The sequence below is a fragment of the Anoplopoma fimbria genome, chromosome 9 (genome assembly GCF_027596085.1).
Source record: "Anoplopoma fimbria isolate UVic2021 breed Golden Eagle Sablefish chromosome 9, Afim_UVic_2022, whole genome shotgun sequence".
Lineage (NCBI taxonomy): Eukaryota > Metazoa > Chordata > Actinopteri > Perciformes > Anoplopomatidae > Anoplopoma > Anoplopoma fimbria.
The window spans coordinates 1522542-1659470 of NC_072457.1; the positions used below are offsets into that span (position 1 = coordinate 1522542).

Genomic DNA, 136929 nt, shown 5'->3' on the forward strand with positions numbered 1-136929 from the left:
GTTTTGTGTAACTACACCCTCACTTGCTCAACCTATTGCATTATGTTACGTCCTTCTACTCCGAGCCACCAAGGGGGCGTAACAGATAGATAGATAGATAGATAGATAGATAGATAGATAGATAGGACTATGTAGAGCACGTTTGGGTGTGCGTCCAGGAAGACTGGTGGAATTCAAACCTAATTTCTTTATGGACAACAAGGGCAGGAGACATGACATCATGCTGCTGGAGCTAACTAAACCTAACACTGATCATAAAAAGTATGAAGTCGTCTCAAAGTGTGAGTATTTGTCTTTCCCCTTTGAGAAGTCTGAAAGCTTAACACATGAGGAACTCTGAGGAAAACTGTTTCCTTTTGTTCTTTTTCTTGTATTTCAGAGGTGATGAAGTTCAGATTGCAGGTCATGCATCCACAACTAAAGGCCCTAATAATATAAGAGGTGAAATTGATCTTGTTTATTTTATAATACCAATTGTCTATGTTTATGACAGTTAGTGTTATTTATTTTGCTTGTATGTTTGGTTACATTGCTGAAACATATTTACATAAACCCTCTGAGACAAACTGTAGTGGGCTCAGTGTTAAAGCTAGAATATCTGCATTAAAATGAATCTTCAGGTTCCCAGCTTTCAGATCACATAAACCACTTCTATGTGGATTATACTGCTGTCCTGCTATCAGCCACTAAAGATCCCTTGTCTGCTCTAAGAAAGAGAAAAACTGGGTCCATGTGGGCTTCCATTTAATTTTGCTCTTAAAAGTGCATTGCGTATTATATTATATATTTCTGAAAAAACATAGCAAAACATAAATCTACTTGAAGACATTCTTTTCAAGCTCAACTCGTCACATTTCAAGATGTTTTGAAAACTATTTTGGTCCCTTTTTTTTATAAAACAGATAAATAATCAAAATAAAGATGCTGTTTGATGATCAAAAAATATTTTGATGCATTTTGGTGGAAGGATTCTCTGTGTACAAGTTAGGTAGAAAATGATAACAGTTATTGTTTATGTGGTTTAGAAACACTTTTTTCAATTCTCATCTAGTACCTGGTGAAACAGTGAAGCTCCAATGTGCAAACACCGAGGTCGTCAACTGTCAGAAGCTCAGAAACTGTCAGTCAGTGTACTGGCAGTCTGTGGAACATGAACACTGGTTGTGTTACCAAAGAGCTGGAGTGGATACCTCTCCAGTGAGTTGCCATGGTTTCCACCTTTACCTTTATTACAATTTTTACGAATTCATTATAAATTAGTTTTTCAATAAAAGATACAAAAGTCTGTCGAACTAAAGATATACATCTTTCTCACAGGGTGACTCTGGTGGAGGAGTGGTGTTCAATGGCATGCTTTATGGTGTCCACGTGTTCACTAGTAATCCTACCCATGCCTGTGTTGAGGCAGCTGGATTCATGGACGTCTGTAAAGAAGAGTACATGGATTGGATCGTAAAAACTACCGGTATTCCTAGACCCAAAACTTTTTGGGGCAAAGTAAAGGGATGTGTAAGTTGTGGTTAACTGTGAAGTCTCCTGCCATTTAACAGGCAATTCAAATTGATTGGTTTACGTTTATGTTTAATCTTAGGAAACAATAATTATGTTTCTATAATATGACGGTAATCCCATAAGGAAGTATAAGGAAGTATCTGAGTCACAAAGGCTCGCTGTCAAACTTTTCCAAACTGTAAATTCCACAGATGTTGCAGTCAATGTATGGGGAAACTACAAAGGGATACAAAATAACTGTTTTTCTTTTAGCAACACTGATATAATAATCAATATGACTTTTCCAATTTTGTGAGATAAAATAAAATAAAGATGACCCACAATCATATTGAATGCATAGTTGTTTTTTTTTTTAATCATTTCAGAACAATCCAAAGCATTGCATGAACATATTTCAAGCAACAATTTTAAAGCGCCACTTATCAATATTTTAAAACCTGCAATATATTTTTTCCCCTTATTGCAAACTGTGAGCAAATACACACATTCAGCGGTTACAGAGCAACATCAGCATCAGGTGAGGATGTGAGAGAAAAAAGTACCTGTCAAACACCAGTTAGTTTGAAAATCACTAGCTAATAATCTTGTTTTACTTAATATGGTCTGCAATTAGTTCATTTAAAATTCAGTAATGATCACCTGACAAGACTCAACGACAATTTCTGTCCAGATTTTCAAACAATCCCACATTTACACCCACTTCATGCAGTAACTTGCCAGGTGTGTGAGTTGCAAAAGGAGCCAGGGTTTGAACTTCTTTCTCAAGCGCTCTTCTTTAATTCAACACTCTTTCTGTCACTTTTAATGAGCAACACAATGTCTTTCAGGAGAGACCTCAAGGTTGGAACCCACCATATTGGGCGATTGAGGGTACTGTTGCAAATAAATGAGCAGGAGATATTTAAGGCAAAGTTACATTTTATATGATTTATTTTGTCTCTGGATTTCATGGTTGTGGCATATGCATGGTTTATGTTTGTTTAAAGCTTGTTTGTTGGAGAGAAATCGTGGTTACAGTTAAATTAAAAGCTCATTTCATCACATAGTATATCTCTTAATAAAAGTCACAACCCACCTGAGTGGCATTCAGTAGAAAGCAGAGATCAAATAAATGTAATGTCATGTTAATGTGTTAATATTCATATTTCACACCAACTTTCACAAATTGAAAAAGAAACATTGAGCAGTTCTGTTTCCGTTAAATGATCTCCTTTCTATAGTCAGTCTGTTAAAAAGACTGAAGCAAAACTTGGTTTGTTCTGCACTCCGACTACACAAAGTGGTTTAAAATTTCAACGTGACGACTTAATAAAAAAATACAGTGTCTTTAAATCAAGCATTGTCTAAAAGAATAGTTCACAAAGTAGCAGAGCTGGAGTCAGGATGGGTTAGCTTCATCATCATCATCATCATCATCGCCTTTTACCCCTACTGGGGCTTAGGCCGTCAACAAGGGTTCTCCAAGCATCCCGGTCCTGCGATAACTTCTCCAGCTGTCCCCACGTGTAGCCCATCCGCTTGGTGTCTGCCTCCACCTCTCTGCGCCAGGAACTTCTTGGTCGTCCTCTCTTCCTTTTTCCTTGGGGGTTCCACTTCAAAGATTGCCTTGTTACATTTGAGGCGGGTTTGCGGAGAGTATGTCCTATCCATCTCCAACGTCTTTTGATGATCTCTTCCTCAGCAGGTCGCTGGTTGGTTCTTTGCCACAGATCTTTGTTACTGATGGTGTCGGGCCAGTGGATACGGAGTATTTGTCTAAGGCAGTTATTGATGAAGGTTTGGATTTTGTTTATGGTGCGCACAGTGGTTCTCCATGTTTCGACTCCGTACAGCAGAACTGACTTTACATTGGTGTTGAAGATGTTGAAGATCCGGATCTTTGTTGTGATGGCCAGGTCCCTTGAACTCCAGATGTTCTTAAGTTGGATGAATGCTCCTCTGGCCTTGCCAGTCCTAACGCGTACATCGGCATCAGTTCCGCCCTGTTTGTCAACATGGGTTAGCTTAGCTTAGCATAAAAACTGGAAGCAGAGGGAAACAGCTAGCCTCTAAAGCGCTCTGATTAACAAGTTGTATAATTTTCGTTAATCAATAAAAAAGATATCACAACAACTTGTGGTTCAGGGAGGAGTTGTGTTTATCCATGGACCAACGTGATCAGAAGCCTCCTGACCTGACTCTTGCATACTATCTCTACCAAAAACCCACATAGTGGACAAAGTCTCAACATCAATGTTCATTCAAAATGTCAATAGCTAAGGTAATATTCAGTATTTATAGAGAGTCCTGGCACTGACTACAACACCCAGCTATAATCACATCACACATGCCCAAATAATCACAGAAGCTGCTCTTTAAAACTACGAGTTTATTTATAGTTAACAAAACTGCTAAAAAATCAATATTATAAATCAACAAAACATCAATTATTACTAGGGACGCGAGTTACAGTGGAACGTTGTGAAGGTGTGGGCCAATATAACCTTGGTGACGTCATGGCCGTGTCACAGGGACTCCCTGGGGTTCCCATGGGGTGGTGGTTTAAACCAAATCTCACACTCAGGTGAGATTTTAATGCCTAATGGGGTTTGGTGATTCATATTTTTACATGTAGGCTCCTCTCTTTGTTTCCCCCACATGGTGAAGACCCAACAGCAAAACTTAAGCTATGGATGTAGAATTAAAATGAATAAACTTTTGGTTTCACACAGGACATGAATGCCGGTGCCCTGAGTAAAAGTCCTGTTTGTTTCACCCATCCACCACCTCTCCCTCCCGTCCTAAGCGGACTTCTCACTCTTAAATACTACATATTTTTCTCTGAGCGTCCAACAATGATACTGATGGGTTTATATTTGAGTTAGTTGAAAGCCTGGTGCATCTCATACCAACACTCAAGTGAGCCTTGTGCATCGGTATCAGACGCCGAGGGGCGCTGGCCAAGCCAAGGTGTTTGACGCCCTGTAAGTGAGACATAGACTGTGTTTAAGAAGTGGACAAAGTCACTGTGACTTCACCCTTTGGTTTGTTGGGTATGGTTTAAAGCCTTGATTTTTGGCATTTTGGTCGTTGCAATTCTGTTATTTTTGTAGCCAGAAGTGACACCAGAGGGTGGAGCTTAGTACAACCGAATGCGGAACCAGACAATTTTAGATCAATTTTAGATCAACAAAATGATCTTCTAGCAGCTCCTGAATTCAGTGTAAAAAAAATAAAACGTATTCGGTGTCTTTTTTCCAAGATTTCATGGTTTTAAAGACGTTCATCACGATGGACATAAGAGTGATAATAATTATATCCCTGGAAAGTGCAAGTCATAAAGAATCTAAAAATAATCATATCATTGCCTGTGTTTTAAAATGACTGAGTTATAACTGTGATAAGATTTTTGACCCAAATTGCAAGAAAGAGTTACATTATCTTAATCTCCTCCATGACCTGTTCACCTCCTGAGAAACTACAATAACTGACTTCCTGTTGTTTTTACAACAGCTGCATGCACCTGTACCTTTCACCTCATGAAGTATATGTGGCTGTAATGACCACTGCAGCCTGTAGAGGGCGCTTGCATGCTTTTGAACTGAGCCTACCAGACTTAGGGTTGTTTTTACAGGGATTCACATTCGTTTCCAACCAAGACAACACACGGTACAGTGTGTGTGAATGTGTGTGTGTGTACATTTACCTACCTGTCCAACAGTGGACTTACACGTTGTTACACATTGACCAACAGGGGACTCCGTAGCCAACAGGGACATTTTGGAAGTCCCCTGTTTGTCAGGCTTTAGATCATGCTAAATTCATGTCTCTAACCCTCTGGTGAATTTATTTTATTATTTTAGCCCAGTGGGGACTTGAAGGTATATTTAAGTGTTCAAGCATGCTCAGCACTGCTCCTACAGGCTGGAGCAGGTATTTCAACAGCTCACTCACACATCTCGCTTATAACACTCCACCATTGTGTGAACGGCTTGCAGCCCCAGGCCTGTGTTTCAGACTGTAGAGGGGATATTAAACAGATTACACAGTGAAGAGACCAGTCTTTTGAAACATGATTTTGTTTATTATATTTTTGTGACAAAATATGAATGCTCAACTTTACTGTATATCTTAAGATACCATTTCAGCACTATTAAAATAAAGGGCTACCCAGAAGCCAGGAGAGTAATACGTATTCAATAATCTAAACAAAAGGAAGAAAATAGAAAATCAACCAGGATAAAATGAGAATTTTAATAATCAGCAGTAAGATCCTTTTCCGTTATAATCATAAAACACATCTCTCACCTCCCCTTCCCATTTCTTTAAAAAATATACTTTAAAAAGCACATTTGCAATAATATTCTGGGAAAAGAACTAAAAATATTTATTTCTATTCCATCTTTGTTTTTCGAAGTGACTAGTAATTTAATTACTAGTAATTTAATTACTAGTAATTAAAGCAGCAGTGAATGTGCAAAGAATGAATACAAATAAAGAAGTAATAATAGCAGACTTAGTAATATAAATATTACTTATAATAGCAGTGTGAGTCAAGCAGGGTCATGGCGGCAGGCCGACATCCGTCCAGGTGTAACCACTATCCATGAAAACCTGCAGCCGCCCCAAAGGTGTAACCACTATCCATGAAAACCTGCAAGTGTGTGTGTGTGTGTGTGTGTGTGTGTGTGTGTGTGTGTGTGTGTGTGTGTGTGTGTGTGTGTGTGTGTGTGTGTGTGTGTGTGTGTGTGTGTGTGTGTGTACTCGTAAATATTACTTTGTTGGGCCCACGTATAGGGAGCCCACCAACGGTATGGGGCCCGACGGCCTTGTGGGGCCCCACACCGATTTTCATGTAATATAGCTCAGGAGCCTCCACTGATGCTTCTGTTGGTTTTTTAGCAAAATCCCACAACGTGACAAAATATGGAAAAGTGTGTGTAATGTGTGTGGAATTCTGACTCACTACCGCCTCTAGTGCATGACCCATGCTGGTGCAGCAGACACACACACTTCCGGTAGTGTGTGTGTGTGTCTGATGAGAGGCCCCCATTAAATCTCGCGAGATTTAAGATAAAGTCTCATTCAATGGATCTCGCGAGATCTCGATCTGATGCTTCAGTATACCTAACGGGAGCCATGCGGTGAAGGATACTAATGGAGGAGCTTCTCTCTTTGTGTAATGAGGTAAGTTTATTTAATTTGAGTATGACTTTGTTAATTTGAATTGTTTCTGACTCTGTACCCAGTTTATTGTAACTGTAGCACAACAATTCTGCTTCTGGATTAATAAAGTGCCACTTTAAAGAGAGGCTAGCTGCTAATGCTAGCTACAGATCACTAGCCGCTAACCATTAGTTTAGCGTTAGATTGTTAGCTGCTAATGTTAGCTGCTAATGTTAGCTACAGATCAGTAGTGTTGAACTCAGGCTATAGATCAGGTGAAATGTGTTTTTTTCTGTTTAAAAATAATAATGTTTACATTTATTATTGATTTCAATGCTTCCCCCTGGACCAGATGTTTGAAGGCTATGCACTGTCAGCTGAATGCTCAACTTTACTGTATATCTTAAGATACCATTTCAGCACTATTAAAATAAAGGGCTACCCAGAAGCCAGGAAAGTAATACGTATTCAATAATCTAAACAAAAGGAAGAAAATAGAAAATCAACCAGGATAAAAAGAGAATTTTAATAATCAGCAGTAAGATCCTTTTCCGTTATAATCATAAAACACATCTCTCACCTCCCCTTCCCATTTCTTTAAAAAATATACTTTAAAAAGCACATTTGCAATAATATTCTGGAAAAAGAACTAAAAATATTTATTTCTATTCCATCTTTGTTTTTCGAAGTGACTAGTAATTTAATTACTAGTAATTTAATTACTAGTAATTAAAGCAGCAGTGAATGTGCAAAGAATGAATACAAATAAAGAAGTAATAATAGCAGACTTAGTAATATAAATATTACTTATAATAGCAGTGTGAGTCAAGCAGGGTCATGGCGGCAGGCCGACATCCGTCCAGGTGTAACCACTATCCATGAAAACCTGCAAAACAGAGTGTGTGTGTGTGTGTGTGTGTGTGTGTGTGTGTGTGTGTGTGTGTGTGTGTGTGTGTGTGTGTGTGTGTGTGTGTGTGTGTGTGTGTGTGTGTGTGTGTGTGTGTGTGTGTGTGTGTGGAGGATTTGGGCGGTGGAGGCTGTTTTCACAGTTCTCTATGTTCACAGATGGAGCTCTGACTGTTCACATGTCAAATTTAGGCTCATTAAGCTTTAATTGAACTCTAATGATGCTGCTGTAATTTTAAAAAAAATCACTAAAGTCAACATGTTTATGTTTTTTAGAAAAAAAAATGTACACTAAACTAATAATGTGTGTGTGTGTGTGTGTACAGCCTTTACAGCCTTTACCCACACAAACACACACACACACACACACACACACACACACACACACACACACACACACAGAGCTCTGACAGCTCACAAGTCAAATTTAGGCTCATTTAGCTTTAATTGAACTAAATAAATTAATTGAAAGTCTACATGTTTATGTTCTTTTAGATTTCTTTGTTATAATATAATTGCTGGCTCTGCTGTGTTTTCTGTCTTCTGCGCTCAGAGTATTTTCATATGTAACTATGTCCACTGAAGACTAAACACCAGGTTTTATGTTAGTTACTTAGTCAAATATTTCCTCGTGCCGTTGGCTTATTGAACCAGAAGAGCTCAGGTGAGGCAATCGTCTGTCAATTCAGTTTTTATGGTGTGATAGTCGTATTTGAATAAACGACACTTTAGCACACGACTCTTGTCTCTGTCTCATTGTTATTTTACACAAGGGTTTGTGTTCTTTGTTTTCACTGACATTTTAGAATCAGTTGTCATCTAACAGAAACATTAAGAATATTTTATATTTTGCCTTTATTTCCAGGTAATATGTGAGGTATCGATCTGTATTGATATGTTCGATCACGCCAACAGTACATTCGCCAAAAGTAAGATAACTCACGCACACACAATTGTGCACATTCAGGCACACATTGAAGTATCAAAGCAAAAACAGAGCACCAGTTCAGTAATCAGGACTAGTAGTAATAGTAGTTTATATTAAAAACATTGCTTTATATTCTGTTGCTTGACCTAGTGCTTTTTTTCCTTGTGAATTACTGGATGCTTTAACGTCGGCATGAAACATGCAGGTAGGTTGATTCAAACGCTGGACACTGTTAAGAGGTTAAGTGAAGGTAAGAAGGTGTTATTTAAGTTCCTGAGGCACAGGGGACAAGAACGCTTAATGTCAAAAACAAAAAAACAAATGAAAGGAATTGTTCTACAGAGGCCTGAAGCGAGTAACTACCACGGTGGCTGAGACTAAGATCTGGTCCTAGATGTGTGAATTACTGCAGGGCTGATGAGATGATGTATTGCAGGTGTGTGACTCAGAGCAGGTGAAACAGCTTCACAGCCATCAGGGAGCCAGGAGAGTGAATGGAGAAGCCACGCCCACACCCACACCACCACACACCACACACACACCACACCACACCACCACACACCAACACACACCAACACACACCACACACACACCACCACACACACCAACACACCACCACCACACACACCAACACACACAACACACACACCACACACAACACACACCACACCACACACCAACACACACCACACACACCACCACACACCAACACACACACACACACACCACAACACACACCACCACACACCACACACACACCACCACACACCACACACCACACACCACACACACCACCACACACCACACACACACCAACACACCACACCACACACACCAACACCACCACCACACACCAACACACACCACACACACCACACACACCACACACACCACACACACCACACACACACACACACACACACACCACACACACACACCACACACACAACACACACCACCACCACACACACAACACACACCAACACACACCAACACACACCAACACAGACAGAGAGAGAGACAGTAGAGGGAGACAGGAGAGTCTAAATGAATAGAATAAATGAAGTAATAACATTTAATGCCAATAACTACAAAATGAACCAGTGACCCCCGTTGACCCTGCTGACCCGTTGTGGAGATCCCTGATGGTGGACGGGGCTCCACTCCCCTGACCTGATTGTTATTACTATTATTAATATTATGAATATAGCTTATTAGGAACATTGTCTTTTTTTATTATGTTCTTAATAGTATGCAATAAAAAGCATACAAGATTATTCTTATTATTGTGCAATTTATGCAATTTGTTAGGAAGTCATCATCACTCAGTTCTCTCATCTGCTGACTAACTGGCCTGTATTCACTGTTCTTGTCATCCTCTTGTTCTGTAACTGTCTTTTGTCTTGAAATAAAAAAAAAGTTTCCAGGAAATATAATGAACCTTTATTAAATAATAGTTTAACTAACCCAAGCATGGGAGGAGAAAGGCTTCAAAGTGGTACAGCTCGGTTCATGGGGGGTATTAACCAACATTATTACTGTTGGTTTGATCAGATGTATCAATACTAAACAATACCTGACTTATTACCTGGAAAGTAAGGTAAGGACAATATCCCACCAGGCCTCAGATCAGATATAAGAAACATATACAGTATTCTTAATGTTTCTGTTAGATGAGCACCGATTTTAAAATGACAGTGAAAACAGAGATCCTTGTTAAAATAACAATGAGACAGAGACAAGAGTCGTGTGCTAAAGTGTCGTTTATTCAAATACGACTATCACACCATAAAAACTGTGTGAATTGACAGACGATTATTGCCTCACCTGAGCTCTTCTGGTTCAATAAGCCAACGGCACGAGGAAATATTTGACTAAGTAACTAACATAAAACCTGGTGTTTAGTCTTCAGTGGACATAGTTACATATGAAAATACTCTGAGCGCAGAAGACAGAAAACACAGTAGAGCCAGCAATTATATTATAACAAAGAAATCTAAAAAACACATAAACATGTAGACATGTTCAATTAAAGCTAAATGAGCCTAAATTTGACTTGTGAGCTGTCAGAGCTCTCTCTCTCTGTGTGTGTGTGTGTGTGTGTGTGTGTGTGTGTGTGTGTGTGTAGAGGGTTTGAGGGTAAAGGCTGTACACACACACACACACACACACACACACACACACATACATTGTTAGTTTAGTGTTATTTTCCAAAATGTAATTTAAATTTGTTTAAAAAAAGGAAATTAACAGAAATAAATCAGTATCAGTACACATACTTCCCTCCTACTACTACTGGTACTAGTACTACTAATATTATTGCTACTACTGGTACTAGTTCTACTGATATTACTAGTACTACTACTACTACTACTACTACTACTACTACTACTACTACTACCCAAACACACACACCAAATGTTAGGTTGACAGGTTTTTAGTAAAATTTTAATTTTTAGTATGAAACAAATGGAAATTAACAGAAATAATTCAGTTTTACACAAACTACTGGCACTCACACACACACACACACACACACACACACACACACACACACACACACACACACACACACACACACACACACACACACACACACACACACACACACACACACACACACACATTGAGCATTTGCATAGACCTGTATTATAGGTAAACAGTAACCTTTTAACATTATTTCAAACAACATGTCGTCTTAAAGCCAACTTTAACCAATTTCTTTAATATAGACTCTGTTAAACTACGTGAAAACACAATGAAGTCAGTTTCATGTTGGTCTAATCTGTCTGCTCAATAGAATGCAGCTTTTTTTCTTCTCTTTCTATATCAGAGACTTTTCCCTTGTTCCTCGATAAGTGATCCAACATTTGCATAAGTGCAGACCTGTGTAGCCAATGGATTTGTGTTGATAAACCTTCATGAGGTGATTGGTGGCTGGAAGGCCAACAGGACAGTGAGAACAGATTTAAAAAGGCACCAGTGTTTCACCAGGAGGACAGTCATTGAAAGAGATGGGTGGCATGACGCGTCTTCTCCTTCTGCTGTGGGCCGGTGAGTGGTCAACTACTGCTGCTTACTTTAACCATTCTCTATGCTTTCAGTCTTCATGTAAATAGTGTATTTTAAACTGAGTTAATGCATCAAACATGCTGTTATTATACCTCTCGTAAGGTGTTAAGAGATCTATTATGTATTCTAGGGCCAGTCTTGCATTTAAAAGTTAGCAGATACATTTTTAAATCTGTTTAAAAATGTATAGAAAGCCAGTGTTTCTTCTTCTGTGGCCCATTAATATGCTGTCAGCTGTGTTCAAGTGTCTTCTGACTGAAGCAGAAGCAATTCTGACAATCGCAGAAAGTTCTTGTGTTAAATAATGGAAATATTACAAACAGAAATCCAATTTTTGCTATGTAATTTGATTTATAATTTTTATTCATTTAATTATTTCAAAGTTTTGGGCAAGTTACTCTTCAAGAGTTATAACTTACTTTAAACGTATTATTCCTTTCAAAAGTAAATATATTACTTAACTTACTAACTGGTATCATAAAAAAAAGTTGTTAATCATTAGACATGGATCATAATTTGGTTTGGATATGAGATTTAGTGAACTTCATGTCTGTAAAGAGAAGAACTAACTGAACAGTTTTGTAAAAGTGAACTATGTGTACATAGATGTGTGTTACCAAAGTAAAAGCGCAATACTTGGCTTCCATTGGACTTTTGGCACAGTTCACCATGTATGTTCACAACTTTCTAAAGAGTGAGTGAGTTGTTCTCTGAAACAACTGCTGTTCCACAGACAGTCACCTCGTGGAGGACTTTGTGTTTCAGGTGTCACAGTGGGCACAGTGGTGGATCTGCAGAAGAGAATCATCGGAGGACACGATTGTGTGAAAACTGAGCGTGTGTACCATGTTCAAGTGGGAGAACTTCTTCCTCCTGGAAAATTCGATTTTCAATGTGGTGGCTCTCTGATCGGTGCCCAGTGGATTCTGACCGCAGCACACTGCTGGGACGAAACAGCGTAAGAAAACCAGATTCATACTTAAAGGCCCACTCCACTCAAAAATGTATTTTTCTTATTGTTACTTCAACTTCATTGTGTAGAATGATGTTTGTGCAGAGTTTGTGGCTTCAAATTAGTCTTGGAATAAACTGTAAAGTTCATCTTTTATATATTTTTTATTTTACCTTTTATACAACCAGATAAGTAAATTGAGAGCCACTTGAACAAATTAAACAAAGAAACATCTCAAACAATCTCATACTAACATTACAGTAACATCATTTGTACAACATATAAAATACAAACAGTATTATCAGTATTATTCCTGACACTCTTAATGATGATGGGATTAACATCCAGGTCCAGTGGAGGACTTGGACTGTCTGAGGGGCAGGGCAAAAGAAAAATACAAAGAATGTCACCAGCTGCATGCAGTGGGGCAACAGTGGGCAAAACGTTTTCTAGCATGTAGGTCAGCCTATATGACACTGCATGGTACATTATTACTCTAGAAGGGCACTGTCACAAGTCCTGAAGCAGCTATCAGTAATGGTTTGATATAAAACTATAGCATTCCCCAAATAAACACAGCATTGTTCAGTGATAACTGACCTATAATATTAACATATTGTGTGTTTAAATCATTCAGTGATGTTCCTCTTTAATCTTTACTCATTTGTAGGACTATGAGAGCACGTTTGGGTGTGCATCCAGGTCAAGATACAATGGTGAAAGTCACACCTCATTTCTTTATGGACAACCAGAACAGGAGACATGACATCATGCTGCTGGAGATAACTAAACCTAACATTCATCATAAAACCTTCATACCACTTCCTAAATGTTCAAGACGTCTCAAAGTGTGAGTATTTGTCTTTCCCCTTTAATAAGTCTGAAAGTTCAAATCATGAGGAACTCTGAGGAAAAGTTTATTCTTATTTTTTCTTGTATTTCAGAGGTGATGAAGTTCAGATTGCAGGTCATGCATCCACAACTATGGGCCCTAATAATGAAAGAGGTGAGATTAATGTAGTTAATTGTATAATAATTGTTTATGTTTATGACAGTTAGTGTTATTTATTTTGCTTGTATGTTTGTTAAAACTGATGACACATGGGTTCAAATAATTTTATATCTATATAAATACTGTTGGCGTTACAAACGACTTCCTCGTCGTGGCTTTAGATAAACCCCTGAAGCAGCACGTCGTTGTTTCATTGGCTCTACGAGACGTCAATCATCAGAGCAATCGGTTGCCATTGGCTCGCTCATTAGACGCGAGAAGAGGGGCGGGCCCTTTCCTTCAACGCGCACTCTCATTGGCTGTTGTCGGCTATAGACTGGACATGGAAGCTCCTATTGGTTCAGATGAGGTGTCAATCAAAAGTCAGAGTGCAGCGGCCATCTTGATTGAGAGATTTCTGCAATGTTTACATTCTAACTAGTGTTACTATGGAAACTATAAACAATCAGACATATCTGTGGATCACTAGTGAATGTTATTGATCACTAGTGAATGTTATTGATCTGTGGATCACTAGTGAATGTTATTGATCTTGATCACTGTGTTATTGATCACTAGTGAATGTTATTGATCTGTAGATCACTAGTGAATGTTATTGATCTGTGGATCACTAGTGAATGTTATTGATCTAGTGAATGTTATAGATCACTGATCTGTAGATCACTAGTGAATGTTATTGATCTGTGGATCTAGTGAATGTTATTGTGATCTGTGGTTATTGATCTGTGATCACTAGTGAATGTTATTGATCTGTATTGATCACTAGTGAATGTTATTGATCTGTATTGATCACTAGTGAATGTTATTGATCTGTGGATCACTAGTGAATGTTATTGATCTAGTGAATGTTATTGATCACTAGTGAATGTTATTGATCTGTAGTGAATGTTATTGATCACTAGTGAATGTTATTGATCTGTAGATCACTAGTGAATGTTATTGATCTGTAGATCACTAGTGAATGTTATTGATCTGTAGATCACTAGTGAATGTTATTGATCTGTAGATCACTAGTGAATGTTATTGATCTGTGGATCACTAGTGAATGTTATTGATCTGTAGATCACTAGTGAATGTTATTGATCACTAGTGAATGTTATTGATCTGTGGATCACTAGTGAATGTTATTGATCTGTGGATCACTAGAATGTTGATCTGTGAATGTTATTGATCTGTAGATCACTAGTGAATGTTATTGATCTGTGGATAGATGAGCTGACACACGTTTGTAGCTGTTTGTTTGTCACAAGAATCACAAGAATCTCATCTTTCCATAAATAACACATGTTTACAGTAAACAGGACGGGAGCGGTACGAGGTTAAAAATTCTTTGGATGCATTTTATAAAAGATTATATTGGTATAAATAATCCTGTATATTTGTTGGTGGAGGGATTCTGTGTACAAGTTAACTAGATCATGATACAAGTTGTTTTTGTAGTGTATATAAACACTTTCTTTCTATTCTCATCTAGTGCCTGGTGAATCAGTGAAGCTCCAATGTGCAGACACCAAGGTTGTCGACTGTACGCAGTTCAAAACCTGTCTGGAGAACAACCACAAACTATTCTGGGCGTCTTGGGGTTATCAACACTGGTTGTGTATCAAAAAAGATAAAGTGGATGTCTCTCCAGTGAGTTTGCATGGCTTCTAACTTCATATCTTTTCTTTAAGTCATTACAAGCTTTACCAGTTTATTAAATAAATAATATTTCAGTAGAGGATTTAAAAGTCTGTTACAAACAGTATATACATCTTTCTCACAGGGTGACTCTGGTGGAGGAGTGGTGTACGATAACAGGATTTATGGTGTCAATTCATTCACTGGTAATAGTATCAATGCCTGTGTTGCACCAGCTGGATTCATGGACGTCTGTCAAAAAGAGTACATGGATTGGATCGTAAAAACTACCGGTATTAAACCCTGAATGGGATGTGTAGGGTGTGCTATACTGTAAAATGTTCTGTCATTTAACAGGCATTTTTAAATGCATTAAGAAAAATTGTTGAGTTCCTCTAAATTTGCAATTGATACATTTACTATTGATTTCAAGCCCTTTCAGAAAAAACACTTAACTGTTATTCAATGACTTTATTCATTCAATAGGTAGTGTCTGAGTTATAACTGCTAGTTTACACATTCCTGGTGTCAAACGGTTATGGTAAAATATAATAATTAAAATATATAAAAACACATCGGTATATTTCCCATTTGTAAATTCAACAGATTTTGCATATTATTTTACATCATTGTCATTGTATTGAAAAACAACAAAGCGCCAAATATTATAATCAGCTATCGTATTAACAATACTGAGAACAATTATAATCAATAAGAATCTTCTTGTACAATGTTGTCAGTTTAAATAAAATGAAGATGACTCACAATCGTTGTTTCAAGGTTTGTTGTTTTTGTTTTCAGTGTCACAGAAAAAATACATGGACATATGTCTGCACAATTTAAAGCTCCACTAATAAATATCTCTGAAACTACAATTATTTATTTTGGCCATGTGGGGGCAGATTGTTCTTATAATAACATTGATATTAGCTGCTCTACTTAGTATTTGTGGAGAAAGAACAGGAAAAGGGGGTTGTGTTTTTTTTTTTCTTTCAAGTCTGCTTTTTTTTTTTATTAGATTCATTTTCTTTTTTTACATTTTCAGAGTTAGTATAGAGTTTCTAAGTGAAAACTAAAGACATCTTCAAGGACCCCTCTCTACATTTTTTAAGACATAAAATTATCATTTAAATAATCGTCTGATGTGTTTTTTCCACAAAAACATTTCCTGGTTAAAATTCTTGCATTCAAATCAACTCCCTCTCCCTCATTGAGAATATCAGAATCTATGAATACGCTAATATTTTTTCTATTTCCCATTTTCATTGTGCACAGTGAAGGTGAAGTAACAATAAGAAATTATCATTTTAGTGGACTGGGAGTTTAATCAAAGTGTGCTGCAGAATCCAGTGGAAAAAGAAAAAGGGCTTACTAAATATGATCGAGTGGCATTTCTGTAGTCTAAATTACGAAATTACAAAATGCAGAATAAAGATTGTAATACAGAACTGTAAACTACATTGTCCAAATCTGTTATGATCATTAAATATGTGTTCAAATCTGCAATGTCCTGTAGGACAGCTGTGACAGATCCGATTAAACTGTCAGCTCACTTGTGTTAGCTTTACATTTCTAAGGCAGCCGGAGAGCTTGGTCTGTGTCAGTGTGAGATTTTGACTCTTCATCATGACTGGCAGATTGGAGTTTTTGGGTTAAAAAACACAGCAAAGATAGCAGGAAAACTAGAAGTCACCCTCACAGCAGAAGTGTAGAAGGTAGAGAAGTGTTTAGGAAGAAGGGGACAAGTTAAGGTCATACACATGTTTTGTAATTGCAATTTAAAAACAACTTACAATACAAAAAGTTTAATTAATTATTAATTAATTAATAATGATTAATATTAATTTAAAGGGAAAACTTGTACTCTCTCTCTATCTATCTATCTATCTATCTATCTATCTATCTATCTATCTAGATATCTATCTATAGATATCTATCTAGATAGATAGATAGATAGATAGATAGATAGATAGATTGATAGATAGATTGTTACGTACAGTGTCTTGTATGTATACATGTTGTAGGCCTACATGTGTTGTGTTCTGTTTTGTGTTGTTGGTTTGTGTTGTTGTTCTGTCTCCTCCCACTGTTTTCAGTCTCCTCCTTCTCAGATGTGCGCACCTGGTTCCAGTCATTGATCATCACCACACCTGTTCCAGATCTCCTATCAGCCATTCCCCTTTAAATAGCCCCCATTTGTGTTAGAGAAGGTTGTTGCTTTTTGGGTTGAGCTGTGGCAGAGCTCTGGTTGAGCTCTGGTTGGTTTTGCTGGTTGATTGATGGATCTTTAGTTAAAACACCTTTGTTAAAACCATTTACTTTAGCAGCCTACTTTAGTTTTGTCTTGTGTTAATTATTTGTTGTGCGCACCGGGACAAACGAGGATAGGTAAGATACCCTGGGTATACATATTACATGCACGTAGGTTTACCTTTTGTTCAAACCCCAGATTAGAGTGAGCACCACCCGCTGCACTTTTGGGTGCTTAGCACCTGTCAATGGGGGTGGGTTTATTTCATGTTCTTTTCTTTAGTGCCACTGACAGTCCTCTTTGATCCCTGTGTTGCTTTTCTGTAGATAAATACTTTCTTTAATTCATATTGGGTCCTGGTTTTGTGTGACTACACCCTCACTTGCTCAACCTATTGCATTATGTTACGTCCTTCTACTCCGAGCCACCAAGGGGGCGTAACATAGATGGATAGATAGATAGATAGATAGATAGATAGATAGATAGATAGGACTATGTAGAGCATGTTTGGGTGTGCGTCCAGGAAGACTGGTGGAATTCAAACCTCATTTCTTTATGGACAACAAGGGCAGGAGACATGACATCATGCTGCTGGAGCTAACTAAACCTAACACTGATCATAAAAACATCATACCACTTCCTGACTGTGGAAGTCGTCTCAAAGTGTGAGTATTTGTCTTTCCCCTTTGAGAAGTCTGAAAGCTTAACACATGAGGAACTCTGAGGAAAACTGTTTCCTTTTGTTCTTTTTCTTGTATTTCAGAGGTGATGAAGTTCAGATTGCAGGTCATGCATCCACAACTAAAGGCCCTAATAATATAAGAGGTGAAATTGATCTTGTTTATTTTATAATACCAATTGTCTATGTTTATGACAGTGTTATTTATTTTGCTTGTATGTTTGGTTACATTGCTGAAACATATTTACATAAACCCTCTGAGACAAACTGTAGTGGGCTCAGTGTTAAAGCTGGAATACCTGCATTAAAATGAATCTTCAGGTTCCCAGCTTTAAGATCACATAAACCACTTCTTTGTGGATTATACTGTTGTCCTGCTATCAGCCACTAAAGATCCCTTGTCTGCTCTAAGAAAGACAAAAACTGGGTCCATGTGGGCTTCCATTTAATTTTGCTCTTAAAAGTGCATTGCGTATTATATTATATATTTCTGAAAAAACATAGCAAAACATAAATCTACTTGTAGACATTCTTTTCAAGCTCAACTCGTCACATTTCAAGATGTTTTGAAAACTATTTTGGTCCCTTTTTTTTATAAAACAGATAAATAATCAAAATAAAGATGCTGTTTGATGATCAAAAAATATTTTGATGCATTTTTTATGAAATAATATTTTGGTGGAAGGATTCTCTGTGTACAAGCTAGGTAGAAAATGATAACAGTTATTGTTTATGTGGTTTAGAAACACTTTTTTCAATTCTCATCTAGTACCTGGTGAAACAGTGAAGCTCCAATGTGCAAACACCGAGGTCGTCAACTGTCAGAAGCTCAGAAACTGTCAGTCAGTGTACTGGCAGTCTGTGGAACATGAACACTGGTTGTGTTACCAAAGAGCTGGAGTGGATACCTCTCCAGTGAGTTGCCATGGCTTCCAACTTTAACTTTATTACCATTTTTACCAATTCATTATGAATTAGTTTTTCAATAAAAGATACAAAAGTCTGTCACACTAAAGATATACATCTTTCTCACAGGGTGACTCTGGTGGAGGAGTGGTGTTCAATGGCATGCTTTATGGTGTCCACGTGTTCACTGGTAATCCTACCCATGCCTGTGACCAGCTGCATTCATGGACGTCTGTAAAGAAGAGTACATGGATTGGATCTTAGACACTACCGGTATTCCTAGACCCAAAACTTTTTGGGGCAAAGTAAAGGGATGTGTAGGGTGTGGTTAACTGTGAAGTCTCCTGCCATTTAACAGGCAATTCAAATTGATTGGTTTACGTTTATGTTTAATCTTAGGAAACAATAATTATGTTTCTATAATATGACGGTAATTCCATAAGGAAGTATAAAGAAGTATCTGAGTCACAAAGGCTCGCTGTCGAACTTTTCCAAAATGTAAATTCCACAGATGTTGCAGTCAATGTATGGGGAAACTACAAAGGGATACAAAATAACTGTTTTTCTTTTAGCAACACTGATATTATAATCAATATGACTTTCCCAATTTTGTGAGATAAAATAAAATAAAGATGACCCACAATCATATTGAACACATAGTTGTTGTTTTTTTTAATAATTTCAGAACAATCCAAAGCATTGCATGAACATATTTCAAGCAACAATTTTAAAGCTCCACTTAAATCAATATTTTGAAACCTGCAATATATGTTTTCCCCTTATTGCAAACTGTGAGCAAATACACACATTCAGCGGTTACAGAGCAACATCAGCATCAGGTGAGGATGTGAGAGAAAAAAGTACCTGTCAAACACCAGTTAGTTTGAAAATCACTAGCTGACAATCTTGTTTTACTTAATATGGTCTGCAATTAGTTCATTTAAAATTCAGTATTGATCACCTGACAAGACTCAACGACAATTTCTGTCCAGATTTTCAAACAATCCCACATTTACACCCACTTCATGCAGTAACTTGCCAGGTGTGTGAGTTGCAAAAGGAGCCAGGGTTTGAACTTCTCTCTCAAGCGCTCTTCTTTAATTCAACACTCTTTCTATCACTTTTAATGAGCAACACAATGTCTTTCAGCAGAGACCTCAAGGTTAGAACCCACCATATTGGGCGATTGAGGGTACTGTTGCAAATAAATGAGCAGGAGATATTTATGGCAAAGTTACATTTTATATGATTTATTTTGTCTTTGGATTTCATGGTTATGGCATATGCATGGTTTATGTTTGTTTAAAGCTTGTTTGTTGGAGAGAAATCGTGGTTACAGTTAAATTAAAAGCTCATTTCATCACATAGTATATCTCTTAATAAAAGTCACAACCCACCTGAGTGGCATTCAGTAGAAAGCAGAGATCAAAGAAATGTAATGTCATGTTAATGTGTTAATATTCATATTTCACACCAACTTTCACAAATTGAAAAAGAAACATTGAGCAGTTCTGTTTCCGTTAAATGATCTCCTTTCTATAGTCAGTCTGTTAAAAAGACTGAAGCAAAACTTGGTTTGTTCTGCACTCCGACTACACAAAGTGGTTTAAAATTTCAACGTGACGACTTAATAAAAAAATACAGTGTCTTTAAATCAAGCATTGTCTAAAAGAATAGTTCACGAAGTAGCAGAGCTGGAGTCAGGATGGGTTAGCTTAGCTTAGCATAAAGACTGGAAGCAGAGGGAAACAGCTAGCCTCTAAAGCGCTCTGATTAACAAGTTGTATAATTTTCGTTAATCAATAAAAAAGATATCACAACAACTTGTGGTTCAGGGAGGAGTTGTGTTTATCCATGGACCAACGTGATCAGAAGCCTCCTGACCTGACTCTTGCATACTATCTCTACCAAAAACCCACATAGTGGACAAAGTCTCAACATCAATGTTCATTCAAAATGTCAATAGCTAAGGTAATATTCAGTATTTATAGAGTGAGTCCTGGCACTGACTACAACACCCAGCTATAATCACATCACACATGCCCAAATAATCACAGAAGCTGCTCTTTAAAACTACGAGTTTATTTATAGTTAACAAAACTGCTAAAAAATCAATATTATAAATCAACAAAACATCAATTATTACTAGGGACGCGAGTTACAGTGGAACGTTGTGAAGTGTGAAGGTGTGGGCCAATATAACCTTGGTGACGTCATGGCCGTGTCACAGGGACTCCCTGGGGTTCCCATGGGGTGGTGGTTTAAACCAAATCTCACACTCAGGTGAGATTTTAATGCCTAATGGGGTTTGGTGATTCATATTTTTACATGTAGGCTCCTCTCTTTGTTTCCCCCACATGGTGAAGACCCAACAGCAAAACTTAAGCTATGGATGTAGAATTAAAATGAATAAACTTTTGGTTTCACACAGGACATGAATGCCGGTGCCCTGAGTAAAAGTCCTGTTTGTTTCACCCATCCACCACCTCTCCCTCCCGTCCTAAGCGGACTTCTCACTCTTAAATACTACATATTTTTCTCTGAGCGTCCAACAATGATACTGATGGGTTTATATTTGAGTTAGTTGAAAGCCTGGTGCATCTCATACCAACACTCAAGTGAGCCTTGTGCATCGGTATCAGACGCCGAGGGGCGCTGGCCAAGCCAAGGTGTTTGACGCCCTGTAAGTGAGACATAGACTGTGTTTAAGAAGTGGACAAAGTCACTGTGACTTCACCCTTTGGTTTGTTGGGTATGGTTTAAAGCCTTGATTTTTGGCATTTTGGTCGTTGCAATTCTGTTATTTTTGTAGCCAGAAGTGACACCAGAGGGTGGAGCTTAGTACAACCGAATGCGGAACCAGACAATTTTAGATCAATTTTAGATCAACAAAATGATCTTCTAGCAGCTCCTGAATTCAGTGTAAAACTACAATAACTGACTTCCTGTTGTTTTTACAACAGCTGCATGCACCTGTACCTTTCACCTCATGAAGTATATGTGGCTGTAATGACCACTGCAGCCTGTAGAGGGCGCTTGCATGCTTTTGAACTGAGCCTACCAGACTTAGGGTTGTTTTTACAGGGATTCACATTCGTTTCCAACCAAGACAACACACGGTACAGTGTGTGTGAATGTGTGTGTGTGTACATTTACCTACCTGTCCAACAGTGGACTTACACGTTGTTACACATTGACCAACAGGGGACTCCGTAGCCAACAGGGACATTTTGGAAGTCCCCTGTTTGTCAGGCTTTAGATCATGCTAAATTCATGTCTCTAACCCTCTGGTGAATTTATTTTATTATTTTAGCCCAGTGGGGACTTGAAGGTATATTTAAGTGTTCAAGCATGCTCAGCACTGCTCCTACAGGCTGGAGCAGGTATTTCAACAGCTCACTCACACATCTCGCTTATAACACTCCACCATTGTGTGAACGGCTTGCAGCCCCAGGCCTGTGTTTCAGACTGTAGAGGGGATATTAAACAGATTACACAGTGAAGAGACCAGTCTTTTGAAACATGATTTTGTTTATTATATTTTTGTGACAAAATATGAATGCTCAACTTTACTGTATATCTTAAGATACCATTTCAGCACTATTAAAATAAAGGGCTACCCAGAAGCCAGGAGAGTAATACGTATTCAATAATCTAAAGAAATGGAAGGAAATAGAAAATCAACCAGGATAAAATGAGAATTTTAATAATCAGCAGTAAGATCCTTTTCCGTTATAATCATAAAACACATCTCTCACCTCCCCTTCCCATTTCTTTAAAAAATATACTTTAAAAAGCACATTTGCAATAATATTCTGGAAAAAGAACTAAAAATATTTCTATTCCATCTTTGTTTTTCGAAGTGACTAGTAATTTAATTACTAGTAATTTAATTACTAGTAATTAAAGCAGCAGTGAATGTGCAAAGAATGAATACAAATAAAGAAGTAATAATAGCAGACTTAGTAATATAAATATTACTTATAATAGCAGTGTGAGTCAAGCAGGGTCATGGCGGCAGGCCGACATCCGTCCAGGTGTAACCACTATCCATGAAAACCTGGAAAACATTGTGAAGGGGCATGTTTCTGTTTAATCTATCACTCTTTATGCAAAATAAATCCTTGTTCATATCTCTCGCTGTCTGCCTTCATTAGTCTCCAGCTATTGCTCCACGTAATCGTCTAGTCTTAAATTTTGAAACACTGAGAAGTGTGTGTGTGTGTGTGTGTGTGTGTGTGTGTGTGTGTGTGTGTGTGTGTGTGTGTGTGTGTGTGTGTGTGTGTGTGTGTGTGTGTAGGATTTGGGCGGTGGAGGCTGTTTTCACAGTTCTCTATGTTCACAGATGGAGCTCTGAATGTCAAATTTAGGCTCATTAAGCTTTAATTGAACTCTAATGATGCTGCTGTAATTTTAAAAAAATCACTAAAGTCTACATGTTTATGTTTTTTAGAAAAAAAAATGTACACTAAACTAATAATGTGTGTGTGTGTGTGTGTGTGTGTGTATACAGCCTTTACACACACACACACACACACACACACACACACACACACACACACACACACACACACACACACACACACACACACACACACACACACACAGAGAGAGAGAGAGCTCTGACAGCTCACAAGTCAAATTTAGGCTCATTTAGCTTTAATTGAACTAAATAAATTAATTGAAAGTCTACATGTTTAAGATTTCTTTGTTATAATATAATTGCTGCCTCTACTGTGTTTTCTGTCTTCTGCGCTCAGAGTATTTTCATATGTAACTATGTCCACTGAAGACTAAACACCAGGTTTTATGTTAGTTACTTAGTAAAATATTTCCTCGTGCCGTTGGCTTATTGAACCAGAAGAGCTCAGGTGAGGCAATAATCGTCTGTCAATTCACACAGTTTTTATGGTGTGATAGTCGTATTTGAATAAACGACACTTTAGCACACGACTCTTGTCTCTGTCTCATTGTTATTTTAACAAGGATCTCTGTTTTCACTGTCATTTTAAAATTGGTGCTCATCTAACAGAAACATTAAGAATACTGTATATGTTTCTTATATCTGATCTGAGGCCTGGTGGGATATTGTCCTTACCTTACTTTCCAGGTAATAAGTCAGGTATTGTTTAGTATTGATACATCTGATCACACCAACAGTAATAATGTTGGTTAATACCCCCCATGAACCGAGCTGTACCACTTTGAAGCCTTTCTTCTCCCATGCTTGGGTTAGTTAAACTATTATTTAATAAAGGTTCATTATATTTCCTGGAAACTTTTTTTTAATTTCAAGACAAAAGACAGTTACAGAACAAGAGGATGACAAGAACAGTGAATACAGGCCAGTTAGTCAGCAGATGAGAGAACTGAGTGATGATGACTTCCTAACAAATTGCATAAATTGCACAATAATAAGAATACTCTTGTATGCTTTTTATTGCATACTATTAAGAACATAATGAAAAAAGACAATGTTCCTAATAAGCTATATTCATAATATTAATAATAGTAATAACAATCAGGTCAGGGGGAGTGGAGCCCCGTCCACCATCAGGGATCTCCACAACGGGTCAGCAGGGTCAACGGGGGTCACTGTTTCATTTTGTAGTTATTGGCATTAAATGTTATTACTTCATTTATTCTATTCATTTAGACTCTCCTGTCTCCCTCTACTGTCTCTCTCTCTGTCTGTGTTGGTGTGTGTTGGTGTGTGTTGGTGTGTGGTGGTGTGTGTTGGTGTGTGGTGGTGTGTGTTGGTGTGTGTTGGTGTGTGGTGGTGTGTGTTGGTGTGTGTTGGTGTTGTTGGTGTGTGTGTGTGGTGTGGTGGTGTGTGTTGGTGTGTGTGTGGTGTGTGGTGTGTGTGGTGTGTGGTGTGTGTGGTGTGTGTTGGTGTGTGTGGTTGTGTGTGGTGGTGTGTGTGTGTGTGTTGTGTGTGGTGTGGTGTGTGTTGGTGTGTGTGGTGTGTGTGGTGTGTGTGTGTGTGTGGTGGTGTGTGTGGTGTGGTGTGTGTGTGGTGGTGTGTGGTGTGTGTGTGTGTGGTGTGTGTGGTGGTGTGTGTGGTGTGTGTGTGGTGTGTGTGTGTGGTGTGGTGTGTGTTGGTGTGTGTGGTGGTGGTGTGTGGTGGTGTGTGTTGGTGTGTGGTTGGTGTGTGTTGGTGTGTGGTGTGTGTGTGGTGGTGTGTGTTGGTGTGTGGTGGTGTGTGTTGGTGTGTGTTGGTGTGTGTGGTGTGTGTTGGTGTGTGTGGTGTGTGGTGGTGTGTGTTGGTGTGGGCGTGGCTTCTCCATTCACTCTCCTGGCTCCCTGATGGCTGTGAAGCTGTTTCACCTGCTCTGAGTCACACACCTGCAATACATCATCTCATCAGCCCTGCAGTAATTCACACATCTAGGACCAGATCTTAGTCTCAGCCACCGTGGTAGTTACTCGCTTCAGGCCTCTGTAGTGTTTTTGTTTTCTGAGAACAACTCCTTTTATATATTCTTAGAGTTTCTGTTGGATGCCAACTGATTCTAAAATGTCAGTGAAAACAAAGAACACAAACCCTTGTGTAAAATAACAATGAGACAGAGACAAGAGTCGTGTGCTAAAGTGTCGTTTATTCAAATACGACTATCACACCATAAAAACTGTGTGAATTGACAGACGATTATTGCCTCACCTGAGCTCTTCTGGTTCAATAAGCCAACGGCACGAGGAAATATTTTACTAAGTAACTAACATAAAACCTGGTGTTTAGTCTTCAGTGGACATAGTTACATATGAAAATACTCTGAGTGCAGAAGACAGAAAACACAGCAGAGCCAGCGAACAAAGAAACAAAGAAATCTAAAAAAGATGAAACTTTAGTTGACTTTAGTGATTTTTTTAAATTACAGCAGCATCATTAGAGCTCAATTAAAGCTTAATGAGCCTAAATTTGACATGTGAACAATCAGAGCTCCATCTGTGAACATAGAGAACTGTGAAAACAGCCTCCACCGCCCAAATCCTACACACACACACACACACACACACACACACACACACACTCACAGAGCTCTGACAGCTCACAAGTCAAATTTAGGCTCATTTAGCTTTAATTGAACTAAATAAATTAATTGAAAGTCTACATGTTTAAGATTTCTTTGTTATAATATAATTGCTGGCTCTACTGTGTTTTCTGTCTTCTGCGCTCAGAGTATTTTCATATGTAACTATGTCCACTGAAGACTAAACACCAGGTTTTATGTTAGTTACTTAGTAAAATATTTCCTCGTGCCGTTGGCTTATTGAACCAGAAGAGCTCAGGTGAGGCAATAATCGTCTGTCAATTCACACAGTTTTTATGGTGTGATAGTCGTATTTGAATAAACGACACTTTAGCACACGACTCTTGTCTCTGTCTCATTGTTATTTTAACAAGGATCTCTGTTTTCACTGTCATTTTAAAATCGGTGCTCATCTAACAGAAACATTAAGAATATTTTATATTTTGCCTTTATTTCCAGGTAATATGTGAGGTATCGATCTGTATTGATATGTTCGATCACGCCAACAGTACATTCGCCAAAAGTAAGATAACTCACGCACACACAATTGTGCACATTCAGGCACACATTGAAGTATCAAAGCAAAAACAGAGCACCAGTTCAGTAATCAGGACTAGTAGTAATAGTAGTTTATATTAAAAACATTGCTTTATATTCTGTTGCTTGACCTCGTGCTTTTTTTCCTTGTGAATTACTGGATGCTTTAACGTCGGCATGAAACATGCAGGTAGGTTGATTCAAACGCTGGACACTGTTAAGAGGTTAAGTGAAGGTAAGAAGGTGTTATTTAAGTTCCTGAGGCACAGGGGACAAGAACGCTTAATGTCAAAAACAAAAAAACAAATGAAAGGAATTGTTCTACAGAGGCCTGAAGCGAGTAACTACCACGGTGGCTGAGACTAAGATCTGGTCCTAGATGTGTGAATTACTGCAGGGCTGATGAGATGATGTATTGCAGGTGTGTGACTCAGAGCAGGTGAAACAGCTTCACAGCCATCAGGGAGCCAGGAGAGTGAATGGAGAAGCCACGCCACCACCACCAACACACCACACACACCACACCACACCACCACACACCACACACACACACACCACACACCAACACACACCAACACACCACCACACACCACACACACCAACACACCAACACACACCAACACACACACACCAACACACACACACACACACCACCACACACCAACACACACCACCACACACACACACCAACACACACCACACACACCACCACCACACACCAACACACACCAACACACACCACACACACCACACACACACACCACACACACACACCACACACACACCAACACACACCACACACACACCACCACACACCAACACACACCACCACCACACACACAACACACACCAACACACACCACCACACACCACCACCACACCACCACACACACCAACACACACCACACACACACACACCACACACACCACACACACCACCACACACACACACACCAACACACACCACCACACACCAACACCACCAACACACACACACCAACACACACCAACACACACCCACCACACCACCACACACACCACCACACACCAACACACACCAACACACACCAACACACACCACACACCAACACACCACACACACCACACACCAACACACACAACACACACCACACACACCACCACACACACACACACCAACACACACCAACACACACCACACACACACACACACACCACACACACACACCAACACACACAACACACACACACAGAGAGAGAGACAGTAGAGGGAGACAGGAGAGTCTAAATGAATAGAATAAATGAAGTAATAACATTTAATGCCAATAACTACAAAATGAACCAGTGCACCCCCGTTGACCCTGCTGACCCGTTGTGGAGATCCCTGATGGTGGACGGGGCTCCACTCCCCTGACCTGATTATTATTACTATTATTAATATTATGAATATAGCTTATTAGGAACATTGTCTTTTTTTAAGGACATTATGTTTCTTAATAGTATGCAATAAAAAGCATACAAGAATATTCTTATTATTGTGCAATTTATGCAATTTGTTAGGAAGTCATCACTCTGTTCTCTCATCTGCTGACTAACTGGCCTGTATTCACTGTTCTTGTCATCCTCTTGTTCTGTAACTGTCTTTTGTCTTGAAATAAAAAAAAGTTTCCAGGAAATATAATGAACCTTTATTAAATAATAGTTTAACTAACCCAAGCATGGGAGGAGAAAGGCTTCAAAGTGGTACAGCTCGGTTCATGGGGGGTATTAACCAACATTATTACTGTTGGTGTGATCAGATGTATCAATACTAAACAATACCTGACTTATTACCTGGAAAGTAAGGTAAGGACAATATCCCACCAGGCCTCAGATCAGATATAAGAAACATATACAGTATTCTTAATGTTTCTGTTAGATGAGCACCGATTTTAAAATGACAGTGAAAACAGAGATCCTTGTTAAAATAACAATGAGACAGAGACAAGAGTCGTGTGCTAAAGTGTCGTTTATTCAAATACGACTATCACACCATAAAAACTGTGTGAATTGACAGACGATTATTGCCTCACCTGAGCTCTTCTGGTTCAATAAGCCAACGGCACGAGGAAATATTTTACTAAGTAACTAACATAAAACCTGGTGTTTAGTCTTCAGTGGACATAGTTACATATGAAAATACTCTGAGCGCAGAAGACAGAAAACACAGCAGAGCCAGCAATTATATTATAACAAAGAAATCTAAAAAGAACATAAACATGTTGACTTTCATTGTTCAATTAAAGCTAAATGAGCCTAAATTTGACTTGTGAGCTGTCAGAGCTCTCTCTCTCTGTGTGTGTGTGTGTGTGTGTGTGTGTGTGTGTGTGTGTGTGTGTGTGTAGAGGGTTTGAGGGTAAACACACACACACACACACACACACACACACACACACATACATTGTTAGTTTAGTGTACATTTTCCAAAATGTAATTTAAATTTGTTTAAAAAAAGGAAATTAACAGAAATAAATCAGTATCAGTACACATACTTCCCTCCTACTACTACTGGTACTAGTACTACTAATATTACTAGTACTACTACTACTACTACTACTACTACTACTACTACTACTACTACTACCCAAACACACACACCAAATGTTAGGTTGACAGGTTTTTAGTAAAATTTTAATTTTTAGTATGAAACAAATGGAAATTAACAGAAATAATTCAGTTTTACACAAACTACTGGCACTCACACACACACACACACACACACACACACACACACACACACACACACACACACACACACACACACACACACACACACACACACACACATTGAGCATTTGCATAGACCTGTATTATAGGTAAACAGTAACCTTTTAACATTATTTCAAACAACATGTCGTCTTAAAGCCAACTTTAACCAATTTCTTCAATATAGACTTAAACAGTATCTCTGTTAATCTACGTGAAAACACAATGAAGTCAGTTTCATGTTGGTCTAATCTGTCTGCTCAATAGAATGCAGCTTTTTTTCTTCTCTTTCTATATCAGAGACTTTTCCCTTGTTCCTCGATAAGTGATCCAACATTTGCATAAGTGCAGACCTGTGTAGCCAATGGATTTGTGTTGATAAACCTTCATGAGGTGATTGGTGGCTGGAAGGCCAACAGGACAGTGAGAACAGATTTAAAAAGGCACCAGTGTTTCACCAGGAGGACAGTCATTGAAAGAGATGGGTGGCATGACGCGTCTTCTCCTTCTGCTGTGGGCCGGTGAGTGGTCAACTACTGCTGCTTACTTTAACCATTCTCTATGCTTTCAGTCTTCATGTAAATAGTGTATTTTAAACTGAGTTAATGCATCAGACATGCTGTTATTATACCTCTCGTAAGGTGTTAAGAGATCTATTATGTATTCTAGGGCCAGTCTTGCATTTAAAAGTTAGCAGATACATTTTTAAATCTGTTTAAAAATGTATAGAAAGCCAGTGTTTCTTCTTCTGTGGCCCATTAATATGCTGTCAGCTGTGTTCAAGTGTCTTCTGACTGAAGCAGAAGCAATTCTGACAATCGCAGAAAGTTCTTGTGTTAAATAATGGAAATATTACAAACAGAAATCCAATTTTTGCTATGTAATTTGATTTATAATTTTTATTCATTTAATTATTTCAAAGTTTTGGGCAAGTTACTCTTCAAGAGTTATAACTTACTTTAAACGTATTATTCCTTTCAAAAGTAAATATATTACTTAACTTACTAACTGGTATCATAAAAAAAAGTTGTTAATCATTAGACATGGATCATAATTTGGTTTGGACGTGAAATTAAGTGAACTTCATGTCTGTAAAGAGAAGAACTAACTGAACAGTTTTGTAAAAGTGAACTATGTGTACATAGATGTGTGTTACCAAAGTAAAAGCGCAATACTTGGCTTCCATTGGACTTTTGGCACAGTTCACCATGTATGTTCACAACTTTCTAAAGAGTGAGTGAGTTGTTCTCTGAAACAACTGCTGTTCCACAGACAGTCACCTCGTGGAGGACTTTGTGTTTCAGGTGTCACAGTGGGCACAGTGGTGGATCTGCAGAAGAGAATCATCGGAGGACACGATTGTCTCCCAACTGAACGTGTGTACCATGTTCAAGTGGGATACCTTCTTCCTAATGGAATATTCGATTTTCAATGTGGTGGCTCTCTGATCGGTGCCCAGTGGATTCTGACCGCAGCACACTGCTGGGACGACACAGTGTAAGAAAACCAGATTCATACTTAAAGGCCCACTCCACTCAAAAATGTATTTTTCTTATTGTTACTTCAACTTCATTGTGTAGAATGATGTTTGTGCAGAGTTTGTGGCTTCAAATTAGTCTTGGAAAAAGACGTTAAATTAGTCTTTTATATATTTTTTATTTTACCTTTTATATAACCAGATAAGTAAATTGAGAGCCACTTCTCATTTACAATGACGAGCTGGCCAGATAGGCAGCAACAGGAGGCAAGTCTTTATGAACAAATTAAACAAAGAAACATCTCAAACAATCTCATACTAACATTACAGTAACATCATTTGTACAATATATAAAATACAAACAGTATTATCAGTATTATTCCTGACAGTCTTAATGATGATGGGATTAACATCCAGGTCCAGTGGAGGACTTGGACTGTCTGAGGGGCAGGGCAAAAGAAAAATACAAAGAATGTCACCAGCTGCATGCAGTGGGGCAACAGTGGGCAAAACGTTTTCTAGCATGTAGGTCAGCCTATATGACACTGCATGGTACATTATTACTCTAGAAGGGCACTGTCACAAGTCCTGAAGCAGCTATCAGTAATGGTTTGATATAAAACTATAGCATTCCCCAAATAAACACAGCATTGTTCAGTGATAACTGACCTATAATATTAACATATTGTGTGTTTAAATCATTCAGTGATGTTCCTCTTTAATCTTTACTCATTTGTAGGACTATGAGAGCACGTTTGGGTGTGCATCCAGGTCAAGATACAATGGTGGAAGTCAGACCTCATTTCTTTAGGGACAAGAACGGGTTCCATGACATCATGCTGCTGGAGATAACTAAACCTAACATTCATCATACAACCTTCATACCACTTCCTAAATGTTCAAGTCCTCTCAAAGTGTGAGTATTTGTCTTTCCCCTTCAAGTCTGAAAGTTCAAATCATGAGGAACTCTGAGGAAAAGTTTATTCTTATCTTTTCTTGTATTTCAGAGGTGATGAAGTTCAGATTGCAGGTCATGCATCCACAACTACAGGCCCTAATAATATAAGAGGTGAGATTAATCTAGTTAATTGTATAATAATTGTTTATGTTTATGACAGTTAGTGTTATTTATTTTGCTTGTATGTTTGTTAAAACTGATGACACATGGGTTCAAATAATTTTATATCTATATAAATACTGTTGGCGTTACAAACGGGACTTCCTCGTCGTGGCTTTAGATAAACCCCTGAAGCAGCACGTCGTTGTTTCATTGGCTCTACGAGACGTCAATCATCAGAGCAATCGGTTGCCATTGGCTCGCTCATTAGATCGAGAAGAGGGGCGGGCCCTTTCCTTCAACGCGCACTCTCATTGGCTGTTGTCGGCTATAGACTGGACATGGAAGCTCCTATTGGTTCAGATGAGGTGTCAATCAAAAGTTGCAATCATTCTAACTAGTGTTACTATGGATCACATAGTGAATGTTATTGATCACTAGTGAATGTTATTGATCTGTGGATCACTAGTGAATGTTATTGATCACTAGTGAATGATCACTAGTGACTAGTGAATGTTATTGATCTGTAGATCACTAGTGAATGTTATTGATCTGTAGATCACTAGTGAATGTTGATCTGTGATCACTAGTGAATGTTATTGATCTGTGGATCACTAGTGAATGTTATTGATCATTGTGAATGTTATTGATCTGTGGATCACTAGTGAATGTTGAATGTTATTGATCTGTAGATCACTAGTGAATGTTATTGATCTGTAGATCACTAGTGAATGTTATTGATCTGTAGATCACTAGTGAATGTTATTGATCACTAGTGAATGTTATTGATCTGTGGATCACTAGTGAATGTTATTGATCTGTGGATCACTAGTGAATGTTATTGATCTGTAGATCACTAGTGAATGTTATTGATCTGTGGATCACTAGTGAATGTTATTGATCTGTGGATCACTAGTGAATGTTATTGATCTGTAGATCACTAGTGAATGTTATTGATCACTAGTGAATGTTATTGATCTGTGGATCACTAGTGAATGTTATTGATCTGTAGATAACTAGTGAATGTTATTGATCTGTAGATCACTGAATGTGATCACTAGTGAATGTTATTGATCTGTGGATCACTAGTGAATGTTATTGATCTGTAGATCACTAGTGAATGTTATTGATCTGTGGATCACTAGTGAATGTTATTGATCACTAGTGAATGTTATTGATCTGTGGATCACTAGTGAATGTTATTGATCACTAGTGAATGTTATTGATCTGTGGATCACTAGTGAATGTTATTGATCTGTGGATCACTAGTGAATGTTATTGATCTGTGGATCACTAGTGAATGTTATTGATCTGTGGATCACTAGTGAATGTTATTGATCTGTGGATCACTAGTGAATGTTATTGATCTGTGATCACAGTGAATGTTATTGATCTGTAGATCACTAGTGAATGTTATTGATCTGTAGATCACTAGTGAATGTTATTGATCACTAGTGAATGTTATTGATCTGAGATCACTAGTGAATGTTATTGATCTGTGGATCACTAGTGAATGTTATTGATCTGTAGATCACTAGTGAATGTTATTGATCTGTGGATCACTAGTGAATGTTATTGATCTGTGGATCACTAGTGAATGTTATTGATCTGTGGATCACTAGTGAATGTTATTGATCTGTGGATCACTAGTGAATGTTATTGATCAGTGGATCACTAGTGAATGTTATTGATCTGTAGATCACTAGTGAATGTTATTGATCTGTAGATCACTAGTGAATGTTATTGATCTGTAGATCACTAGTGAATGTTATTATTGATCACTAGTGAATGTTATTGATCACTAGTGAATGTTATTGATCTGTGGATCACTAGTGAATGTTATTGATCACTAGTGAATGTTATTGATCTGTGGATCACTAGTGAATGTTATTGATCTGTAGATCACTAGTGAATGTTATTGATCTGTAGATCACTAGTGAATGTTATTGATCTGTAGATCACTAGTGAATGTTATTGATCACTAGTGAATGTTATTGATCTGTGGATCACTAGTGAATGTTATTGATCTGTAGATCACTAGTGAATGTTATTGATCTGTGGATCACTAGTGAATGTTATTGATCTGTGGATCACTAGTGAATGTTATTGATCTGTGGATCACTAGTGAATGTTATTGATCACTAGTGAATGTTATTGATCTGTGGATCACTAGTGAATGTTATTGATCTGTAGATCACTAGTGAATGTTATTGATCTGTGGATCACTAGTGAATGTTATTGATCTGTGGATCACTAGTGAATGTTATTGATCACTAGTGAATGTTATTGATCTGTGGATCACTAGTGAATGTTATTGATCTGTAGATCACTAGTGAATGTTATTGATCTGTAGATCACTAGTGAATGTTATTGATCTGTGGATCACTAGTGAATGTTATTGATCACTAGTGAATGTTATTGATCTGTGGATCACTAGTGAATGTTATTGATCTGTGGATCACTAGTGAATGTTATTGATCTGTAGATCACTAGTGAATGTTATTGATCTGTGGATCACTAGTGAATGTTATTGATCTGTGGATCACTAGTGAATGTTATTGATCTGTGGATCACTAGTGAATGTTATTGATCTGTGGATCACTAGTGAATGTTATTGATCACTAGTGAATGTTATTGATCTGTGGATCACTAGTGAATGTTATTGATCTGTAGATCACTAGTGAATGTTATTGATCTGTAGATCACTAGTGAATGTTATTGATCTGTAGATCACTAGTGAATGTTATTGATCACTAGTGAATGTTATTGATCTGTGGATCACTAGTGAATGTTATTGATCTGTGGATCACTAGTGAATGTTATTGATCTGTGGATCACTAGTGAATGTTATTGATCACTAGTGAATGTTATTGATCTGTGGATCACTAGTGAATGTTATTGATCTGTAGATCACTAGTGAATGTTATTGATCTGTAGATCACTAGTGAATGTTATTGATCTGTAGATCACTAGTGAATGTTATTGATCACTAGTGAATGTTATTGATCTGTGGATCACTAGTGAATGTTATTGATCTGTAGATCACTAGTGAATGTTATTGATCTGTGGATCACTAGTGAATGTTATTGATCTGTGGATCACTAGTGAATGTTATTGATCTGTGGATCACTAGTGAATGTTATTGATCACTAGTGAATGTTATTGATCTGTGGATCACTAGTGAATGTTATTGATCTGTAGATCACTAGTGAATGTTATTGATCTGTGGATCACTAGTGAATGTTATTGATCTGTGGATCACTAGTGAATGTTATTGATCACTAGTGAATGTTATTGATCTGTGGATCACTAGTGAATGTTTGATCTGTGATCACTAGTGAATGTTATTGATCTGTGGATCACTAGTGAATGTTATTGATCTGTGGATCACTAGTGAATGTTATTGATCTGTGGATCACTAGTGAATGTTATTGATCTGTGGATCACTAGTGAATGTTATTGATCACTAGTGAATGTTATTGATCTGTGGATCACTAGTGAATGTTATTGATCTGTAGATCACTAGTGAATGTTATTGATCTGTAGATCACTAGTGAATGTTATCTTGAGATCACTAGTGAATGTTATTGATCACTAGTGAATGTTATTGATCTGTGGATCACTAGTGAATGTTATTGATCTGTAGATCACTAGTGAATGTTATTGATCTGTAGATCACTAGTGAATGTTATTGATTGTTATTGATCTGTGGATCACTAGTGAATGTTATTGATCTGTGGATCACTAGTGAATGTTATTGATCAGTGGATCACTAGTGAATGTTATTGATCTGTAGATCACTAGTGAATGTTATTGATCTGTAGATCACTAGTGAATGTTATTGATCTGAGATCACTAGTGAATGATCACTAGTGAATGTTATTGATCTGTGGATCACTAGTGAATGTTATTGATCTGTAGATCACTAGTGAATGTTATTGATCTGTGGATCACTAGTGAATGTTATTGATCTGTAGATCACTAGTGAATGTTATTGATCTGTGGATCACTAGTGAATGTTATTGATCACTAGTGAATGTTATTGATCTGTGGATCACTAGTGAATGTTATTGATCTGTAGATCACTAGTGAATGTTATTGATCTGTGGATCACTAGTGAATGTTATTGATCTGTGGATCACTAGTGAATGTTATTGATCACTAGTGAATGTTATTGATCTGTGGATCACTAGTGAATGTTATTGATCTGTAGATCACGAGTGAATGTTATTGATCTGTAGATCACTAGTGAATGTTATTGATCTGTAGATCACTAGTGAATGTTATTGATCACTAGTGAATGTTATTGATCTGTGGATCACTAGTGAATGTTATTGATCTGTGATCACTAGTGAATGTTATTGATCTGTAGATCACTAGTGAATGTTATTGATCTGTGGATCACTAGTGAATGTTATTGATCTGTAGATCACTAGTGAATTATTGATTGATCACTAGTGAATGTTATTGATCACTAGTGAATGTTATTGATCACTAGTGAATGTTATTGATCTGTGGATCACTAGTGAATGTTATTGATCACTAGTGAATGTTATTGATCTGTAGATCACTAGTGAATGTTATTGATCTGTAGATCACTAGTGAATGTTATTGATCACTAGTGAATGTTATTGATCTGTGGATCACTAGTGAATGTTATTGATCTGTAGATCACTAGTGAATGTTGATCTGTGATCACTAGTGAATGTTATTGATCTGTGGATCACTAGTGAATGTTATTGATCTGTGGATCACTAGTGAATGTTATTGATCTGTGGATCACTAGTGAATGTTATTGATCACTAGTGAATGTTATTGATCTGTGGATCACTAGTGAATGTTATTGATCTGTGGATCACTAGTGAATGTTATTGATCTGTGGATCACTAGTGAATGTTATTGATCACTAGTGAATGTTATTGATCTGTGGATAGATGAGCTGACACACGTTTGTAGCTGTTTGTTTGTTTGGTGATTGTACCTGCTGTTGTGATCTTGAAATGGTCAATCAATGCATCACAAGAATCACAAGAATCTCATCTTTCCATAAATAACACATGTTTACAGTAAACAGGACGGGAGCGGTACGAGGTTAAAAATTCTTTGGATGCATTTTATAAAAGATTATATTGGTATAAATAATCCTGTATATTTGTTGGTGGAGGGATTCTGTGTACAAGTTAACTAGATCATGATACAAGTTGTTTTTGTAGTGTATATAAACACTTTTTTTCTATTCTCATCTAGAAAGTGATGAATCAGTGATGCTCCAATGTGCAAACACCAAGGTTGTCGACTGTACGCAGCTCAAAACCTGTCTGAAGAACAACCACAAACCGGACTGGGCGTCTTGGGGTTATCAACACTGGTTATGTATCAAAAAAGATGAAGTGGATATCTCTCCAGTGAGTTTGCATGGCTTCTAACTTCATATCTTTTATTTAAGTCATTACAAGCTTTACCAGTTTATTAAATAAATAATATTTCAGTAGAGGATTTAAAAGTCTGTTACAAACAGTATATACATCTTTCTCACAGGGTGACTCTGGTGGAGGAGTGGTGTACAATAACAGGATTTATGGTGTCATTTCATTCACTGGTAATGGAACCCATGCCTGTGTTGCACCAGCTGGATTCATGGACGTCTGTGAAAAAGTGTACATGGATTGGATCGTAAAAACTACCGGTATTAAACCCTGAATGGGATGTGTAGGGTGTGCTATACTGTAAAATGTTCTGTCATTTAACAGGCATTTTTAAATGCATTAAGAAAAATTGTTGAGTTCCTCTAAATTTGCAATTGATACATTTACTATTGATTTCAAGCCCTTTCAGAAAAAACACTTAACTGTTATTCAATGACTTTATTCATTCAATAGGTAGTGTCTGAGTTATAACTGCTAGTTTACACATTCCTGGTGTCAAACGGTTATGGTAAAATATAATAATTAAAATATATAAAAACACATCGGTATATTTCCCATTTGTAAATTCAACAGATTTTGCATATTATTTTACATCATTGTCATTGTATTGAAAAACAACAAAGCGCCAAATATTATAATCAGCTATCGTATTAACAATACTGAGAACAATTATAATCAATAAGAATCTTCTTGTACAATGTTGTCAGTTTAAATAAAATGAAGATGACTCACAACTGCTGTTTCAAGGTTTGTTGTTTTTGTTTTCAGTGTCACAGAAAAAATACATGGACATATGTCTGCACAATTTAAAGCTCCACTAATAAATATCTCTGAAACTACAATTATTTATTTTGGCCATGTGGGGGCAGATTGTTCTTATAATAACATTGATATTAGCTGCTCTACTTAGTATTTGTGGAGAAAGAACAGGAAAAGGGGGATGTGTTTTTTTTCTTTCAAGTCTGCTTTTTGTTTTATTAGATTCATTTTCTTTTTTTACATTTTCAGAGTTAGTATAGAGTTTCTAAGTGAAAACTAAAGACATCTTCAAGGACCCCTCTCTACATTTTTTAAGACATAAAATTATCATTTAAATAATCGTCTGATGTGTTTTTTCCACAAAAACATTTCCTGGTTAAAATTCTTGCATTCAAATCAACTCCCTCTCCCTCATTGAGAATATCAGAATCTATGAATACGCTAATATTTTTTCTATTTCCCATTTTCATTGTGCACAGTGAAGGTGAAGTAACAATAAGAAATTATCATTTTAGTGGACTGGGAGTTTAATCAAAGTGTGCTGCAGAATCCAGTGGAAAAAGAAAAAGGGCTTACTAAATATGATCGAGTGGCATTTCTGTAGTCTAAATTACGAAATTACAAAATGCAGAATAAAGATTGTAATACAGAACTGTAAACTACATTGTCCAAATCTGTTATGATCATTAAATATGTGTTCAAATCTGCAATGTCCTGTAGGACAGCTGTGACAGATCCGATTAAACTGTCAGCTCACTTGTGTTAGCTTTACATTTCTAAGGCAGCCGGAGAGCTTGGTCTGTGTCAGTGTGAGATTTTGACTCTTCATCATGACTGGCAGATTGGAGTTTTTGGGTTAAAAAACACAGCAAAGATAGCAGGAAAACTAGAAGTCACCCTCACAGCAGAAGTGTAGAAGGTAGAGAAGTGTTTAGGAAGAAGGGGACAAGTTAAGGTCATACACATGTTTTGTAATTGCAATTTAAAAACAACTTACAATACAAAAAGTTTAATTAATTATTAATTAATTAATAATGATTAATATTAATTTAAAGGGAAAACTTGTACTCTCTCTCTCTCTCTCTATCTATCTATCTATCTATCTATCTATCTATCTATCTATCTATCTATCTATCTATCTATCTATCTAGATAGATAGATAGATAGATAGATAGATAGATAGATAGATAGATAGATTGATAGATAGATTGTTCCGTACAGTGTCTTGTATGTATACGTGTTGTAGGCCTACATGTGTTGTGTTCTGTTTGTGTTGTTGGTTTGTGTTGTTGTTCTGTCTCCTCCCACTGTTTTCAGTCTCCTCCTTCTCAGATGTGCGCACCTGGTTCCAGTCATTGATCATCACCACACCTGTTCCAGATCTCCTATCAGCCATTCCCCTTTAAATAGCCCCCATTTGTGTTAGAGAAGGTTGTTGCTTTTTGGGTTGAGCTGTGGCAGAGCTCTGGTTGAGCTCTGGTTGGTTTTGCTTGGTTTTGCTGGTTGATTGATGGATCTTTAGTTAAAACACCTTTGTTAAAACCATTTACTTTAGCAGCCTACTTTAGTTTTGTCTTGTGTTAATTATTTGTTGTGCGCACCGGGACAAACGAGGATAGGTAAGATACCCTGGGTATACATATTACATGCACGTAGGTTTACCTTTTGTTAAAACCCCAGATTAGAGTGAGCACCACCCGCTGTACTTTTGGGTGCTTAGCACCTGTCAATGGGGGTGGGTTTATTCATGTTCTTTTCTTTGGTGCCACTGACAGTCCTCTTTGATCCCTGTGTTGCTTTTCTGTAGATAAATACTTTCTTTAATTCATATTGGGTCCTGGTTTTGTGTGACTACACCCTCACTTGCTCAACCTATTGCATTATGTTACGTCCTTCTACTCCGAGCCACCAAGGGGGCGTAACAGATAGATAGATAGATAGATAGATAGATAGATAGATAGATAGATAGATAGATAGGACTATGTAGAGCACGTTTGGGTGTGCGTCCAGGAAGACTGGTGGAATTCAAACCTAATTTCTTTATGGACAACAAGGGCAGGAGACATGACATCATGCTGCTGGAGATAACTAAACCTAACACTGATCATAAAAACATCATACCACTTCCTGACTGTGGAAGACGTCTCAAAGTGTGAGTATTTGTCTTTCCCCTTTGAGAAGTCTGAAAGCTTAACACATGAGGAACTCTGAGGAAAACTGTTTCCTTTTGTTCTTTTTCTTGTATTTCAGAGGTGATGAAGTTCAGATTGCAGGTCATGCATCCACAACTAAAGGCCCTAATAATATAAGAGGTGAAATTGATCTTGTTTATTTTATAATACCAATTGTCTATGTTTATGACAGTTAGTGTTATTTATTTTGCTTGTATGTTTGGTTACATTGCTGAAACATATTTACATAAACCCTCTGAGACAAACTGTAGTGGGCTCAGTGTTAAAGCTAGAATATCTGCATTAAAATGAATCTTCAGGTTCCCAGCTTTAAGATCACATAAACCACTTCTTTGTGGATTATACTGTTGTCCTGCTATCAGCCACTAAAGATCCCTTGTCTGCTCTAAGAAAGACAAAAACTGGGTCCATGTGGGCTTCCATTTAATTTTGCTCTTAAAAGTGCATTGCGTATTATATTATATATTTCTGAAAAAACATAGCAAAACATAAATCTACTTGAAGACATTCTTTTCAAGCTCAACTCGTCACATTTCAAGATGTTTTGAAAACTATTTTGGTCCCTTTTTTTTTTTTTATAAAACAGATAAATAATCAAAATAAAGATGCTGTTTGATGATCAAAAAATATTTTGATGCATTTTTTATGAAATAATATTTTGGTGGAAGGATTCTCTGTGTACAAGTTAGGTAGAAAATGATAACAGTTATTGTTTATGTGGTTTAGAAACACTTTTTTCAATTCTCATCTAGTACCTGGTGAAACAGTGATGCTCCAATGTGCAAACACCGAGGTGTTCCTGTGAGATCTGATGACAGCAATTATGATTTCATGACATTACGCTCCAAAATCAATGTTTCTGTAACACACAGTGGAAGAGATCCTCCTCTCCAATTATAGAGATTGCTCATAAATCTCCCTGCTTCAACTGACTGATTGTGACATCCTGACAGGTGAAAATAGTCAAAGAGGTAATTCACGGAATTTGAAGCATTAACATATCTGTCCACAAGGTTCATTTAAAACTGGTAAATTCCCCCAAAAAATGAAAATTCTCTTCTCGACCACACAACATCTCTGGGTTCTGTCAAAAATTCGCTCCCATGACTTCTCAGATTTACCATTCATAATGACACCCAGCTGGTCTTGTCATTTCCTTGGTGAAAAGTAACAAGGCACGCATGGTGCTGCGTGCTTGGCTCAACATCTCGAAGTGGATGCAATTTCAAACACACCACCTGAAGCTGAACCTGGACAAAACCGAGCTACTCTTCCTCCTAATATTTTCTGGGGAAGGGTTGCCCGCACTTCTGGAGACCTGTCCATCACAAATTGATGATGCCGTGGTTTGACGCAACTCGAACTGTGAGGAATCTGGGTTTGAAACTGATTTAAAAATGACGTAAATCAGCAAACATTGCATCGGTGTTGATATTGAAAGAGTTCCTCCTCTACAACATCAGGAGGATTAGACCATTCCTCACTGAGGAAACGGCGCACATGTTCATCCAGGCTCTGGTCATCTCCAGTCCTGGACTACTGCAACTCATATTTGGATCACCCTCATTGCCATTCAGACCTCTGGAGCTTGTCCTTAGAAAGCTGCAGCAGGTCTGGTGTTCAATCGCCCCAAGTTCTCTCACACAACTTCCCTTCTCCGTTCCCTACACTGGCTCCCTGTAAGAGCTGCATCCAGTTTAAGACTCTGGTGCTAGCCTACAGGGCAGTGAAAGGAACAGCTCCTTCCTATCTCCAGGCCTTGGTCAAGCCCTACACCCCTGTTTTTACCACTTCGCTCTCTAAAGGGCGACTGGTTGAATATCGTTCAGAGGTCCCTGCGGCCGATCCACCCGGTCACAAAAGCTTTTTTTGTCCTGGCCCCTCAATGGTGGAATAAACTCCCCACTGACGTCAGGACAAAAGTCATTGCCCATCTTATGCAGGCTGAAAACTCACCTCTTCAGGAAGTACAAGGAGCCTTCCAAATTAGCACTTATGGCAGCGTATTTTCTGTACACTTGAGGGACTGTAAGAAGGAAAAGTAAAAAAATAAATAATAATATTGAATATTGTATGAAATTATATCAAATATCCTATAAAGAGAGATTATGAGCACAGGAAGTATATTTAATTAGTATGTATTAAATTATTGTTTAGGGGTGAAAAATAATGTTGCACTTCTTCACTTTATTTTGACATATCAATTGAATGGTTTTTTTTTTCTTTTGAGATGCTTTTGTTTATTGTATGTCATGTTTTTTATGACTTTTGACGATAGTTTGATTTGTATTTTGATATGTCTGAAATAAATAAATGAAATCAAATGAAATCAAATGAAATCAAATCAAGTCAACTGTCAGAAGCTCAGAAACTGTCAGTCAGTGTACTGGCAGTCTGTGGAACATGAACACTGGTTGTTACCAAAGAGCTGGAGTGGATACCTCTCCAGTGAGTTGCCATGGCTTCCAACTTTAACTTTATTACCATTTTTACCAATTCATTATGAATTAGTTTTTCAATAAAAGGTACAAAAGTCTGTCACACTAAAGATATACATCTTTCTCACAGGGTGACTCTGGTGGAGGAGTGGTGTTCAATGGCATGCTTTATGGTGTCCACGTGTTCACTGGTAATCCTACCCATGCCTGTGACCAGCTGCATTCATGGACGTCTGTAAAGAAGAGTACATGGATTGGATCGTAAAAACTACCGGTATTCCTAGACCCCAAACTCTTTGGGACAAAGTAAAGGGATGTGTAAGTTGTGGTTAACTGTGAAGTCTCCTGCCATTTAACAGGCAATTCAAATTGATTGGTTTACATTTATGTTTGGTCTTAGGAAACAATAATTATGTTTCTATAATATGACGGTAATCCCATAAGGAAGTATAAGGAAGTATCTGAGTCACAAAGGCTCGCTGTCGAACTTTTCCAAAATGTAAATTCCACAGATGTTGCAGTCAATGTATGGGGAAACTACAAAGGGATACAAAATAACTGTTTTTCTTTTAGCAACACTGATATTATAATCAATATGACTTTCCCAAGCAACATCAGCATCAGGTGAGGATGTGAGAGAAAAAAGTACCTGTCAAACACCAGTTAGTTTGAAAATCACTAGCTAATAATCTTGTTTTACTTAATATGGTCTGCAATTAGTTCATTTAAAATTCAGTAATGATCACCTGACAAGACTCAACGACAATTTCTGTCCAGATTTTCAAACAATCCCACATTTACACCCACTTCATGCAGTAACTTGCCAGGTGTGTGAGTTGCAAAAGGAGCCAGGGTTTGAACTTCTCTCTCAAGCGCTCTTCTTTAATTCAACACTCTTTCTGTCACTTTTAATGAGCAACACAATGTCTTTCAGGAGAGACCTCAAGGTTGGAACCCACCATATTGGGCGATTGAGGGTACTGTTGCAAATAAATGAGCAGGAGATATTTAAGGCAAAGTTACATTTTATATGATTTATTTTGTCTCTGGATTTCATGGTTGTGGCATATGCATGGTTTATGTTTGTTTAAAGCTTGTTTGTTGGAGAGAAATCGTGGTTACAGTTAAATTAAAAGCTCATTTCATCACATAGTATATCTCTTAATAAAAGTCACAAGCCACCTGAGTGGCATTCAGTAGAAAGCAGAGATCAAAGAAATGTAATGTGTTAATATTCATATTTCACACCAACTTTCACAAATTGAAAAAGAAACATTGAGCAGTTCTGTTTCCGTTAAATGATCTCCTTTCTATAGTCAGTCTGTTAAAAAGACTGAAGCAAAACTTGGTGGTTTGTTCTGCACTCCGACGACACAAAGTGGTTTAAAATTTTATTGTGACGACTTAATAAAAAAATACAGTGTCTTTAAATCAAGCATTGTCTAAAAGAATAGTTCACGAAGTAGCAGAGCTGGAGTCAGGATGGGTTAGCTTAGCTTAGCATAAAGACTGGAAGCAGAGGGAAACAGCTAGCCTCTAAAGCGCTCTGATTAACAAGTTGTATCATTTTCGTTAATCAGTAAAAAAGATATCACAACAAATTGTGGTTCAGAGAGGAGTTGTGTTTATCCATGGACCAATGAAATGATCATTTTGATCATTAAAATGATCTTCTAGCAACTCCTGAATTCAGTGTAAAAAAAATAAAACGTATTCGGTGTCTTTTTTCCAAGATTTCGTGGTTTTAAAGACGTTCATTACGATGGACATAAGAGTGATAATAATTATATCCCTGGAAAGTGCAAGTCATAAAGAATCTGAAAATAATCATATCATTGCCTGTGTTTTAAAATGACTGAGTCATAACTGTGATAAGATTTTTGACCCAAATTGCAAGAAAGAGTTACATTATCTTAATCTCCTCCATGACCTGTTCACCTCCTGAGAAACTACAATAACTGACTTCCTGTTGTTTTTACAACAGCTGCATGCACCTGTACCTTTCACCTCATGAAGTATATGTGGCTGTAATGACCACTGCAGCCTGTAGAGGGCGCTTGCATGCTTTTGAACTGAGCCTACCAGACTTAGGGTTGTTTTTACAGGGATTCACATTCGTTTCCAACCAAGACAACACACGGAACAGTGTGTGTGAATGTGTGTGTGTGTACATTTACCTACCTGTCCAACAGTGGACTTACACGTTGTTACACATTGACCAACAGGGGACTCCGTAGCCAACAGGGACATTTTGGAAGTCCCCTGTTTGTCAGGCTTTAGATCATGCTAAATTCATGTCTCTAACCCTCTGGTGAATTTATTTTATTATTTTAGCCCAGTGGGGACTTGAAGGTATATTTAAGTGTTTAAGCATGCTCAGCACTGCTCCTACAGGCTGGAGCAGGTATTTCAACAGCTCACTCACACATCTCGCTTATAACACTCCACCATTGTGTGAACGGCTTGCAGCCCCAGGCCTGTGTTTCAGACTGTAGAGGGGATATTAAACAGATTACACAGTGAAGAGACCAGTCTTTTGAAACATGATTTTGTTTATTATATCTTTGTGACAAAATATGAATGCTCAACTTTACTGTATATCTTAAGATACCATTTCAGCACTATTAAAATAAAGGGCTACCCAGAAGCCAGGAGAGTAATACGTATTCAATAATCTAAAGAAATGGAAGGAAATAGAAAATCAACCAGGATAAAATGAGAATTTTAATAATCAGCAGTAAGATCCTTTTCCGTTATAATCATAAAACACATCTCTCACCTCCCCTTCCCATTTCTTTAAAAAATATACTTTAAAAAGCACATTTGCAATAATATTCTGGAAAAAGAACTAAAAATATTTCTATTCCATCTTTGTTTTTCGAAGTGACTAGTAATTTAATTACTAGTAATTTAATTACTAGTAATTAAAGCAGCAGTGAATGTGCAAAGAATGAATACAAATAAAGAAGTAATAATAGCAGACTTAGTAATATAAATATTACTTATAATAGCAGTGTGAGTCAAGCAGGGTCATGGCGGCAGGCCGACATAATAATAATAATAATCAATCCTTTATTAGTCCCACCAGTTCTCTGCATTTGACCCATCCCGGAGGAGCCTGCAATGAAGCGCCCGGGGAGCAACTTGGGGTTAGGTGTCTTGCTCAAGGACACCTCGGCATGTTGCCGGTAGAGGGGTTTGAACCACCAACCTTGTGGTTACGGGACAAGCGCTCTACCTCATGTGCCACAGCCGCCCCATCCGTCCAGGTGTAACCACTATCCATGTGTGTGTGTGTGTGTGTGTGTGTGTGTGTGTGTGTGTGTGTGTGTGTGTGTGTGTGTGCGCACACTCGTAAATATTACTTTGTTGGGCCCACGTATAGGGAGCCCACCAACGGTATGGGGCCCGACGGCCTTGTGGGGCCCAAAATTGTGGGCCCCACACCGATTTTCATGTAATATAGCTCAGGAGCCTCCACTGATGCTTCTGTTGGTTTTTTAGCAAAATCCCACAACGTGACAAAATATGGAAAAGTGTGTGGAATTCTGACTCACTACCGCCTCTAGTGCATGACCCATGCTGGTGCAGCAGACACACACACTTCCGGTAGTGTGTGTGTCTGATGAGAGGCCCCCATTAAATCTCGCGAGATTTAAGATAAAGTCTCATTCAATGGATCTCGCGAGATCTCGATCTGATGCTTCAGTATACCTAACGGGAGCCATGCGGTGAAGGATACTAATGGAGGAGCTTCTCTCTTTGAGTAATGAGGTAAGTTTATTTAATTTGAGTATGACTTTGTTAATTTGAATTGTTTCTGACTCTGTACCCAGTTTATTGTAACTGTAGCACAACAATTCTGCTTCTGGATTAATAAAGTGCCACTTTAAAGAGAGGCTAGCTGCTAATGTTAGCTACAGATCAGTAGTGTTGAACTCAGGCTATAGATCAGGTGAAATGTGTTTTTTTCTGTTTAAAAATAATAATGTTTACATTTATTATTGATTTCAATGCTTCCCCCTGGACCAGATGTTTGAAGGCTATGACTATGCACTGTCAGCTGAATGCTCAACTTTACTGTATATCTTAAGATACCATTTCAGCACTATTAAAATAAAGGGCTACCCAGAAGCCAGGAAAGTAATACGTATTCAATAATCTAAACAAAAGGAAGAAAATAGAAAATCAACCAGGATAAAAAGAGAATTTTAATAATCAGCAGTAAGATCCTTTTCCGTTATAATCATAAAACACATCTCTCACCTCCCCTTCCCATTTCTTTAAAAAATATACTTTAAAAAGCACATTTGCAATAATATTCTGGAAAAAGAACTAAAAATATTTATTTCTATTCCATCTTTGTTTTTCGAAGTGACTAGTAATTTAATTACTAGTAATTTAATTACTAGTAATTAAAGCAGCAGTGAATGTGCAAAGAATGAATACAAATAAAGAAGTAATAATAGCAGACTTAGTAATATAAATATTACTTATAATAGCAGTGTGAGTCAAGCAGGGTCATGGCGGCAGGCCGACATCCGTCCAGGTGTAACCACTATCCATGAAAACCTGCAAAACTGTGTGTGTGTGTGTGTGTGTGTGTGTGTGTGTGTGTGTGTGTGTGTGTGTGTGTGTGTGTGTGTGTGTGTGTGTGTGTGTGTGTGTGTGTGTGTGTGTGTGTGTGTGTGTGTGTGTGTGTGTGGAGGATTTGGGCGGTGGAGGCTGTTTTCACAGTTCTCTATGTTCACAGATGGAGCTCTGACTGTTCACATGTCAAATTTAGGCTCATTAAGCTTTAATTGAACTCTAATGATGCTGCTGTAATTTAAAAAAAAATCACTAAAGTCTACATGTTTATGTTTTTTAGAAAAAAAAATGTACACTAAACTAATAATGTGTGTGTGTGTGTGTGTGTACAGCCTTTACCCTCAAACCCTCCACACACACACACACACACACACACACACACACACACACACACACACACACACACACACACACACACACAGAGAGAGAGAGCTCTGACAGCTCACAAGTCAAATTTAGGCTCATTTAGCTTTAATTGAACTAAATAAATTAATTGAAAGTCTACATGTTTATGTTTTTTTTAGATTTCTTTGTTATAATATAATTGCTGGCTCTACTGTGTTTTCTGTCTTCTGCGCTCAGAGTATTTTCATATGTAACTATGTCCACTGAAGACTAAACACCAGGTTTTATGTTAGTTACTTAGTCAAATATTTCCTCGTGCCGTTGGCTTATTGAACCAGAAGAGCTCAGGTGAAGCAATAATCGTTTTTATGGTGTGATAGTCGTATTTGAATAAACGACACTTTAGCACACGACTCTTGTCTCTGTCTCATTGTTATTTTAACAAGGGTTTGTGTTCTTTGTTTTCACTGACATTTTAGAATCAGTTGTCATCTAACAGAAACATTAAGAATATTTTATATTTTGCCTTTATTTCCAGGTAATATGTGAGGTATCGATCTGTATTGATATGTTCGATCACGCCAACAGTACATTCGCCAAAAGTAAGATAACTCACGCACACACAATTGTGCACATTCAGGCACACATTGAAGTATCAAAGCAAAAACAGAGCACCAGTTCAGTAATCAGGACTAGTAGTAATAGTAGTTTGTATTAAAAACATTGCTTTATATTCTGTTGCTTGACCTAGTGCTTTTTTTCCTTGTGAATTACTGGATGCTTTAACGTCGGCATGAAACATGCAGGTAGGTTGATTCAAACGCTGGACACTGTTAAGAGGTTAAGTGAAGGTAAGAAGGTGTTATTTAAGTTCCTGAGGCACAGGGGACAAGAACGCTTAATGTCAAAAACAAAAAAACAAATCAAAGGAATTGTTCTACAGAGGCCTGAAGCGAGTAACTACCACGGTGGCTGAGACTAAGATCTGGTCCTAGATGTGTGAATTACTGCAGGGCTGATGAGATGATGTATTGCAGGTGTGTGACTCAGAGCAGGTGAAACAGCTTCACAGCCATCAGGGAGCCAGGAGAGTGAATGGAGAAGCCACGCCCACACCACCACACACCACCACACACCACCACACACACCACACACCAACACACACCAACACACACCAACACACACCACCACACACCAACACACACCACACACACACACACCAACACACACCACAACACACACCAACACACACCAACACACACCAACACACACCAACACACACCACACACACACACACACCACCACACACACACCACACACACCACACCAACACACACCACCACACACACCAACACACACACACCACACACCAACACACACCACACACACACCACCACACACACACCACACACACACCACCACACACCAACACACACCACACACACCACACACACCAACACACACCACCACACACACACACACCAACACACCAACACACACCAACACACACACCAACACACACCAACACACACACACACCACACACACCAACACAGACAGAGAGAGAGACAGTAGAGGGAGACAGGAGAGTCTAAATGAATAGAATAAATGAAGTAATAGCATTTAATGCCAATAACTACAAAATGAACCAGTGACCCCCGTTGACCCTGCTGACCCGTTGTGGAGATCCCTGATGGTGGACGGGGCTCCACTCCCCCTGACCTGATTGTTATTACTATTATTAATATTATGAATATAGCTTATTAGGAACATTGTCTTTTTTTATTATGTTTTTAATAGTATGCAATAAAAAGCATACAAGAATATTCTTATTATTGTGCAATTTATGCAATTTGTTAGGAAGTCATCACTCTGTTCTCTCATCTGCTGACTAACTGGCCTGTATTCACTGTTCTTGTCATCCTCTTGTTCTGTAACTGTCTTTTGTCTTGAAATAAAAAAAAAGTTTCGAGGAAATATAATGAACCTTTATTAAATAATAGTTTAACTAACCCAAGCATGGGAGGAGAAAGGCTTCAAAGTGGTACAGCTCGGTTCATGGGGGGTATTAACCAACATTATTACTGTTGGTGTGATCAGATGTATCAATACTAAACAATACCTGACTTATTACCTGGAAAGTAAGGTAAGGACAATATCCCACCAGGCCTCAGATCAGATATAAGAAACATATACAGTATTCTTAATGTTTCTGTTAGATGAGCACCGATTTTAAAATGACAGTGAAAACAGAGATCCTTGTTAAAATAACAATGAGACAGAGACAAGAGTCGTGTGCTAAAGTGTCGTTTATTCAAATACGACTATCACACCATAAAAACTGTGTGAATTGACAGACGATTATTGCCTCACCTGAGCTCTTCTGGTTCAATAAGCCAACGGCACGAGGAAATATTTTACTAAGTAACTAACATAAAACCTGGTCTTCAGTGGACATAGTTACATATGAAAATACTCTGAGCGCAGAAGACAGAAAACACAGCAGAGGCAGCAATTATATTATAACAAAGAAATCTAAAAAACACATAAACATGTAGACATGTTCAATTAAAGCTAAATGAGCCTAAATTTGACTTGTGAGCTGTCAGAGCTCTCTCTCTCTCTGTGTGTGTGTGTGTGTGTGTGTGTGTGTGTGTGTGTGTGTGAGGGTGTGTGTGTGTGTAAAGGTGTACACACACACAACACACACACACACACACACACATACATTGTTAGTTTAGTGTATATTTTCCAAAATGTAATTTAAATTTGTTTAAAAAAAGGAAATTAACAGAAATAAATCAGTATCAGTACACATACTTCCCTCCTACTACTACTGGTACTAGTACGACTAATATTATTGCTACTACTGGTACTAGTTCTACTGATATTACTAGTACTACTACTACTACTACTACTACTACTACTACTACTACTACCCAAACACACACACCAAATGTTAGGTTGACAGGTTTTTAGTAAAATTTTAATTTTTAGTATGAAACAAATGGAAATTAACAGAAATAATTCAGTTTTACACAAACTACTGGCACTCACACACACACACACACACACACACACACACACACACACACACACACACACACACACACACACACACACACACACACACACACACACACACACATTGAGCATTTGCATAGACCTGTATTATAGGTAAACAGTAACCTTTTAACATTATTTCAAACAACATGTCGTCTTAAAGCCAACTTTAACCAATTTCTTCAATATAGACTTAAACAGTATCTCTGTTAATCTACGTGAAAACACAATGAAGTCAGTTTCATGTTGGTCTAATCTGTCTGCTCAATAGAATGCAGCTTTTTTTCTTCTCTTTCTATATCAGAGACTTTTCCCTTGTTCCTCGATAAGTGATCCAACATTTGCATAAGTGCAGACCTGTGTAGCCAATGGATTTGTGTTGATAAACCTTCATGAGGTGATTGGTGGCTGGAAGGCCAACAGGACAGTGAGAACAGATTTAAAAAGGCACCAGTGTTTCACCAGGAGGACAGTCATTGAAAGAGATGGGTGGCATGACGCATCTTCTCCTTCTGCTGTGGGCCGGTGAGTGGTCAACTACTGCTGCTTACTTTAACCATTCTCTATGCTTTCAGTCTTCATGTAAATAGTGTATTTTAAACTGAGTTAATGCATCAGACATGCTGTTATTATACCTCTCGTAAGGTGTTAAGAGATCTATTATGTATTCTAGGGCCAGTCTTGCATTTAAAAGTTAGCAGATACATTTTTAAATCTGTTTAAAAATGTATAGAAAGCCAGTGTTTCTTCTTCTGTGGCCCATTAATATGCTGTCAGCTGTGTTCAAGTGTCTTCTGACTGAAGCAGAAGCAATTCTGACAATCGCAGAAAGTTCTTGTGTTAAATAATGGAAATATTACAAACAAAAATCCATTTTTTGCTATGTAATTTGATTTATAATTTTTATTCATTTAATTATTTCAAAGTTTTGGGCAAGTTACTCTTCAAGAGTTATAACTTACTTTAAACGTATTATTCCTTTCAAAAGTAAATATATTACTTAACTTACTAACTGGTATCATAAAAAAAAGTTGTTAATCATTAGACATGGATCATAATTTGGTTTGGATATGAGATTTAGTGAACTTCATGTCTGTAAAGAGAAGAACTAACTGAACAGTTTTGTAAAGGTGAACTATGTGTACATAGATGTGTGTTACCAAAGTAAAAGCGCAATACTTGGCTTCCATTGGACTTTTGGCACAGTTCACCATGTATGTTCACAACTTTCTAAAGAGTGAGTGAGTTGTTCTCTGAAACAACTGCTGTTCCACAGACAGTCACCTCGTGGAGGACTTTGTGTTTCAGGTGTCACAGTGGGCACAGTGGTGGATCTGCAGAAGAGAATCATCGGAGGACAAGATTGTCTGACTAATGAGAGTCGGTACCACGTTCAACTGAGAAAATCTGAAGCTAATGGACCATTTGAACTTGAGTGTGGTGGCTCTCTGATCAGTCCCCAGTGGATTCTGACTGCAGCACACTGCTGGGACGAAACATGGTAAGACAACCAGATTCATACTTAAAGGCCCACTCCACTCAAAAATGTTACTTCACCTTCACTGTGCAGAATGATGTATGTGCAGAGTTTGTGTCTTCAATTAGACTTGGACTTCATGTCCAAACTAAGCATTTGTACCATTGGAGATAGATAACAGATAATGGTAGCTAATGGTGGATCTCTGACTAATGAACAGTGGAGAAAGTAAGAAATATATTGTTACTAGATTTTGAGTAAAACTGTCATTCATGAATTCAATAAAACTCACAAGGTCCTGAAGCAGCAATCAGTAATAGTTTGATATTAAACTATAGAATTCCTAAAACAAACACAGCATTGTTCAATGATTTCTGATCTATGATACAATAATTCAGTGATGTTCCTCTTCAATCTTTACTTACTTGTAGGACAATGAGAACAGTTTTGGGTGTGCATCCAGGTCCAGGAACACCAGTGGCAGTCACACCTCATTTCTTTATGGACAACCAGAACAGGAAACATGACATCATGCTGCTGGAGATAACTGACCCTAACATTCATCATACAACCATCATACCACTTCCTAACTGTCAAAGTCGTCTCAACGAGTGAGTCTTCATCTTTCCCCTCTAATAAGTCTGAAACTCTAACTCATGAGGAACTCTGAGGAAAAGTTTATTTTGATTCTTTTTCTTGCATTTCAGAGGTGATGAAGTTCAGATTGCAGGTCATGCATCCAAATTGAAAACCTTTTCTAAATTAAGAAGTGAGATGAATTTTGTTTATTTTATAATACCAATTGTCTATGTTTATGACAGTGTTATTTATTTTGCTTGTATGTTTGGTTACATTGCTGAAACATATTTACATAAACCCTCTGAGACAAACTGTAGTGGGCTCAGTGTTAAAGCTGGAATACCTGCATTAAAATGAATCTTCAGGTTCCCAGCTTTCAGATCACATAAACCACTTCTTTGTGGATTATACTGCTGTCCTGCTATCAGCCACTAAAGATCCCTTGTCTGCTCTAAGAAAGACAAAAACTGGGTCCATGTGGGCTTCCATTTAATTTTGCTCTTAAAAGTGCATTGCGTATTATATTATATATTTCTGAAAAAACATAGCAAAACATAAATCTACTTGTAGACATTATTTTCAAGCTCAACTCGTCACATTTCAAGATGTTTTGAAAACTATTTTGGTCCCTTTTTTTCTTTTTCATAAAACAGATAAATAATTTTAATAAAGATGCTGTTTGATCTTTTATAAAAATAATATATTGGTATGAATAATTGTGTGTATTTGTTGGTGGAAGGATTCTCTGTGTACAAGTTAGGTAGATAATGATAAAAGTTGTTGTTTATGTGGTTTAGAAACACTTTTTTCAATTCTCATCTAGTATCTGAAGAAACAGTGAAGCTCCAATGTGCAAACACCGAGGTCGTCAACTGTCAGAAGCTCAGAAACTGTCTGCCGAACAGCTACCCAGATGACTGGCAGTATCTGAGCTATCAACACTGGTTGTGTTGCCAAAGAGCTGGAGTGGATTTATCTAAAGTGAGTTGGCATGGCTTCTAACTTTTACTTTATTACCATTTTTACCAATTCATTATAAATTAGTTTTTCAATAAAAGATACAAAAGTCTGTCACACTAAATATATACATCTTTCTCACAGGGTGACTCTGGTGGAGGAGTGGTGTTCAATGGCATGCTTTATGGTGTCAATTCATTCATTGGTAATGGAACCCATGCCTGTGTTGAGGCAGCTGGATTCATGGACGTCTGTGAAAAAGAGTACATGGATTGGATCTTAAAAACTACCGGTATTAAACCCTGAATGGGATGTGTAGGGTGTGCTATACTGTAAAATGTTCTGTCATTTAACAGGCATTTTTAAAGGCATTAAGAAAAATTGTTGAGTTACTCTAAATTTACAGTTGATACATTAACTAACTATTGATTAAGCGTTTGTAAAGCTCTTTAAGAACAAACATTATGGTAGTGTCTGAGTTATAACTGCTACTTTACATATTGTTGGTGTCAAAGTGTTGTTATGGTAAAAATAATAATCAAAATATATATACATATAAAATATAGATTTTCCCACGTGTGAATTTAGTCATTAAAAAAAAAAAATACAATAGTCTGCTCTCCCGTTAACAATACTGAGAACTTTGATAATCAATATGAATCTTCTTGTACAATGTTGTCACTTTTAAATAAAATGAAGATGACTCACAATCGTTATTTCAGTTGGTTTTCCTAAGATTTCTGTGCAATAAAAAGCTCAACTAATCAATATCTATAAACCTACAATAACTGATTTGCTTTGGCCACGTGGGGGCAGCTTGTCCTTATAATGACATTGATTACAGCTGCTTTATTTATCAAATGACTACCTTATTATTTGTGGGGAAGGGGCAGGAAAAGGTGGATGGTTTTTAGATTTTTTATTTTTGTTTTTCTGGTTGATCAGGGGAGATTCTGAAACTTATTTTGCCAGTTTTGTATTTAAGTTGCAGCCCTCCCTGTGAATGTTTTTTATGAAAAGGGATCAAACATTTAGATCACAAAGTGAGCTTTTTATGTGCCATGGATCGTACGGGCGCATTTTGATATATCCAGAAGACGACAATAAAATCCCTGTTTTACACAAGCCAAAACCATTAAAGTACATATGAGAGCACCGCCACGTTGCTGCTACTGTTTAGAGGTGAAGCAGACACTGTTGTCATATAATGGCAGAAAGAACAAGTTAGTCTTTTTAAATCTGACAATCATTGAAAGGTCCTCAGAGGTGTAACAAGCGTCCATCAGGCAATACACTTAAAGAGGAACCGCACATATATTTTTCATAGTTGGTATATAGTTTCTAAGTTAAAGTATACAGATATTCAAGGACCCCCTCAACATTTTTAAGACCTAAAATAATAATTTAAATAATCTGCTCTAATCTCGGTTTTTCCACAAAAAACATTTCCTGATAGAAGTTATTGTATTCACATCAACTCCCTCTCCCTCATTGAGAATATCACAATCTATGAATACAATATTTTTTTTCCATTTTCATTGTGCACAGTGAAGGTGAAATAACAATAAGAAAAACTAATTTTAGTGGACTGGGAGTCCAGTGGAAAAAGTAAAAGGGCTTACTAAATATGATCTCGTAGCATTTCTGTAGTCTGAATAAATTTAACAACCAGGTTACAAAATGCAGAATAAAGATTGTAATACAGAACTGTAAACTACATTGTAGAAATCTGTTATGATCATTAAATATGTGTTCAAATCTGCAATGTCCTGTAGGACAGCTGTGACAGATCCGATTGAACTGTCAGCTCACTTGTGTTAGCTTTACATTTCTAAGGCAGCCGGAGAGCTTGGTCTGTGTCAGTGTGAGATTTTGACTCTTCATCATGACTGGCAGATTGGAGTTTTTGGGTTAAAAAACACAGCAAAGATAGCAGGAAAACTAGAAGTCACCCTCACAGCAGAAGTGTAGAAGGTAGAGAAGTGTTTAGGAAGAAGGGGACAAGTTAAGGTCATACACGTGTTTTGTAATTGCAATTTAAAAACAACTTACAATACAAAAAGATAACAAAAAGGATTAATATTAATTTAAAGGGAAAACTTGCTCTCTCTCTCTCGCCCTCTGTCTCTCTCTATATCTAGATATATCTATAGATATATCTAGATAGATAGAGATAGATAGATAGATAGATAGATAGATAGATAGATATATAGATAGTTATAGATATATAGATATTATTAATATCTATAAGATTATTAACATATACTAACAATAATGGGGCACCACCCTGGGATCAGAGACCAAAAACCAAACTATGAATTAAGTCTCAAAGTTGTTGTTCACTCCCAATGTCAATAGCGGGGGGGAGAATATGAGAAAGATGGCGGGTTGAGGCCACGATTATTTAACGGAGCAATGAGGCACATAATGGGGGCTGGCTTACACACCGTGTACGTCTGAATTGAGGGTTAGTTTTTTTTTTAAAAAGAAGAAGAAGAAACAAAGACCCGACTGGTGAACTCAGATTCAGCAGCCTGGTCCACTAAGTTATAAAGCACAGTTTACCAACTTAACTCGTGGTGGCTGATCTCAACACAATACTGTTACTGCAGCAACAACACAACACCGGACCCGTGGCCCGCATCCAACGAGGCAACAGTGTTGTGGTTTGGACCAAATCTCACACATAGGTGAGGTTTTACCCCAGTCTAATAACAACAACACCAGAGAGGAGGAAAAACAAACGTGTTTACCCCTGGTCAAGACTATTTATGATGGTTCTCATTGTATCTTTACCTCCAGACACCCAGAGCCTCCTCATATAAATCTATGCAAAGTCTGAAAGATTCTGAGGCTTCTCAAAATGACAAACCATGATAATTCATTCCTTCATGTCAAATACATTTCTACCACACATGACATCAGTTAATTTATTATATATCTATATATTTCTCATATGGTATCACACAATAATATATTTTTCTAAAAGACATGTTATTGTGTCCATCCTCTGGATATACAAAGGAAAGATACAATTCGTCCATATTAAGTCCTCAACAGTGTTGGACTCTTTCTGTTCATTTCCTGTAAAGATTTATTGTCTTTTTTTAAGTTTATTTGCAGAAAAAATGCAGACAAAATATAAAGAAAACAAAATTAATATACATTATATTGATGGCAAAGTATTCTAACAAGCTGTAGGATAACAACAATAACAATACATTATGAACAAAGAAAAAAGACAGTATGTGATTATGTCGTTTTGTGTGTGTGTGCTCCTGTTTGCTAGGGTGATATTGGTTTATACACCTGTTCATTTCCTGTAAAGATTTATTGTCCTTAACAATAATAATGCGACATACCCTATGAGTGAAAAAACTATAAATATTATATAAAACAATAGAGAAGGAATAATACATCAGGGAAAGCTATTACAAAACAACAATTCAATGGTATATTAAGCTGATTTATATGCTAATTGCATATTTTGAAACGTTGTCACTGAGAGGGGCAAAACTGATGCCAGATCGGTACTAAGAGCATTATAGTTTGAAACCTTTTGCCACTTAGAGACAACCAGAACAGGAAACATGACATCATGCTGCTGAGGCTAGCATCCCCTGCTCGGATTCAACCTGTACCACTTCCTAGATGTGGAAATCAACCCAATTTGTGAGTCAGGATCTTTCCCCTTTCATAGGTCTGAAAGCTCAACTCATGAAGAACTCTGAGGAAAAGTTTATTCTATTTTTTTATTGTATTTCAGAGGTGCGACAGTTAGGATTGCAGGTCATGGAGCCACAGCTGGAGGCCCTAACGGTGCAAGACGTGAGATGAATCTTGTTTATTTTATTATTAAAATGATTTACACTTATGACAGTTAGTGTTATTATTATTTGTATTATTATTATTTTGCATGTACTGTATATTTTATATAAATGCTGACAAATATATTTAGATGAAATACAATTTATAAAATGTTGTGTTTTTGTTTTTTTTTTACAAAAATTGGGAGTACACTTCTAAACTTAGCACAATTAAAGATGCGTGGAAACTATTTTTCAATAAAGCAGATAACCTAATTTAATGATTCTGTTTGATTCTCAAAAAATATTGAAAGATGCGTGCACAGACATTTTGGGGGCAGGTGCTCAAAAAAAAAAAAAAGGGCACCCATCGCCAAAATTATTTATGAAATCAAAAATAATAATAATAAATAAAAAAAACACAGGAGGTTTTCAACTTATATATTTATTTGTGTTAACAAACTAGATCAAATGATCAAATTGAATAAATAAATGAATAACAGGCATAAACAGACAAAACAAGGCCATATTGTATAAGCAAATAGTATGTTAAATAATCGAACAATATTCTAACTTAAAACTTATCAAAACTCTGCTCTGGATAAATAAAAGGATCTTCACAGGAGCATCCTCCTTGGTGCCATGTCTTGGAAGATTTGTATCACTTCACTGTGATTTATTTCAATGTCTTTTCTGGTTGACAGGGCCCTAACTGCAGCACATAGCTTTGTAGCTCTCATTGCACCTGATATTAAATGCGTCAACATGGGACGGATCAGTAGGGTATGGCATGGTGGCTATTTTGGAAATTGCATCCTCATTTTCAGCTCTTTCCTCCACATGCCCTAGCTGTGATGTAAGGGGGCTGCTGTCAACTCATCTCCTCAGGCATCACTGTTTCTGTTTGCCCCTGAACATAACTAGTCTGTCCTTCCTCATCTGTGATGGGCTCCCCTGGACCAGGTAGGGTAACTGATTCTCCCTCATTTAATTGGCTCGTTGATGGCCTGATCCAAGTCAAAAGGGAGCGGCTACTCTGAGCTGCTTGCTGCAGTTCCCTGTCCTTCTGCTTTTTGACTCTGTCTTTTTTTGGCATTATGCTGCAAATTTTGTAAAAGAGATAAATGAATGTTGTGGATAATAATTGTACTGTTTTCTGAAGGTTAAAGCATAAGCAGCATTACACTAATTATGCTCTTCTCAACCTGTGTTTCCTCTTGGCAGGATTAGACAGCTAGCTTACATTTCCCTTATTTTACTCTTTTTCACCCTCTGCAATTACTCATACAAGTTTGATCGTTGTAAAACAGGCAAAACGAAGAGATACATAAATATCACGTTAAACAATTGTGGGACAAGGATAGCATGACACAGAGAGCTAGCATAGTTTACCTGCTATTTTCTAGCTGTGAATTTTCGTGACATTTATAAACATAAATTCAACATACTTTCGAAATTGTCTAAACGGCATTTATACAACACAAAATATGCACTTTCAGACAAATAATGTCATTTAACATGACAAACGTCAGTAAACAGCTGGGCAATGCTTTGAAATCAAGTTAGTTGTTTGTTTATTTTTTTAGGAAACGTCGGACCAGTTATGTTTTCAGACGTAATGTTTTCAGCGGCACTAATGTTGTTGTTAATTTATAAAAAAACAACGTCGGGGGATTGCACAAACACTGTCATTACCTGTTAGTCTGATGCTGCAGGTCAGTGAAGACGTAGTCTGCACCGGTGTGGCCTTGCGCTCAGCACTGATGTGGGGGATGAGGAGGGAGAGCACCCGGGAGCATAGGCATAGAATACGTATTCTACGTCTATGCCGCGGAGCATGTCGGGGCGAAATTCTCACAAGAACTCAAATAAATAACCCCTCAGATATCAAAACACATTTGGGGAAATTGATGACAGAGAAACTAATTTGTATTCTAAAAATATTGATGAATGAAAAAAAAAATTGGGCTCAAGAAAAAAAGGGCACTTTTTCTCAACCAGGGCACAAGGGCTGGTGCTTGAGCACCACTTGGGGTCTATCTGTGCACGTGCCTGACAGTTGGGTTCATTTTTCTGAGTACAAGTCAAGAATGTAATGATTACATTCTTTGTCATCTAGAACCCAGTAGATCAGCTACTCTCCAATGTGCAAACACAACGGTTGTCAGATGTCCAAGGTTTGCTGGTCCATATAGCTATCAACACGCGTTCTGTGGACAAAGAGCTGGAGTGGATGCATGTGAAGTGAGTTTGTCTGGCTTCTAACCTAATATCTTTTCTACAGTCAAGTTTTACCACTTAAATATAAAAGAGTATTACAGTAAATCATGTAAAAGTTTGTAACAAACAGTATATACATCTCTCTCACAGGGTGACTCTGGTGGAGGAGTGGTGTACAATGACATGATTTATGGTGTCAATGCTGCCGTTTGTGATGGTTGCAATGTCTGCAGAGAACCAATTGTATTCATGAGAGTCTGCGACTACCTACCGTGGATCAATGGAATTATGGCTACACCCTAGATGTGTCTAATGTGTGGTCAACTGTGAAATGTGCTCTCATGATTAAACAAGAATTTTCACATGTATAAAGAAAATTGTTGAGTTATTCTGAATTTACAATTGATTGGTTTTAAGTATTATTTGTAAATCTCTTTAAGACAAACAATAATTGTGATCTTGTGACTGTAGTTTCACATGGTAGTGTCTGAGTTACAAATGTTAGTTAATCAATTCTTGCTTTAAATTATTATGGTTAAAAAAAAAGACACATTTTCCCATTAATAATTAAAAAATATTTTGCATGTTATTTTACAGTCAAATTTCTCCACTAATCAATACCTCTAAACCTACAATAACTGTTTTGGTTGGGTCATGTGGGGGCAGCTTGTCCTTATAATAACATTGATTAGAGATCCTTCATTTATCACATGACTACCTTAATATTTGTGGGAAAGGGGCAGAAAGACAAGGTTAGAAGCCACTGTATGTGCTGCTGCAAATACATGAGCAGGAGAGTTTTGTGGCAATGTTTCATTTTTGTCTTTTGTACCGTTATTTGTATTAAATTCCCTTACTGGATTATTCAAATAAACATTATTATTTTGTTATTTTATCCATGAACTGATGATGGACAAAACAATGCTGATTTAGGCAAATGTCCTTTATCATTATATATAATGGTATCACAAATATAAAATAACATTAAGTGCTATGTAGGCTTTGCCAAACCAGGACAATGAATGTCAGTGCTATTTCATATGTGGTTCATGTATGGTTAAAGCTTGTTTAATATGAGAGGCAAATTGTGCTTACAGTTAAAACAAAAGCAAATTTCATCAAATATTTCATCTCAAGTATCATGCAGTAGAGCGCATAGTTTCATTTCAGTGTAATTTCCCTGCTGTCACTTTATGGAGGCCAAGGGCAGGAAGTGTTGATAAGTGATCCAAACTTTGCATACTGGTGAAGAGCTCTGCAGCCAACGGCGTTGCATTCATAAGCTTTTACGAGGTGATTGGTAGCTGCTGCTGGGACAGAAAGGTAGTCCATTGACAGTGAATAGCAGCAATGGTTGGTTTTATGCTTCTCCTTTTGCTGTGGGTTGGTGAGTAATCGAACGTTTAATCTACATAGTAGTTTCTGGTGCTTATTTTAATGATACCGTGTGTTCATAGTATTGTATAGTATTCACACACTATATTAGACGGGCAGGCTTTCAAACTTACTACAATGTGAACGCGCTCACAGAAAATGCTCCTGGAGTGTGATGAAGTAGTACAATTAGTGCAAAAAACAACACAATGTGAATGGGTCAAAGAAACACAGGACTTTCAACGAGGAGACCGTTGTTCGTGTCCCAATGTTACATACTTATTTTAAATCTAGTAATCGTTTTGTTGAGGTTTTGTTGCCTTTTGTTTGAATTCACAGAGTAACCTCACATTATTGATGCCAAACAGGACTGATCACGCGTCAGTATGCAGCGAGTTAGAATCATTGGTATGTGACACCCTGGGAATGAGAGCATGTTGGTTTATTAGTTGGCCGGGAGATAATGAGATTGGTCTTGGACGTGTGCATATGTGTGCATCTAAGTGTCTGTCCAGGGCAAATGTCAGATTATGCGGCACCCAACTGCATATTTATTTGTTTTGTGGCTGCATGCTCAAGGACCTTTTTTTTGTATCACAAAACTCCTTTATTACCTGTTTGATAGTGCCACTGATTGACTGCATTAATTGACGTTGCTTAAGTTCACTCAATTTTATTGTGTTGGACAGTGTGTTTGGCTAACAGCTAAGAGCTAACGGCTAAGGAAACCAGTACAGAGACAGCTGACTGCATCTTTGCCACTCAGCTGCTGCTCTTCAGCTAGAGACACAAATTTTCCGTGCATTTTTATTGGGCTTCAACTTCACATATACACAAATTACGTAAAAAAAAATTGACATAAAGCCTGAATTAAAGCTTTAAGATGTGATTACTAACATTACAGAAGTTGTCGATGCAGTCACAACTGGCAGAGATCTGCCAAGTGCACCTTTTAGTTAATGATTTATCAAAACCACGTCTGGTCAGTGGCAGACACTTCTCAGTCATGTGCATTAACTATACTGTCTGTTCTTATAATGGGGACTCTTCTTTTTCTTCTGTACTGTAAGCCGATAAGGTGTATTTCTAACACAAAAAAACCCCATTGTTCTAACTGAAAGTCACCTGGTGGAGGACTTTCTCTTCCAGGTGTCACGGTGAGCACAGCGGTCGATCTGCAGAAGAGAATCGTTGGCGGTCAACCATGTGAGCGTCCATATCATGTCAAACTGAGAGTTGCTTCTGGTGGATCGTACAACTTGTGTGGTGGCTCTCTGATCAGTGACAGGTGGATTTTGACTGCAGCTCACTGCTTGAAGCCAGGCCGGTAAGGAAATTCTACATAACATCTTAACACTATTTAATACATACATATTAATGCAGGGTGTATAACAACAAATATAAATGGTTATAGTATTCTTGAGAAGAACAATTTAAATAAAACAAGCTGAGAATAGAATGATTTTATGTTTGATTGTGCAATATTCATCTTTCACCTCTTCCCCCATGTAGAGCTATGTTTGCAAATGTAAGTTTGCATCCAGGGGGGGCAGCACAAGAAGTGCAAATCACATCAGAACCTGTGATCTATACGGACAAAGACAAGAGGTCCCATGACATCATGCTGCTGCAGCTACCTACCCCCTCTGACGTTCCACCTATAGTTCTCCCTGACTGTGAATATCGTCCTGAAATGTGAGCTGTGATTCTTCCCACCTAGTTTTGAAAGTCTTACATTTCTTTAGGTCCGCTCCAGATCTGGGCAGCATATCAGCTAAAAGTTACTTAGCCAAGTTCAGATTTATTTTCTGCATACAATCAATGCCAGTTAGACCGAAGCAGGGCAGCCTTGGAGGTCTGTTGGGCAGATTTTCTTACACTACAAATATCTAGAAAGCTTCCAGGCAAATTTTGCCTTGATTTGCATAAAGTTCAAGCGGGGAACAAATCACGGCCTGGTGACTGACGGCAGAGTTGAGCATGCTGCAAGTGGTCCTAAATGAGGCAGCGTTTCTGGTCTTCAACCAGCCAAAACACAGTCATGACACTCTACTTTTCATTCCCCTCCGCTGGCTCCCTGGTGCTGCTCAAACTAGGAGCAAGGCACGAACGTGGATAATAGCACGGCACCCACCTCATTCAGGTTCGTGAGCCTTCTCGTTCACTACGATCCGCTAATGAAAGGCTACAAGCACCACCAATGCGAGCCATGAAATGTCAATCCAACATCTTCTCCTCTGTGCTCCCTTGGTGGTGGATGTTGGAGAGTAGAAGCTCAGGCCGGGCCAGTTGATGAAGTCTAAGCTACTCCTCCAACACTTTGTCTATTCTGTACTTCATATCTATTGGTGTCCCAAAGATGTTTGAAGAAAACATTGGAAACGGACAGAGTTCGATCCAATAGAGTTTACTCTTCAAACAGAAACGACTCGTGAGGTGGGCTCCGGAGACCCACTGATTATCCTGCCCTGAACACAGTCTTGGGTATATATAGTTCCTCAGCCTATGGTTACTGCTCCGCCTTTATATTTAAACACCTCCTTGGTGACCCTCAAACTAATGGTGTAATTTTGCATGGTCTTGCCCAAATTGTATTTGGGGTCCAAGAAAGTCCCGAGCTTTCCCCCTCAGGCATGTTCTTGTCACCAGTAGTCACAGGGTTTTCCAAAGTAAATGCTTAAAAAGCTTTGATTCTTTCCAAGATATACATTGAGTCAAACAGGTTATTTGTTAAATCACTTGACTCATACTATGACACTAGTTCTGTTATACCAGTCTTTAAGACGTGTGAGTGTATTTGATAGTGCTGGCTTACTATGACAAATCCAACTCCAACATGGAACGAGTTAGAGAACTCTATTTGCTCTGCAGAAACCCTCCAGTCTTAAGAATCGAATGAAGACTTTCCACGTTGAGTGTTGAAGTAACTATTCTCGAAAGTCTTCTTGATCTATTGGGACTTTGATTGTATCTAATTTGGACAAAATGGTTTCTCAATTTCTGAGATAGTTTTAATTCACATTTCTCAACTTTCAAACTCCTACCTTTTCCCCCAGTGCCGATCGGTCCAGCGTTGCCTGTTGCCACACCGTCAGGAGGCAATTCACTTTTACTGTTGTGTACTTCATCAGAGCTTTTTTGTGAAAACAGCTGCCTGTTGATCCACATTAGACAATAAGACCCCAAAGAGCTTCCAGAGTTTTGGAGATGACTCTTAACATGTCACATGATATTAACTATAAAAATCTTGTGACAATACAAACAAGAAATATTTGATAAATAAAGTATTGGTTATGCTCTTTAAGTCAGAGTCAAGGTATCCATTTGTTGGTGGTTTTAAGGCTATTTGTTATTGTAATTTGTAGTATGTTACCATGTCTCTGTGGAAGAAGATAAAAGAAATTCCCATTAAACTTTCCATTAGAAAACAGTTAAAGTTGCTAATGTTGATATAACTTAACCACTTAGCACTTGTTGGTATTATTTTTTAGGGTTGAGATCGCTGGTCACGCTGCCACTACTGGAGGCCCTAATCATGAAAGGAGTGAGATGAATTTATATTAATTGAATTAACATCACAATCGAATTCCCTAAGGGATTTCTCTTAATTCTATTAATTGTACTGCAGTTTGTAACATTGCATGGCAAAGCAATTTCTCTTTTGGACTAAAATTGTATTGTCTCTTTCTTGGAAAGAAACATTTGCCTCAGTTTCATTTCTATTCTGCTTTAGTTATGCATGATTTAAAAATATAATAAAACATTTTACCTTGGTATTTAAAACATTTTCAAATGAAGCTCGAATGTATTTTCTACTTTTCTACTTTTCTGTAGAACCTGCTGAATCAGCTACTCTACACTGTGCAGACATTGAGGTTGTTAACTGTGAAGACCTTGAAAAAACACTGCAGAAAGATTTCCATGAGGTCTACCAAGCGAAGGTGTTTCAACACTGGTTCTGTGGCCAAACACCTGGAATGGATATATGTTATGTGGGTTGTCACGGCTTCTAATGTATTCTCCTCCTCTGTCGTTAAAGTTTTGAGCATTTGAAGACAAATGTGTGTTTCATAAGATATAAGATAAGATAACAAAATATATTTCCCTCTCTCAGGGAGATTCTGGTGGAGGAGCGGTGTACCAAGGCAAGATTTACGGTGTCATTTCTTTCCTCGGTGATCCTGACCATGTGTGTAGAAAAGCAGCTGCATTCATGGACCTCTGCGATACAGAATACGCTACATGGATCAATCAAACTATTACTTAAGACAGAAGATGTGAAGACTCTTTCATAAAAAAAGCTCAACGAGACTTTTGCATCTTTGTGGTCTGTGTGTCTAATTCCACCATGATTTCATGCTACAAAACATTAAAAGCCCCACATGAACTGCTGGGCTTGGTGTACGCTACTTTAACATGTAGCTAGACTTTGCTGTTTTTTAAATAACCCTTCATGATAGTCTTTACACTGATTAGTGAATGGTAATGCTAATTGCTAGCATGATTACTATTGTTATGTTCATGGTTTGACAATAAAGCTGTAATCGTGTCTGTTATGGTGACAAAATACAATGTAAACTGGTAAGAATTTAAACATTTGTGAATTTAAGTTTACATGCAAGGCTAGGATCTGTGTAAACTAAGATTAGCATTGATGCTAATAATAATAAATAAAATAAAATATATTTATAAAGTGCTTTTCACAGACAGGAGTCACAAAGTGCTTAACAGCAGGAAAACAAATCAGTAAAAACAAGACATAAAGCATTAAAACGTGTTAGAAAGGTACAGAAGACAGTCAATAAATAATAAAAACATAAGTTTAAAAGCAGACCTGGAGTATTATACAAAGGTACGTCTTAATCTGGCCTTCGAAAGAAGTCACAGATTCAGATAACCGTAGGTGTGCAGGCAGAGCGTTCCATAAGTCACCGCGGGTTCCAAGGCGAGTGCGTGGTACCGTAGAGAGCGAGCTGATACATGCGGGTGAAGAAGTTCTGCTACATATGATGGAGTCCGACCGTGTAGTGATCTAGCTATGTGTATGCTAGCAATTAGCATTAGCGATTCATAGGCAAATTGAAAGGGTAACAGCTACTCTTCACTAATACTACTCACTGTTTTTTTTAATAAATAAATGTATTCATAGATAAAAAAAATATGTTTTTTGGGGGGTTAAATTACTAAGTAACATTACCAATGTGTCTGAAATACATTCTCTCTCTTGTCAATTGCAGTTAGTTGAATCTTTTTATGTGACTAAATTATTGTAAAAAACAAACATCTTGTGACTGATGTCATGATTTGACCTCTGTAATACTCCATTTGTATTAAACTGTGCTACATTATAATTGGCCAATAACATTATGAATGACAGTAATGTCATTTTCTATTGATTTCTCATTTAAGTTAAATGAGAATCCTCTTGGGGCTTTTAAAAGGTATCTGAAGTCCCAGTGATGAATCCAGTTCAACTAAATCCTGGGATTGTCACTATATGCAGATGAAGTTTAATCTGCATAGAAATTTAACATTTACTTTTCTTCTGTCACTTTAAGTTTCAGCTGGAGGGCATTAAAACTATGTCCAGCATTAGACATGACTGTGACTTTGAAGTAAAACGCCAAGAAGAAACTAAACCAGACTAATTGTGGCTATTCGGCCTTATCTATCCATTTAGTCTTAAAATGATGATCAACAGAATGGCTAGAATATTTCTAAAATGATCAATTTCAGGGTTTTAAATGAATCAATGAATTCAGTGGTTGCCAAAAAGTTATTTAAGGTTCCTGTCATCTTTAACAGATGTTTTAGCATCACTGCAATAATCTTGAACAGAGCCCTCATCAAGGTTAGTCCCACCTGTGCTTTTGACAAATCACCATGGCAGCTGTGAAAAAGGCCAATGAATCTGATCAGTTGTGAAAAATAAAGAAACTCTTGATTGTAGATGTAATGGTTTCCGTACTGATAAAGGGTTTCGTGCATGTAAGTCTTTGTGCACTGTGTTTTCTCCAGACCACGCTGTTGCTTAAAAAAACACAACCTGGTTGTGCATTTAAAGGTAAACCTTGACAAGGCAGAACGCATTAATGCCTTGTCAAGTGAAGAGTGTCCCTATTGATGCTAATCTGATTTGAGGGGCCAAAATGCTCTGATCTAATCTCAAATCAAGGATAATCTGGTTTAAAAAGGCTGCATACTTCACTCCTGCAGACCACAAGCCTTTTCACTGGCTGCTGTTTGACAAATGACTAAGCCTTTTGAAGAGGCTGGAAAGAAAGATAAATTGATTTAATTCAGAGACGAAATGCACAACACTCTGTGTGAGAAACTTTTTGTGTATCGTCTCAATACTTTTGTAAATAAAGTATTGTAAATTCCGTTCATTGTGCATTGTGTATTGGCTCTGGCTCAGTTGGGCGGTTCACATCCTGTCTGTTAATATCAAAGTGTCTATTAGCAAAACACTGAACCCTAAATTGCTTCATGCTCTTTACACCTGCTCAATGCTCCCTAATTCTTAGGATTGGTTAAATATAAAATCCAGCGGTTTTTTTTAAGTTTTAGAAAGCATAGTTTCCCAGCAAGACATGTAGGTTCTCTCTACTTGATTGTTGCTTATTTTACAGCCCTTGCACGTTTACTCCTCTGTGAAGATTGCTTGGCATTAGCGTTTGTCGAGAACAACTAATCGCTCGTTCAGTCCAGGGAAGTGAAGAAGACTTTGATTGTGACGTCAGTAGATCCAGCATCTAACAGTTAAACTGAACGGAGAGGGTCGGGCCTTCATTTTGGCTTAAATCAGGCCAGAGAACCTGAAGATTTTGGTCTTGGCTAGATATAGAAAATTGGATTTCAGTGCGCCACACAAAAGTAGCACTTCCATCCCTGGAATAAATGTTCCTGCTGAACATAATCCATGCAGCAGTTAGCTTTAAAGTACACTTCTATCATGATAGAACAAAAAAATACAATGAACAGAATGAGAGCGTTTCGCCTTCAACAATTTCTTTAACCCTGGTAGTGATAACTGATTCCCTCCTTAACAACACACACCTAAACAAACAATGAGCGATGTCTCCCACCTGGCGGGGAGACAAGTATGACCTCTCCCCCATTTACGCCATTAATCAGTCAGCCACTGTTAATTAAGTCAGATTGATGTCACTGTCCTGGTGTTTCGCCCTCTGGGAAAGCAAAGAGAGACGGATGATGCTCGTAGCAGATGGTAGAGATGCAGTCAGATATATCAGCGTCGCCTCCACACTGAGCTCTTTTACTTCACTGCCAGAGATCATGTAGATGATGGCCCATAACTGATGCTGCTGGCAGGGAGCCATAGAAATATGCAGTGACTGGAAAAAACACAGGTTTGATCCTCACATCAGCCGTGTGGTTTACCGAAGTGGAAATAACATTTTCTCGCAGGTGTTTTTTCTTGATAAAATGTATTTTATTTTAATATCACAACAAATAATACGTTTGTTAATAACTTTTATTGAGATACAACATTGTTCAGCTCCCTGCTCATACTAAAACTACATTCCTGATCCTTGTGTTTTTATCATTGTTCGTCACTCTCAAAACAATAGTCCAAAAGACATTATGAACCAATCTAACTGCAACGCTATCTTTGCACGTAGTACCAGATATTGTCGTTATTTAAAGCAGCAGAAGCCCCCTTTATGGCCTATTGGAATACGCTAGCATTCTGCTTGTGGTATTACATTTTAGCTAACGCTGTGAATCTATAGTGTGTGAACTGGGGCAGTCTGTTGCATCCACATTAAGTGATTGATTCTGTTAAATTTGTATTTTTTACAGAGAACCGTCTAGGATGCACTTTTCAAAATCAATCTCAGTATTCTGTACAGAAAGGTTTGCTACTGTTTTAGCACAACTGCCAAAGCTTTAATTTTTTAACTAGTGGAACTCTATTTGTAGTTTTCTATTAGAAACATAACAACACTTTCACATATTTTTCTTCAACCTCAGGTCAGCGGTCTGAATCTCTCTGTCTTCTTTCTGGTCCTACAACAATGTAGAAAAATGCAGTTCATAAAAATCTGTAACATCCTTTACACAGCAGACTGTTCTACCTAAAAATTACAATCCAACATATCTGCTTTTCCAATTATATTTTGAGAAAAACACATTATCTCCCAGATTTAGGTTGGTTTTTGTTCACAAATACGTTTCCAATCAAAGTCCCTCAGAAGTACAAAAGAAGTTGGTGAGGCTGGATTGGCTGGGTCAAACAAACACAGGACCTTCACTTGTCGTGTGAGACCAAACGTAAATTATTTCAATTCACATCCATAACTCAGAGGTAACAAATATATTTATTTTAAGCTAATCCATGATGTTCCACTAAACTTAACCACGTACTTTTGTTGAATTTTTGTTTAGTTTTGTTTCAGTTAAAAACTTTAACTATTTTCCATAAAATTACGACCATAATCTGAGAATTTACGTTTTCCTTGAAACGTGATTGAGGATGCAATGTAGTTGTATGGGAATGTAATTTTGTAGGAGACAGAGAGCACGCACACAGGTTGACATGGCAGAGAAAATGTATTCTTGCCTCTATATTAAAAACAAAAACAAGTCTTTATCTCAGCAAAGAAGGGACTCATTATTCCACATGCAATTTTGTAAAAAAGAATTGCTCTGACACTCGTCTTTAAATTCTCTCTGTACATATTGAAATATCAGCGGGATGCAATCAGTTCCACAATGATTATGGTAATTCTTTATTTTTTAGAGGCGAGAGAGCTCCAAATTTGCTTCTTCTTCCTCCTTTGGGCTGTGTGTGTTTCAATTGCCAATGTATCTCCCGTGGAGCCTTGGATCATTGTCTGTCAAATCAGTGCTGTATTTTCTAGCTCACTGCGTTATATGTCTGTCTCCTCTTCCTGAAAAATAAGAAATATGCCCTTAAGGTTTGGAAATAATTACCCACGTACTGTGATAGGAACTGTTTCTTATTATATACATCGCTTCTTTATTCTCGCTGTATTATCATCTACATCTAATTTGTTCTGTCTTTATCTTGCAGCATGTCTCTTTATGTTTCTCTTTTATTCTCTTTGTCAATTGTGTGGAACTGCATGTTTGGTAAAATAGAACCATTTGGATCATCTATCAGGGATTGTCCAGTTCTTGCTGCACAGTACGTGGTCAAGTGGAATGGGATGTTTTCAGACAACGCAAATTAATGAATGAATTGTAGTGACCCTTCCTTTTGTCCTCACTTGTGCGTCTTGTAATAGGCTTATTTTGGGGGGATTTCGTTGTTAGTGTTTTCAGGAACACCCGTGCTTTTCCTACTAGGACACGTCAAAATGTCCTCTGTGAGAAAGGCCACCCATCCTCTGTGTTTACTTCAGTCTTACCGTTTACAGCAGTGAGCAGGGCTTCTTCTTGACCTTGGTGGGCTGAGGACAGAGCACGGCCCGGATGGCCTCGTCAAACACAGTCTTCAGGCCGCGCTGGGTCAAAGCCGAGCACTCCAGGTACTTCACTGAATCTGAAAAAGTCACAAACATAAAGACTTAGTGAGGGACGTAGGCTGAAGGAAACAAGGCTTCACTTGGCTTCACTTTTCAGAACCAGAGGTTGCCGCCTGGTTTAATTAATCATTTGAATAATTGAATCACATCAAACATAGATTACAGACAGTAATCCCAGAAAACACAATACATAAATCAACCAACATCATTGGCATAATACGTTGATCACATTTTCCTCTATCTACCTACACCACAGTATTTTAGTTAAATTCAGACAATGAGGCAACACATTCCTGTCGTACAAGACCAACGAAGCGTTACTCACCTATCTCCTTGGCCAGAGCCAGGCCCTGAGGGTAGGTGATTGGTGCCAGCTTCTTTTCCTTCAGCTTCTCAATGGTTTCCTTCTCGTCCCTCAGATCCAGCTTGGTGCCCACCAGGATGATGGGGGTGGAGGGGCAGTGGTGGCGAACCTCCGGGTACCACTGGACAGAATTAAAAGGCAGACAAGATGAAGGCATGAAGAAAACGATGGAGGGGAAGGGATACGAGAGGAGAAAGTTGGAAGCCGGGATGTACAGAAAAACGGATGAAGGAGTCAGAATGGTTTCATGAAATGTCATGAAATGAGTCTTTGAATGCGAAAAAAATGTTAAAGGTAATGAAACTTATAGGTCATTTAATTTCAGAACTTTCCTAGCTGCCTTCTCTCAAAACGCCCACTATGTTCCCTTCTTTTCCTCACGCCTTTTCCTCTGATCTCTCGTTAGCCTCTTCCTCCCCACCTTACGTCTCCCTTTCCCGACTTCGTCCTCTCTCTCACTCTACTCTTTACATCTTTTATCTTCTCGCCATCCATTTCCCTCAGTGAGGCAATGAGAGATGCTATCTGCTAAAAGAATTAAGTTTGAAGAAAGATTTTGTAAGCGCCCACAGTAACAGTGATAGTTTTTGATCGGCAAATCTACCCAGCTTAGTGGAGCAGTCTGCTCAGACAAGCCAGCCAGTTGACGTACGGGGATTATGGGTATTACCTGATGAATCGTACTGCTGCTTCTTTGAGTCAATTCTGGCTGAAAATTCAACCACTCTTTCATGCAAATTCATGGACTCCTTGAGTCGCTCTCTCACCAGCAGAAGTCTCATCAAAATATATATACAAATTAAATTCTGACACCGTTATTTCAACCTTGGTCGCAGCCAAGTGTTTAAAACTCAATTATGAAGTTCAGTATTTCCTGAACTTGTCATGTACTCCACAGCAAATCCACTAAACATCATACAAGAATTTTAAAATTGGGAGTTAGGTAAAAAAAAATGAGGGCTTGAGTCTTGACATGAACTTGACCACCGTGAGACTTTGACTTAGTTGAAAACTGATTCCCTAAAGACTGTACTTGAATTGGGATTTGAAAGCAATACATTTTTCAAGTTGCATGTTTTTACCTTTTTTTTTTATATATTAATGTGTTTTGCAATTGGCAGTGACTTGATGAGCAATGCTCGAAAGGGCTTGAGACTTAACTGTGTGGTTTGAATGGATTTGACTGGAGGTTTACTCTGAAGGACCTTAGACTTGTCTTGAACGACTTGTGTTTTGAGAACTGGCTCTGAATGATTTTATATTGTACTTGTACTATAAGTGACTTATAAGACTTCAACTTCTATTGGACGACTTAAAGCCTGACTTGGACTCGTCTCAGCTGACCTGACACTTGAGTTGGACATATGTTGACTCACTTGGACTTATGGCTTAATATTCAGGCTGATCTCATCCAGCTTTCGTAGCCTTTCTACGAAAAATAATGCACCATAATTTATAGATATCCCACAAAATAATTTGATATGTTATCCACATAATCATGAACGAGGACGTATACAGACCTCAATAACCCACACAGTACAACAAACGCAGATCTTCCACCTAAACCTGCATTGACCTAAATAAGTATTTCTCAACCTTTTTCTGAACTTAACCAAGTAGTCTGTGTTGCCTAAACCTAACGACGAAAGTTTATTTTGAAAAGACCATTTGCATGTAATGAGCAGAAATTGACCTGTGTTTCTGGACTTACGTAGGATAACGCACCAAAAAATGAGAGGTAACTTTTTGTAAGGTATACGGATCGTTGTATGAGGATACGTTGCAACATTTTCGGTTGCCTGGCACATCCATTGGATGGTAGCATTCAATTAAAACCAGACAGGGTTGTTTGAGTAATTTGGCATCTGTTTACCTTTTTTATCACGTTTTTCATGTAGTGCAACAGTGAGGTGAGAGATCTCATTTCCTTCCATCCCCAGAAATAGTTTTTTCACCCCTAAAAACCATCTTTCTGACCTTTCTCTCCAGTTGATTGTGAGTCTTGTAGTGTAGCACAGAGTGAATACAATGTGATTGGTGATGGATGGACATTGAGAAAACAGGATGCTGGTCAATCTTATATGTCATAACACTTTGATTTGCTTGACATTCAGGTGCCTTGCTGTCAATAGTTGTCAACCTCTTGAAGTCAATGAGCTATGTCGAATAGTGTTTGTATGCTTAAGTGATTGTGAACAGTCAGTGCAAAAAAAACATTCAGCTTCTTTGTGCTCTTCATGATCACACGTGCAAAATACATGTACTTCCCATTATCTTTACCATGTTCAGATATTGGTAATGTTGTACTTTTGGCTAATTGTTTTCTGGGTGTAAATGTATAATTTCCTTTTTCTCTTACTGAAATTGCACTTCATAGAATTCCCATCCTTCCATACCAGCTGATCTACTGGCACCACTCCAGAGCCTTGTTTCTATGGTGACTCTCACATGCTAAACTGGTTACAGAAAATTTGTTTGAACAAAGTGGCCACTCATCTGGTCATAGTAACGCTCTTTCCTATATTGTGACAAGAGTGTTTGGATGAAGCATTAGGTTGTTGAATTTCACTCATTTAGCAGCTAGCTTGTTAGTTAAATAACCTGCTAATCCAACCATGCTTTTATGCTACACTGGTTACAGAACATGTGACAAAAAACCCGTCTACAGGTGGAACCAGGTGGCAACCTCTAGTTCTGTCGAGCAATGCTAATGCGGAAGTTTCTTAAAACCTGCATTCTCTCTCCTGTCCAGCAGGGGGCGACTCCTCTGGTTGTATAGAAGTCTATGAGAAAATGACTCTACTTCTCTCTTGATTTATTCCCTCAGTAAACATTGTAAACATGAGTTTATGGTCTCAATCTCTAGTTTCAAGTCTTCTTCAATACAGCATGATGTTCATTTAGTAAATGATGCTCCATTTAGAGTCAAACAGACCATAAAGCAGGGGATGCTTTAGGGCGGGGCTACACACTGATTGACAGGTGGACACCAGAGACGTATACGGCGTCTCTATGTCACTCCTCCTTACTCCAAATATGGTAACTACCGTTTATCGGCTGCAAAAAGCCAAGATGGCGACGACCGTGATCCAAGATGGCGATGGCCAAATTGCCGAAACTCAAGGCTTCACGTCAGTCCACACACGATGCGAGCCATGTGTTATCAAATTGGTGAAGATGTTTCAGATTTGCTCGTGTTCTGACTATTTGCATGTGTTTCTTTTGGTTTGCAGTGGTTTAAGCTCTCAGGGCCAACGCACTATTGGCACATTAAAGTCTTCCCCATCAGTGTTCAGTGGAGTCGCACCCTTAAATTAGATGAATTCAATTATCTGGTAGAGCCCAGAATCTAATTGTCTATCGGACCAAATGTCAAACTGTCACATTTTAAATTCCCCCTGGGCAATCTCTCTGCAGGACCACTCTTTTGCTCCTTTTTAATTATTGTTGTATTACTTAGATTGCCCTTTAAAGTCTGCCGTTTTAACGGGTTAATTGCTCTTGCTATCTTTTTTTATTCTTTCACACAAGCAAGCCACCTCCTATCAGACCTTCATCTGATTCAGAGGCAGTAACTAGATCATTGTTTTGTTTCTATTTATTTTACAGTCCAACCACTGTTGTTACATCTTGACTTAAAAGACTAAAAATATAGTTAAAAGTGGGCGACTATAAAAAATGGCCAAATACTGATGTACCACGGAAGCGAGACTCACCTTGGCTCTGACGTTCTCGTAGGACGCTGGGCTCACCAGGGAGAAACAGATCAGGAAAACATCCTACATGGAGAGACAATGAGATGAGACAGATGGTAGATTTGACCACATGACCAATGCAAGTTTACACAGTTCATGGTAAATTATTCATGTTATTCTCTCCCTGCAACGGAATGATTGACTTATTTGATGGCAAAGGGCGTTATGATTGTTTAAGTTCTGGTAAATTTGACTCAATCATCTTATTTTAGCATCATCACTTCTTGTGTCATCTTGTGTGTTACCACACTGACTGAAATTCGGGGCTACTTTGTGATACATTATACAAAAAACAAAAAAATGAATTAAAAGATTATTCTACTGTGTGTTTTAGGATAAAAAAATCAATAACAAAAAATAAAAACTGTAAAAAATAATTAAAGTAGTACTTTTGTGCTACAGAAGGAATTCATTTTTTCAATTAAGTTAAAAGTTTTCTGATCCCACAAAAAGGAACATTCCAGATTGACGGACTTAAACCCTGGAACCCCTTACGGGGTTATTTTTGCCTCAATTGTTTCATATACAACTATATTTGTTTGGTTCCTTTTGTATTTAATATTTATTCTTAAACACAATCAAGGCTCACATTATAATAATAAGAGTATTTCATTCAGTTTAACATGTATTGGTGGTTTTCAGCGGACTCAGTGATCTCTTTTCTTTTTTCTTCTTCTTCTTCTTCTGCCTTTTAATTAAATGAGATGTAGGCGGGCTGCTGTGATGTTTATGGATCCGCCAGTCACAATTTCAACTCTCCCGGGTTTCACAGCAGGAGACCAAGCAGATTTTTCATCCTTTCTAATGAAGTGTGTGTGTGTGTGTGTGTGTGTGTGTGTGTGTGTGTGTGTGTGTGTGTGTGTGTGTGTACCGTCTGTGGGTAGGACAGTGGGCGGAGCCTGTCGTAGTCTTCCTGTCCAGCTGTATCCCAGAGGCCCAGGTTGACCGGCTTGCTGTCCACCATCACGTTGGCCGAGTAGTTGTCAAACCTGTGGAGAGCACGGACAAGCACTCATTTTATTGATTATTTAACAACAATAAATCAAAATGATTTATGAATGTCATCAAGCCAAGGTACAGTCTCACGATTTAAGGGTTTCATAACGTGTTCTGTTGCAGAAAAAGGAAGTGTGGAGTTTGGGATGACCAGAAATAAGGCTTAAATTAAAAAATAACTTTAAATGTAAATATAAAATATAATGAGCACTGGACTAGTTCTTAGACAAAACAAGCATTTTAAACACTTTCTGTTCATAAAAATGCATTATATATATGGCCTATGTGTTTATGGAAAAAAACACTGCAATGCTCTAGATTCAACTAATTAAACGGTGCTGCCCCTGTGTGGTCACATTTAAACATTACAGTCTGATCTGATGGCTTTGTGAATTCATCATAATTAAACTACATCTTAATTGTGAAGCACTTTTCTCAAACCAAAGCGCCTTTACTTTCCTTAACTTTCCTTAACTTCCCTCTGAACTTACTGTATTATTGTAAAACCAAACAGCTTCAACACTAAACAGCAATGCGTGCATTAAGTCAGTGATCCAACCTGTTTTTGCTCATTGATCATATCTGCTGTCTCTTATCTTTGATGCACAACAGAAACATCCTGCTTCCTGTCGTGCATTTAGCTCACAGTCACCTCACTAAAGAAATACTAAAGAAAACTCACCTAAAATGTTGTTTTTCTTTTTATCATAACTGTTTTGTTCATCTCATTCTCTTTTAAATAATCTCATTGTATATTTATAATTGATTTTGTATTTATTGCCTGATTGTACTTGTCTCTATAGTTTCCACGTGTAGTCCTGAAAGTTAGGTTTTATATTCCTATGATCAGTATGTTGGCTAGCGGGGTTAACATCAAATCAGTTTCTTGCTCACTAACACTTAAATAATAAAACATAAATGATTGAGCTAGAGGAGAGTGGTTCACTACCTGGGGTCTGGGCCCCCACAAGGGGGCGCCAGAGATCAGAGGGCGTGGGCCAGAATTTGAAATTAGATTTGCACGTGTAACAAAAATCCTAAAAATGCACTTGTTGGGTAATTAGTCTGCATAACAATCAATTTAAAAAGATATATTTCTTTTATCCTCAGTCAAAAATAGAATTCCATATTCTGTTTAAACCTGGTATTTGTGTACAGCATCAGATAAAAAATGGTATAAATATTATATAATGTGTAGAATTAGATTCCAGTGCTGTCACGTGATCCAAACATTTACAATATCTCCAGTGAGTTTATAAAATAATAAAGTAAACCCATCGCTGTATTTATGATGATGATTTATATTCATTAAAGAAAAAATGAATAACTCATTTGATATGCTGAGTCAGATATCTGCAGATGTACTGCAGCGTTTGTTTGTGAATACTTATGTCTGCATTGTACATTTAGTGTCCATACAGAACGGTGGAACATGTAGCTGACCGTGTGTTCCTCATTTACCTTCAGACAGAGAGCAGCATGTGTGTGTGCGTCATACTCACACAGTAGGAATGTATTCCCCGGGGAACGCGTTGGTAGTGTAGCTGATGAGGAGACATGTTTTTCCCACAGCTCTAAAAGTAAAAAACACATATAAAGAGAGACACGATGAGAAGACAATATCAATGTTTCACGCTATATGCTTGAGCTCTGTCAATAGTGCATATAACATTATACAATAAATAGAATACACTCATTTTAAAAGTATACTTTATTTGAAATAGGATACAATAAATCAGCCGTACTGCAACTTTGTGATGACACTGCCAATTAAACTTAAGGGAGGGCAGAATGGTTTGCTAAATATATATTTTATGTGTTTTGGGATATTTTCTCAGCCACACAAATGTAATTTTCATTTAGCTGCTGGTCCTTTTTTTATTTTTATTAACAGACAATTGTCTATCATCTGCATAATGCATGAAATCCCATCCAAACCTGGTGTGCAATCATCACATGTATAGTTTATATACATATAAATATAGTTTTTCTTTTCTTTACAGTATTAATATCACATTTTATGAGACGAAGACGTTTTTAAGACTCTGCAACGTGTTCCTGTCAGCAGAGAGCGCAGTGAGCAGCTTGTTTCAACATCCAGAGGTGATGGAACAAGTCTTAACTGGTCCCCTCTTATTTTGTTCCAGAGATTCACTGTCTGCATTTCAACAATAAGAACTCAGAAGTCGTGGCCTGGAGGGGAGGTTGACTCTGCTTTAATGTTTTTAAAGCACTCTGGCACCTTATTCACATTCAAAGTACATGTTAAAAAGTGGAATACCTTCATACATTACAATATAAATAATAGTAGTTGTTAGTTAGTAGTTTTAGTGTTGAGTAGAAACAGAATATTTCACAACTTTATTGCCTGGAGTTATAAAAATTGTTATTATATGTATTTAAGATAACAATGGTAAAACTTAGTACATTCACTCAAGTATTGTATTTAAGAAGGCTACAAGTTTTTCTACTTCCACTCCACTACTACTACTTCACAGAGGTAAATATTGTACTTTTTACTACACTACATTTATCTGACAGTTTGAGTTAGTTAATTTTGCAAATTTAATATAATCCACTAATACATGATGATGTATCTTCATAGATTAAACCACCAGGCATCATATTTAGTAACTTAAATGAGCTCCACCAGCTGCTACTTTAAAGTGCTGAACACATTAATGCATCAATCAATATGATACAGTCGTATAATATATATGATTCTGAAATGAAACATTCTGCATAATGAGTACTTTTACTTTTGGTACTTTAATTCCATCTGTAAAAATCTTTAATTTTGAACCTGGCTTAAACCATTGTTCTGATTTCTGTTCTGGATATTTACGCAAATTAGATAATGACTTATTTGAATATTAAACATAACATATCAGAAATGTTGTTTTGTTTCAGTTTACGACGTTAAATAAAGTCTCCTGCGGCCCACCTGTCTTTGAGGAGGACTGCAAGAAACATGACATGGACAAGTTAACAAAACACACTGAGAAGCGTCCACCGTTTCTCTCTGTGGGACTTTTCAGTGTTGCACCACAAACTAAATCCAGAAGTTATGTGTAGCAGATGTTTCTATATTTACTATTTTAACAAACTGTGTGGCTCAATAACAGAAATGATAATCTTTTGTTTATTTTTTGTGTGTAATAACTTACTCTATAAAACTCACACCATTGTATTGGTGCCAGGAACAGAAACACAAACTCAGATGATCACATATTCTGATTTTCTTGTAGTTTTTTTGTCTCTATAACTTGTTCTTTACAACCCAGATAAATACTGCATCAGTCATTGGCTGCAACTCATCTCTGAATGTACATTTCAGTTGTCTTCTAGTTATTGTAAGCACCATAATTCACAATATATCATTTAAGGTACGCTACACTATACTTCCTTCTACATTCCTACATTCAGAAACAGGGAACGTTTATGTTTAAGGATCCTACAGACTGGAATAACGTAATTTCACATGTTTAAAACGGGTTTGTCTTTTTATTTTACTTTTTTCAGAGGATGCTAAGCTGTAAAATACACCATGCATTGTATTGTACTGTGTGTGTGTGTGTGTGTATTGTCTCAGTTGCTATGTGTTGGTTGAAATGTTTATTTTTCATTCTTATTACTAATGTCTCTGTTTAATTTCTTGTTGTTAATATTTGTTTGTATTTTACGTTAGGAACAGGCGGCAACCTCTGTTCATTCTGCCGACTGAAGACCACGCAAAAGTGTTTTAAAACTTGCATTCTCTTGCAGGCGGCGACTCCTCTGGTTGTCTTAAATGTTAAAAAAAAAAAGTGCATTAAAAGTGAATTAAAGATTTTGGGACACTTAAACTTAAATAATCATACATTTTTTAAATTTTAGGATTAAAATTCAGTGTCCTAACAAGTCTCGCATCGTTTAAGGTGGCATTTTAAATGTGTCCAGACCAGAACAAGATGACTCAATATGAGCCGCCCAGCTGTTGACTAAGAAAAGCTGTGTGTGTTTGTGTGAGAACTTCTATCTTTGTGAGGACCAGCGTGAGAGTGACGACGTGTTTGAGGCTGTTTGAAGACCCAGACGTGGTTTTAGGGTTAAGGTTAGAATCTGGTTTAGGTGGAATGTAAACTTTGGGGTTATGTATAAATTAAAAGAGAGACGGTCTACTACAGTTACAGGTTAAATAGAGAGTTTTGCCAGTGAAGGCTCTCAGAAGTATAGCAGTGTGAGCATGTGCGTGTTTTGTGGCTGTGCTTGAGTCAAAAAGGAACTGATCTGTTTCAGAAGTTATTACAGAAAACAGGAACGAGCCAAACTACAAAACTACAAAAATCTCTTTCTTCTAAATCCAGTTGTGAAGCAGCTTTTTAGCAGCTTTCTATCTGTTTTTTAACTCTCATTAATTCTCTTTCTTAATCTCATATATTTTGTCTTTCTCCCCTCGTCTCCTATCTTTTTTCATCTTGGCCCTTCGGTTATAGTCTCGTAAAGCATCACAGCAACATACTTTCTCTCATTTATTCCGTCTTACATTGAGACTCCCCTGTCTCCCTCCACATGGTTTAGTCAAAAGAAAAAGCACAAGTCAGAGTAAATAGTCAAATGGCTCCAATGAAGCAGATGCAGATTTAGCTCCAAAGCCGAGGATACAAGAATAAATAGAGAACAGTAGAGAGACGCTTTAATGTGGGGCTCAGCTCTTAATCAGTCGCTGTTTGATGTGTACTATCTTTAGTTTTTTATCCTGAAACATATCACTTTCTTAAATATCTTAAAGGCTGCTGACACCACAAAGTGGATCAGTGAAATTCATGCATGCGTGATTCTGAAGCGAGTAGGGCTGGAGGCTTGGAGACGTAGTTGGTGACCTATTACAACGAGCTAAATGCTAAGTAGCTAACCAGTCGGGACAGAGCTAGTCAGTCCGAGAAGCTTTCCATACCTCTTTCTATGTTCTCTTTGCTGTGGAGTTTACTCCACCCTGGCATTTTGCTCTCAGGATTAGGGGGAGTACAATCAACGCCTAACTATGTGTGAATCAGTTTTCATTGGTGGAGAAGTTTATACTCTTGGGATTTAAGATTTTTTAAATATTATTTCTCTACTTTGTCATGAGCTTGTTCACACATTTACACTGCGCAAAATATTCATATGCTTTTTTAAGCTGCATCATTCCATTAAATGAAAAAGATTCTCGTCGCGTTCATGATTTATAACATATATTATTAGTCTGTAACAGTTACAGAAAAAAAAGACGTAATCAAATGACCGAAACAACAAGAATGGGGATTTTTAGCAGGATTTCAATGCAAACATAAACAGGAGAAACCAGTTCATCTAATTGAATCTATATGAGTACTGCTGCTGCTAAAATCAGGTAACACTGATGTGATAAATGATTTGGAGGCCTTTTCACAGCTAAAGAGCAGAACCTGAACTCATCTATAATGTTGTTCCCCTTTTCTGCTCTGCATACATTGTCTTTTCTTTCTGATATTTGGTATTGACGTAATCCAAAAGTAATCAAGTTTAATTTTTGTGACACTTTGATTAGGTTACTGACTACATTTTACAAGTTATTTTAGCAGAATACATTTTTTAAATAAGCCTTCTGTGCCAGCAAAGGACGGGAGGAAGAAAAAGACGAGTGGACATGGCTGTAAATAATGATTTAGGTCGATGTGTTTTTTAAACCTCAAAGACTTCCATTGAACTAACCTGCTGTTGAGCCAACACTATAATAAGGCCATATATCAGCAGCGTGTTAGTCTGTATGTACTCTATGCAGACTTCCCCACAAACCTGAGACCAACTTCCTCTTCTCTCTCTCTCTCTCTCTCTCTCTCTCTCTCTCTATCAACAGAAGCTTCAAATCCCGTTCTTTGACATCTGGTTTGGTCACGCGTCACGCAGACAACATGGCTGCTGAGTTTCTTTTTTAAAAAAAAGACTGTACAAGCTTTAAAAGGTTCATCTTCTGTGAAACTGGTGGAGCCCCAAACTCAAACTGCTGCTACGCTCAGCAGAGGGATGTTTGCAGAGGTTGCAGCATGATGCTACTCTAGCTCCTAACAGTCGATCAGAAATGTAAAAAAAAAAAGTCATGGCAGAAATGAGTCACATCACAGCCAGCTTCAACTGACAGCTTCTCAGCTCTGGGGAGGAGAATGAAGCAAGTCTCCTTTCAGCAGTGGAATTCTGCTCATTTTCATCACATTGCTCTCATTTATTCCCTCTCTGTTGGTGTTCTCTACAGATCTGCACCTTTTCCCTCTGAGTTAGCGTTGTGTTTTCACAGAAACAGTTAGTATGGCTGTTATTTGGGTTACATTTTGTACAGCAGCCATGAAAGATGCTGTGATTAATACAACGTGTCCTCATACAACAGTTTGTATGATAACTTACAAAAAGTTACTCCTCATTTTTCGTACATTTTCCTACAAAAGTCCAGCGACACATGTCAACCTCTGCTCGTTACATGAATACAGTCTACAACAGCAACAAAGCTATTTATTTTCAAGCTAATAAGTAAATAATGTATTTTTTAAATGTAACTTTAACGTCCAATTTAAAAAAGAAATGTCACAATATGCCACGACCCCATTAGAAGTCAAAACACATGACACAGTTTCTCTTGCTTTTGGCTCTGAAATACTTTAGATTTGAAATAAAACAGTAAAAGTACTAACGTTAAACATTTGACAAAAAAGTCCTTCAAACACGGTGACTATGTTTGAATACACTTATTGTAAGTCGCTTTGGATAAAAGCGTTTTTGCTAAATGACTGTAATGTAAATGTAATGTGACTAATCAGGGCGTTTGGTCATTTTCTACAAAACGACACAAAGGACGACTAACGAAAGGACGACGTCTCTCTTTTAAAAGAAACACTGTTTTCTGATGCTGAACTCTGTGGTCAAAGATAGACACTTGGGACGATGATGAGATTTCTGTATGTCTAACAATCGATTCAATTCATGGGCCTGTGATCGATGAGAGACGATATCACATGACCATTTCACACTTCCACTCACAAAAAGACAGTTTTGACAGTTTTGTCACTGAGCTCTGTAGGGGGGAGGTGCTGCTGGTTGCAAAATGGGGACACAGACGCACCATGGGAACTTCAAAATAAAGGCGCATATTTCAAAGATGATGATACATATCGACGTTTTCACTTTGTTTTTGCGATTAAATTGGATCGTTGATCATTAACACATCGTTAAGCCCGTTACAGTCACCACTAACGAGGCAGAGGTCTTTGAGGTTGTTACTTGAAGGTTTGGTTAGGTTTAGGAGAAATAAATTAGAGAGAGAATAACGACTTTGTTCAGATAAGTGCGGCTCCGTCGTCATGGTTACAGTGATAAACACTTGGTTAAGTTTAGAGGGGATTTTTGCGATGATCAAAACAGACAAATTGAATATCAGAATTTTACTCTTATAGACGCCTGTTTTATTATAAATTTAGTGCGTTAGCGTCGACTGAACTTTTCCACGTTCAGTTCCCTTCTTCAGTCTGAAATCACAGAGTCACATTCGACACACGCCAGGAAATGTAACCTGTAGATGTTTGACTCTAACTCTGACTTTATTGGCCGCTCTCTTGCAGCAACAGCTTCTGCACTTCCGCTTCATCATTTCCCCCCCCCCCCCATCCTGACAGCCGGCCCTTCTGCCGCACCTTCAAGAAGAAGTTAGTGTCTCCGATGTGGCAGACGACACTTTGTCCAAACTTGTTCTGAGAGAGCACATTTAGGCCTTTGGACCCGACAAATTCAGCATTTTTTCGACAACTAAAGAGTGTAATAATGCCCAACTTTAAACATAATAGCACCTTTTCTTGTCTGCTTTTCTTTTCTGAGCCACTGCACATATTTCCATCTGCACTGAGCAGTCTGCGCTTGCAGCAGCACAGCATTTCTCTGCATGCTGTGGCCTGCACCCGTCCAGCTCCCTCGCTCTGAATCAGCGCTGTCAAACACACGAGAGGCTGAGCTCTTCAACAGCAAGTTTAACTGCGGCCTCAAGTCAGTTTGAGCCAACGTCACATAACAAAGCCTCAGCACTGCGGAAGTTTGACAGATCTGTTGCTCAAGGGTGTTCAGGCCATGTTAACCTTTTGAATATTTCTATCAAATAACCCCTGAATCCAGAGCCGGAGGGCTAAACGTCCCCCAGCATGCACCAGGTGGGTTAACAGCTTTTAAAGGGCAGCTTAAGTTACAACAATGTAAAAGTAAGAAAAGTAATGGCGTACCCATCTCCCACGACCACACACTTGATAGCCTGCATCCTGTTCCGCTCAGCTTCGCCTGTGCTCTTCGACTGTGACACAAGACGGACTCGGAGACGCAGATCAGCATGCAACTACAGGAAATAGTTGCACACCTCCCTCACCGTCCCTCCCCTCACCCTCCCCTCCCCTCCCTCGTTCTCTTGCTCAGCTTCTCTTCCTTAATTTTTGCACCATCTCTTTTTTTTACTTCTTCCTCTAAACAGAACTTATACACGCAGCGTGTAAACGGTACGAAATAGCGAATAAACGTGTTGATTGACGTAGAAAAAGACTCTGTTGTTATCAATAAGAAGTGTGAAATGGCCGAGGAGTGTTTTGAAAGGAGGAAGATGCAGAAACTAAACTAAATAAAACTGGGCTTTATCTATTACTTCCTCTTACCGATTTGCACTCAGGCATGCACGCGCATACACACTCACACACACACACACACACACACACACACACACACACACACACACACACACACACACACACACACACACACACACACACACACACACACACACACACACACACACACTCGACTACACAATCATACACATACACATGACTAGTTTAGCTAGTGTTTTCATTTATTTTGTAATGTGATAAAAGTGGACATAAACAGAAATGATTGAGTATTACACAAACACCTCTACTACTACTAAAACCAAAACACACACACACACACACACACACACACACACGCACATATCAAACAGCACAAGCACACATAAACAGACACACACACAAAAACTAATACTGGAATATGATTTCTTTATTTTTTAATGTGACAAAAGGGAAATTTGTAGAAATAATTCAGTATTACACAAACCACCACACTACTACTACTACTATACTGCTACACACCAAACGGTACAAACACACAAACTAAGAGTTTAGTTTAATTTGGTATAGTGGAATAAGTTAAATTTGTATCACAGAAATACCGCTTCTACTACAACTACTACTATAACACACATTTGTAGACTGGTTTGAATCTAATTTATGTAATTTAAGTTTGATTGTTGTTTGTAAAGTTACAGAAAATGGACAGAAATGACAAAAATAAGCCAAAGCACAACACAAACTCATCTCCACACACTCATGATCTTATAAATAACGATACCTGTGATATCCCTTTCTCACCACCAGATGGAACTTTAGCATAACTTTTCTTATTAATTATCACGTCCAGAACTCTGAGCATGTTCAGCAGGCGAGCTGCTACTTTAATCTTTTTATTTTAAGTAGAATAATGTTTCAGTTTTCAGGAATTTGTCAGATCACAAGAGAAACTATTTTACTGATAATACCTTATAATCACTGTCTTTCTAAATCCTTCGGTATCATGAAAATGTTCCAAGAGTAACTGAGTGTCCTAGATGTATTGAAAGATTTTTTATTTTTAAGTGCGGTTGTCTTTATATTTTCGTCATTTAGCAGATGTTCCGCATCAGTATCTAGAACACAGTTGCATGCAAAACAGCATGGTTAACCGCTCATGACCTTTGCTCCAAGCAAAGGATGGTACTGTAAAGTCAGAGTTAGAAGAACACAATGAGACAAGAAGGAACGACTTCTCATTTTCAAAATAAAAGCCTCATCCGTTGAAGCATCAAATGACCATTATGCTCCTGTCACAATCAACCTAACTTCAGTCCTGACCATGTTGTTGAGATCTTACACCCTTTGAAAATGATCCTAAAAAGGACCATATAACATTTCTTGACTGCTTCTCTTTGAGGGGGTTTATTTTGAAGGTCAGCTCTACTTTTCACTCCCTCTGTATGAAGTTGTGATGGATGGGGAAGAGGTGGGGTTTAGAAGAAGAAAAAAAAAGAACATATACTTCATTCAAGTGTTGCTGCTCTGAGTGGTGTGGTGGTCTTCACTGTTTGTAACTGCTTTGATATTGACAATTCTTGAAAAATTTCCTCGGATATAAATGACTGATTGCCAAATGGGTAAGACATGTTTTACTCTCTTTCTCTGTTTTTATAACTGGTTCTCATATTTCATATTTCTATTTTAGAAATCCTTGGTATTTTGTGTTCAAATTGAGGTCCAAAACAAGTGATTTAATAGTTTGAGCTGAGGCATAAGGCATTGTTTCATGACATTATGAACAGTGTTATTGTCTTTAATGTGTTTTAATATTACGAGGTATTTAACTACTCTGTCAACGCCAATGTACTTCAATTCATCTCCTCTCACTGTCAACTATCTAGCTTACAAACAGCTGTGGAACAGAAAGATATTAAGAATGAATTTCAGTCTTTTGTGTGCAACCGATCAGTTGCATAAATGTTGCACAATTGTCACAATCTGACACAATGCACATGGCGGACAGCTGAAATAGGGAAGAGGCAGTCACACTCAGAACTCACAGGACGTCCACACCGCTGATAATAATACAAAAACAGAAGTAGTTATCTTTAGTTGCACATCTAAACTCTCCGCCTTTAAAGTGTCAAGATATGTACTGTATCTCCACAGATATTTATTTAGGTTTTTTTGAATTTATTATTAAAGCTGAAATCTAAGTGATTTAAAGGGTGGATTGGATGTCAGCGTTATTGCACAAGGTGTGCAGAGGATGGGTGTGGATTTGGAAGTCCTGTGGTCAGATCATAAACGCAAAACAGATCTCTACAGGAAGTGCTACCTTTTTGTTAACTTTGTAGGCTAATATGAGTTGTTTCTCACTGAGGAAGCAATCTTTACCTCACATGCTGGTGTCTCTAACTGTTTGAAACTAATTCGAATCACCACAGCCTGAAAAAACACTCTGCTGTGTTAACTGTGAAATCTTTTATGCTGACGATAAGGCCATTTATATGACTTCTGTTTTTGTCTCATGGGAACCGCTCTCTGCTTGCTAAAGTTCAAATCAGCCTCCTAACTTTTCTTAAAGGTTGTTTTTCTACATGCAACACCTGATTAACTTTAAAAAAGAAAAGTAGTGAAAAGAGAGTTGTAAGAATTTTATGTGCATTCCCAACTGCTCTGGTCCAGTAGGAAACAAATGCATCGAGTTATCCAACCACAAGGGCATGACATTCTTATGTGTTGTGGTTTTTAAGCCAATCAAGAGAAACTCAATGGGGTTAATGAATATATAAGTAAAAGTATATTTAATTGAAATTTGTGCATCAGAAGGCAATGCTACTTTTACAAAGTTTTGCAGATGCTTGATTTTCATATAGCTACCCTGAAAACAAATGATAGCAAATAAGCATATAAATATAAAAAAAAAATCTACCTTTAAAAAGATGAAGAATAGGTCTGATATCAATTTTGAATATTTTGGATACAAAAAGGGGTATTTGGAAATCTGTGAGGAAAAAAGTTCAAATTCGGACAACAAAGTATGAAAAATCCAATAAAAAAGACATAATTATCTTAAATACTGTTGGTTGGATTGCTTTGAATTGTTTTTAAAGACAGAGAGAGAGAATATTAATTACATAATTTGTACGTTTATAAATAACATTCATTTTCTTTCTTTTTTTCAATTAAATGAATATGTGTGTATTTCGAGAAATCAACATTCCTATTATACATTTTAACGTACCGATTTATTTTAAATAAAGTTTTAGTGGCACACTAGACTATTCCAATGTGTCTTTTGGACCCGACCTGGAAAGACCTGTCCTACTAAGGAGGCATATTTGACTTGGAAGTGTAATTTGTCTCTCACATATGGCATTTGTTCGACACGTTGTGTAACTTCCAGTATATTTATTGAGCAATGCCTGGACTAAAACTTTATATTCAGAAATAGTCCCTCAACAGAACCTGGGAGCTTTGTTTGAATATGTATCCATGTATTTGCATTCTCTCTTTTTTCCAAGAAATGTAATCATGGTTATATTTAGCCGTGACCACACCACCTGTACCGCGTATCTTCCAGAGAAACCTCTCTTAGTTGTTCTGTGGTTATCTTTAAATATAGCCATGTATGTTGATTTATTCAAATGATTGTATCCTAGAAACGATCTATGAAGTGATAGAGCTCAGCTGATGCATGCATGGCTTTGCACATTTCCTCTGGTTAACAAAGAGTCTTTCAAAACTAAAGACACGTCATTAAAACTTCAATGTTCTTTAACCAAAATGACCTCCAGTGAGTTTCCACAAACATTCTGACCTCTGAAAGGAAGCCTGCAAAAGATTATTGAGCCATCAAAGTAGATTACATTTTAACCGAGTATCCGGATGTGATGGAAGTTGTGTGGCCTGAAATCTGAATCCCTGAGATCCTGTTTGACGTATTTCTTCCAATTTTTCCGGACAGTTTCCTCAGATTTTACAGCCGATGAGAAGATGGAGATTGAGAGCATCAAGACGTATAAGGAAGACCTTCTGGATGATATCCAGGTACAAACACACAGAAAATACATGGTACCTAAAAAATGTTTTAATGTAAAGATGTGGAAAATGTCCTGCTCTTAATATTGAGGAAACAAATATTAAAGACTTCTCTTTCATCCTGTCCAGAAATTAAAGATGGAGATAGACAACATCATGGCGGATGTTCTCAGCTTCGAGTCTGCAGAGGAAAAGTGAGTTTTACTCGGGGGAAAATCCCCAAACCAACCTTTTTTTAGAACTCCCACTCAATGCTCCTACATAACTTTTCAATGTCACGCATGTTTCAGTTTCACAGTTGCTTTTCAACAACTTTCACCCAACTCCAGGTTATCTTGTTCTCAATGTACTTACTCGTGAAGGATTTAGAGATTTTGTTCTATTTTGCTTCCATAACATGTCTTCTTTCAGACCATTGGAAAGAAAACATTTATTTTACCACTTTGTCTATCTGCGTCTGTAGATTTCTCCTAAATTCGCTAAAAGTTACCATTATTTACATATTTAATCATAGTATTTCAGAAAACTTGAAACTTTTTTATAATCATAACTAATTATTTAATAAAAATAATTAAACAAATTTACCCTATTCACCTGTAGTGTATTGAAATGTATGTAAGCCAGAAAATCTCCACTTCAGTAGCACTTTTTAGGTTTTTACAGGATCCAACAAATGAATCTGTATAATTCTTATGTCAACAATAAAATGTTTGTATTTAAAGAAAAACGCAGAGACTTATTTCGAAAACCTCAATATAATGCTGTAGCTTTTAATACAGACATAAAATATAGATAGGAGAAAGGACATTGTTTGCCTGAGGCTGGTGGTAAATAAGTTACTTAATGACTAAATAAACAATTAGCATGGTAACTAAGGAATGCAATGTGAAGCACAATGTAGGTTATGATTAAAGTTCAGAGCAATCAGAAGACTTTTGCAGACAAATCATTAGGTTTTGAGGAAAATTCAGAATAATGTTTCTTTTATGTTGCTTTTCCTGCAGCAAGACCACGGAGAAGAGCAAACAGTTCTCAAATGGGAAGAAGAAATTCAACATGGACCCCAAAAAGGTGAGCTCAGAAGTGTGTGAACGTGAAACGCTTGGTGAGAAGTGTCTTCTTGCTACTCTTAAGCTTTATCAACTAAACACCTTGTTGCTGTGTGGACTTCCTCTTACTTAACCGCACTGGAGCTGCAGTGAGTCCGATGCAGGGCCACACAGCACAGTTTCTGTGGTTGTTTTCAGTAACACGTCAAACAAACAAATACAAAGTAAAAGCATTGCCATTTATGTTGCTTACTGGAATAAGTCTTCTGAATAAGTCTTCTGTTTGTGGTGTTGACTGTAAGACCTGACATGAAGTTCAGATTTATAGATCAAGATTTCAGGGAAATAAAACGCTTTCTGACTAACATGAAAGCATGATATGGAAGAGAGATGTGTTCATTCAGAACTCTAAACATAAACTCTTTCATATCTGGTTTTGTTCTGTTACATTCTGTTTCTGTGCTTGTGTGGTTTGTTTTTAGTTTTTAGTTCAATAATATGGGTCTACATTTTTAGGAAAGAATCAGATACCACATAGACCATGAAAAACACGACCACATTCCACCCATCCTGTGACCACCTGTTGCTTTTAGAATTTATTGAAGATATTATTGATTATGTGCAAAGCCCTGAGAGGCCTTGCCCCAAGTTATCTATAATATATCTTATCCTCGGATAAGATAAGATAAGAAAAGATAAGATAATCCTGTATTAGTCCCCACAGCAGGGAACTTTGCAGGATTACAGCAGCAGAGAGGACAGCGCAAAAGAACAAGAGACATAAGGGAAAAACATAACTAATCACAAAGTAAAGGTATAATAAATAATTAAAAATCAACCTTAAATATGATATAATCGGACTAAATGGTTGTTTGTATTGCACAGTGGATACATTGGAATTGATATTGCAACGAATGCATTGGTCCTTGTTGTTCAAAGATTCTTCCACAAAGGTGACTTTGCATTCAGGGCCTGAGGAGATCAGGGCTGCAAACTATGACTGTTTATTTAAATCACCTTTAAAAATCAGAATCGATAGAATATGTTTTTGTGATTTTTATTACATTTAGTTTTAAGCTCATTTCATTCTCTTTTGGTTTTTATTGTATTCTTTTTTATTGTGAAGCACTTTGTAACTGTGTTTGAAAGGTGCTTTACAAATGAAGTGTATTATTATTATTATTATTATTATTATTATTATTATTATAACAAACAGCAATTTGTGTAAAATGATCTTTCATGTCTTTATACTGCAGATGTGTCTGCTACTTTTAGAGATCATTCTCGTGTTTTGTTCAGTTTTTTATTTCCATAACAAATATATTTTTAATCATCCTTTTCCTCTCCAACCCCTCTGACGGAGGAGAAAGAGGAAGAGAAATTGGTTTTAAGGAATTAGGATTAGAGAAGCTGCCAGCTTGCACGGTCGTACCTACCGGAGATGAGATCATTATGAAACTAAACACATTTAACCACCAGCAAAGTAGGCTGTGTGTGTGTGTGTGTGTGTGTGTGTGTGTGTGTGTGTGTGTGTGTGTGTGTGTGTGTGTGTGTGTGTGTGTGTGTGTGGGTGTTTAAAGCACTATGTCATAAACTAAAAGTGCAACTTACTTGTGCAAGTTTAGCCGTAGGTGCAATCAAATTAAACAGAAGATAACGTGGAAGGAGATATGTAAACCTCCAGTTAACTAACATCTTTGTGTTTGTTGGTGTGTGTGTTTGTGTTTGTGTGTGTGTGTGTGTGTGTGTGTGTGTGTGTGTGTGTGTGTGTGTGTGTGTGTGTGTGTGTGTGTGTTTGCATGCAGGGTATCAATTACCTGGTGGAGAATAAGCTGCTGGATAGAAGCGCTCAGTCCATCGCTGAGTTCCTCTACAAGGAGGAGGGACTGAACAAAACAGCCATTGGAGAATTTCTCGGAGAAAGGTGAGGAAGAGGAGGATGATGGATGAAAGAATAGAAAATAGTTAATGAGCGGAGATGAAGAAATACAGAAAGTGGATACCTTCCTCTGTTCATGTGTCCCCTCATCTGTCCCATAGAGAGGAGCTCCACCTCCAGACCCTGAAGGCGTTTGTGGAGCTGCACGAGTTCTCCGACCTCAACCTGGTCCAGGCCCTCAGGTCAGATCCCTCTCATCTTCACTCCTGTCTCATCTACCCTGACTCTTCGTCATCATCATCATTAACAGAGTTAACAGAAACACTTACATGTAAACCTCCCATCAAAAATCACTCACTTAGAGGGTTAAAGAAAAATACTATAAGAGGGAACAAGAGAAATGGTAGATGGCAATATGCAAATACATATAAAGTCACAAGGGTCACTAAACTGAGAACACTTAGGTTCATCTTGTCTATCAATTATTAAGGAATACATTTAAGATTTCACAACTTCAACAAAACTACGTAGACAGTGAAGCTTTTATTGAACAGATTTTAAGGTGTGAAATTGTGACCATCTTTAAATCCATCTGAAATTGACTTTTCGCCCTTATCCCTACGTTTACACGCATCCGTGCATACTCCGATTAACGACCAAAGCTCGTACTATTTTGCTACTTTGTGTCAAAATAAGGTTTTAAGTTTAGCCCCAAAGCGAACACAGTCTCTCTTTTTTCATTCATTTCTCCAACTTCTTGAAAACGTTGGTGTTGCATTGGGCTATAGGCGCATATATCTGTATAAACACACATTTCTGCAAACCACAGGATGCTTTGAATGTCGGCGTTTTTTCAACCAAAAGATATGTTTCATATCATCTTTGAAATTGTGAAACGATGTGGTTTGGTTTAGGCAAAAAAACCCTCCTTGGTTAAAATAAGAAAAGAAAAAAAGATCATGGTGTGTGTTAAAATAAAAAGGGAACAACAGAACAGAACTGCCAGAACCTCTCCAGCATAAATAAATAACAACTATCTGTATTAGCTGCTCATATGCTTTGTATGTAAAGTTTTGATTTGCAGAATAACTAGTAACGAAAGCTGTCAAATCAACACACTGAACGCTCTACGTACCGTTCTAGCGTCAGGTTTGCCCTCTCATGACTGTATAAACTATGACGGCGGGGAAGAAGGAAGTCATGTGAAGTAGTAGTGAGAAAGTCCAGCGAGGGAGGAGGCCAGGGCAGAACAAACAAACACAGGACTGTCACCCAGGAGGCCGCTGTTCATGTCACATGTGAAACCAAAACTCCTGACTTATTTCAACTTTTGTCACTTTAGTAACATTACAAACATACTTACTTTAACCCAAACCATGATCTTTTACTCCTGAGCTTCACATGACTGGAAAGACGAGGAAGGAGAGTCACTAACCATTGCTGCTATCTAATATAGGATAATGAATTAACACTTCAAATCCTGTGTTTGTATGCTTGAGAGAAAATGTTAGCATTATCACATTAAGACATGCTAATACTATTTGTCATGCTCGTCAACGCTCACACACACTCTCCAGATGTGGAGGTGCATCTGCAGTTCAAAAACCTTAATAAATAAACCTGTTCATGTTACAAACAGAGGGTAATGTTACTGTGGTGTTTATGCGACAGACAGTTTCTGTGGAGTTTCCGTCTGCCCGGTGAAGCCCAGAAGATCGACCGCATGATGGAGGCCTTCGCCACGCGCTACTGTGACTGCAACACTCATGTCTTCCAGTCGACTGGTGAGCTTCGCTGAATATAGATCTGTCCACTTCCTCTCTGGGCTGCATTTGTGTGTTTGTGAAAACATGTGTGTTCTTTTTTTCCTGTCCAAGTCTGTCTCTCTTCACCGATTCTGTATTAATGTAAACTTCATGTCTTCTACATTATGAACATTATGTTGCTGTCTTTAATGCTTTGTGTGTGTGCGTCCTCCTCTGTAACACCAGACACGTGCTACATCCTGTCCTTTGCCATCATCATGCTCAACACCAGCCTTCACAACCCCAACGTGAAGGACAAGACCACTCTGGAGCGTTTCATCTCCATGAACAGAGGCATCAACAACGGAGAGGATCTACCTAATGACCTGCTCTCGGTGAGAAACACTGGCCAATGACAGGAATCCATTTTTGTTTTACACAACTTGGTGCAAGGTCCACTGTGTTTTATCTTTCAAGTCTGTCTCAAACAAAATCAGGTGCACACATGTCAACCCAGTCGCCAGGAAAAGTGTTGGCATTGTACATTTCTGCAAACCACGGACACATGAAATGTCGACATTTCTGAACCCAAAAGGTGTTTCATATCATGCTTCTGGAAACACAAAATGACACGTAGTTATTGTTGTGAAAAGATTGGTTAGTTTTTGACAAAAAAGGAAATTCCAACCAGCCTTTCTTACATAACATTACTTAAAGTTAACCCACCATTTACTTTTGGTTTCACACAAGAAAGAAACAGGGGTTTTCTGGGTGAAAGTCCTGTGTTTGTTTGACTCATGTGCCAACTGCCCCCCCCTCAATGACGGTCTATATACTACGTCACCTGCTCTGACCGTTTGCAAAAATGTCGAGAATCAACGTATCCGTGGTTTGCAGAAATGTGCAACGCCAACATTTTTTCGGCTGAAAATATACATGGAAACAGGGTTTGCATGCAGTAATCATTACTCGTGCTCAAAGCTCTTCCCGAGCGTAGAATACAGCAGAAAAGAAGAAGTGACTACAAAAAGACATGCCATACGGATTACTCTTTGTAGGAGGTCAGAGCCTGATATGAAAATGAGAAGAAAAACATAAAATTGATCAAAAGATGAATGTTAAACAATGTAATACCCTTTGTTACTTTCTCTTCTTGAAAAAATGATTCCACTATCTCACAATCACCACATCATCTGGAACAGAAACTCACAGACTTGACCACATTCAGGTAGTTCTCAGGCCCAATTTCCACCTTGAGATCAGACACAATGAAAGTCAGTCTGCAGGAGGTGGCTTTAATGAAACATTTGTGGGCTGGTGGTACATTAAAGATGAAAGAACAACTCATTCAATGTTACTCATACCTGAAACACACACTTGTGTTTGTGCATCAGTGTCTCAATTTGAGTGAATGGAACAATATGTAAATGATGACTGCTGTATTTTAGCTGGCAATTTGTACCCCCATTGTTTGGACCTGTTTAGATTTCTGCATCTTATTTCCGCTTTGATTTCCCTTTGATTGGTGTTCAGGCTTTAGCTCGCAATTCGTGTTCAGCAGATGGTACAAGACATTCAATTTGTAACTATTAATCTTACCTATTTCTTCTCAGAAACTGTACGAGAGCATTCGCAACGAGCCTTTCAAAATCCCAGAGGATGATGGGAATGATCTGACTCACACCTTCTTCAACCCTGACAGAGAAGGCTGGCTCCTCAAACTTGGTAAAATACATCTTCAAAGTAGTCTGTCTGCATGAGTAATTATGAATAATTAGGTTTGTTTTAACACAGCTTATCACAAAATATTTAAACCACAACAAGAGGGCATTTAAGTGTTACTGTGATACATTATATCTAACTAAGCTGCAACAAAACATTAAAAACAGGAAAGTGAAGAGGACGCAGTCAGAAAATGACCCAACAATGTAGAATACCTTCATGTGTTTGCAAGAAAACCACTGGTGTTGCACAAGTTTGACTTCAAACAGATGACGTCAATAATGCGTCTTTTGGTCAGCTTGTTGTAAAGTTACACAAACTTCTATCAGTTGCTACTGACAACTGACAGCACAGCAAATAAGGTGTTTATTTTGTGCTTTTTTCTCTGTATTTCAGGAGGTCGGGTTAAGACGTGGAAGAGGCGATGGTTCATCCTGACTGACAACTGCCTCTACTACTTTGAGTTCACCACTGTAAGCCTCCCACACTGCTCACTTTCAGCCACTTTGACATGCAGTTTATCTGAAAGTCCTTCCGACAGACTGTCCTTAATCTCTTCTACTCCACCCCCTCTTTCATACACAATTGTTGTCTTTTTTAGGGGGGAGGGGGGCAGAGGATCTTTAGGGGGAGATAGCAGGTTAACAACAGATGCCACATAGATGTAGTATACATCATCTGAAAGCTGGGAACCTGCATCTGAGATGCAGCTCAACAATGTGTGTCAAGTTGTTGTCGTCATAAATCATGATTTAAACATCCATTTAAACATTTTAATAAGTTGTGAATGTATAAAAGAACTTAAAACATCATGATGGAAGTATATCATGGCCATCCCCTTTTATGTCTCTTAAGATGTTGCAGCAATTTTGGGTTGATACCATTTCTTACAGATTTGGTGCTAAATTTAATAATTTGAGTTGATCGAAATGATCAAAAATTCCCCCAAAATACAACATTTTGACCTTGAGGAAGGCAGTGATTTGGTATCTACAACTTTTGACATTTCAAGATTTAAGGCAAAGCCAAATTACAAGTGACTTTTTTCATCTTAAAAGTTGACCAGCATATCTCAGATTCATCCATATTTCTTTATCAGTGTAGAGTTTGTTATGGCCGTTACTATCAAAATGAGCCGACTCTCCAAATCTTCTTTTTGTGACACCAAATACATTTTACTCTCCTTCATGCCCTGCTGATGGATACATCACCTGACTCACTCCGTCTCTTTTTAATCTCTCTGCAGGATAAAGAGCCCCGAGGCATCATCCCTCTAGAGAACCTCTGTGTGAGGGAAGTGCCATATCCTCGCAAACCGGTACGATACCGTCAGCTGTGTTTACACTCTAAATTAGGTCAATAGATTTTGGATTTATAGATTAATCTTTGCATATATATCTGGTGTCGTCTAGTACTGTCTGGAGCTGTACAACCCCAACAGTCGAGGGCAGAAGATCAAAGCGTGTAAAACAGAGACAGACGGTAGAGTGGTGGAGGGGAAGCACCAGTCCTACACCATCTGTGCTGCCAGCGCAGAGGAGAGGGACTCCTGGATCGAGGCCATCAGGTCAGAACACACACACATTATATAGATATAGATACAACCAGACACAACCAGTAACAATGCATGCAAGCGTCCCCATAGTCCTGTTTGTTTGTATTACTATACTATTAAGTAGGTCCTAAACATTTTTACAACTAACCTTTAAAAGTAACTCTCCACTAAATCAACCTACATTTTCTTTTTGTTGTGAGGCAAAACGTCCTCACAATGCGGAAGTGTCCTCACTAGAATGGTTTTCATCTGGTCCTCAAGAAGATAGCAATACAAACACACACACATACATACTAACAAAGCTGCCTTGGCCTCTCTATAATGACGCTCTTCTTTACTTCAAACAGAGCGAGTATCACCAAGGATCCGTTCTACGACTTGGTCTCGGTCCGTAAGAAGAAGGTGATAAACCAAGCTCCTCAGGACTGAGCGGTCCGTCGCCCCCTATGGACATTTATAATACTGCACCACAGTGGTGCTTAAGTTGTATTTAACAACCCACAACACAAACTGAGCAAGGACACTGGAGGCTTGACACTGATGGAGGTCATCTAGGCTAAAAGAGAGACTTCTCTTTCCACTTCTCTTTTTACAAGCTGAGCTAAACAGTGTCAAAGGTGAAACATTGACTCATTTCTGTTGCTCACTCTGTCAGCGCAACAAGCCACAAGACTTTGTCGATATATCCTCTGCGAAGTTGATATCTGCCTGCTCCACAAGATTTTGTTTCCAGGTTCAGGAAGATAAATTAAGCATTTGTGACGTCCCAGTAGATCTACTGTACGCTACAAAAAGAGAAGATGTTACTTAGCTTCCTATCAGTTTTCATAAAGGTAAAAGGCGTGAAAATAGAGCTCTACATGATACGCTTCTGTTCCGGTTAGGTGTCATTTGAGGGCGGTTGCTCATGCTTCATTTTGTAAATACAGAAACATTTTATCATGTTAAATCATTCTTTTGATTTTATTGCACTGTGTACGCTGTACTTTATGTGACAGAAACTTTTTAGTTCTACCTTATGTTGTGTGAGTTTGTTATGTTCTCTTGAATTATTTAATAAAAAGTATTCTACTGCTTGTTGACATCTGAGACTGGATCTTGTTTTTGGTTTAAGGCACACATTGACAGCTGTGTTTCTGGTTGAACGCTTTCTGAAACCATCCGACCACACCTTGCTTTCTTATATTTGTGTGTGTGTGTGTGTGTGTGTGTGTGTGTGTGTGTGTGTGTGTGTGTGTGTGTGTGTGTGTGTGTGTGTGCGTGCGTGCGTGTTTATATGCACAAGTGCTCCGTTAAGGCTGAAACACCTAAACCACCTTTGTGGTTCAGAACCATCATTTTATAATTTTTAAAGGATTGAAAAGCTTCACCTGGCTTTAAACATATTGTTATTGATGTTGTACTGAAAAGATGTGATGGTTTAAACATGAATATGATTGGATATATATATATATATATATATATATATATATATATATATATATATATATACACCCAGTGTTGAGTTAGACATCTATTTACCAAAAAAACGAGGAGACAAAAAATACAAACTTTGAAAAAACCTGTCTCGAACAATTAAAACTTCTATGATCTATTTATTGTAAACTTCATGGATTAATTTTCACTTCTTTGCATTCTTCAACTACAGTATCTGTTCTACTTTAGGGTGAACATTAAGATGCATGTCTCACAGGAAATAAGATATCTTTAATGCATGCTGTGTGTCACTAAAACGAGTCTTAAAACTAGTGAACGCCTCTTCCTGCTGCAGCTCTGACTTCCTGTTTCAGTGTTGCACCACATCCCACTCGCACCCTCCACCGACCCTCCGTCATCTTCCCCTCAACTTAACCCTCAGTTCCCATCAGGTCTGTGGTTCCTCTATGACAGCTAAGCTGTGAGCAAACAACCAGAAAAGAGAAGCAGGAGAGGCAGCTAGCGGTAGGTTTGTGCGGTGCAATGATCAGTTTTCCATCTTAAATGTTGTAGTACTACTGAGTCTCATCACCAGGTGGAGCCATCATGTTTGAAATGACATGAATAAACAGTTCAATTTCAATGAAAATACATTTTCAGTCACAGAAATGTAACTTGAAAATGATTTGGATCTTTTTCAGACTAGAATTTAAGGACAATCTTTACATCATGGCACATTTAAATCTGTTCTTTATCTGAAACCATTTATTGAACACACTGTAGAAGAGATCCCACAACTTAAAAGTGTGGCTAAAGGACATTGAAATAAACACTATGCATTATTATTTCACAGATAAATGTTAACAAAGAATGTAGAACAGTATTGCACATATAATAAAGGCCCACAGCACCTCATCACCACAGGGGTGACACAGGTATACAACTTTATTTTAGTTTGGTTTTAATTGGTGGGAAAGTCAAATGGAGAAATTAAGAAATCATTGCCAGACAATGTCCTGCTTTAGCTTTCTCAGAGAGGGTCTAACCCATATTTGCTAAATGCCCAGAAATAAAAAACAAGTATGACCAACTTTACATTAAGCAAGCACTCGATCATCAGTCATTAAACCTCTCTGCAACCTACACCAGGTCATTGAGTATCCCAAAGCTTTTTGATTATTGACTTCCATTTTAAATCTTGCACAAAACATGAAAACTGCAGGAATCAGTGCAGCAAGAATGGACATTCATGTGGTCTTCCTGTAAGACGCTGGACAAAGTACGTACAATATTGCACAGTCAAAGGTGAGTGTTAACGTAGAGGAAGTCTTTTTGTAATCCCCTTTAGGAATGTAGTCCGCTCAGTGGTTCGCCTCAGGACACGTTACATTCTTTTCCTCGACGGCGACCCTTAATACCTTTGAGAGAAAAAACAACAGTGACATTATTAGAAAGAGAGATTTGTGAGATGATTAAGATAATTAGGAGGAATTCATCAGTCAGGATGTCTGTAGACATGTTCACAATGTATTATATTATATTTGAAATATGCTTATTTAAGGAATAAACAAGCATCACTCAAAAGTATCGTGGTTCATTTGCTATAAAATAAATGTTTCCAAACTTTTTGGCGTGTGACAATAGAGATGTTCCGATACCACGTTTTCCTTCTCGATACCAAGTACTGATCCGATACCAGTGTGTTAAAAACAAAAATCTATATATAACTATTGTTTTTTAACAGCTGTATACTACTAACCCTGTATGGATATGATTGCTATCATTGCTGTCCATACATGGCCTGGGTGACAGAGAATGAAAGCAATAGAACTTTCTTTTATTATCTATAGTTCGATAGATTTCCAATTAGAAAGTATTCCCAAATTGCTGCCTTTTAGCTAGCTAGCTCTAGCTAACGCTGCACTCTCAGCTAGCACCGGCCTGATCGGTACTGAGCATGTGCAACTCTCAGCAGAGATGAGAAAGAAGCGAGATTACTCACTCCTTTGCCACTTCCATCATAGATTTTGGACGCACGGTTGAAGATGAAGATGGAAGTAGCTAACGAGTTAGCCATCTCGCTTCTTCCTCATCTCTGCTGAAAGTTGCACATGTGCAGTACCGATCGCGCACTCGCGTACTCGCCAATAACCGATCGAGAATTTTAGGCATATCAGAAGCATTTCCGACACTGGTATGGGAACAACTCTAGAACAAAAGACAACTAGTGACCCACTGTTGCAAAAGTCTATTGATTATGACTGAGCCAAGGAGTATTTCTGTCTACATTACAGACAAAAATGATACCCTGCTAATTGTCTTGTGATTTTGGTTGTGAACCACTGAATTAGTTTATTTGTGTATTCTGGATTCAATCCACTTTATTTCTGACTTACACTCATTGTCCTCTGCTGTGTTGATAGTTTGCACAGATTCTGTCCTCTGGCCCAGTTTAGGCTGCTTCTTAGTCCACCATTTAGGTGGAGATTTCACGACAACCTCAAAGTTGTCCTCGTTCTCATCCGTCCTACTGGTTTCTTCGGCACTGTCCGCCGCGCTGTTATCCGAAACTTCCTTACTCTGCGGTTTCTTCCTGGAGAATTTCTGCATCCATGGAACTCGCCCCTTCTTGTCCTGCGTGACTCTGTTGGGCCTCTTGAAGCTTTCGGTGGGGTCTTCCGAGGGCAGCGTACTCATCCGGTCCAGCTTCACACTGCTGGCCACTCGTGGCCTCCCCGGCTCCAACTCCTCAGGATACTCAGCCAGAGCCGACGCCCTCGTAGGTCCCAGCTCCTGCAGAGACCCTGGTGGTCGTGGGACGTTCCCAAACACCAGTGAGTATTTGGGGTTGTGGTATTTGTGCGCTGGCACCTGGATGGGAGCGTTCCGTGAATCCCCTAGGGTGACCTGGAAGCGGGACGTAGTCGCCGGTAGAGGTGGGCGCAAGGTCCCCACTTTGGATCGTGTTGCCTCTTTGGCAGCAGGCGGGCTGACGTGGAACTCCTTGTAGAGGTCCATCTTCTCTGAGACGGCGTAAAGCTCCCGGAAGTCCTGGTCAAAGAAGTCAACCACCTGCCCCGTCATCACAGTGATCATGTTCCGGTCCATACGAGACGTACACCAGGAGAAACTGGGACGGAGACAAGTTTAACAACAGTTTATCAGTTTATTTTTGTGTCCTCTTTGGTTCATCACATTTACAGCAAAGTCATTATATGAAAAAATCATAACAAGACCAACAAGCAAGCGTCAAACACCAAGGCATGCTGATGATGAGAGTTCCAAGCATTAAGCATCAAAGAATTATCCAGTTTATTACAACGTGGGTCTTATTTTTACAGCTTTGACCATTGCTTTTTAGTATTACTGCTTTTAGTTTATATCGTTCCTTTTTAACCTGCCACTGAAATATCTCCAAAACTATTGGATGGGTTATAATGTCATCTTGTATGGAAATCCATGGTCCCCAGAGGATGAATGATAATGACTTTGGATATACTATAGTGCCATCCAACATTTCAATTTGTTTAAAATGTTGGTTTCTGAATAAATTCGTATAACATTCCCATCAGCCTCAACTGTGCTTTGTAAGAAATAGCAAATGCTAGTATGCTAATGCGCTAAGGTTACAGGGTGTAGCAGCTAATCAGAAGCAACATATTTCCAGTAGCTAAGAGTCGCCAAAATCAGACATTTTTTTTAAATATATGAAAAAACATATGAGCTTCAATTTACTTAAATTCCTAAATTTGGTTGTCTTAAAAGCGAGGGTTAATCTTCTTCAAAAACATTATTTGTTATATTTGTTGAAATTCTCTCAAGATAATGATAGCAATAACTAAATAAAACGCTCCTTCAAATATCTTTTTAAAAGATCTGCAATCTGTGGTTGTCCCATGACACAATAGCCATGTTGGTTGTTTACGTTTAAAATGATAATTTGGGGGTTGTGGCTTTGGAGGGAGGCCTGAAGGGACCTCAGTGTTGAAGACTGGTAGACTTTCTTGCTAGATTTAGTAACTTTTGGAGCTAGTGGTTCTAGCTTCTTTTATTGGGAAAGAGTTAGCAACTCAAAAACACATTCTATTCACCAGAAATGGAAATGTTCATTTAAAAAGCATACACTGATAGTCCGACCTCACCTGTAGGAGCCGAACACGACTTTGTCCCCGTCTACCAGCATGTACTTATTGCAGAGTGAACCAGGCAGTCTGCCGAAGGACAAAGCGAAGCCAGTTCCCTGAAGCGTTCTGGTGCGGATGTTCTGCAGCCAGAGGGTCACAGTCAGACCGTAGACAATAAAGACAACACAGCCAGCAGTGTCACCATTTTACTAATTCAGCTGCAAATGCTAGATAGTATTCGTATTAGTATAGTATTTTGATTATGACAATTGTCAGGACCCCTCCCCTAAGTTCACGGCACCACAACCTTCCATTGACTCCATCCGAGTTTGAAGAAATAATGTTTGCTGCATTTATAATTTCACTGGAATGTGCATGTTATTTCTCAGATTATTGCTTTTCTCAACTTCATCTATGATGATTCAAGTCTTCTTCAATACAGCATGATGTTCATTTAGTAAATGATGCTCCATTTAGAGTCAAACAGACCATAAAGCAGGGGATGCTTTAGGGGCGGGGCTACACACTGATTGACAGGTCGACACCAAGGCGTTGCAATGACACATACAACATTCTTCTGTCTGACAAAAGTTTTAGCACAGGTAATTAGTTTGTGGTCAAAATGCTATGCTATGTGTTGGGTTGGGTTTTCCGTGGCCGTGCTATGAAAGTAACTCATATCACTCTCTGAATGGGAGCCCTGGGTTGATGTATTAAAATAAACAATACTTAATAATGTAACATTTGGTCTTCCTCTTACCTCCCGTCTCGGCTACTTTCATCCCCTCTTTAAAAGTACCATCTTACCTTTAAGTGCTGTGAGCCGATCTGCAGCCTGGAGCAAATATCCAGGAAGTGCGGAACGCCTTGGTGATCCAACAGGATGTAAACGGGCACGGAGCGGCGGCAGGCCGCGTCCATCAGGTCCTGCAGGATGTGGACGTCCGTGAGCATGTCCATCACGATCGCTATTACCTGCAAGAGGAAAGACATCGTTTCAAAGTGTTTTAAAGGCAGCAGCAACTCATATTTACATGTTGTTCCATGCTCCTCCACAAGACCCTTAGATCCTCCACTGCTGGGTTTCTAGTTCCTCAAAAAAACCTTAGAAATAGGAAATTGGAGATGCAGCTTTTTTCACTTATGCTCAAAACCTGTGGAGGAGCCGACACAGAGACATTAGAGAGGCAGCCTCTGTTGACATTTTCAAACTTAAAAAACTATCTTTTACGCCAAGCCTTTCTTTTTTAACAGCACTTTATGTGACTCCTCATAACATGTCAAATGTTTTCCAGTTTTTATTCATCTGTTGAAATGTTTTGATTACATCTGTAATGAAAGTGCAAGTGCATGCTTTCTTCTTACCACTTTTACTTATTTTATCTGTAAAAGAAAGGTTTCCTGTTTTTATTTATTTTTTAAATGTGCAGCACTTTGAGCTACACAGTCTATATCATATGTGCTATATAAATAAAAAATTATTATTATTATTATTATTATTATTATTATTATGTTTAATGCAATCAGAAAGTATTCAGACTTTTTTCACATTTTGTTTTGCTACATTTTAAAATGTATTTGTTCCCTCATTAATCGTCATTTAATACCTCAAGAAAGTAAAAACAGGATTTCAGAAATTTCTTTACAAATTTGTTTAAAAGAAAAAATAAATGAAACATCACATTGACATTTGCTTTTAACAGTTGAAATGTAGCTCAGGTGTCAGTCATTTCTCTTGATCACCTTTAAGGTGTTTCTACAGCTGACTGGAGTCCACCTGAGGTTATTTCAACTGATTGGATGTCATTTGGAAAGACACACACACCTGTCTATATAAAGGTCTCACACCTGACACTGCAGAAAGGAGCAAACACCACCATGATCTGGGGAAAGCCACACAGAAAAACAGGGAAATTATATATATAAAAAATATGAAATATACTTTGCCTTTGGGTCAGTTTTTTTTTTTCATATCGTGCCAGGAAGGAAAATACATGGTGACTACTTAAAAGCCTTAAGAGAGTCACTGCTCTGTTTCTCATCTCATTCTCATTACCTTTCTAAGGCTGAGAAAAAGAAAGAACAAAGCGCTTACGGTCAAAATGTCTTGTTAGACAGCTAACAAAGAAACCAGCCGGTGAAACTAATCCGTCTAACTGAAGCACTTCCACATGAAAGAGGCTTAAACGGTTGAGAAAGCTGCTGTTTTATCCCTCTGCTGTGCTCCAGTCAGGCTGACAGATCATACAGAGATTTACAACAACAAAAGGAGATCAGACTTCAGAAGTGCTTTCTCCTCCGTCGTTGGAAAAGTAGAGCTTTGCATTTTGCTTTTACCAAATAAAGGAACTCCTAAGAACCAGTGTTGTGTACTATGTAGGCAAAACCAAACAGATGTACAATGACTTTTTCTGCATTAAACTTCAAATATTTAAAAACTAAAAACAGAAATCAATATAGTAGAGTGTCTAGTTGTGCTGTGTATGTTGCTATTTTGTTAATCATGCACGATTAATTGATGGAAGAAAGTCAACTACAGAACGTTTAAGGTAGACTTAAGAAGGTTTAATGGAAAGTTTAAGGGGGATTACAAGAAGTTTAAGGTCAATTAAGTTAAAGGTCGACTATAGGAAGTTTAATGTAAAATATAGGTCTACTATGGGACTTTTAAGGCCGACTATAGGAAGTTTAAGGCGGACTCAGCTTAGTGCGTCATAGCGGAGGACAGTCAACACAGAAATAATAGCATGTCTGAATTATTTTTGCCTTCTTTCACCAAGTTCGATGACTTCCATGATGTTGGCTCATCTCTGCTTTGCGTTTTCTTTTAATCCTTCATACTGTAAACCTTTGCACATTCCTTGGACCATTTTGCACATTTCTTCGGATATATTGCACATATTTTTATTTGTATTTTTCATTTTCTTCTTCTATATTTATGTTTCTTGATTGTTGCAACACCTGCTTTTAACTTTAGTTTCATTTTCTCTTACTATGTTTATGTTATGCACCAATACACCAAAGCAACTTCCTTGTTTATGTGGAAAAACTACTTCTCATTAAACCAGATTTACATTATGACACGGCAGTTCCAAGTTCCAATTCCAGTAAACCTGCAACCATTTGCTCTGAGACCAGGAGCATTTTACCAAATGTATCACAAATCTGGGCGCAAAACTATCCTCTGCACACATTTGCCGTTGTCAAATTTTGCCCTGAGGGTGGTGCTGAAGGGAATGTGAGGAAAGTCTTACATGAACAAAAAAAAGGTAAAAAAAGAAATTCATAACAATTTTGAAGTAGTTGATGAAGAAACATGGACTCCTCAGTCTTTTAAACTTCATAAATATCAATAAAGCTACAGCAGAAAAACTTGCATGTTAGGACAATCCAATAATCAGATTTGACAGAAATGTGCAGGATTAAAGATTCAGAGAGCGTTAGTCATGTTCAAGCGGAGGATGAAGGTTTAGGAAACGTGCGTCACTCGCCTCCGTCCACTGTTCCCTGAAAAGCGCTGTCATGGAAAAAATGTCTCTTTACAATTTGCAACAAATGTTCCTCTGTTAGGCAGAAAAGGACTGGTTGTTTCCACTTAAGAGTCTCACTGAGGGAAAAGAAAATGCACAACAGAGGCACAAGCTGAGACGTGTGTGGACAGCAGACTCTTACTGAGACATTTACTGTCATAAAGCAAAACTAGAACCGACGAGAACACATTTCATATGTTGGTGAACTGGTTGCTCAACATGTGTTATCTTGATTGTCTGTGTGCATTTCTCATGCTATGAATAACTCCCTGACTCCCTGACTTAAGTTCATTCCACACGTGCAAACCAAACTAAAACACCTACTGAAGGTTTGTTCCACTCTGTTTGTATCTGACTACACCTAAAAAGGTGCAAAGACTTCTTTTTAATTAGGTCTATTAGGAGGTTTAGTACACAGAGAGCTGGGCTGCCTGCTCTGGTTTATTGCAAAAGGAACTAGTGAGTAGAATGCTGATGTATGCTCAACATGACAATAACCGGAAGGCAGAACAACCAGGAAGCAAAGTTGTGTGTACTATAAATCACGTTTTTGTATCACCTTACTGATGTATTTTTGGTTTGAAACCAGGAAGAAGAGAAGAAGAGAAAACACGTGCAAGAAGAACAGAAGAGAAGAAAAGGTGGGGAGGAAAAACAGAGAGGGTATTTCCAAAGAAAGTAAAAGGGAAATCCATAGAAGAGTTTCAAAAATGAATAAACCCTGAGTGAATGTTTGACACTGGAGAGTGACCCAGTTTACAGAGAGGGCAGGGTGAGTGGAGTCACTGTTACTGGGAGGTAACACAGGAGGAACAGATGACTCAGCGGAGCTCCGGCAGCCAATGAGCAAACATGACTGTGGGCAACTCAAACACAGTGTGTGTGTGTGTGTGTGTGTGTGTGTGTGTGTGTGTGTGTGTGTGTGTGTGTGTGTGTGTGTGTGTGTGTGTGTGTGTGTGTGTGTGTGGAGGTATTAACCACTCACATCCATCCACCACACCTACATTGTCCTGCATTAGACATTATTCTCTTCTCTTTAAGAAGATATGACAACAAAATCACTTGTTGCAGTTTCTAAAATGTTAATATCAAAAAGTTAGTTGCTTACAAAAGTATAAAAAAGTTATAGTATAGTACTTCTTTTTCATGCAACTTCATTTATGAGCTACAGTTACAGTTATTCTGACTCAATAGCAATGTAGGTTTCATGACAACAACAATAATCATGTGATTCATGTGGTTATACTGACAGCAGTGCGTGCTTTGTATGAAATGGGGCCAGAGGAAGTGATGCAGGATTCAAGCTGTTGTATTAAAAGCATCATGTGGAGGGTGTTCAGTTATTAACTCACACTTAAACCCCCATAAAGGTGTCCAAGAGGCATGGATCAGTTGCTGAACCACCTCCACCAATGGCCTTTGGTAGTGTTTTTGATAAGAAGGATAAACTTATTACTGATTACTGTGGACCAACATCACACTCTGTCTCATACAGAAACACACTGTTATTGCTGTCACCTCTTCAAGAAGTACTACCCTGAGCCTTCCTCGTAGCACTTATTGCATTCGTATTAGTAGCACTTATTGCACTCGTATAGTTCGCTGCACTTATTGCATTCGTATTTGTTTACTGCACTTATCCTATTCGTAGTAGTTTGTAGCACTTATTGTATTCGGATTAGTCTGTTGCAATTATTGTTTTCGTAGTAATCTGCCTCTGCACTATACTTTTGCTCTGGTTTATGCTTTTAGATGCTTGTTTAAGAAAGGAGATGCACTTATGACTTCTGGTGACTAGTAGTTCTCTTGAATACCTATGTTGAATACACTTCCTGTAAGTCGCTTTGGATAAAAGCGTCTGCTAAATGACTGTAATGTAATGTAATGTAATGTAATGTAATGTTAGCAAGTCTAGAGGAGGGGAATGAATGCATGTTTTTAACTTATTTAATATTCTTTCCTGTTTATTACTTTTATTACTTATTTATAATGCAGTTTTGTTTCCCCGCTGCGGGACATATAAAGGATGCTCTTGTTTCATGAGGATGAAACATCTCATTTAACAACAGCTCACCTCACACCTTTTTTTTATTTCTCTTTCCTTAATTGTGTATTAATTGACATTTGTATTAAGTGTTATATAATGACTAGATTCTCCTTAATAACACGAATGACACTACATGACATGATGAGACTATAACTCACCTTGCTGGCCTCCTGGATGAGTCTCCGCACCACCTCCTTGATGTGAGGTCCGTTTGCTTTGGGCGGGTGTGTGTGCACGGACACCCGGGTGACCCCTCTGAAGAACCCGCCGCCGGACCAGCCCAGGTCCAGAGGGGGCACCTCGGTGTCCGACATCTGGGGCCAGTATGTGGAATGGACCCCGGAGTCTGCATCGGCTCCGGACTCCTCCTCCTCCTCCTCCTCGGATGGCTTTGCTTTGGCACATTTGGCACATTTGGCACAGTTGGCACATTTGGCACAGTTGGCACATTTGGCACATTTGGCACAGTTGGCACATTTGGCACATTTGGCACATTTGGCACAGTTGGCACATTTGGCACATTTGGCACATTTGGCACAGTTGGCACATTTGGCACAGTTGGCACATTTGGCACAGTTGGCACAGTTGGCACAGTTGGCACATTTGGCACATTTGGCACAGTTGGCACATTTGGCACAGTTGGCACAGTTGGCACATTTGGCACATTTGGCACAGTTGGCACATTTGGCACAGTTGGCACAGTTGGCACATTTGGCACAGTTGGCACAGTTGGCACATTTGGCACAGTTGGCACCTTTGGCACCTTTGGCACCTTTGGCCTCTCCATCCTCTCCATCCTCTCCATCCTCCAGGTCGTACTGCCTGAAGGAGCTCACCAGCAGCTTGACCTCTCTGGCGGATAAGAAGTCTTTGGTGTTGTCCTCCTGGAGACGAGTCTTGAAGGCTCCGTCCCCGTTCCTCAGCAGCTCCTCCACGGCTGCGCGCTGCTCCTCGCTGTAGTAGAACTCTGGTTTGGACTCCGGGACTTTGGTTCCGATCTGTCCGTCCTCCATGCACATGAGCTGGGACTCGGCCATGGCTGGTTAACCCACAGCTCCTGGAGAGGCAGAGGTCTGCTTGTGCGTAAAGGCAGGTAGAGCTGGGGACGTTTGCTCACCTGGAGGAGGGGAAAACCAGTGGTGCCTTCAAGAGCAAGAGGAATAACTAGTACTAGAATTAAAAAAAGCAGCACAAAGCGCCTTGATTCAGTGAACAGCACAGTGTTCTGGTGTTGTTTGACATCTGTACCTCACCATTAACATATCAAATAGAATTCATATTTTTAAAAAAAACTAAAAACTGGCATCTTGGGAGTTTACAAGCGGAATGGCCGACTTACAGATGGAACTTGAATGCACCCTGCAATTACAAAAATCACCCCTAGTAATAAACTGAGCAAACATACATAGGCCAGCCCAGATAGTCAGTGATAAGCCTGAACAGAACAAATGATAAAGGGACGACATGATGAATTATATTTCAGTTATTGTGTTTTTTCACTGCTTTATTTTATTATTTTATTATTTTGATTTGCTACATTTTTTTTTATTTGTTATTTTGATTTACTACATTTTTTAAATTTAATTTAATTTATTATTTTGATTTACTACTTTTTTTAAATTTAATTTAATTTATTATTTTGATTTACTACATTTTTTTTAATTTTTTTAAATGTATTATTTTATTTTATTTTTATAGTATGAAAATTAACTGAACTGGAGGAGGAGGAGACATTACATTATTACATTACAGTCATTTAGCAGACGCTTTTATCCAAAGCGACTTACAGGAAGTGTATTCAACATAGGTATTCAAGAGAACTACTAGTCACCAGAAGTCATAAGTGCATCTCCTTTCTTAAACAAGCATCTAAAAGCATAAACCAGAGACGCTGCTTGTAGTTGTAGTTCATATATAGTGGGTCAGGATTAAACAGATAGTTTGTGTCTGCAGCTAGATGTGCTTCAACTTGCAGTGACGTTTTGTTTTCCCACTTGGCAGCATAAACAAGTTGGACAACAACTGACATACCATCACTTTTTAGAATAATATGATATTATTTCCTCTTATAAACACAACAAGCATAAAGGGAGCTACATTATCATTCATTTGGGGTCCTTTTTTGGTCACCTGATACATTTAAGTCCAATTCTCTCTTTCTTTTAGCTTTTGTTTTTGGTCTCCACCAACTCCTGAGGGTAAAAAACGTCTCTACAGCTGCTGAATGTTCCACTGTGTTCACTTGGTGCTAGACAAGTATCGTACAGTTGTGTTTACGGTGCATTAAAACAGCTGTTTGACGCTATGAGAGCGGGAAAGTGAATCAAAACAGACGCATAAACAATGAAACTTAAACGCTGTGAAACTATAAAGATCCATAAAGCTGCAGATTCACATTGTCATTTGATATATTATAACAAAATACTGATAATAGCTGCTTTAAAGCATCAAAAGTAAAATAATTCGTCATGAAAAATGGCACCATTTATCATCCAAAAAATAATCAGAACATAACTGAGGCATAAATGTGGATGAACAGCATTTTAATGTTGTTGTTTTTATAAAGTGATCAAATGCTTTAATTGTAAAAAACTTATTGTGATAAGTAACAAGAAGCAATGATATTAATGTAGTAGAGTAAAAAGTACAGTATTCCCTTCTGAGGTGTAGTTGAGTAGAAGTATAAAGTAGCATCAAATGAAAATACTTGAGTACAAGTACTTCTAAACTTTACTTAAGTAAAGTACTTGAGTGAATGTACTAGGTTACATTCCACAACTGGACACAGGAAAGGTGAAAATGTATGAATTTTGTTTTCAAATAGATTTTCAAGTTTTATTAATAACATAACAATTTGAAAATGATGTTTTTGTTTTTCACGTTTTATGCTGCTGGTTTATAGTTCAGGGTTGTGACTGACTGTAAGTGAGGATTAAACGAAGTATTGGAAACAAAGAAGTTGTTGCAACGTGTTTGTGTTTGTGTCCTCCGCTCCTCTCAGATGGGTTGGGTGTAGTTGCAGGGGAACAGGCCGATTTGGCCCCTCAGCTGGCCTCTCCACCAGGTCTCGTCGGAGCACTCCAGGACCTTGATCACGTCGCCGGCGTTGAACTGAAGCTCGTCCTTCTCCTCAGCGTTGAAGCTGTACAGAGCTTTGACCTGCAGCCCGGAGGAGGCTTGTTGCTGGTTTCAGAGGAGGAGGAGGAGGAGGAGGAGGAGGAGGAGGAGGAGGAGGAGGACAGACGGGATGAGATACAGAACACAGACGGACAACACAGCTCTGATATTGTAAATACAGAAAGTTTTTTCTCTCTCGGTTTATGAAGTTTGTGCATCCGTCTGTTTCAACCTCCCATTTTCTTGTGAGCTTCGATTTCCAGACAGTCGTACCAGAATTTAATTTGGCAAAAAAAAAAGGTTTCATTTTTGCTGACGAACATGTTCTGTTTAATAATAATAATCTTTTCTGGAGAGGCTTTAAAGGCCTAGTGTGTAAGATTTAGTGATATCTAGTGGCTACCTTTATCAATACTCTGTGTTTCTACATGAATACATAATTGCTTTAAAAAACAGACGTATAAATAAATAAATAAATAAATTCAGAACAGGATTAGAATTGAATTTAAAAACATATACAAATATTGTTCCTAGAGCAGCCACAATTATGTTTATAACAACAAAGTCACTCTGTAAAGTCATTAATATCTCACTGGAAACAAATGTGAAATATTAATAAAGTAGATAACACTTCTGGGTGAAGTTTATAAAGAATGAAGAACACAGACATCCGTCATTCCTCCTGTCTTCTGTTCACCTGTCTTCTTTTTCTCAGCCAGTAAAGAAGTTTACAAAAACATCATTTAGCCGATCTTTTGTTCTGTGCTTGTGTAAAGCGGCATTTGCCGATTGAATTAGGTTTCACTTTCTTTTACATGTCCGATGTATTGGCTTTTTACTGGCAAATATTTTATTGCACATACAGAAACAAGCATGGTTGCCGTCAACTCGAGTATCCTTCACTTCACCAATTCATCCCCCCTAAATGTTACACACTGCATTTATAACATGCAGCCATTGCATTTAACACACACACACACACACACACACACACACACACACACACACACACACACACACACACACACACACACACACACACACACACACACACACACACACACAGTGCTGTTGAGTACCTGTCCTGGTGCAGGTGTAGGTGAGAAGAGTGGAGGAGCGGTGGGAAGCGGTACATTTTCTGAGCCTTGCCGCTGTTGAGACCCAAACATATATATTAAAAAAAACTTTTTTATACTTCTTCACTGTATTTATATTATATTTAAAATAAAAGTATACTTCTGTTTACTGTATTTATAATTTATATCACTATATTTAACAGTTTTATACTTCTGTTGACTATATTTTTTATTTTAACATTTTTATATACATCTGTTCATTATATGAACTTTTTTTTATATTTCCGTTCTCTGTATTTATAATTTATATATTTATAATTAACTTTTTTTAATTATTGCTTGCTATATTAATAGCATTATATTTAACAATGTTTTTAAGTCTGCTCACTGTATTTTATCATTATATTGAACTCTTATTTTAATTCTGTTCATTATATTTATAGCACTATATTTAACTTCTTTTAAGTCTGTTCACTATATTTATATCATTATATATACATTTTTGTACAGAATAAAGTCCTTATTTTATTATTATGGTATCTATAACAATGCCTTTACATTCTTCTACTACAGTGAATGTTTCCTCTCAAATGCTAATTACAGTATCTTACAATAAGTGCACATTTTCTATATCAGTTGAGTCCATCACACACATTAAACTCCCTCCAGCATGTTTCCTACCTGTTGCTGTCGCGTCTCCTTTAGGAATATTTTAGTCTCTTTGGAGATGGAGTTGTGTTTGTAATATTCCACCAGCTGGTTGAGAGACGGGAACTTCTCTGTCCAGATGTAATACTGCCCTCTGCTGTCCCGCAGAACCTTGAAGTGCTTCACATCTGCTGCGTGTCTGCAGAGGAGAGACACACAGAGAAGGCTTTATTTTTCTATATTTACACTTTCTATATCTGTCTGCCTCTGAGTTTGAGGAAATGAAACCTGCTGATCTTTTCATCCGTTGTGAATACCAAAGGGGGAAAATATTATGTTTTTATTACATTGTTCCACAGCCCCTATCACAAAATGTTTAAGAAACAATGACATTAAAAAAATGCCCCAAGTTATAGTGTTTGAATGCTAATAAAGCATCGCATTGGACCTGGGTGTGTGTTATTTATTTCAACACAGTCTCACAACAATTCGTGAAATAGTCACAAAATAAAATCTATTGTTTTCTTGTTCGGGGGCACGAATTGTTTTTTTTCGTGTCACTCGGAACAACTTTCTTTTCATGACGACTTAGGTTTAGGCAACAAAACCACTTTGTTAAGTTAAGGAAAAACATCATGGTTGAATTAGGTTTCGGTTCGGTTAAGGAATGAAATCCACAAACAAAATGTATTTGATCAGAAAAAGTTCAGAGAAAAACTGCAAAACAAAACCAAAAATCTGAAACTGGATGCTTCTCGGCCTGTAGCTTATGCTAATGCTAGTATCTTAGGAGCTGCGTCCTTATAGCAAAGCTGCCTGCAGCATTCTATAAACCTACATACCGATCAACTAAAACAGTAAAAGTTCCTTTTTAGCTGTCACTAATTACACAGATGCAACAAACATGTTCAGCTTTATATGCTTTTATAGAGACACCCTGAATGCACCTGACAGTGACGGAGAAGTCACCCTTAACTGACTTTTGGCTCCCCCGTATGAGGAAGGCCCCCTGGGGCTGTTGTATCAGCTTCTCCCGGGCGTCGTCCCGGCTGAAGTCCTCCTGGTACCAGCTGAAGTCACCAAGGAGGGGAGGAAGGAAACGACAAGAGGTCTTAAAGTTAAGAGTATAGTACGGTAAGTTAAGAGAGAAACAAAGTCATGACGGCGATGAAGGAAAGATGAGTTAATCCAAATATTCATGGGAGAAAGCGTGGGTAAACATGAAGACACTTGAATGTAACCGTGTGTGAGAATGTGTTTTAGTGCCATCTAGTATATGTATCTATATAGAATTTTAATTACAAATAAATTCAGAACAGATTAAGAAGTTATAACTAATCCAAGCAGCGGTGGCCAATTGAATTAGGTTTCACTTGTGTTTACATGTTCACAGAAGTATTGGCTTTTTACTACAAATACAAATATTTTATTGCACGTACAGTAACGAGCGTAGTTACCGTCACCTTGATTAATAAAAAATGCTAATGAAAGTCAAATAAAGTCTTACAATGCTGTTTAAATGTCGGTAGATTTATTATTCCTGGTCTCATCATTACATTGTTTTGGCTTTAGCTAAATTTAGAATATTAAATAAAAAATATGTTAATGTTGTTTATATTAAAGGTAACACCAATGATAAAGAAACTGCAGATTAATTATTTAATAAAATATACAAAAATAATAAAAAATAGATTAAGCTCAACTTTTTGTGGATTCATCAATTTCAGAAGTTAGTTAATGTTACTAAATGTGAAATAGTCTTTGGCTGTCTGTGAATTTTACCTGGGCAGATGAATGTTGATGAAGTTTTTGGGTACAACCCCTTCCCTTCCTGTGAGTCCTGCTGTGTACCAGTTTCCAGTGGTGGGCAGAACCTGGCACAGTGGGACACAATCCCATGAGACACGTTCACGCTCACTTAAAGACTTTCTTTGTATACTATGCTGATTTGGAGGTACGACAAATATATAAATTGTCCTATATATTATATTTATTCAACAATGTAAAAGAACTATATATTTTTTTCCCACAACATTCTGGTACCTGGAGCAACATAAACCATTTTTTTTCCATATTCTTATTTTCATCCATCAAGAAAAAGCCAATCTTGGAGATCTTGAATCGGAGCTAGCTTGTCTATATTGTACATCTTTTCTTCATTCATCATACAAAAAAAAAAAAACAAGCCAACAAAACTTGCTAGCCCACGCTAACTAAGGTTTTAAGAGAATTATTATTTTACCTCCACACATGGTACACCGTTCTTATCTACAGTCTATGGCTCCAACCACAAAATATGTCCCCATGTTTACTAACAGAAAGTTGTTCTATATTTAAAATTTTGCTTTGCGGTCAAAACATATTTAGAAACTTGTACTTTACTCCTCACCTTTGCTATTTTGCTTTGTGGACTACTTTTTGTAAGACTTCTGTCAAGAAGAAAAACTGTTGTGAAAATAGTAAATAAACGTGTATTTGTGCAGCAGGATGCAGTTTCGTAACACGTTTCATAACCTGCTGCACTAACTATCAAAAAGTGCTGTGAAGAACAGTGACAACACCATGCAAATTCTGTTCCATTCTCCCAGAACTTAATGAATGTCCAGTCATGTAGGTGACAGTTTATTTACATGGAAATGTAAATGTTCATCTCGACAGTCCGTAATTTGAATACTTTTCATGCACGGAGCTATTCATCACTTGAAGGGCGTCTTTTAAAAACACAAAGCAGGAACTATGTAGAAACTGATGGTTTTGGTGTGAGTGTGTTGCATAGCATGTGTGTGTGTGTGTGTGTGTGTGTGTGTGTGTGTGTGTGTGTGTGTGTGTGTGTGTGTGTGTGTGTGTGTGTGTGTGTGTGTGTGTGTGTGTGTGTATTCCTCACCACCAACAGATCTCCCTTTCTGAAGCTGAGCTCATCGCCAGCTTTAGCTTCATAGTCGTACTTGGCTGTAGCCTCCATGGTGAAGCAGCTGGGAGAAATGTAGAAGAAATAAAATGTAAAAAGGCTTAAAATGTGTTTTAAATGATAAAAACAGGTCCTCACTACATGTTGAAACACAGGCATTACAGGAAACATGACATCTCAAATACTTTTCATCAAAAATGACCTCAGTTTAAGCCAGATGTCTTTGCAGTTTGACTGTAATGCATTTTAAAAGGGCTGACGGTGTAATAAATGTTTTATCCACAGGAAAAAGCACCACAAAGAAGCTTTAACCTCTCGCTCATTTTTCTTTCATGCACATTAAAAGAAAAAGAATTGACAGATGAAATCAATAAGCTATCACAGAGCTTCACCTGGACTCATTCAAGGAAAGTGAAATTGGATCCAGAGAGGAAACTCTGTATGACAGCATGCAACAAACAAATACCTCCAATATGCCTCGTTGAAGTGAATGATCAACCCGGAGCTACTCACCACAAATGTGTCGGTCCTCCCTGCAAAGCATGAATCCACAAAGAGAAGTGACAAACTCCTGCTGTCTGCTCACAGGAAGCACCGTCGGACCACAGCTGCTGGTGAGAAACACTTCCTGTCACTGCTGACCACTCACACACTCACACACTCACTGTCACTGTCACACTGAAACAGACGCAGGTGCAAAGACACGATGAGATAGAAAGTTTAGAAAGTTACACCTACAAGAACTAATACTGGATGAACTAAAAAGCAACATTTCAGCCTAAAGGAACGGCATTATCGGCAGCTGAATCTCTTTTTTTTCACCTGTTAATAACCATCATTTATAAATAGTTAATAGTTATTTTACTAATAACAATGAAATAATCATGTTTACAAAGATTGCTGAGAGAGTTAACTCCTCGTTAGCCAAACAGGGAATGTGTAAATGATGTAAATTATGGAGCTTTAATAACCAGAAAAACAAAATAGATCTACTTGAAATCAATAACCCACCTGACACAGCCCTGCTAGTAATACAGTTTATAGTACGTTTTATAATATGAAAAAAGAAACTATTTTGTTTTATTTTATTTATTTTGTTATAATTAATCCTCAGTCTTTCAAATCATGCATCTATTGTTCTCTTTTTTGTTTGTTTTTAAATATTGCTATGTGAAGTACTTTGGGCTGCATGTTTATTTGAAGGGGTGTCATATAAATAAAGTTGAGTTAAACTTTTAGGTGATATTTTAGTTGTGGTTTCCTGAATGTGGTTGCTTATGTGAAGCTTCTGCATGTCGTACCGTTCTGTACATCTGTTTACATGCAGTTAGGTGGGACTTAACACAGCTTTACTTAACCTCTCAAAGTTCATTTAGCTCGTTGGTGTTGAAACCTAACGGTCCTGACTGTTGAAGGAGATGTGGAAGCTCTGATAAGAGGGAACTGAAGTGTTTATCTGATCTTTAAAAGTCATCGCTCTACAGGCCTGCAGTCGGTTGTGAAACAGAAGGAGGCTTCCTTATCTGTGGTAGGATGTTACGTCGAGTTGCAGTGATTATTTTCCCCATGTGGTGGCAGCAGATTGTAGGAAAGAAATATAATGGACATCAGTTCATCAGAGACACAAACTTATCCTGGTCTCTAATACACAGAGGGCGACATTACACCACATTTATTATAATTTTTTCTACAGACTTCAGTCATTTGAGTTTCAATTAAAAACGCTGTTTATTTATTGTCGAGGCAGAAAACAATGTAGCCTAAATTGTTGATTAGAACAAATCTTATTTTTTTTAATTGTGTGCATTGTTTCTGTGGTAAACACTGGCTCATTTACTGAAGAGGAAGTAACATAAAAAACACAAGGTTACAAAATTCAGAAATACAGAAATCTGTAGTTGAACATATGAAAATCTAGGTACATTTTTTCAAAAGGGGCCAAAAGACTGCAAGGAACAAATAAAACCAAAAAGATTCCCTAAAAAAAAATCAGATTTAGAATAACAATAATCACCTCTTGACTCGACTACTGCAACAGCAACTACGATGCATCCAAAACTCAGTTACCCAGCAGTCCACTCACCAGGGACCTACCTTTCTACCTTGTAAAATGCTTTTTGAGTACCTATTTTAAGGCGCTATAAAAAATAAAATATCATATATATATTTTTAATGCTTATATCACACAGGCTTCAATTGTTTTGGCGGGTGAAAGGGCACCTTTCACAATAAAAGCCCTAGAAATATGCACTGTGTAACTGTTTACCAGAGGGAAGTCATATTCACTCAGAGCGTTTCACTAAACAGGAAACTAAACAGAGCGTGTATGAATAGTTTTGATGCAAAATATTATTCATGTTCTGCGTGACGCTGTGTGAAGGCCTTTAGTTTTGCATTTCAACCTTTTAGGGTGCACGGAGAAAACGACATGGATTCTTTTTTCATCTTATTTGTGCAGCAAAAGTTGTGCATTCCTTTTTAAATGTCACCCCTCCCTCTCTGCCTCTTCATATTCAACGTCAGCCTCAGTCCTGAATGCTCAGATCCCCGAGTGTGTCGTTCAGTCAGGATTTGATCCTGAAATGGGGCTCAGAAAAATGAAAAGAAAAGCCAAAGCAATCAGCATTCTGGCTGTGAGACGGTTGATGAATGTTCTCCACGTGTAGATGTTTGCCACGGTGACCTCCAGCTGCTCGTGCATGTTATTAAGCATCAGGAATAAACAAAACTGCTACGGGTGTTATTATTATAAGAGGTATTGTCGTGTGCTGTGTTTGACTGTTTGATGGCCTGAGTCACATCATGACAGAGCTCATAAAACTCTGTTCAAACAGGAGGAGAGGAGTCGTATAAACGTCTCAGTGCGGAGCGGCCGTTCAGAGTTTACAGGCCCGTTAACGCTGCTCGTGGCTCTGTGTGTGCTCTGCAACAGCTTTCATCTGGTGAGTGAATGCAAAAAAGGGAGAGGAGGGAGAGAGGGGTGTGTTTGATGAGAGAGAGGAAGAGATTCATGATAAATATTCAGCTCGTCTCTCTCCTCCCAAACCTCTGACGAGGCCGAGGGGGAGTGAAGGAAGGGAGGGAGAAAGGAGGTTTTATATTCTACAAAACAGCTCTCTGAAAACTCTCAAAAACACACAAAAAAAGACAAACACTACATTTTCAAACTACAACAAAGGGACAAAAAAAAGCACGATAAAGTCTACTAGGAACAAGTTTGGAATTAAAAATGTCAGAACAATCACAATCTCAAGTTGACAAAAGAAAAGAGGTCCTCTCTCTCTAACAGATCACGTCCCGTCAGTTTAAGGAGTGACTTTTATCCATATCACATCAATACTTTAAGCTTATAAACATGATAGTTCTGAACCAGAATGTAAATATTGAGAAAAGCAGCAGCAGCTATTGCATCTCTTAAAGGTAGATCCCTCCTCTGTTGCTTTTGAATCAAGGGTGTAAAGACAGAAGAATAACGCTCTGAGATGCCTCCAGTGGGGACAGACTGTTAACAAGCTGCTGGAGAGGATCCTCAGCACTGATGTTGAGGAGCAGACTTGAGACCAGCTCTCGACCATGAGGACTCAAGCATCGACCCTGTCCAATGAAATCCGGCTCCACTGGTGGCTGACCCCCTGACCTCTCTGCAGAAAGGGCCTTCAGTGGAACCTTTGAGAATCACTACTGATGGTGCCTTCAGGTCCTATCGGCGGTGTTGGAGGTTCGGATGTTCCCACAGAAAGCAGTCCGACTCCGGAAGACGCTGGAAGACGTGAAGAGTCGGTCCGGGTGGGTCAACTTCTTGTATTTTCTCCTGTTACTAAACTAAATCTTTCTTCCACCTTTTACTGAATTAAATAAAATGTGTGACAAAAAAAAGTAAAGATACAAATAAAACAAACTCAAGGTGTCATTTTGTTTCTTAAAGTTTAAGTTCTTAGCCAAGCTTTCATTAGATGTTTCCGTTTATTTGAAGAGAAAAAAACTAAACATTTGTTGGTTTATTTGATAGGTCAGGAAACATAAGATACCCGTCACCATGGCAACAGCTCCCGTGTGGGTCCTGCTATATCGCATCCAGCTCTGAAACGACCCTCATTACAATATCATATCATGCATATTCATCCCATGTGGATGACGCACAGACAGGAGGCCGGGTCACGAAGGAAAGCAGGAACTACGGACTGAACCGAGGGAGGCTCGGAGAGGAGCAAATACCTGCACACACACACACACACACACACACACACACACACACACACACACACACACACACACACTCTCACACACACACACTCACACACACACTCTCACACACACACACACACACACACACACACATACACACACACACTCTCACACACACACACACACACACACACACATACACACTCACACACACACACACACACACACACACACACACACACACACACACAGTTGAATAATTCAGCAGAACTGTGTGTGTGTGTGTGTGTGTGTGTGTGTGTGTGTGTCTTTCGTTTAATGACAGGTTCCTGTGCTTCAGTCTGGTCCGGTTTCATCCAGACCACTCAGAACCAGACATGATCCAGATTATAGTGTCACAATATATAGAATTTTGTATATTTTCTAAATTAAAATAATAACCACAAACATTTGCTATGAATGTCTTTTTAATTTGTTTGTTTTCCATTGGAAGAAACAATGAAAAAAAACAAAAAAACCCTGAGGAATGAAGGACGGACTCTTTGTAGAACGAGATATTAGCTTTTTGCATCGATATCGGTTCAGATTTTGGCTGATAAGCAACAAAAACATTTAGAACAGAAACGTTAAAGTTTTAGGTGTTTTGAAAAACTGTCGGTTTGTCAACAAGAGAGTTAAACTTGACTTTTCAACTGTAAAATGTCTATTTAATGAATCATATTTTTAACTCCCAAATATCCACATCAGCATCAGCCTCTAAAATCTAGTATCGGTATCATTTTATGGATTATTATATTACGTAAGTATGTATTCAGTTAAACAATATATTCTATATTATTCTCATTGTCAAAAAATCCCATTAGAAGACCACCTACAGTACTTTTCTATTTCCTGGGCTTTGTCTGTGGCTCTCAGCCTCATTGGTTAGAAATATATCTCTCTCTATGAGAAAAAGAGTGTTATTTTAAACTAAACTAAAGAAAAACTTGTTATCAGGATCAATTCATTGGTGGTTTGGTTCTTTTAAATGGTTTTGTAAACAAAAATAAAAATCAAATAAAGCCGGTCTGATCCTTTAATGTTTCTTTAATAGAATATAAATGTATTTTTGTAGGTCTCTACACGTTTACGTCTGTAATCTTTGTCATTTTCTATCAACAAAGAACGACACAGCACCGTTTTGTAAGAGATAAACATTTTGCCCTGTATTAAAAACCTCTGAGCCTGAACCCTCGACATCTGTTCGCCTGGACTGGAGTGCCAACGATTTGCTCGGGTTGATTTGAACACTTGTTGGAGAGGCTGTAGATCTCAGACAGAAAGAATGAAAAGAAATTGAGGCAGGAAATTGGAGTGACAGAGAGAGAGAGGAAGGCTGATGAGGTTCTGGCTCTCGAGTGCAGAGAATCTGCATAATAAGTGATCTCCCTTTTTCCATAAACATGTTCCCGAGAAAACTCCCAATCAAGTATCACAGATTGGTCGACAGATGAGGACTTCTGAAGAGTCGGACTGAGCCGCTCAAATCACTCAGCGTTGACTGCCAGAGCTTCAGACGCACAGTTACTCATGTGTCTGAATACAGAAAGGAAGACAGTGTGAAGAGACACAGCAGCTCCTACAAACACCATCATGAGTATTAACATAAATACATCACATTTCCTGGAGCTGGAAAGTGTTGCTGTGGAGAAGGACGTCTGGAGGACCCTCCTCAGCTTGCTGCCCCCGCGACAGGTCATTTGGATGAAACTTCACACAAATTCCCAACAAAACAGAGACAAACTCTGTTCATAGAGGTGAATCCAGGTGAGTAACGGTCCCTTGATTTCCCTCATTAAGTCTCTGTCAATAGCAAAAGAGGAAATCTAGATAAAAAAGATGATTATATAGAGATATACCTCACAAATCTGATATAATTGGGATGTGGATTCTACTAAACGGGGTTCAATATGAGGGAGATTCATATCAAATATGTTGTACATGCAGAGAATACAGAGAGCTCTGGCTAAATACCGACACCGACCAGCAGGGGGCAGGAGAGCGCCACAGTCTGAGAGGAAGATGTGTGTGACTTTATTAATGCACACAACACACACACACACACACACACACACACACACACACACACACACACACACACACACACACACACACACACACACACACCACACACACACACACACACACACACACACAATTTAACTAATACATATCAGCATGAAACTTCCCCAGTTGATCACTTAGATTAAGACAAATATTGTTTGTATCACATGTTTTCTGAAATTATATGTTTAAATATGCAAATGAGTAAATATGTGCTTATTTTGAGACATTTCCAGAACCTAAATCTGAACATTGGATAGACCAGGTTCAACATTCTTGTTTCATTTTGTTGAGATATTAGAGCTAAAGGTTTGTACGGAGGGAATTTTTGATATGTCTTTATATCACACCATAAATCACAAAATACTGTCAACACACCGAAAAAATGTATCCATTTTCTCCATGTTTTTAGTGATAAATTGTTGTATAAACCAGGTTATGAATGATATATAAACAAACCCCTCTGTAGAAACCTTCAGAATATAGAGAGGAATGAAGCTGTAAAGTTTGGTGTATGTAAGAGCTACTGAAGTGGAGATTTATGGATCAGAGTCTGAGAAAAAACTCATTTAGAGAAAACGTCCTTTAAAGATATGTTTAGTTAAATTACATACATGTTGAAGACACTACAGGTGAATAGGGTAAAAAAAAATAACTAATAGATATCAACATGAAACTTCACCAGTTGATTACTGACATTAAGATGATTATTTTACGTATTACAAGTTTTCTAAAATGTTATGTTTAGATATTCAAAAGAGGCATTATCTAATGGAGCTTTTGGTGAAATAAGGAGAAATCTTCAGACACAAATAGACAAATGTATAAAATAAATGTTTCCTTTGCACTAGTCTCGGTCTCTAATAAGCATCGTTTGCCGTCATCACTCTCTCTACAGCGAGCCGTGTTTAGCATGTTGGTCTGCAGAGTCCAGGTCGTACGGTTGCCCTTGTTTGTGGGGGGGGCAACAGATGGAGAGTCCACAGGAGGTGAAGAGTCTGAGAGCAACGAGCTGCTTTTCTATTAAGAGTCACACATGCATTTTACATCTTAGTCATCTAGTTATGGATCATATGAATTACAGCCGTTTTAGGACAGTTTAGGACATCACATTATAGGACAATTATCAGGTTTTTATCTCGACTGTTTTCTTTTTCACGCATTGTACTGTCAAAAATGTCAAAGTGGAAGTTTAATGTGTTGATACGGGATATGAAAAGTCTCTCAACTGCAACTTTTAGTTTTGATGCCATAACTTATGAATGCATAATACAAAAATATATAAATATATAAATATATAAATATATAAATATATAAATATATAAATATATAAATATATAAAATGAGAAGGCAAAAAATGCCTCAAAACAAACTTCTCTTTTATAAACTTTAAAGTGGTTGTCCTTAAGATTTCAGTACAAGTAAAAAAAAAAAAAAAAGGAAATCAGACCGGACAAAGACAAAAAAAAAAAAAAAAAAAAGTAATAATAATAATAACAACTATTTTGTATATAATAACATAAAAAATGAAAAATAAAAAGGAATTAACATAAAAAAAAAAAAAAAAAATAATAATAATAATAATAATCAGGAAATCAGACCGGACAAAGACAAAAAAAAATAAAATAATAAAAAAAAAAAGTAATAATAATAATAACAACTATTTTGTATATAATAATATAAAAAATGAAAAATAAAAAGGAATTAAAAAAAAAAAAATAATAATAATAATAATCAGGAAATCAGACCGGACAAAGACAAAAAAAAAAAAAAAAAAAGTAATAATAATAATAACAACTATTTTGTATATAATAATATAAAAAATGAAAAATAAAAAGGAATCAAAAAAAAATAAAAAATAATAATAATAATAATCAGGAAATCAGACCGGACAAAGACAAAAAAAAAAAAAAAAAAAGTAATAATAATAATAACAACTATTTTGTATATAATAATATAAAAAATGAAAAATAAAAAGGAATTAAAAAAAAAAAATAAAAAAATAATAATAATAATCAGGAAATCAGACCGGACAAAGACAAAAAAAAAAAAAAAAAGTAATAATAATAATAACAACTATTTTGTATATAATAATATAAAAATGAATGAAAAATAAAAAGGAATTAAAAAAAATAATAAAAAAAAAAAATAATAATAATAATCAGGAAATCAGACCGGACAAAGACAAAAAAAAAAAAAAAAAAAAAAAAAAAGTAATAATAATAATAACAACTATTTTGTATATAATAATATAAAAAATGAAAAATAAAAAGGAATTAAAAAAAAAATAAAAAATAATAATAATAATAATCAGGAAATCAGACCGGACAAAGACAAAAAAAAAAAAAAAAAAAAAAAAAAGTAATAATAATAATAACAACTATTTTGTATATAATAATATAAAAAATGAAAAATAAAAAGGAATTAAAAAAAAAATATAATAATAATAATTCAGGAAAAAAAAATAATAAAAAAATAATAATAATAATAATCAGGAAATCAGACCGGACAAAGACAAAAAAAAAAAAAAAAAGTAATAATAATAATAACAACTATTTTGTATATAATAATATAAAAAATGAAAAATAAAAAGGAATTAAAAAAAAAATAAAAAATAATAATAATAATAATCAGGAAATCAGACCGGACAAAGACAAAAAAAAAAAAAGTAAAGTAATAATAATAATAACAACTATTTTGTATATAATAATATAAAAAATGAAAAATAAAAAGGAATTAAAAAAAAAAAAAAATAAATAATAATAATAATAATAATCAGGAAATCAGACCGGACAAAAACAAAAAAAAAAAAAAAAAGTAATAATAATAATAACAACTATTTTGTATATAATAATATAAAAAATGAAAAATAAAAAGGAATTAAAAAAAAAAAAATAATAATAATAATAATAATCAGGAAATCAGACCGGACAAAGAAAAAAAAAAAAAAAAAAATAATAATAATAATAATAATAATCAGGAAATCAGACCGGACAAAGACAAAAAAAAAAAAAAAGTAATAATAATAATAACAACTATTTTGTATATAATAATATAAAAAAAAAAATGAAAAATAAAAAGGAATCAGACCGACAAAGACAAAAAAAAAAAAAAATAATAATAATAATAATAATCAGGAAATCAGATATAAAAAAGAAAATAAAAAAATTAAAAAAAAAAAAAAAATAATAATAATAATAATCAGGAAATCAGACCGGACAAAGAAAAAAAAAAAAAAAGTAATAATAATAATAACAACTATTTTGTATATAATAATATAAAAAATGAAAAATAAAAAGGAAAAAAAAAAAAAAAAAAAATAATAATAATAATAATCAGGAAATCAGACCGGACAAAGACAAAAAAAAAAAAAAAAAAAAGTAAAAAATAATAATAATAATAACAACTATTTTGTATATAATAATATAAAAAATGAAAAATAAAAAGGAATAAAAAAAAATAATAAAAAATAATAATAATAATCAGGAAATCAGACCGGAAATCAAAAATATAAAACATACAATAAATAAATAATAAAATAAAATATAATAATAAGTCAAAGTACCAAATAGTTTATAATATAAAAATAATACAATATAAAAAATATAAAAATAAAAATAATAAATTTATAATAAAAAAATAAATAAATAAAATAAATAAAATAAATAAAATAAATAAAATAAAATAAATAAAATAAATAAAATAAATAAAATTTGACTTACTGTTTGTTTATAATTTTATTAAGTCAAAGTACCTGTTCAGCTGCTCTCAACATTTATAATTGGCTTCTAATCAACTATGCCCAGCAGTAAGAGGTTCCTAATAATATTTACACTGAGACAGTAAAAAATGATCGTCTCCGTTTACGAGCGCTGCAGCAGCTGTGAACGTCAGCGTCACCCACCTCCCACCCCGTCCTCACTCCTTAACTTCCATCCTTTAACCTCCCTTTAGACTCCAGCAGACAAAGAAATATTAGAGAGCAGACGAGTGCAGGCTGTTAAATGTCACGAGAGAGAGAGAACAGAGGAGGGAGGTAGAAGGACAGAAGGGTGAAAGGAGAAAGTTTCAGTGTTTGTTAAGAGTGGCTGACATTTGAGCCGGGACCAGATTGGAGTTTGGATCTCGGCCCTTTTTCGCTTCAGGCTCTCTGTCGGCTCATTTAAAGCAATGAGAGACCAGAGAAAGAGAGGAAGGAAAAGGTTAGAGGAGACAAGAGGAGAACGTTACTGTGAAGAGAGAAACTTTAGTTTATTTCCGTCTTATGTGGGAAAAGAAGATGCAGAAAGAGGTTCATCAAATTCAAAACAACATATCTTTTCCTCTGCAGCAAACATAAACAACATTTTTTGGGGGGGACAAAGCTGAACAGATTGCCTTTGAACTGGAGTCTCTCACGGACACTAAAGGAAGCGTTGGCCTTTTCAGTATGAAAATGAGCGAGCTGCATGCACAACCTCCACATGCTGCTGCTCCACTAATGGCAACGAGACGTATAACCGCTTGACTTCTGTGGACTTCAATGCCCAGAATCCTCTGATGTGCAATCAGTTAAACTGGCCGAGGCGTGCTCAGGCTCGGTCCAGCTGTTCTCTGATCACTTATGCTAAATGCTGAGGAAGAGTTAACAGTTCAACAGTTGTTTCAAAAGAGATTAGGTCTCCTGAGACTGCAAACCAATAAAAGGCGGATTGAAAAGGCGGGGAAGACAAACACAGTGAACACAAGGCTGCATAAATCTGTCTATGAATGACATATGAACAAACCCCTTCAGAAACCTTCAGAATATAGAGAGGAATGAAACTGTCAGTGGAGATTTATGGATCAGAGTCTGAGAAAAAACTCATTTAGAGAAAACGTCCTTTAAAGATATGTTTTGTTAAATTACATACATGTTGAAGACATGACAGGCGAATCGGTTAAAAAAAAGAACTAATAGATATCAACATGAAACTTCACCAGTTGATTACTGACATTAAGACAATATTTTTTTGTATTACATGTTTTCTGAAACATAAATCCAGAACATAAATCTGAATATTGGATAAAGCCAGGCTCAAAATTCTTGTTTCATTTTGCTGACACATTAGAGTTAAAGGTTTTTTTACTGAGGGAATTTTGCATATCTCTTTGTATCACTCCATATATCAGAAAATACTGTCAACAACCTTAAAAAAATATATATTTTCTCCATGTTTTCAGTAATAAAATGTTGTATAAATCAGGCTCTGAATGATTTATGAACAAACCCCTCTGCAATAACCTTCAGAATATAGATCGGAAGGAAACTGTAACGTTTGGTAAGAAATTGGTTATCTGCATAGAAATGAACCTTGACTTTAAACAAGGAGTTATCTCTAAGAAATTAAACCAAAAGTTTTCTGCCTCGATCCTTCCATGTCTGCTGGTATGAGGCTCTGTGGCCTTGTTTTGTGGACACTGTCAAGCTGTCTCAGCAAATCATGCCAGAGCCCTGTGCACTCTTTAAAATTGGCCATTAAAGTGTCATCACTGAATTCTTCTGATGTAGAGATAAGACGCTCAGAGGGCCTGCAGCTTCCCCCGGAGCTCCAGGGTGACGAGGCAGCTCCCTCTGCCGTCGAAGCCCAGTCGGGGGCCCCTAATCTGGGCCGTGCAGCCGGACCAAACAAAGGAGACGCGTGATGTGTGAATACTATGCGTGTGAATAAAACATGGGCCAACAACGAGATGTTTAGCTGTCGGCTCACATCTGTAGCGTATAATGTGTGCGTTGACAGATGTTCGACGACACATGCACACACACACACACACACACACACACACACACACACACACACACACACACACACTTACACTGCTGAGCTGTCGGCTCACAGTCGGTAAGAAAATGCAGTGCTGCTGGGTGCAGAGCAACCTCACCACTTGGCCCGCCAGCTTTACTGCAAACACCATTTAATTATGTGTGTGTTTGTGTGTGTGTTTTTGTGCAGGTGCACGTTGCTTGTGCACGTGTCCAGGTAGGGCAAGTCTGTAGGTGTTGATGAGTCTGCAGCTGGAAGGACTTTGTGAACAGCTACATGTGGTGAATCTGTGTGGGAAAAAAATGTTGAACAATTTGAGCATCGAAGTTTAGTGTGTCTTGTTGATCCATCTATTCATCTATCTGTCCGTCCATCTCACCATCCATCCATCCATGTCTGTCATCCATCCATCCAGCTTTGTCTCTGTCCGTTTATCCATCTATCTCACTGTCCGTCAATCTCTCTTTCCATCCATCCATCAAACATAACAAGAATGATGAAGCAGGCTTATCCTCCTCTCTCATAAAAACCCTCCACAACAATAATCATATAGGACATAAATACATAAAGAGATCAGAGCATCAGAGAGATGATGATACTGTATCACTTTATCACTTTATCATCAACAACTGTCATCAAAGCAGTCTGTTATCATCAGGAATACACATCTCTGACACAGATCTTAGAGCACACACACAAACACACACACACACACACACACACACACACACACACACACACACACACACACACACACACACACACACACACACACACACACACACACACTTCATCTCAAGGCTCAAAACTCACACATTTGTGGTGCATCCTCAGTCGATTCCTAAGCCTTTTTTTTCTGGCCCACGTTTACTTTATCTGAACCTTCCTGCCTCACCATACTGTCTTATAATAATTGATGCCTTGCTGTGATCTTCCTTTTTAATGATCAAGATTAATTCAGTTTGATGATGAAAGGATTTATCGCTACACCGACTTGTGGACGCACTTGTCAAAAACATGTGAAATAAAAAAGTCACATTATTTATTTGTCAAGCATCTTTCTAACTTAAGTAACGACATTTCCTTGGTTATTTTTAACCCAAAACAACGACCTTTTCCTAAACCTAACCAAGTAGTTTTGTTGCCTAAACCTAACTTAGTTGTTTCCTGTGAAGACGGAAGTTTATTTTGAAAAGACTGTTTGAAATTAACTAGCAGAAAAGTCAGATGATTTATTTCTTAAGTCATTTGTGAACTTAAATACGGACACTTCTGTAGTTATTTCAACCCAACGACCTTTTCCTAAACCTAACCAAGTGGATTTGTTGCCTGAACTTAACTAGTTTCCTGTGAAGATTTTGAAAAGACTGAATGAAATGAATCAGCAGATATTTACACTTTTTGCTGGACTTTTGTGGGAAAATGACGAATCATTTTAGTTTTTTTCAAACATTGACAGAGGAGCAGATGCCTGGATGGAAACACATTCATTTGCATTTTTCTTTTTCCAATTTTCTGAAACTTTATAGTTAAAATTTGCTGCATTAAAATGGAAACTTGGCTTTCTGTTTTATTTAACGTGATTGATCTGCACTAACCTGCAAAGTTCTACTCTTGAGCTGACAATCATAAGTATTTTGCTTGTCTTCATAAAATTACAGAAAAGCCCATAATTGACATAACTGTCATTCTCAGATGGTCCAAACCTACGCAGGACCCGTGTGGTGATGATGCACAGCAGAGGGAACGCTGCGTCAGCTCCCTTTAAGTCTTACGGGAGGACGGCTCTGGTGTCCATTCTGCAGCGAGGAGGCCTCCCATGCTGGAAGAGAAGAGCGACGGGGCTCTGAGGGAAACTCAGACCGGACAGATGGACGGAGAACACACAAACATGAAGACAAACATCCACCATCAGGGAGCTGCATGAGTCAAACATTTAATTATCCTCCTGATGGTCACGCTGTAGTGTCATTACAGAGAGAGAGAGAGAGAGAGAGAGAGAGAGAGAGAGAGAGAGAGAGAGAGAGAGAGAGAGAGAGAGATTCACCTCTTTATAATAAAGAGAGTTTACTATAATGTAAACATCAGGACAGAAGTAAGAGGAGAAGCAAAGAGAAACAGTTTATTTTTTTGGGGTGGATGTATCAATGGTAGCACTCAGAAATGAATATTATGGGCTGTATTTGCAAACAAACATGATGTTAATCAAGCGTGACGTTGAATCAGACAGCGTGTGGAGCGGTCCAAAGAGCCATGTTACATCAGAAAACTAATGATACTGCTGTTAATACATATATATGATTCAAGTATAGTTCATAATAAATAAATACACTCTTTAAGGCCTTTATGAAATTACAAAAACTACTTTATAGGGTGAAAAATAACTAAAATAGCTGTAACCAAGTGTAGCCACCAGGAACTGGTGAGTAGGGCAGGTGTAGCCAATTATTGATGTCAGTCTCGGCCCACATAACAGGACGTATAAACACAGGCCTAGTGATGGCCAGCTCCTGTTGTCTGGGGTCCTACCACTTCCTGTTCATGTTGTATGTTGGCAAACAAACAGACATGTGGCAAGTATGTACTGTTGGGCTTTAACTTAACACCTGAAACTGGAAGCTTTAAACAGGTTTCATGCTTTGATTGTAGTCACAGCTTTACATGTTCTCAAACTAATTTAGCCCTGGTTCCTTACTATATATTTTGCATTTATCTTTTATGTTTTGATGTTTTGGTTCATAATTGCAATTTTATTTAATTTCAGAGCCTTTGATCACATGGCCATCGGTATGGTTGTCAGCTGCTGTTTCTAAGATTTATTCTCCGTTTCCCTTTGTAAACTGGAGCCGAAGCACAAGGTTTTTATAGCTTTCAAGCCAGGCCCCGATGACCTGAGGTCCTTATCTGCTATCACCTGAGTGAAGCGTTTATTGTATTGCATGTTATTTATCTCCACGGAATTAACTTTGTGTGTGATTTTAAAAGTGTAGATCCACTGCATGGTACCTATTTTATAAAGGTTGTCGGTTAGGTATTTTATATGTATATCACTTGTCCCTAGTTCAATAAGTCCTGCTTGAAAGCTTAACAGCCTATTGTTGCAAAATGTTTGTACAATAAAAGACGACTGACTGCTATGACCTAGTGTCCTTTATGATTTTATTATTTCTTATTCCTGCGTTGTAGTCTAGTAGCTTTGGCGCTTTGCTACACGAGTCCAACACTGAAACCTGTGGACACTATAGACCACCTTAGCAAAAAAAAAACAGGGACGATCTTTTACTCTGAAAAGTGTTATTTTCACATTACTGCTAATATTAGTTAGCAAATTAGTGTATTTTTAACTAGTCAAATTGATGGTAATTTTAGCGACCATGGAACAAGTTGATATCCCCGAAAAACCATCAGTGGCCGGTGTTTACGAGGTTAGAAGTTATTCCGAACCGGGACAAGGGCGGCGCACCGGCTAATTCACCTTTTACCGACTCTGGTGAAGGCAAAGTTAAAGTTAATAATTAAAACCATATTCAGTTAGAAAGGTTAGAAGTTAAACTTTAGTTTTACACCATTACATCAACTGAAAACATTGCACAATCATTTAAATCTGTATTTTTTTAAGTAGATTTTTATTGGAATGTTGGCTTAAAACTGTCCGGACCAGGAAACAATTCTGTTAGCCAAGAAGTACTAGCCTGCATTAAACTGGAAGCTAACTAATAGTTATCTACATAGCCCAAATAAGCAGTGTACAACCATTTTGCAAGTTTTTACAATAATGTTACTGACACAATAGCTCCAAGGTGTAGTGTTGTAGTCCTATGGTTTAAGTTTTAAGCTAGCTCTCTACATGAGTCTAGTGCTACAGTGTTTTAGAATACATTCTTTAATACAAAAGTATGCTTAACAGTTTGTTTTGCCTAAGTTTATTATACTAGTAGGTCAGTAAAATAATGCATAATCAATAAGTCAGTACAGGCCTTGTTAAAACAATATGTTTGTATCAATATGTTTTAGTGTCGTAGGCATTGACTCGCTAGCTAACATTTGGATGCAGATACTGTAAAACTACAGAGTTAGCATAATGCTACCATCTTGTTCTAAAGCCTCTCAGGATATGGACTGACAGTTCAACTTATTTCATGTACACATACTTTATATAAATTCACTCAAATATATAATGTAGCTAACATCAAAGTGAGACATTCATAAATCTTGGTTTTTTTCACAATAAATTTGTTAGAATTTTGTTTCCTTTACTTGCACAAATTATGTTTTTTGTTTGTTTGCTTTTATCTAACGTCTGTTATCACTGTTGGTGCTTTTTGAAAACCCAAAGCTTCTCTTTTCACTCTCTCCTTATCTGCGTATCTCGGTGTGTATATATATTTTTTTAAGAACTAAAATGTCCTTCCCACTCTGCATATTGATGAGCAGATTAGGGATTAGAGAGACGTAGGGCTGTGATGCTGGGGAAAAGAAGGGAATGATGAAAAACAAGATATATATAAGATATATATATCTATATATATATATATATATATATATTACAGCTAAAGGCAGGATGTGGATTTAGCATTTCAAAGTCTTGGATAATCAATAAGCTGGAGTAAAATAACACTTGAAAGGGAAATTTCAACACAATCCATTTTGGCCTTTTTTCACTTTAATACTGCTCTTATAAGATGTGAATAATTTATATTTATAGGAAAAAGTTTTATGTGCAAACTTAAAATAACTCAAAGCTGTTAATTTTTGGAATATATGACTGTCTTTCTCAATTATCTCTTTCTCTCTGATTCCTTTTCTTCTCTCGCCGCCGTCTGTCTTCCACAGCTGAAACAAAAAAGAAGCCAGGGTGACGACTGAAACTACTCTCAGCATCATTTCAAATCTTAAACCGTTACCAGAGACATTTTAGACTAAAACCTTGCTTCTCTGTGCCAGGAATCGTCCAAACTAGCTGAGGCTCTCCACTGTGGGTTGTCTGCGGTATTATCTGACCTTTAAAGCACTGATGTGTGTACTAAAGATTATTTTTTTTGTCTTTGTGGTGGTCATTGATTTTCAGTCAAAACTGCTTTGGTGAAAGTGTATTTTTTGACTGATCACCTCGTATGGAGCGGATCTCATTCATACAACGTCAATCAAAAAAGATCTTTGTTTTTGCATTGCCATAGACCTCAACGATGTGCCGTCTTTGACCTGTGAATCTGTGTGTTTGTGACCTTATTCAAGTTTCTTTTCCCCTCTTGTCGTGACATGAACAGGCCCATTTGTTGAGGACGCTCCACCGCCGCAATCAAGGTCACTCCTACTGCCGTGGAGCCACAATGAGTTGAGATGGAGGAGAAGACCCCCCCCCGCTGAGGCTGCTCAATGGCCCATCAGAGCAGCCACATCCAACATCTGTCCACGCGGCGTGTGCTGCATCCTTCCAGGTAAAAAAAAAGAAAAGAAAATCTCTGTTCTACTGTTCTAGAATGTAAGCTCATCTGTCACTCTGCATAAACAACATACTGAAACCCTTTTTCCACCAAAAATAGCGCTTCAATTTGGGTTTTCAAAACAAACTAAAATAGTTAATAGACACCTTTCCCTTTGCTAGAGGACGAGTGTTTTTACTGTTGTGTTGTGTGTGGAAAACAGGGTTAGTAAACAGTGAAAATGCCATGGCGGGGTTACTTATTTTTATATATATTTCTTATTCAGTCTCTCTTTTAAACTTTCAAAACAGAGTTAGTGATGTTTGGACAGTTGGAAAGACTAACCAAGTCTGTTTTGATGAGTTTATCAGTTTGTTTCACGACAATCAGTGATTTAAATTTACTGTCTCTGTCAATGGAGTCTGGTGGCTTTGAGGAGAGCGTATAACGGCTGTTTCTTTTCACATCTAACTCTGTGAATTTTCTTCATCTTATTAACTTAATTACAGGCTGTTTTTTTGCAGCCGCCGCGGCAACAAGAGACGGGGAATAAATGCTCCAAAATGACCCAGGTCACACGGCAAAAAACAGTTTTTTGGCAGCAAATTCTCATTCTAACATGCAAAGTAAAGCCCCAAAGGACTCCATGGTCTGTTGAAGATATGTGATCAGTATCAATATAATCAATTAGGCAGTGAATGTAGTGGCTGACATGTCCATACAGCCACGAGGTAAATGAATTGATCTGAGCTCTGCTTCCAGTCGTTGCAGATGAACTCCTCGCTCTCTTCAGATCTCACCTCTGACACCGAACAATCAAAACTTCTAGCATCCAGCGTAGCGGTTGCAGATTGCAAGGGTTAGTAAAGTGAAAATGCCATAGCGGGGTTACTTATTTTTATATATATTTCTTATTCAGTCTCTCTTTTAAACTTTCAAAACAGAGTTAGTGATGTTTGGACAGTTGGAAAGACTAACCAAGTCTGTTTTGACGAGTTTATAAGTTTGTTTCACGACAATCAGTGATTTAAATTTACTGTCTCTGTCAATGGAGTCTGGTGGCTTTGAGGAGAGCGTATAACGGCTGTTTCTTTTCACATCTAACTCTGTGAATTTAGGTTTTATTTGGACCAAAACCAGAGTTGGTGATTGTTGCATTGATTGTTTTGATTATTAGCGATGCAAAATGACTGTTGTCTGACTGGAGTTTGGTGGCTTTGATGAGAGCATATTAACTGTATGTTTTGTACGTTAATAAAGTCTCATAATTGTCCATATCCCTGCTGATTTTATTCATTAGACATTCACCTCACGTCACACAGCATCATGCAGGAAAAGGAGGCCAAAAAAGTCCACCTGGGCGTCATGTTTTCATAACTGCAGATCTGGAGCTGGAGGCCGATGAACCCCTGTGACTACTGCAGAGTTGTTTGTCCAGAGAATGATTGGATTGTCACCGTCCAACAACAAAAGACTGAGTGGCAAAGAAGCTTGAGAGCCACTTAACAACAACAGACGACACTTGTAGAGCCTTGGATTGACGCTTAGTTGCGTCAACGTGACGTTTCTGAAGTGGCCTTCATGATAAAAGCCTTCTCTAGTTGAGACCTCAGTGACAGAGCGAAGCAGCCACATGGTCACGGAGGTGAAAGGGTGACATGGTGGAGGACAAACTGCAGCCAGTCCTCACTTTGATGAAGACTTCTCCTCAGGGGGGCTTCTTCTTCATGACCGATCAGCACTTTTCGTGACTTGAATGCTGTACAAGGGCGTGTGGAGCAAAGATCACGATTTGACAGTTATTCCAGATCATGAAATCGTCTCCATAAATTACCAAATTTGCATTTTATCATGGTGTCATGAAAGCAATGTGAGCTTGAGGGATGTTTGCTATCATTGTGGTATCCTTTTCTTTATACATTATAAAATGTAACCTTGATTAATGCACAAGAGCATGATGTGACAATCCATAAAAGCCTTGTAAAGACACCATCTAAAAGATTTACTTATGCCGTTCGATTGCTTTTATGCTTTTTTTCTACGTTTCCTCTCCTTGTAAGTTTGCTCTGGACAAGCATGTGTGCAGAATGCTTGGAGTGGAAATCAATCAGGGTGTGTTGCACCGTGTCAGGCTGTATTTCAGCGGTCTACCTTCTTCTATCCCCCGTAGTCCCTCTCTGGTATGTATGAGGACCAGAGAGAGAGAGAACAGTGGGCATTGAGCGGACGAACGTGACCGCGGTGCACAATGACCGCTCTGCCTCCGTGGCGGGATTGCTCACAGGCAACTTGGTCGGCCACTTGACCTTCGTTGTTGTGTTTGCAGTGGTGCAGTGGTGGAGGGGTTTGATAAACCACGCTGTCACCTCCGCTACACCTCTCTGTGTGTTTCTGTTAGCGGCTGTGTGGGAGATAAAGAAGCTTACTACACTCTCGGTTCATCACATGCAGTTGGGTTTTCTTTTCAAGCATGAATTGAAGTTACAGATGGAACCCCCCCCCCTCCTCTTTTTGGATGAATGTAAAAATGTAAAGCCAAAAGTAAAGCTTTGTGCAAGCGTGGTGCCTCTTTAGTCAGCACTTGAGCTCGGAGCATGAACGGAGGCGTTTATACTCTTTATGCTGTGCGCTGTATTATTCTCTTAATCGCCAGAGGGCGTACAAACAAACAAAATGTACTGTGAAGAATCAAAAAGACAACGAGTGTAATTCATAGATATGCCTATAGACTGTAGGTGTATACAGCAAAAAGCCATAAACCAACCTCCACAATGACGAGGAGGGATTGTGATTATCTGTAAAATCATATCTCATATTCATGGACTACTTTATTACCTTTTTATACAAGCCCTGTAAAGAAACAAGTTAAGTATTAAATTAATTATAAAGAAACAAAGGTTGAATATCCTGTAAACTTTTGGATTTGGTTGCAAAATACGCAGAAATTTGATCTCAGTCAACTAAGATTTCTTTAGTCCGTTAGTAAAGTGGTGCTTTTGTGTAATTATTTTGAGGGAAACTACGTTTTATAGATCTGTCAGTTCAAACTAGCTAATCGATCAGTCAAGAAAATCGTGTGAGTGATAGTCAACTTCATAACTTCTTTTATCAGAGGCAAAGTATTGCTTTTATTTACCATTTTGTTAAAGAGAGTCTAGAGAAATATAAGGTGTTGTGATATAATCTAATATGCTTGATACCACGAGTAAAAAGTGTCTTTGTGTGACCACCATCTTTATTCAATATGGATGTTTTTTTGGGTGGTATCAGATAAAAGAATGCATATTTAACGTGTATTGTATTGGGTACTGATTAGGGTGAAAGTTGTGGTTTACTCTGACTCAAAGAGGTTTGCCAGATGGTCATTTTGGCAACTACAAAGCTAACCCTTATTAGATGGTTCCACATCACCACAGTGTTTTTTTACTGAGCTTATTTTGCTGGTCTTCAGGTGTTTTATTCACTTTTGCGTTGACAGATTGAGATAAATTCCTCATATAAATATGCAATAACTAGTCCATCTCCCTTCTATCAACCTCTCTATTGACAGATATTATATAAATCACAGCAATAGCCAGATCTCTGGCACCATCCCCCAGATGTGTCATTTGCTTTACTGGCTGTGGAGCGTAATATGTTTGGACCGCCTGTGTTTGCTCATAACCCACATTGTTGAGCGGCTTAAAAAATGCAAGTTGGCAAAGAGGGCGAGGCAGAGCGTGTTGAAATGCCAAGAAGTTGGCAGTTTTGGTTTCCAAACACAGAAAATTAGTTTTTTGAAGAGACAGAAAAAACATCTAGTTATTTTTCATGTTTTTGTATTATTGATACGATTCAAATCAAAAGCACCTGCTGAATTAACCTTTGGGTTATCGGTATCAACACACCTACCAACTTGTAATATGGATGGGTGTTTGTTCTAAGATACAACGCATTCTAATTGACTTTTTTTTTAGAGTTAAAGCTTTTCAAATGTTAGATTGGACACAACCACGCCATTTAAGGGGCATGTGAAGCGGCCTGTAACAGAAGGAGCGTTTCATATAGCCTGCATGCTATTGTTTAATTGATATCATGGGGTCATTGTGTAGTTTTGCTATGGCAGATCTACGTCAGCAACATCTGCCGTCACATCATAATAACGTAGTTTGGTGAAAGTGCAGTCGGATTCTCTGAGCTCAGCGGTTTTCTTTTCCTAAATCCTCACGAACTCTCCTTCACATCCTTTCCTTGACCTCATGACCGAGTTAGGAATCGACGTTAGGTGGTAACTTTTTGACGTGAAGTGAGGGTAGCTTAGGCTGT

At 37.8% G+C, this 136929-nt stretch overlaps 9 protein-coding genes across 10 annotated transcripts in view; 6 read left to right on the forward strand and 3 right to left on the reverse strand.

Moving 5' to 3' along the window:
- The window catches only part of LOC129095293 (uncharacterized), a 6410-nt gene extending 4886 nt beyond the window's left edge, over positions 1-1524 (forward strand). Inside the window, exons 8-11 of the mRNA XM_054603686.1 lie at positions 136-309; positions 380-441; positions 1052-1197; positions 1318-1524. Coding sequence (XP_054459661.1) covers positions 136-309; positions 380-441; positions 1052-1197; positions 1318-1524 — 589 coding nt within the window. The remainder of the gene's footprint in view (positions 1-135; positions 310-379; positions 442-1051; positions 1198-1317) is intronic.
- A 9972-nt stretch (positions 1525-11496) lies between these two features.
- On the forward strand, positions 11497-15730 carry LOC129095958 (anionic trypsin-2-like). Its single transcript, XM_054604576.1, has 6 exons — positions 11497-11545; positions 12329-12521; positions 13186-13365; positions 13460-13521; positions 15002-15159; positions 15293-15730. Exons 1-6 carry the CDS (start codon positions 11506-11508, stop codon positions 15452-15454), a joined length of 795 nt encoding a protein of 264 aa, XP_054460551.1. The 5' UTR covers positions 11497-11505; the 3' UTR covers positions 15455-15730.
- Positions 15731-17902: 2172 nt separating this feature from the next.
- LOC129095294 (kallikrein-5-like) lies at positions 17903-19315 on the forward strand (the record flags this gene model as incomplete). The annotated part of the gene is given in 5 exon segments (XM_054603687.1): positions 17903-18063; positions 18162-18223; positions 18847-18992; positions 19113-19191; positions 19194-19315. Coding segments are annotated over 5 exon segments (570 nt in total), but the record flags the coding sequence as incomplete, so codon positions are not given.
- Positions 19316-29741: 10426 nt separating this feature from the next.
- On the forward strand, positions 29742-37967 carry LOC129095957 (anionic trypsin-2-like). The gene is made up of 6 exons (XM_054604575.1): positions 29742-29796; positions 30580-30772; positions 31492-31668; positions 31760-31821; positions 37057-37214; positions 37348-37967. Exons 1-6 carry the CDS (start codon positions 29757-29759, stop codon positions 37507-37509), a joined length of 792 nt encoding a protein of 263 aa, XP_054460550.1. The 5' UTR covers positions 29742-29756; the 3' UTR covers positions 37510-37967.
- A 13127-nt stretch (positions 37968-51094) lies between these two features.
- Positions 51095-54342, forward strand: LOC129095959 (trypsin I-P1-like). The gene is made up of 6 exons (XM_054604577.1): positions 51095-51146; positions 51930-52122; positions 52530-52709; positions 52806-52867; positions 53501-53658; positions 53779-54342. Exons 1-6 carry the CDS (start codon positions 51107-51109, stop codon positions 53938-53940), a joined length of 795 nt encoding a protein of 264 aa, XP_054460552.1. The 5' UTR covers positions 51095-51106; the 3' UTR covers positions 53941-54342.
- Positions 54343-68468: 14126 nt separating this feature from the next.
- On the reverse strand, positions 68469-84030 carry rac2 (Rac family small GTPase 2). 2 transcript variants are annotated; one of them, XM_054603892.1, is made up of 7 exons: positions 83920-84030; positions 77167-77238; positions 75540-75657; positions 74630-74692; positions 70875-71034; positions 70433-70566; positions 68469-69068 (listed from the first exon to the last, which is right to left on the reverse strand). In XM_054603892.1, the coding sequence occupies exons 1-6, from the start codon at positions 83952-83954 to the stop codon at positions 70436-70438; spliced, it is 579 nt and encodes a 192-aa protein (XP_054459867.1). In that variant the 5' UTR covers positions 83955-84030; the 3' UTR covers positions 68469-69068; positions 70433-70435. The 2 variants fall into 2 exon arrangements, with proteins under 2 accessions (XP_054459867.1, XP_054459868.1); XM_054603893.1 differs by lacking the exon at positions 68469-69068 and adding an exon at positions 69086-69952.
- Positions 84031-85812: 1782 nt separating this feature from the next.
- cyth4b (cytohesin 4b) lies at positions 85813-97351 on the forward strand. Its single transcript, XM_054603841.1, has 13 exons — positions 85813-85907; positions 88241-88323; positions 88444-88508; positions 89319-89385; positions 91169-91287; positions 91404-91484; positions 92914-93026; positions 93234-93382; positions 94601-94712; positions 95106-95182; positions 95956-96027; positions 96122-96276; positions 96612-97351. The coding sequence occupies exons 1-13, from the start codon at positions 85889-85891 to the stop codon at positions 96691-96693; spliced, it is 1194 nt and encodes a 397-aa protein (XP_054459816.1). The 5' UTR covers positions 85813-85888; the 3' UTR covers positions 96694-97351.
- A 1214-nt stretch (positions 97352-98565) lies between these two features.
- Positions 98566-108424, reverse strand: fam83fb (family with sequence similarity 83 member Fb). Its single transcript, XM_054605013.1, has 6 exons — positions 108136-108424; positions 107540-107727; positions 102612-102779; positions 101823-101944; positions 100077-100810; positions 98566-99098 (listed from the first exon to the last, which is right to left on the reverse strand). The coding sequence occupies exons 1-6, from the start codon at positions 108416-108418 to the stop codon at positions 99055-99057; spliced, it is 1539 nt and encodes a 512-aa protein (XP_054460988.1). The 5' UTR covers positions 108419-108424; the 3' UTR covers positions 98566-99054.
- A 1539-nt stretch (positions 108425-109963) lies between these two features.
- On the reverse strand, positions 109964-115727 carry grap2b (GRB2 related adaptor protein 2b). The gene is made up of 7 exons (XM_054604968.1): positions 115644-115727; positions 115107-115194; positions 114005-114096; positions 113170-113292; positions 112256-112421; positions 111578-111649; positions 109964-110564 (listed from the first exon to the last, which is right to left on the reverse strand). Exons 2-7 carry the CDS (start codon positions 115182-115184, stop codon positions 110379-110381), a joined length of 717 nt encoding a protein of 238 aa, XP_054460943.1. The 5' UTR covers positions 115185-115194; positions 115644-115727; the 3' UTR covers positions 109964-110378.
- Between the last annotated feature and the right edge of the window lie 21202 nt (positions 115728-136929).

Bases quoted from the DNA above. Each gene is read 5' to 3' on its own strand.
- LOC129095958 (XM_054604576.1), top strand. From the start codon at position 11,506: ATGGGTGGCATGACGCGTCTTCTCCTTCTGCTGTGGGCCG. The intron at 12,522-13,185 runs GTAAGAAAACCA...ACTCATTTGTAG, and splicing joins CACTGCTGGGACGAAACAGC to GACTATGAGAGCACGTTTGG. The intron at 15,160-15,292 runs GTGAGTTTGCAT...TCTTTCTCACAG, and splicing joins ATAAAGTGGATGTCTCTCCA to GGTGACTCTGGTGGAGGAGT.
- LOC129095957 (XM_054604575.1), top strand. From the start codon at position 29,757: ATGGGTGGCATGACGCGTCTTCTCCTTCTGCTGTGGGCCG. The intron at 29,797-30,579 runs GTGAGTGGTCAA...TTTGTGTTTCAG, and splicing joins TCTCCTTCTGCTGTGGGCCG to GTGTCACAGTGGGCACAGTG. The intron at 30,773-31,491 runs GTAAGAAAACCA...ACTCATTTGTAG, and splicing joins CACTGCTGGGACGACACAGT to GACTATGAGAGCACGTTTGG.
- LOC129095959 (XM_054604577.1), top strand. From the start codon at position 51,107: ATGGGTGGCATGACGCATCTTCTCCTTCTGCTGTGGGCCG. The intron at 52,868-53,500 runs GTGAGATGAATT...ATTCTCATCTAG, and splicing joins AACCTTTTCTAAATTAAGAA to TATCTGAAGAAACAGTGAAG. The intron at 53,659-53,778 runs GTGAGTTGGCAT...TCTTTCTCACAG, and splicing joins CTGGAGTGGATTTATCTAAA to GGTGACTCTGGTGGAGGAGT.
- rac2 (XM_054603892.1), bottom strand. From the start codon at position 83,954: ATGCAGGCTATCAAGTGTGTGGTCGTGGGAGATGG. The intron at 77,239-83,919 runs GTACGCCATTAC...TTTTACTTTTAG, and splicing joins TGTGTGGTCGTGGGAGATGG to AGCTGTGGGAAAAACATGTC. The intron at 71,035-74,629 runs GTGAGTCTCGCT...AATTCTGTCCAG, and splicing joins ACGAGAACGTCAGAGCCAAG to TGGTACCCGGAGGTTCGCCA.
- cyth4b (XM_054603841.1), top strand. The intron at 89,386-91,168 runs GTGAGCTCAGAA...GTTTGCATGCAG, and splicing joins TCAACATGGACCCCAAAAAG to GGTATCAATTACCTGGTGGA. The intron at 91,288-91,403 runs GTGAGGAAGAGG...TCTGTCCCATAG, and splicing joins GGAGAATTTCTCGGAGAAAG to AGAGGAGCTCCACCTCCAGA.
- fam83fb (XM_054605013.1), bottom strand. From the start codon at position 108,418: ATGGCCGAGTCCCAGCTCATGTGCATGGAGGACGGACAGATCGGAACC. The intron at 101,945-102,611 runs GTAAGATGGTAC...CTCTGGCTGCAG, and splicing joins TCGGCTCACAGCACTTAAAG to AACATCCGCACCAGAACGCT. The intron at 99,099-100,076 runs GTAAGTCAGAAA...TTTCTCTCAAAG, and splicing joins CACAGCAGAGGACAATGAGT to GTATTAAGGGTCGCCGTCGA.
- grap2b (XM_054604968.1), bottom strand. From the start codon at position 115,184: ATGGAGGCTACAGCCAAGTACGACTATGAAGCTAAAGCTGGCGATGAG. The intron at 112,422-113,169 runs GTGCATTCAGGG...TCTCCTCTGCAG, and splicing joins GACTTCTCCGTCACTGTCAG to ACACGCAGCAGATGTGAAGC. The intron at 110,565-111,577 runs GTACTCAACAGC...CTCTGAAACCAG, and splicing joins CTACACCTGCACCAGGACAG to CAACAAGCCTCCTCCGGGCT.